At 36.7% G+C, this 144179-nt stretch overlaps 1 pseudogene; it reads right to left on the reverse strand.

Annotated features, from left to right (window-relative positions):
- Window positions 1-125961: 125961 nt before the first annotated feature.
- Window positions 125962-126138, reverse strand: LOC125998465 (uncharacterized; annotated as a pseudogene).
- Window positions 126139-144179: the final 18041 nt, after the last annotated feature.

Below are 144179 nucleotides of genomic sequence, written 5' to 3' on the forward strand. Positions count from 1 at the left end.
ATTGCCACCATTGAGTCTTTGCTATCTTTATTGCAGCATCTGTCAATCTGTAGTGCAATTGTGTGTTCACTTCTTTGTGTGTGTAGTTTTTGGGTCACACCCAGCAGTGCTCAGGAGTTATTCCTGGCTCCATGCTCAGAAATTGCTCCTGGCAGGCATGGGGGACCATATGGGACGCTGGGATTCGAACCAATGACCTTCTGCATGAAAGGCAAACGCCTTACCTCCAGGCTATCTCTCCAGCCCTTGTGTGTTCACTTCTGCCTTCCCAACATGACTCTGAAATCCTGCAGGGCAACAACTTTTTAGACTCATTTTCATTCCCCCCAAGCACAGAACTTGTTGCTTGATAAATGTTAGAATGAATGAAACAATCTAATGACCAAAGGATATGAAACACATCACTCCTTACCCTTCATGTTGACAATATGCTCCTTTTCATTCCTGGCACTAAAAATTTTCATGCTGCTGTGACAGTTTTTATTTATACTCATATCTTTTTTTCTTCTTCCTCTCTAACTCTTATAATGGCAACCACTCATTCACTCTCTGCCGTGTGCTAGGCACTATGTATTCCATAAAATACTCAAGGCAACAAATATGAACATGCCTATTTTTCCAAAATACCTTTCTTTTACTTTTGTTATGTCCCCTCCTTCTATGAAAGTCCTTCACTGGTCATCCCTTCTGTCATCCTTGTAAGAAGTCTCTAAATGTCAGTAGTTTATGGGCCTATCTAGATACTTTTCTCGGTTCTGCCCTGCCTGCTCTGTTGCTAAACTTGCCTTTGACCATAAATTGTCCAATACAGATCTTGGCAAGGTAACAAGTCTAGACTATATTGATTTCCTTGACAGGTGACAAATAGAACATCATGATGAGTTATTTCAGTAAAACCAGAAAGAGTTACAATTTAGGACAGCTGCCACTATTCTCAGTGCTACCTGGGAATGGATCCTAAGTCCTCTCCGAGAGAAAAAGAAAACCAGTCAATGCTCCTCTTTTTGCTCCTGACTGCCAGCATTTATGGACAGCATGTATAGTTTCCTCAGTAGGTCACAACATACAAAATTCTTATACAACAAAAGAAATAAGGGGTGGAGTATTATTTACATGTTAGGATGGCTTCACTATACTCCACTCTTACATTTTTTTTACTTGAGTATAAAATATGTACCATGTTTATGTAGGAAGGTTTAACCTATCTTTAGGCTTTGAAAATTCAGATAAGCATCCTAACTCACCTATTTTTTTTTTTGGTTTTTGGGTCACACCCGACATTACTCAGGGGTTCCTCCTGGCTCTATGCTCAGAAATTGCTCATGGCAGGCTCGGGGGACCATATGGGATGCTGGGATTCGAACCACCGTCCTTCTGCATGCAATGCAAATGACCTACCTCCATGCTATCTCTCCAGCCCCATAACTCACCTATTTTCTTGCTAAGTGAACTTATCTTTCTTAGTAAATCCACCTGAAAAGTCAACTACCAAACTCCCTTTTATTGTGGATAGAGAAACAATAGCATAGACAGAGACCATCATATTTAATAATATGTGAAAACTCTTTTTTTTGTTATTGAGTATTTATTTGTTTAAATTTTTTCATAGAAATATACCATCCTAGAATTATGCTTCTTTGGCTCTAACTCAAATATCCTTAGTAACCCAAATCCATCTGTTTAAACACCAGTCTTTTAATGTTATGAGCATGTGTTTGCATCCTCCTCTACTAAACTGATAAACTGAGACCACTTCTATCACAATATATTTCCTATATCACCTAAAATTGCACTTGATACAAGGGACTGGAATAGTAAATATTTGATGAATGAATGTTATGTTCAATGAGTTCTAGAAATACTTGTTTATACTTAAAAACATTTCGCCCTTTTTCCTTGTGCATATATAGTTTGCACACAGTTAGTAGGCTGTTCTATTCATCATGGACAAACCACATAGAGGAAAATACATTCTCTTCAAAACACAGTAGCCTTTTTCTATATAAGTTATAGGAAATAATTGCCTAAACATTAATTGAAGGAAAATACAGAAATCCCATTGATTCTGATCTCAATTATACATTAAGACTTTTCTGGTTCTTTAAAACTTAAATAAACTGATAAAAGAAGCTTACATTCTTTTTTTTAATTGTCATTTTTTCTTTTTTTAATTGAAACCCTTTTCTTTATTTAAGCATCTTGATTACATATATGATTGTGATTAGGTTTCAGTCATGTAAAGAACACCCCCTTCACCAGTGCAACATTCCCACCACCAATGTCCCAAATCTCCCTCCATCCCACCCCACCCCCACCTTTACTCCAGACAGGCTTCCTAGTCCCCTCATCCATTCACATGATTATGGTAGTTCTCTGTGCAGTTATTTCTGTAACTGCACTCACCACTCTTTGTGGTGAGCTTCATGAAGTGAGCTGGAAGTTCCAGCCCTCCTCTCATTGTCTCTGCGGATTATTGCAAAAATGACTTTTCTTTTTCTTAAAACCCATAGATGAGTGAGACTATTCTGCGTCTCTCTCTCTCCCTCTCTGACTTATTTCACTCAGCATGATAGATTCCATGTACATCCATGTATAGGAAAATTTCATGACTTCATCTCTCCTGACAACTGCATAATATTCCATTGTGTAAATGTACCATAGTTTCTTTAGCCATTCGTCTGTTGAAGGGCATCTTGGTTGTTTTCAGAACCTGGCTATTGTGAATAGTAGTGCAATGAATATAGGTGTGAGGAAGGGGTTTTTGTATTGTATTCTTGTGTTCTTAGGATATATCCCTAGGAGTGGAAGAGCTGGGTCTATTGGGAGCTAAATTTCCAGATTTTGGAGGAATTTCCATATCACTATCCATAGAGATTGGACTAGACAGCATTCCCACCAGCAGTGAATAAGAGTTCTTTCTCTCCACATCCCCGCCAGCACTGATGGTTCTCATTCTTTGTGATGTGTGCCAATCTCTGTAGTTTGAGGTGGTATCTCATCGTTGTTTTAATTTGCATCTCCCTGATGATTAGTGACGAGGAGCACTTTTTCATGTTTCTTTTGGCCATTTGTATTTCTTTTTTATCAAAGCATCTGTTCATTTCTTCTCCCGATTTTTTGATGGGATTAGATTTTTTTCTTGTAAAGTTCTGTCAGTGCCCTGTATATTTTGGATATTAGCCCCTTATCTGATGGGTGTTGGGTGAATAGTTTCTCCCACTTGGTGGGTGGGTCTTGTATCCTGGGCACTATTTCTTTTGAGGTGCAGAAGCTTCTCAGTTTAATGTATTCCCATCTGTTGATCTCTGCTTCCACTTGTTTGGAAAGTGCAGTTTCCTCCTTGAAGATGCCTTTAGTCTCAACATAATGGAGTGTTTTACTTTTGTCTTGTTCTATTTACCTTATGGTATCAGGTCTGATATCAAGGTCTTTAATCCATTTGGATTTTACCTTCGTACATGATGTTAACTGGGGTTCAATGTTCGAGAAGCTTACATTCTTAAAGCAAAGAAATTTCTTCCTCTAATTTTTTAACATCTTTTTAAAAAAATCTCTTACATTTCAGTGACTATAATCCCAATTTCATAGAAATTTTTTGAGGCATTATCAAAAAATTTTATATGAAATCACACATGATTTTTTTAATCATTGATCTAACTCCAGATGTGGGAAATTGCAAGAGGGACAAGAAGCATTCCTTTCCCTAAAGATGTAACAGGCTCACTGGATATTACCATAAGACAGATAGATGATAGATAGATAGATAGATAGATAGATAGATAGATAGATAGATAGATAGATAGATAGATAGATAGATAGATAGAAAGATAGATAGATAGATAGATAGATAGATAGATAGATAGATAGATAGATAGATGATAAATAGATAGATAGATAGATGATTGATAGATATACATTTATAAACTATTCATTTTCTAGAGACACCAAAATTAATTTCTACAACTTAGATTGTTCAAAATAACAGAAAATGTTTCTGTCATAGTTCAGAACTGACCATCTATATAGTAAAAACTAAACTGAGATTTCAAAAGGTTAGATTACTTGCCCAATATCATTGAAGTACAAATAACAGGATATGAACTTACATCTAGGTTTGACACAAAGGCATTTGTTGCTTCATCTTTTTTTTTGGGGGGGCCACACCCGTTTGACGCTCAGGGGTTACTCCTGGCTATGTGCTCAGAAATCGCCCCTGGCTTGGGGGGACCATATGGGACGCCGGGGGATCGAACCGCGGTCCTTCCTTGGCTAGCGCTTGCAAGGCAGACACCTTACCTCCAGCGCCACCTACCCGGCCCCTGTTGCTTCATCTTAACAGCAATTCAATCATGAGATTCTAATATAGTATAGCAACAGTTCTTTAAATGAACTCTAACTCTTATCAAGAGAGGATTATGAGGATTATTTCTGATACTTGTCTTAACAGAAGAGTAAGTAGTTAAACTGGTATAACTGGAAGATGATGGATATATGAACAGGAACAGATGACTAAAAAGAACTGAAACAGGGGACCAGAACTATAGCACAGCGGTAGGGCATTTGCTTTGCACAGGGACTAACAGGGACAGATCCAAGTTCAATCCCATATGATCCCCTGAGCCTGCCTGAAGCAATATCTGAGCACACAGACAGGAGTAACCCCTGAGCACTACCAAGTGTGTCCCCCCAAAAATAAATAAAGTTTAAGAAAAAGAACGGATACAAAAAATCCTGTAAAATGAGACTTGCTACATGTTATCACACTTTCTCTTTTGTACACCCCATAAAATCATTATAACTCAATTAATCCTCCTTAATTTTTACTCTCTAGGGGGAAATTGTGGTAAAGATATAAGATATATTCAAAATATAGGCATTTCATTTAACATATTATCAATGTTTTGCTCCATAGTAGGAAAGTAATTTACTGTTTCCAGGGTAGAAACTTCAATGTCATGTCTTTTAACCCCTAGAATGAATCATGTTTCCACTGGTCATCGTTCAACCAGCACATCTTTTATATCTAGACTAAAGTCAAATAAGGCTAAGTTCCTAATAAGACTGGATACAGTATTTGCTCACCCGTCCTCAAAGTTATAGACATTTAGCCTTTAAACTCTGAAAATAATCAGATGGGGAAAACAAGGTGAAAGAAAAGAAGACGATCTACTTTTACTACATAATCAGCTCAATCCCTCTTCATCCTGACTAAGACCACAAAACAGAGATAGATTTTTATCATTACAATAACACCGATTACCAGAGCACAACAGATAATAAGGTATCATAAACTCAAATTCAAAGGTAAAACTGAAAATGATAATCTAAACAAAGACACCTTCCAACGTTTCTATTTCACTGTTCCCTGAGTGAATCCATCAACTTCCTCCACCACCTTTTCCTACTTGGATGTTTTGACTAGTAGAAAACTGACCTTCTGCTATTTCAACATAAATTAACATCTGGTAACATAATGCAGAGATGGTCTCAAATGAATCTTATAAGGCTTTATGGACAAAGAAAATATTAATTATGCCAGAACATTTGTAGAGCATGTTATAAAATACCTTCACATGCATAATTCCCTTTTATCTTTATGGAATTAATAAAACAATACATAAAACATGCTTAGAATTGAGTCTGGAACATAGCAGGTGTTTAATAAATATCATTCTCCTTCTCATTTACCACTGCTGTCACCTTTTCAGCCTGCCTCTAGGCTGTCACTTCCCATTTCTCCTGCAGTGAAAACTGGGGCAATATCCTTCTCTTTCTTTTCTACGAACACACAGAATCCTACTAAATCCCTTTAAAATGAACCTGCAAGAAGTGCAGAGTGACAGATTTTGTAAATCATTTTAATGGGAAAAAATTATTTCCCTGCTAAACACAAACACAACCTGGGTCTGTTCAACTAAAACAGTCAAGCGTCAGCAGTTTATTTAAACTGCCTGACGACCAAATTGCATCCAGACATATCCAGTCCACATAATTGCCACGTGATAAGTTATGCGGATGATCCGAAAGATTAGTGCAATTATACTGTCATAGCTTTACCTTGGCCATGCAGGTAGGAGACCGGTCCTTTAAAACTAAGCCATAGGATAAAACAGTGATAAAATATAATTTATCTGTGGCTGAAGTTCCTACCAGGAGTGAAATATTTCTCTCCCTTGCATTTCAGCAAAATGAAAAAAAAAGAAAAGGAAAGACTCTACAAAATAAAAAATGCCATTGTTGCACATTAACCTGCTTATATAACTACTATAGGGAAGCAAGCAAAGAATTTCTGAGGGGGATCTGGGATGCATGCTGGGAATAGGGGTGGTGGGAGGACAACATTGGTGGTTGGAATGCACCTGATTCAATTTAGCTATGTACCTAAAAATTGCTGTTAAAGATTTTTAATCCACTTTGGTCAAAATAAAAATTTAAAAGATGAATTTCTGCTACCTCGTGTCTACTGTTTCTTCTAATGGTAAATAAATCTAGCCACTTTCTTGTCTATCAACTTTGTGATCATCCGTCAAAGTCACTTCCAAATCCCCTGCAGTCAGAATTAACCACTTGTCCTTCTGGGCTCCCACAGCTGGGTGCAAGAACGACAAATTAGCTTTTAATTATGACTGCCATGTATAATATCAGACGTTTATTTGCTACACTACCCTAAAAGAATGAAGGCCAGACAACCTCTCCTTCATCTTTGTATTCTCCCCAGAGCCTAGCGTGGTGCCTGGCACTTGGTAGGTGTTCAGCAAATGTTTGCAAAATTTAACTGAAAGTTGAGTAAAAAGTAGAGAACAAATATAATCACTTCTTAAAGCTACTGGTAGCTCCATGTAGTTAAAGCCTCCTGGTGCAGAAACATGGATAAACGTCATGTGAAGAAGATGATTCTTATCCAACGCAGTGTTTTCTACAGGCCCTGTATATAATAAAGAAATTATCTATACTATATATATATTAATGGTATAGGATATGCATCACATTTTCCTTTTTTTGTTTTTTGTTTGTTTGTTTTGGACCACACCCATTTGATGCTCAGGGGTTACTACTGGCTAAGCGCTCAGAAATTGCCCCTGGCTTGGGGGGGACCATATGGGACACCGGGGGATCGAACCAGGTCCTTCCTTGGCTAGCACTTGCAAGGCAGACACCTTACCTCTAGCACCACCTTACCGGCCACTCACTACAAGAGTTTCTTACACTGTCCTCAAATCCCCTTCCAATCCCCTCAAAGGGCTTGTTCCCTACTGAATACCAGTTCACATAATGTTTCCATTTTTTTTTGGATATTCATTGTTCCACCATTAAGTTTATTTTTATTTGGTTATTTTTTGGGGGGAGGGTCATATCTGGCAGCACTCAGGGGTTACTCCTGACTGCGTTCGGAAATTATTCCTGGTAGACCATATGGGATGCCAAAGATGCGAGGCAAATTCCTTACCAGTTATAGTATTAATCCAGCCCCCTACCATTAAGTTTCTTTATGTCCTGTGTATAAGAGATCTTTCTGCGTGGGTCTCTCTCCTTCTAACTAAATTTATTTAGTATAATATTCTCCAGGTCCCTCCATATATCAGCAAATTGCACATTTTTTCTTTTCTTGTGGCTGATTAGTATTCCACTTTGCATATGTAACATAGTGGTTTTGTAGTTGTTGTTGTTGTTGTTGTTGTTGTTTGTGGGCCACAGACAGAAGTGCTCAGGGGTTACTCCTGGTTAAGCACTCAGAAATTGCCCCTGGCTTGGGGGGACCATATGGGATGCTGGGGAATCGAACCATGGTCCTTCCTCGCCTAGTGCTTGCAAGGCAGACACCTTACCTCTAGCACCACCTCGCCGGCCCCACATCACATTTTTTCAAGGCATCATAAAAACAATTTTAAAATTATAAACAAGAGATTCTTTGATTAAACTCATAATGCAAATCATTATGATCAATATCAATGAACCCCCATTTCAGAGATTCTTCACTGACACATGTAAACATTTAGACAAATGACACATTTAGACATAAATGATTATTTGCTGTCGTAAATAAAACAAGAAATCCTTTCTGATCACTTCTATGCTACTCTCTAAATCATTGGTTGTAGACTATACCTTAAGAGATATAATTTCCTTGGCCAACTCTCTCAGAAATTAGGAAAACCTTCTGGATAAGGAAGGCAGTGCAAATCATTAGGATGCATTCCTCTTGAAAAACAAAATTGGGTTTACTTTGAAAGAGGAAACGTTATAAAGGGAAACCAGACCAAAAATTGACCACTTACAAAATGTACCTAGTTGATAAGTTGTAAAACATGATGAGAAATTAAGTGCCTCATGGCTATCCTGACCCCATCAATCTGTCCTAGTATCTGAAGACTTACATCTCTTGGCTTATTTTTAAATCTGACTAGAAAGGAATTATTAAATACAACTGATGCTTTCAGAAATTTAATTTACTTCTGTAATTTCTTTTGTAATTTTTTTTCATTTTTTTCCAATATATATTGTAACCGAAGTCAAACATCTGATTCTACAATGGGCATTACTTTGGTTCACATACATTGAGCAGACTAAAAAGTGGAAGGAAATGTGTAACTCTGGGAACAGTGTGATATCATATGGAATCTGGAGAATGAATATGAATATGTAGTTTCATCACCTACTTAACTCTTGGAATATTCTGTAATATCTCCCCAAACTTTATAACACTCCTCAGGATATTTGAACTCATTTGCCCAAGTGATAAGGAAGATATGTATACAAATTTGTTCTCTCTATCTTTACATACTTGACCTTAATGATACTTCATTTTTTAATATTTTAACTTTTAATCTCAACTATGCTACTTGCTCTCAAACTATAAACCACTAAGACTTAATAACTACATTCCCACTATAAATTATTTTTTAACATTGTTTGAATTGGGAACAGATATGGTGGCGTTCAGGAGTTAACCTTGGCTCTAAGCACAGTAGAGATACCTGGAGGTGTTAGGGAAGCACACAATGCTGGGGATTGAACTGCACATGGATGTATGCATGGATATGTGCCTTAGGCAGTGTACTATCTTTCTGGCTCCTATTTCTCACAATATTTTATATAATTAATAAGATACATAACAATTATTTGTTAAAATACTATTTGGCTCACTACAAGTGATTTTTATTTCCCAAAGGGGCTAGAAACAGAGCTATTGTAAATTTATGTATTGTAGATTGATGTGTATATTTGTAAATACACACATAAATCACATTAGAATGTTATTCACAGGCACAGAAGCCATCTTAAGCCATGCAGTCTCCAGCTGCCAGAGACTGGATTTCATCCGTGTTTCGGTGATCCTGCCTGCTTCAGAGGTGGTTTGGGACGTACACACACTGTGATTCCTGCTGGTTTCTGCCTGAGGTCAGAAGGGTGCAGAAGCCATCTTGGGTCATGCTGTTTTTAGCTGCCTGAGACTGGATTTCATCAGGGTTCCTGCTGGTGATCCTGCCTGCTTCAGAAGTGGGTCAGGATGTAGACACACTGATTCCTGCTGGTTTCTGCTAGGAGTCAGAAGGGCGCAGAAGCCATCTTGGGCCATGCAGTTTCCAGCTGCCTGAGACTGGATTTCTTCAGCGTTCCTGCCGGTGATCCTGCCTGCTTCAGAGTGAGAGACAGAATTAGGAACTCTCCTGGAACTCAGATACCAGTACCCCCTATCTGCCTGTCTTCTGTTCTGTGCTCCATTTTTGGCCTGATTTCATCCTGTGTGTGGCTCATCTGCAGATGGCTTGCCTTCCCTAGAGCCTTCCCTGGAGGTGAGTTTACAAACCCAGAAAGGGGAAGCCACTGGAACTAGGAAGCCAGCACCCCTATCTGCTTGTCTTCTATGCTGTGCTCCATTTTCGGCCTGATTTCATCCTATGTGTGGCTCATCTGCAGACAACTTGCCTTCCCTGGAGCCTTCCCTGGAGGTGAGTATACAAGCCCAGAAAGGGTGGAGCCAGAGGAGCAAGGCCGCTTCCCTGCCATGCACATCATTTAGCCAATGAATACAACCACAACACGTAGAAAAAGCCACAATACAAGTGTGACAATGGGGAAACAACGCAGGCCAGCACCAGACATAGAGAATGATGATGGCAACTCTGATGACTTGAACATGACCAACCAACTAGTCAGTCTCTCAGATAAGGAGTTTAGAGTCGCAATACGAAAGATGTTCAAAAAACTCAAAGAAAGTATAGAAGAGAACACTAATAAGAATCAAGAAAATATGAAGATAGAAATCAGAAACTCCAAACTGAAATTTCAGGTCAAATAACAGGTTTGAAAAACTCAGTAGATGAATTGAAGAAAAACATGCTTGAGCTTTTCCATGGGTCAACAGCAGCTGAGGATAGAATTAGTACACTGGAAGATGAGATGAATAACAACTCAATACAGCAGAAGAAATTGAAAAAAAAGCCTTAAAGCAAATGATCAAACAATGGAAAAATTACTCAAAGAATGGGAACAAATGAAAATAGAAGTCTATGATAAGCTCAACAGAAACAACTTAAGAATCATTGGAGTTCCAGAGACCCAGGAAGAAAATATCCAGGAAGAATCAATGGTCAAGAACATCATTAAAGAGAAACTACTAGAACTAAAGAATACATGTGATCAAATCCTGCATGCCCGAAGAGTACCAAGTAAAAGAGATCCTAGAAAAAAAAACCCAAGACACATCCTAGTCACAATGACTAATCCCACAGATAGAGACAGAACGCACCAAGATCGAAAAGAGAAATTACATTCAAGGGAACATCCTTGAGATTTACTGCAGACCTGTCATCGGAAACGCTCAAGGCCAGAAGGCAGTGGTGGGACATAGTGACAAAATTCAATGAAATAAATGCTTCACCTAGAATACTGCACCCAGCAAAACTCACTTTCAGGTTTGAAGGAACAATACATGGTTTCACAAACAAAAAATAATCAGAAACTTGACAGACTCAAAACCAGTCTTAAAAGAAAAACTGAACTGCCTATTTTAAGACAAGACTGACCAACAGGCACACGAAACTTTGATATAAAGATGGCACTAACTTCCAGGACAATTCTTTTTCTCAAAGACAATGGACTAAATGCATCATGTAAGAGACACAGAGTGGCTCAATGGATCAAAAAAACTCAATACAACCTTCTGCTGCCTATAAGAAACACACCTGAATAGTCAGAACAAACATAAACTCAAAATAAAAGGCTGGAGAAAAATCATCCAAGCAAAAAAAACACCCATAAAAAAGCTGGAGTGGCCATACTAATATCAGATGATGCAAACTTTATACTTAGGAAAGTTGTAAGGAACAAAGATGGACATTTTGTATTAATCAAGGGATATGTACAGCAGGAAGAAATAACTCTCCTAAACATATATGCACCGAATGAGGGGCCAACAAAATATTTAATAAAATTGTTGACAAATCTGAAAAATAATATCAATAACAACACAATAATTGTGGGAGACCTCAACACGGCATTGTCAACACTTGACAGTTCAACCAAGCCAACAAGAATATACTAGGCCTTAAAAGAAAATGGAAGAAAGAGGCCTAGTAGATATATACAGGACACTCCACACCCAGAAGCCTGGTTACACATTCTTCTCTAATGTACAAAGGGACACAGAAGAAAAACTTTAATACCTGGAAGTTAAACAGCCTATTACTGAATAACCAGTGGGTCCAAGATGAAATCAAAGAGGAAATCAAAACCTTCCTAGAAACAATGGAGACACAAGCTATCAGAACCTATGGGACACAGCAAAAGTGGTACTGAGAGGAAATTTATAGCTTTGCAAGCACACATCAGGAAAGAAGGGGCATAGCTAAATAGCTTAATGATGCAGCTCATAGATTTAGAAAGTACTCAACAAAAGGACCCAAAAATAGGGAGACAGAAGGAATTAACAAAGCTAAGAGCAGAAACCAATGAAGTGGAAACCCGAAAAACAATCCAAAAGATCAACAAAAGCAGAAATTGGTTCTTTGAAAAAATAAACAAAGATTGATAGACCACTGGCAAAACTAACAAAGAAAGAGAGAGAGAGAAACTTGATAACTCATATTAGGAATAAAAAAGGAGAGATCACTACTGATATGATAGAGATACAAATGGTAATCAGAAACTACTTTGAGAAACTCTACGCCACTAAAAATGAAAACCTGGAAGAAATGGATAAATTTTTGGACTCTATAATCTTCTATGGTTGAATGAAGAGAATGTAGTATATCTAAACACACCCATCATTATTGAGGAAATTAAGACAGTAATCAAATGTTTTCCCCAAAACAAAAGTCCAGGCCAGATGGATTTACTAATGAATTCTTTCAAAACTTTCAAGAGGAACTTCTACCAATCCTGGCAAGACTCTTTCATGAAATTGAACACAAGGAAACACTTCCAAATAGATTTTATGAAGCCAACATCACCTTGACACCTAAACCAGACAGAGATGCTACCAAAAAAGAAAATTACAGACTAATATCGCTGATGAACACAGATGCAAAGAGCCTCAACAAAATTCTGGCAAATAGGATTCAATGCCTCATTAAGAAGATCATCCACTACGATCAAGTAGGTTTCATACCAGGAATGCAAGGCTGGTTTAATATCCGTAAATCTATCAACATAATACATAACATCAATAACAAGAATAATAGAAATCACATGATCATATTAATAGACGTAGAGAAAGCATTTGATAAGGTCCAACACCCATTCTTGATCAAAACACTCAGCAAGATGGGAATGGAAGGAACCTTTCTCAATCTAGTTAAGGCCATCTACCACAAGCCAATGGCAAATATTGTCCTCAATGGAGAAAAACTGAAAGCCTTTTTTTTAAATTCTGGCACAAGACAAGGCTGTCCTCTCTCACCACTCCTATTCAATATAGCACTGAAAGTACTTGCTATAGCGATTAGGCAAGGAAAAGATATCAAGGGAATCCAGATAGGAAAGGAAGAAGTCAGGCTCTTGATGTTTGCAGATGACATGATACTCTACCTAGAAAACCCTAAAGTCTCTACGAAAAAGCTTCTAGAAACAATAGACTCATATAGCAAGGTGGCAGGCTACAAAATTAACTCACAAAAATCAATGGCCTTTCTATACACCAATAGTAATAAGGAAGAAATGGACATTAAGAAAACAACCCCATTCACAATAGTGCCACACAAACTCAAATATCTTGGAATTGATTTGACTAAAAATGTGAAGGACCTATACAAAGAAAATTATAAAACTCTGCTCCAAGAAATAAGAGAGGATACGTGGAAATGGAAGCACATACCCAGCTCATGGATTGGCAGGATTATCATCCTTAAAATGGTAATACTTCCCAAAGCATTGTACAAATTTAATGAGATCCCTCTAAAGATACCCATGACATTCTTCAAAGAAGTGGACCAGGCACATTTGAAATTTATTTGGAACAATAAACACCCTAGAATAGCTAAAATAATCATTGGGAAAAAGAATATGGGAGGAATTACTTTCCCCAACTTTAAACTGTACTACAATAGTTATCAAAACAGCATGGTATTGGAATAAAGACAGGCCCTCACATCAGTGGAATTGGCTTAAATACTCAAAGAATGTTCCCCAGACATACAGTCAGCTAATTTTTGAAAAAGGAGCAAGAAATCCTAAATGGAGCAAAGAAAGCCTCTTTAACAAGCGGTGTTGGCAGAACTGGCTAGCCACTTGCAAAAAATTGAACTTAGACCCCCAGCTAACATTGTGTATGAGGTTAAATCCAAATGAATGAAAGACCTCGATATCAGACCCGAAACCATAAGATATATAAAACAAAACGTAGGTAAAACACTTCAAGACATTGAGACTAAAGGCATCTTCAAAGAGGAAACTGCACTCTTCAAGCAAGTGAAAGCAGAGATTAACAGATGGGAATATATTAAACTGAGAAGCTTCTGCACCTCAAAAGAAAAAGCGCCCAGGATACAAGAGACCCCCACTGAGTGGGAGAAACTATTCACCCAATACCCATCAGACAAGGGGCTAATCTCCAAAATATACAAGGCACTGACATAAATTTACAAGAAAAAAACATCTAATCCCATCAAAAAATGGGGAGAAGAAATGGACAGACACTTTGACAAAGAAGAAATACAAATGGCCAAAAGACACATGAAAAAAATGCTCCACATCACTAATCATCAGGGAGATGCAAATCAAAACAACTATGAGGTACCACCTCACACCCCACAAAGAATGAGAACAAGCATTGTTGGCAGGGATGTGGAGAGAAATAACTCTTATCCATTGCTGGTGGGAATGCCGTCTAGTCCAACCTTTATGGAAAGCAATATTGAGATTCCTCCAAAAACTGGAATTCGAGCTCCCTTATGACCCAACTATACCACTCCTAGGAATATACCTTAGGAACACAAAAATACAATACAAAAATCCCTTCATTACACCTAAATTCAATGCAGCACTATTTACCATAGCAAGACTCTGGAAACAGCCAAGATACCCTTCAACAAATGAATGGCTAAAGAAACTGTGGTACATATACACAACGGAATATTATGCAGCTGTCAGGAGAGATGAAGTCATGAAATTTTCCTATACATGGATGTACATGGAATCTATTATGCTGAGTGAAATAAGTCAGAGAGAGAGAAAGACACAGAATGGTCTCACTCATTTATGGGTTTTAAGAAAATTAAAGACATTCTTGCAATAATAACTTTCAGACACAAAAGGGAAAAGAGCTGGAAGTTACAGCTCACCTCATGATACTCACCACAAAAAGGGATGAGTTTAGTTAGAGAAATAACTACATTCGAACTATCCTAAAAATGAGAATGTACAAGGGAAATAGAAAGCCTGTCTAGGGTACAGGCGGGGTTGTGTGGGGAGGAGGGAGATTTGGTACATTAGTGATGGGAATGTTGCACTGGTGATGGGTTGTGTTCTCATGTATGTAATAAAGTTGTTTAAATAGAAATATTAAGAAAAAAGAAAGAAAGAAAGAAAGAAAGAAAGAAAGAAAGAAAGAAAGAAAGAAAGAAAGAAAGAAAGAAGGAAGGAAGGAAGGAAGGAAGGAAGGAAGGAAGGAAGGAAGGAAGGAAGGAAGGAAGGAAGGAAGGAAGGAAGGAAGGAAGGAAGGAAGGAAGGAAGGAGAAAGAAAGAAAGAAAGAAAGAAAGAAAGAAGAAAGAAAGAAAGAAAGAAAGAAAGAAAGAAAGAAAGAAAGAAAGAAAGAAAGAAAGAAGAAAGAAAGAAAGAAAGAAAGAAAGAAAGAAAGAAAGAAAGAAAGAAAGAAAGAAAGAAAGAAAGAAAGAAAGAAAGAAAGAAAGAAAGAAGAAAGAAAGAAAGAAAGAAAGAAAGAAAGAAAGAAAGAAAGAAAGAAAGAAAGAAAGAAAGAAAGAAAGAAAGAAAGAAAGAAAGAAAGAAAAAGAAAAAGTTATTCACAAATGAAACAAATCTTTCAAAATATATCTCTATCTGAGATTACTCTAGAGATCCCTGGAATGACAGCTGTGTTCTCTAATCTTGATTCCTGGTGCTTATCTCATCATCATCTCCTTCCAGTGGTCCTCAAAGTATGGCCCGCAGGCCACATATTGTATTTGTATCTTTTTGTTTCTTCATTGCAAAATAAGATCTATGCAGTGTGTATAAGAATTCGTTCATAAGTTTTGTTTTTACTATAGTTAGACCCTCCAATGGTCTGAGGGACAGTGAACTGGCCCTCTGTTTAAAAAGTTTGAGGACCCATGTTAGACTGATGAGAATCCAGAAATCAAATTTCTTCCTTCTCTTTATCTTTATTTCCCTCTGCTTCCTCTTTTCCTCTTTTTATTCTTCTCTCTCCCCTGAAAACTCGAACATTACAAAATATCAAATCATCTTGAATTTCTACTCATGCTACACTAGCAGAGTTGCATTGCAAAGTATAATAAGTTTTATAAAATGAAATAGACCTATTATTTCCTGTACTCGTTCATGAGATGAGAGAGTGACAAATGGAGGACCCAAAACTTCATGGCAGTTGGCATTAATTAATACTAAATTTACTAAATTCAGCAATGAATTTTAAAGAAATAATTTTAAGATGTCATTTCAATTAAGACACTGTCACTGGAATAATGGATGTGGGTGTCGTCCAGAAAAGTCGATCCTTGTAATTTTATAGGAAGTAATCATTAATTCTAAAGAAGCAAGTGGGTAAAGAAGATAGAAACCTGTGCATTTTAAAGTTTGGAGAAGAAATTATAGTTTCTGACCTAGTAAACATCTCTATCTTCTCATTAAAAAAAAATGTACCTCAGTCAAGCTCAATAATCTAGATCAGACCACTTCAGCACTTTTCCCCCATTTAAATAAAGCAAAGCAGAAATCGCCAGTTCCCTGGATTCAAGTGGAAACCAGGGCAAATTATTTACAGTGAGAGGTTCTAATTACTTTGCTTTTCTTTTAGAAATAATTCCCTCTCTGTAGGATCCAGAGAAATTAACCATAGCAGCTTCATAGTGTTTGGAAAATTGAAACATACAGGGGACAGGAAGTACAACCATAAAATGTAGGTCTATAAGAATCTCTTTAATGGATATTTATTTTAATTACAGAATTATACAAATAAAATTAGGATTATAAATTGGAGTTTTAACTAAAGTTATGTACTTGAGACCTCAGCCCAGTTTATCTATTTCTCCTAACACAATAATGTGATCCTATTGGTACTATCATGAATTGTTTCAAAAAGATTCTTTAAAAATCAATCAACGCTAGACCTCAATTTCTTTATCATACATGGATATAGTAACTGCTATCTAAATGGCTATATCTTAGTAGAAATTTATGACATCCTTCATAAACATCAATATGTTCTATTTTACTTATCAAATGTCACTGTCCTATCTTACTCAACATTGAAAATATGTAAGTTCAATACATCTCTAAAATAAATGTATACTTAAGCTAACCTCAACACAAGGATGGTGGATCAAGTATGCAAGGCTTTTCTCCCAAAATCCTTCCCTCTATGAATGAACATTTCCTATGTCTTTCCATATCGGTAAAAGTGTGGAAAGGATGGGTACAGCAGTGTTTCATCCATCCACCGCAGCATCCATTGTCATTTTACTTGTAATTTTTTGTGTGTCTTAGAGTTTGTCTTAAAATAAACAGCTTTTCTGGCCTCGACACCCTTGGAGATTTCTGTTCACTTTTACAATCTGAATAAAAGACATTTTAATTTTGAATTATGAATATTCATATGCTCAACAGAGACTGTGCATGTCGTTAAAATTCACAAATTAGTTCAGAAGGAAACTGACATTTTATTCAAATTTCTTTATTCTTCACTAAAATAGAATAGGATGACATTTTGTTTAAAAGAAAATTGAACAATTTCCTTTCCTTTGTCACCTAATAATATCCCATTCCCAATAAAATATTATTTGTAGCACTTCTTCCTACCATTACTAGCAGATTCATAACGATGACAAATGAGGAAATCCAAAATCTATAAGGAAGGAACTGACCTAAAAAGAGTAAAGCAACATGAGATGACCATATCAAGCAGATACAACCACTCATTTAGATCTCATCACCAGCATACTATCCTTTAATCTACTGGTGAAAACACTAAGAATAAGAAAGTTAAATAGTTTGCTTTATTTCTAGACTATTAGATAGTAGAACAAGGGTTTAAAAAAGATGTTCTTTGAACTGCAAACCCAGTTCTCTTTCCATGATAGTTTCTTGTATGTCTAACAAGCCCCATTGATGATTATTGCTGTTTGGTGAAACTCCTTAGTCTAATTACTGGTGAGTAACCCTAATGGGCCTGCTGATATGTCACCCATAGAACTACTTCTGTTTCTAAGAAAGGAAGCATGAAGAAAGTAAATATGAAGTTATTCCTACAAGAGCTCCTAACATTTCATACTTTCCTTGTCCTTGAACCTTGTCAGATAAAGAAAATACACTCAAATTTAATTTAAAAAAATAAAGAAGAAATAATGCATGTGGAGAACAACTTATCAACCACATAAAGTTTCATCTAATGTACTTTTTCAAACATATCTTTTTTAGTTTTATAGGTTGTGGAAAATTATAAACCTATAATAATGAGCTCATCACAATTGCAGTAGGGCAAATTTCTGGGTATAACACAGCTGAGTCTATAATCAAGTTGTCCACCAGTATGGTTCATCTATAAAATGGAATTTTCTTTCACACTCCAAGATTTGGGACAGAATTTATTTCCCTCAGACTGTGAAACTGAAGACTTGTAGGAGAATATCTATAATTTTGGTGAGGGCCTAAGACCCTTTTGGAAAGTTTTGCCTGGTTATCTTAAACTGCCTTGAAAATTTCCCTGTGACAAACTTAAGGTTAAACTCACTCAAAATAAAATCTCTTTACTTGGTTTTATATATAGCATCCTAATAGTAAACATTTATAATATTCATGGGCTCTACATATAACTGAAGGGAAGGAGTGGATTATTCTTTATATATACAGTAAGAGGCAAGAATAAAAGGGGCTTTCAACTAAAGGATCGATACCCAATCTACAACATGCTAGACACAAAGGGTACCATTTATATTAGCAGCCTGGGGAGCAAAGGAGGAGGATATGGGATGCATGCTGGGAATGAGGGGAAAAAGGGAGAACAACATTGGTGGTGAGAATGTTCCTGATTTAATGTCATTATATACCTAAAATTTTACTGTGAATGATTTGTAATTCACTTTGTTCAAAATAAAAATTATATATATATACATATATATGTATATATATAAAAAAATAAAAAGCAACTAACTCTTTCCAAAGTAGTTGATTTTAGTTCACTATTTTACCAGCAATCCATTTGCCAATAAATACTATCCCTGGATTCTGCATAGTTTTTTTTAAATGGGTATTCTATTATTACTCAATAGATAAGCCAGGTTGAATATAACTGCAATGTCTAGCATAGAAAGAGGAAACCTGGAAAGACAAAAGTCTATGGAATAGGGGCCAGAGTAGTGGTGCAAACAGTAAGGCGTTTGCCTTGCAAACTAACCTAGGACAGACCAGGGTTTGATTCCCGGTGTCCCATAAGGTTCCCCAAGCCAGGATCTATTTCTGAACACATAGCCAGGAGTAACCCCTGAGCTTCACCGGGTGTGGCCCAAAAGGCAAAAAAAAAAAAAGTTAAAGTATATGGAATATTCAGGCCTTCTCAAAGTACATTTTCCTGTATTTTGAAGAGAACTGGAAATGTCTACTTATAAAAATAGCTGAAAATTTATAAAAAATTATATACATTGGCATAGTACCAATGACAAGATGAAGGTTCAATGATGCAAAAAATCAGAATTAAAAAAATAAACATTCCAGGATATATGAGATTGATTATATACAAAAGTAGAAACTGAAAAACAAAACTAAAGAAACATGAGGTAAACAGAATGTGACTTTATTTGCAGCCTTTAAAATAAGGGTGTCTTCTTTGAGACAACACAATGCCTATAATTGTTCCCTTTTCTCCCCCCCAAAAAAAAGTTATAATTTTTCAATTAATCTGGAAGGCCCCGAGTTTAGCACCTCACCATCAGAGAGGTTCAGTGGACTGGCCATCTCACCACTTAAACATGGTGGCTGAGTTTAGCTTTCAAGGTATCAACGGACCATGTTCCGATCCAGGAAAGTACATTTTCATTTATAGGAAAAGCATGTTCCCAGAACAAGGTTTTCCCCCCACTTTTTATAAACTTCTTATGTGTTTTCCTTCAAACAAAATATTATAAAATTAGGTGCAGTTGATGGCGCCTAAGCTATGCATCCCTGTATATCTCAAGCTGTGTCCATGGTCATATGTCCATGTACAAGTTATTAAAGCGCCTAAACCTATAAGCTACTTAAACAAAGATGCTTAGTCAATAAGGCAGTGAGAGAACAAACTGTCATGAGATACAAACCATTACTTGGGGCCTTCTCTCAATCCCTTCCACCCCCTTTGGAGACAGATTTCTAGGACATTATTTATGAAATGCTAGAGGCTATCTTCCTAAGTGAGCTTACAGAGAATTCAGGTCCAGTAATCAAAATTAATAATGGTGTTCAATCTAATTTTCCAAGCCAGAGGAGTGGAAGGCTGAGCTGTAATCAATCTTTAGAGGTCAAGTCACAGGGGATATGGCAGGCAAAGAGCTTGGCGCCCCCTTGTGCTGGCCTTTACCTGGCTTCCTCTACACGAGGTTTTAGGAAAATATACTGGGGTTTTTAGGTCACCGAAAATACACAAAACCCTTCCTCTGCCTCTAACAGCCGTTATTTGATTAATATAAATTATTTATCTAAAAATATATACATTATTTGTTTTCTAAACAGAAAATACTTGGGCACAAAATGTTTTCATTTTTCTAAAGGGATTTAGACAATAATATTCCTTTCTCAAGAGCAACACTTGTCAAATGTCTGGGAATTCTGTCAGAGATCCTGAGTGTGCATCTGACTATATATATTTGTAAATATGTGTATTCACATATTTGTAAATATTTGTAAATACGTGTGTTCATTCTACCACTGATAATATGCTATAAGCATGGCACTGCACTGCTTTTATAACTTAATTTTACATATAATATAGGTGAGAGATATTTTTATAACCATACATCTCTAATTATCTTGTTTTTAGTGACTGCAAAGCATTCCACTGCATAATTAAATTATCATTTAGTCTTTAGATCAACATGTGCACATTTAAGAAGACTTTATGTTTTTGTCATGTTACATATCATTTATTGTCTGTTCAAATAGTTTCTCTAAAGGAGTCATTATTAGTTTAATTAGTTTATTTAGCTTTGTTTATGTTTTGTAATTACAAACATATTGTTTGGATAGTCTTCTTTTTTTTTTTTTTTTATTGAGACTGAAGACATCTTATCTTCTTTTTTTTTTTTTAAGATTATTTTTTTTCTCTTTATTTGGATATCTTGATTACATAAATGATTGTGATAAGGTTTCAGTCCTATAAAGATCACCCCTCTTCACCAGTGCAAGATTCCCGCCACCAAAGTCCCAAATCTCCCTCCATCCCACCCCACCCCCACCTGTACTCCAGACAGGCTTTCCAGTTCCCTCATTCATTCACTTGATTATGGTAGTTCTCAGTGTAGTTATTTCTATAACTGTGCTCATCACTCTTGTGGTGAGCTTCATGGAGTGAGCTGGTGTTCCAGCTCTCCTCTAATTGTCTCTGAGGATTGTTACAAAAATGACTTTTATTTTTCTTAAGACCCATAGATGAGTGAGACTATTCTGCGTCTCTCTCTCTCCCTCTGACTTATTTCACTGAGCATGATAGATTCCATGTACATCCATGTATAGGAAAATTTCATGACTTCATCTCTCCTGACGGCTGCATAATATTCCATTGTGTATATGTACCACAATTTCTTTAGCCATTCGTCTGTTGAAGGGCATCTTGGTTGTTTCCAGAGCCTGGCTATTGTGAATAGTGCTGCAATAAATATAGGTGTGAGGAAGGGGTTTTTGTATTGTATTCTTGTGCTCCTAGGGTATATCCCTAGGAGTGGAATAGCTGGGTCGAATGGGAGCTCAATTTCCAGTTTTTGAAGAAACCTCCATATCGCTTTCCATAGAGGCTGTACTAGACGGCATTCCCACCAGCAGTGGATAAGAGTTCCTTTCTCTCCACATCCCCGCCAGCACTGATTGTTCTCATTCTTTGTGATGAGCGCCAATCTCTGTGGTGTGAGGTGGTATCTCATCGTTGTTTTGATTTGCATCTCTCTGATGATTAGTGACGAGGAGCATTTTTTCATGTGTCTTTTGGCCATTTGTATTTCTTTTTTATCAAAGTGTCTGTTCATTTCTTTTCCCCATTTTTTGATGGGATTAGATGTTTTTTTTTTGTAAAGTTCTGTCAGTGCCCTGTATATTTTGGATATTAGCCCCTTATCTGAAGGATGTTGGGTGAATAGTTTCTCCCACTCAGTGGGTGACTCTTGTATCCTGGGCACTATTTCTTTTGAGGTGCAGAAGCTTTTCAGTTTAATGTATTCCCATCTGTTAATCTCTGCTTCCACTTGTTTGGAAAGTGCAGTTTCCTCCTTGAAGATACCTTTAGTCTCAATGTCATGGAGTGTTTTACCGACATGTTGTTCTATATACCTTATGGTATCTGGTCTGATATCAAGGTCTTTAATCCATTTGGATTTTACCTTCGTACATGATGTTAACTGGGGGTCTATGTTCGCTTTTTTGCAAGTCGCTAACCAGTTCTGCCAGCACCACTTGTTGAAGAGATTTTCTCTGCTCCACTTAGGATTTCTTGCTCCTTTGTCAAAAATTAGGTAATTGTATGCCTGGGGAATGTTCTCTGAGAACTCAAGCCTATTCCACTGATCTGAGGGTCTGTCTTTATTCCAATACCATGCTGTTTTAATAACTATTGCTTTGTAGTACAGTTTAAAGTTGGGGAAAGTAATGCCTCCCATTTTCCTTTTCCCTAGGAGTGCTTTAGCTATTCGAGGATGTTTATTGTTCCAGATGAACTTCATAAGTGTTTGATCCACTTCTTTGAAGAATGTCATGGGTATTTTTAAGGGGATCGCATTAAATCTGTATAATGCTTTGGGGAGTATTGCCATTTTAATGATGTTAATCCTGCCAAGCCATGAGCAGGGTAAGTGTTTCCATTTCCGTGTGTCCTCTCTTATTTCTTGGAGCAGGGCTTTATAGTTTTCTTTGTATAGGTCCTTCACGTCTTTGGTCAAGTTGACTCCAAGATATTTGAGTTTGTGTGGCACTATTGTGAATGGGATTGCTTTCCTGACTTCCATCTCCTCCCTATTATTATTGGTGTATAAAAAGGCCATTGATTTCTGTAGGTTGATTTTGTAGCCTGCCACCTTGCTATATGAATCTATTATTTCTAGAAGCTTTTTGGTGGAGTCTTTAGGGTTTTCTAAGTAGAGTATCATATCATCTGCAAACAATGAGAGTTTGACTTCTTCCTTTCCTATCTGAATTCCCTTGATATCTTTTTCTTGCCTGATCGCTATAGCAAGAACTTCCAGTACTATATTGAAGAGGAGTGGTGAGAGAGGACAGCCTTGTCTTGTACCCGAATTTAGAGGAAAGGCTTTTAGTTTTTCTCCATTGAGGATAATATTTGCCATTGGCTTGTGGTAGATGGCTTCAACTAGATTGAGAAAGGTTCCTTCCATTCCCATCTTGCTGAGAGTTTTGATCAAGAATGGGTGTTGGACCTTATCAAATGCTTTCTCTGCATCTATTGATATGATCATGTGATTTTTATTTTTCTTGTTGTTGATGTTGTGTATGATGTTAATAGATTTACGGATGTTAAACCATCCTTGCATTCCTGGGATGAAGCCTACTTGGTCGTAGTGTATGATCTTCTTGATGATGCATTGGATCCTATTTGCCAGGATTTTGTTGAAGATCTTTGCATCAGCATTCATCAGGGATATTGGTCTGTAATTTTCTTTTTTGGCAGCATCTCTGTCTGGTTTTGGTATCAAGGTAATGTTGGCTTCATAAAAGCTGTTTGGGAGAGTTCCCTTTTTTTCAATTTCATGGAAGAGTCTGGCTAGGATTGGTAGTAGCTCCTCTTGAAAGATTTGAAAAAATTCATTAGGAAAACCATCTGGGCCTGGGCTTTTCTTTTTTGGTAGATGTTTGATTACAGTTTCAATTTCCTCAATAGTGATGGGGGTGTTTAGATATGCTACATCCTCCTTACTTAAATGTGGAAGGTTATAAGTGTCCAAGAATTTTTCCATTTCTTCTAGGTTCTCATGTTTTGTAGCATAAAGTTTCTCAAAGTAGCCTCTGATTATCCTTTGGATCTCTGCAATTTCTGTTGTGATCTCCCCCTTTTCATTTCTGATACGGGTTATCAGATTTCTCTCTCTCTCTTTCTTTGTGAGTTTTGCCAATGGTCTATCAATCTTGTTTATTTTTTCAAAGAATCAGCTTCTGCTTTCGTTGATCTTTCGGATTGCTTTTTGGTTTTCCACTTCATTGAGTTCCGCTTTCAGCTTTATTATTTCCTTCTGTCTCCCTATTTTTGGTTCATTCTGTTGGTCATTTTCTAATTGTTTAAGCTGCGCCATTAAGTTATTCAGGTATGCTCCTTCTTCCTTCCTGATGTGTGCTTGTAGAGCTATAAATTTTCCTCTCAGGACTGCTTTTGCTGTGTCCCATAGATTCTGGCAGTTTGTGTCTTCATTATCATTTGTTTCCAGGAAAGTTTTGATTTCCTTTTTGATTTCATCTCGGACCCACTGGTTGTTCAGTAGCAGGGTGTTTAATTTCCAATTGTTAAAGTTTTTCTTCTGTGTGGCTTTGTAGTTCACATCTAATTTCAGAGCCTTGTGGTCAGCAAAGGTAGCCTGCAAGATTTCTATCCTCTTGATTTTATGGAGGTATGTTTTATGTGTCAGCATGTAGTCTATTCTGGAGAATGACCCATGTACATTGGAAAAGAATGTGTATCCAGGTTTTTTGGGATGGAGTGTCCTGTATATATCTACTAGTCCTCTTTCTTCCATAACACTTTTCAGGGCTAGTATGTTTTTGTTGGGTTTCAGTCTGGTTGACCTATCAAGTGTTGATAGGGCTGTGTTGAAGTCTCCCACAATGATTGTGTTATTATTGATTTCTTCTTTCAGATTTTTCAGTAATTGTATTAGATAATTTGCTGGTCTCTCATTGGGTGCATATATGTTTAATAGTCTGATTTCTTCCTGTTGCACATATCCCTTGATTAGTACATAGTGTCCATCTTTGTCCCTTACCACTTTTCTGAGTATAAAGTTGGTGTCATCTGATATTAATATGGCCACCCCAGCTTTTTTCAGGGTGTTGTTTGCTTGGATAATTTTCTTCCAACCTTTGATTTTGAGTCTATGTTTGTTCTGACTATTCAGATGTGTTTCTTGTAGGCAGCAGAAGGTTGGATTCATCTTTTTGACCCATTTTGCCACTCTGTGTCTTTTAATTGGTGAATTTAGTCCATTGACATTGAGGGAGATGATTGTCATAGGATTTAATGTCATCTTTGTAGATAAGTTTGCTGTGTTTGTTGGTCTCTCTTGTCTTAGAGTAGACCTGTCAGTTTTTCCTTTAAGGCTGGTTTATCTTCTGTGAAGTTTCTGAGCTGTTGTTTATCCGTGAAGCTGTGTATTCTTCCTCCAAACCTGAATGTGAGTCGGGCTGGGTGCAGTATTCTTGGGGAGGCATTCATTTCATTCAATCTTGTCACAATATCCAACCACTGTCTTCTGGCCTTGAGAGTTTCTTGTGACATGTCTGCTGTAAGTCTTAGGGATGCTCCTTTGAATGTAATTTCCCTTTTTGATCTTGCTGCTTTCAGTATTCTATCCCTATCTATGGGATTTGTCATTGTAACGAGGATGTGTCTTGGTGTGTTTTTCTTTGGGTCTCTTTTAGCTGGTATTCTTCGGGCATGCAGTATTTGATTGCATGTAGGCTTTAACTCTGGGAGTATCTCTTTGATGATGTCTTTGACAGTTGATTCTTCTTGGAGATCTCCTTCCTGGGTTTCTGGGACTCCAATGATTCTTATGTTGTTTCTGTTGAGTTTATCAAAGACTTCTATTTTCATCTCTTCGCATGCCTTGAGTACATTTTCCATTGCCTGTTCGTTTGTCTTAATGTTCTTTTCCAATTTCTTCTGTTGTGTTGAGCTTTTCTGCATCTCATCTTCCAATACTCCGATTCTCTCCTCAGCTGCTGATACCCTGTTGGCGAGGCTATCCATTGTGGTTTTCAGTTGAGCAACCGTATTTTTCAGATCTGTTATTTCAGTTTGGAGTTTTCTGATTTCTGTTTTTGTGTTCTCTTCAGATCGATCTATGCTCTTTTTGAGGTCTACAAACATATTCCATATTTCTACTCTAAACTCCTTATCTGAAAGGTTAATCAGGTGGTTGTAATTTATTAGATCAACCGAGCTTTCGTCTTCATTCTCTATGGATGGTGTTTGCCTGCGAGTTTTCCCCATTGTCACGCTTGTAGTGTGGTTTTTCCTGCGTGTTGTGGTGGGGTTCATTGATTAGGAAGAGGAAGAGTTCGCGGCTGCAAAGGGAAGCGAAGCGGCTGAGCGCTTCTGTTGCCTCTAGTTGCAAGTCCTCAGAGTGAACAAAGGCAGGGCAAGGTAGAGCGATCCCGCAGCCCCAGAATGCAGCTGCTCACCAGCTTCAAAATGCAGTTTTTTAGGGGTGCACTCCCTAGGCCCCTGAGGAAACCTTCGGAAGTTCAGAAGCACAGTTTCAGGCAGACAGAGATAGGAGTTTTCCCCGAAGTCCTCAGAGTAAACAAAGGCAGGGCAGGGCAAAGCGATTCCGCGGCCCCACAATGCAGGCACTCACCAGCTTCAGAATGCAGTGTTTTTGGGGGTGCGCTCCCTAGGCCCCTGAGGAAACCTTCGGAAGTTCAGAAGCACAGTTTCAGGCAGACAGAGATAGGAGTTTTCCCCGAAGTCCTCAGAGTGAACAAAGGCAGGGCAGGGCAAAGCGATTCTGCGGCCCCAGAATGCACGCACTCACCAGCTTCAAAATGCAGTGTTTTTGGGGGTGCGCTCCCTAGGCCCCTGAGGAAACCTTCGGAAGTTCAGATGCACAGTTTCAGGCAGACAGAGATAGGAGTTTTCCCCGAAGTCCTCAGAGTAAACAAAGGCAGGGCAGGGCAAAGCGATTCCGCGGCCCCACAATGCAGGCACTCACCAGCTTCAGAATGCAGTGTTTTTCGGATAGTCTTCTATGAGTAAATCAGTTTCTGAGTCTCACCAACAGTGAATGAGAGTATTCCTTTTCACTATCTTTCACCTGCACTGGTTGTTTCTGATGTTTTTGATAAAGGCTATTGTCACTGATATAAGCTGATATGTCATTGTCATTTTTACAGGCATATCTTTGATAATTAATGATAATTAACATTTTTTCATATATTTTTAACTATCAGTGTATCTTCTTTGAGGAAGAATCTGCTCAGTTCTAATTTGTTGATGAGGTTGTTTGGTATTTATTGCTGAATTTCTTGAAAACTGTATATATCTTATATACACATGTTTGTACAATCTATGCTGCAAAATATACTTTCTTCCATTCAGCAAGGCATTCTTTTTTATGTAAGCAGAACGTCATTCATGGTGCAAATGTTTTGAAGCCTAATATAGTGCCACTTGCATGTATTTTGTTTATTCATTCCAATGCAATGATGACATTGCTGAATGAATATCACAAAGATTGCTATTTGTGTTGTTCTAAATTTATTTTATGAGTTCGGGTAATTTTTCCACGAACTTTTTTGTATGGTGTGAGTACAGGTCCATTTTTTTTTCTCTTATTTTTTTCTATTTGGTAGGTGGCTATCCAGTTTTCCTGGGTTATTGAAAAGGCCTACCCTTCTCTACCTTATATTATTAGCTTATTTGTCATAAATTAACACTGATATTTGAGATTTACTGCCAGACCCTCAATTCTAGCCCATTAGCTGAGAGTTTGCTTTATTGTCAGTACCATCATTTTTTAATATCATAGCATTAAACAATAATATAAAACTATCGAATGGGATGCCTCCCTTCATTTTTGTCTTCCAGTTTGCTTTACTATTTGAATACTTTAACATTTCCAAAACAATTTAAATAGTATTCTTTGTATGTTATTGAATAATGCCATTTGTATTTTTTCAAGAGATTGTTTTCAATAGGTTTACATGACGAAAAGACTTCACTTATCTCCAACCTATATCTATTATTCCTTCTAAAGGCCTGAAGTAGACCTAAGTCTGAAGTTATTGAACACGTGATTTTGTGGGGAGAAGTAAAATGTCAGCAAGTTAAAGCAACAAAATTAGTTGCATAAAGTTATTTCAACTAAACTAATCCCAGACTGAATCCCTAAGGAGCTCTGAAGCATCAATGATATAAATAGTTGTCCATCTGATGGTTAGAAGAGAGTTGGCCATTTGCATCATTCCCATAACAGTCATTAGCTTTAGGTTGCCCTCAGGCTGTTGACATAACCTTGCAGGAAATTCTGGGTTCCAGAAAGTCTAGAATTAAGGAAGGTACAGGTCTGGTCTATTAACAGGTAACCTTAGCACAGTTCAGAGGGACATGCATTGGTTCAGTAGAGGGGATCAGGAAATGCAATAATATTTATTCTACAGTGGACATCTGTTTTCCTGAAATCACCTAAGAATAAACAAACTGAAGACTTGATACATCAACATTTCCTGTACAAATCATCACATTAAATAACAGCAGTCATCAGATTTTTCCCAATACATAAGTACTTGAATCATCCTCTTTTTTCCTCTATTTTTTCATCTTCTTTAACCTCTTCAGCTTGGCAATGTATCACTTAAAACTCTATTTGCTGCTCTTCTTAACAATTTCATTTCTTCCTTTACGACTTTTGCATATCTGTCTTTCAACTGCAAGCTGAGTGATTTTCTAATATGCAAATTTTACCTAGTAACTTATTGGCTTTTTTTTTTTAAATATGTCAGTGATTTCCTTTCCTCCCATTTGTCAAGACCCACATTTCCTAAATGGACAGAAAGGATATGGCTCTCATTAATCGCTGTGCCAGTTTTTACATAACTCATCCTATTCGCATATACTAGTACTTGGGACTTTCCCAAACTCTAAATCTTGGCTAAGAATGATGTTGCCTTTGTCAGGAATACTTACTATTTTTCCCTAAGGTAAAAACAAGTACAATGAAATCAATGAAATCAAATGCATATTATACATGACACATGTTGTATATGTTACAAATTAATATATATTCGACTTCAAAAGTAATGCCACGTCCTTTAAGTATTCATTCTTCTGTATGATCCTATACCCTTAAATCTGTTCTGCTGCAGATTCACTTTAAAATAATATGCAAACTAAATCATTTTGTTATGAGGCTGATTCAGAATAAAAGCCTTGTATCTTCTATCCTTAAAGTCCTGGAAAGCTACTCTAGAGGAACCCAAACAGGAAAAAATATATCATTATCTTCATGCTGTTAGTGATATCAGGCTAGTTGTGTGAATGATCCATCTGAGGAAATGACTATCAGTCAGATTAGTCCCCTGCAGATATAACATTCCAGAAATAGATATGTAAATAAAGAAGATTTCTAATGATCGTATAACTACAGTTTGAAAAATCTTTCATTTGCAAAGACTTGAGAAAATAACAACCAATGAGAGGTGTTGATAAACCTAGAGAGTTATTTTCAGTTATTTTCGGTCATCCACCACCTAAATTTCACCTGATCTGTGTGATAGTCTATTATATTTTATTATCAGTATTATAATATAATCACTTATTGTTCATCTCTACATTTCATAAAATAAATATACAGTACTTACAACAAAAAGTTGAAGTAAATACTGCTTAAAAATTTTATAATGGGACAAAAGTGGGAATCTCAGGTTATTAGTTTCTTTATATCCTGGACCTATCCCCAAATCTTCCACAATGATTGTATACATAAATTTTCAGTTTTACAAGTATTTGACACTTGACTATAATATAATTGATAAGGTCCATTTTGAATCAGACAAACTCAGATAAACTCAGTTTACAATGCAGATATTTCATTCATTTAATTTTTGTTTTACCTTGATTTCTGATTTAAACTCTGAGGTTCATTTGATCATTCACATATTTTGCATAATAAAATATCTAACTTATTGGTATTTCAGGCAAGATTGAGTGATTTTTTAATAATTACAGTAAATTTCTCAGTCCATTATTTTAAAATATGTTATTGAATTGAGAGCATATGTAAAGTGCTTTGTCTGGTCAGTAAAGAACTAATAGAATGACCAGTGCACTCAGTAGAGACAAAGTAAGTAAAATTATTTTCTGTGTGTTATTTCCCTTCTTTAGAAGATCTATTTTGAATTAAGAATTTAAAATCTGGGGCCGGGCGGTGGCGCTGGAGGTAAGGTGCCTGCCTTGCCTGCGCTAGCCTAGGACGGACCGCGGTTCGATCCCCCGGCATCCCATATGGTCCCCCAAGAAGCCAGGAGCAACTTCTGAGCGCATAGCCAGGAGTAACCCCTGAGCGTCACAGGGTGTGGCCCAAAAACAAACAAACAAAAAAAAAAAAAAACAAAAAAAAAACAAAACAAAAAAAAAAGAATTTAAAATCTGGGCCCGGAGAGATAGCACAGCAGCGTTTGCCTTGCAAGCAGCCAATCCAGAACCTAAGGTGGTTAGTTCGAGTCCCGGTGTCCCAAATGGTCCCCTGTGCCTGCCAGGAGTAATTTCTGAGCAGATAGCCAGGAGTGACCCCTGAGTACCGCTGGGAGTGGCCCAAAAACCCAAAAAGAAAAAAAGAATTTAAAATCTGGGGCCATAAAGATAAGATAGAAATTTTAAATCTAGGGCCAAAAGATAAGAGTCAGGAAAACATATCATAAATGTTTAGTCCTGGGTTCAATCCCTGGTAAGGCCCCTGAGCACCTGAAGTGGCCTTGTTGGCTTCCTACATCATTGAGCTCGACTATAACGGCCTAGCATTGAGCTTTGTAATAAAACTGGTTAAGTGTTACAGCCCCAGGATCCCAGAGGCCTTTTCATTTGTTTTATAATTTTTATTGAGATCAATGTGAATTATGAGTTATCACAGTTGCATTTCAGGTGCATAGTGAAAAAATATTGGGCCATTCCCATCACCAGTGTTGATTTCCCTCCACCATAGTTCCCCACAAGCATCTCTTTCCTCCACCCTTAGTCCCCTGGACCGCTAGTGGAACCAGTCCCTTTTGTGTAGAGCTTATTATAATTTGGACTAAAAACCTTTGCCCATGAAGCATCCTGTCATAAGACCAACTACAGGCTCCAGGCATACTAAATTGTCTATCCCCAAAGTCTTTCTTCATGATCCCAGTAAAAGGTTTTCTCAGGGTTGTCCTAGTCAGGTTTCTGTAATTAGTGATCTTGGTTTTGGAACAGATTCTGTGTCGAAGTCTGGTGTCATAAGCATCATGTCAGGAGCATCTTCTAGTTTCATTTCACCTTCAGGTGGCGATGCAGGGAATCCTGTCCTGAAAGCAAGCTGTTGCTGTTTCTATGTAGTCAGAGTATCAGATAAACCTACTATGAAGCAAACAGGTGCCACATCAGCATTAAGGCCTTCCCTAGTAGATGTCTAATTCCTGCTGGTGGTGCAGAAAACCATGCTGGTTCCACAAATGAGATCCAAGGTTCAGGGGTGAATGGCTGATATCTGATTGAATGAAGCCTAAGTCAAGTCACAATGACAAATGTTCAGGATAAAAGACCCCCTACACTATAAAATTTAGGAGTTCTTTCCTATTTGTAGTAGATAAGAACTTCTTTCTTTAAGTAAGATTTCCCCCATTTAAATGTGCTTATGAAAAAGGAACAATGCCACATGATACTTCTGGTGCATATGGGGTTAACCAATCCCTATAACTGCTTCTAGCATTATATCAGAACCCAAGAGAAACTTATTTACTAGAATTTTCTACTAAGTAGATCCAAATAGGGGATGGGAAAAACTACCTCTACATAAAGAAATACACAATAAGAATTATACCATTAAAGAAATTAAGGAAGCCTGAAACTGGTTTGGTAGCCGTGGTTTTTGTCCCTTTTTAGAGCTGCCCAACATACTTAAATTTCTAGGAAATTTAAGAATGTTGATTTCTCAACATGCATAAAAGTCATGAAATTTAAGTTCAATAGAAAATCTGTCAAACAGTGGGTAAGGTGTTTGATCTGCATACTGCAGACCTGGGTAATAAAGCTAAAGGAATATATGAAGGAATTATACATATTCACTTTAAGTCTTTTGAAAAGACTGAAGGAGGGATAAAATCCGGAGCACAACTTTACCTGCGACCGGATCTGTGGAGTCTGAACAATGGCTCCCAGCAGCCATGAATCAGGAAATGTCCTCGAGCTGGTGATTTCTCAAAAACGAATCTGGTAGTGAGCAACAATCCACTAAGACAGGAAGTGGGAGAAAATGGAGTGTAGAGAGCAAATCAGCAGCAGTGGTTGAGGCAGCTTCTACCCAGGCTGAGGCAAAGTGGGCTGAGAAGCAATGTTTTGATTTGGAGGCTGGTTAGCAGCTACTTGGGAGTAGGGAATGGTCTGGTTCCTGAGGAGTTAAGAACTGAGGGTAAAAAGGGTTCCTAGAGAGAAATAACCATCAGGGGTGAGAGAGTGAAGGGATAGAAAATAATTTGCAAAATGGTAAGCGAGGGAGGGAGGAAGGAAGGGTATAACCGTATCTTAATAATCATTCTAGCTGACATCTCTGCAAGAATATTTCCTGATCCAGTCAGGTTTGATTACACTTTCTTAAAATCCTTGGTACTTACAACCATCACTTATTGCTATTATTCTTCATTTATTTACTCTTTAAAGAAACCCTTTGGTGATGAGAATGTTGTACTGGTGAAGGTGGGTATTCTTTATATGACTGAAACCCAACTACAATCATATTTGTAATCAAGGTGTTTAAATAAATATATTTAAAAAACACTTTCATTACAATAAGACTAGGGTGTATTTGCATCTACAATTATCATAATGAACATTGGGGTTTAGAATGTGGTTGCATTTGAGTACATGAGAAAGATCCAACAGATCCACAAAGATCTTCACAGAGATGGCATGTAACTTCCTTATATGGACATGTATAGCTACAGTGATGAGAAACCTGGAGACTGGGGGGGGGATACCCACTTTATAGTGAGAGAGTTTTAGAAAGGAGGCTGTGATACTGTGCTCTTCAATTCTAGAGCAGGACTCAATTAGTTTAATTCAATCGCCAATGTATTGCATTTATTATGTATAAAGATCTGTTTCATAACCTCAAGAAAAAATTCTTTCCAATACAATAACTATGGGATACACAACTTATAGATGACCATCAATTGAGCTCCTACACTGTTACAATAATATGAGCTAATGTGAGATTAATAGGAATGGAACTATATTAGACACTTATTTGTGGCCTCATCCAATAACGTGGACCACACTCCATAACAAACCTGCCTCTGCACTCAGAAATCACCCCCTGGAAGTGCTCACAGGACCATCTGGGATGCTGGGAATTGGGTCTGGATTAGTCATCTGCCAGACAAGCAAACTAACTACTGCACTATATCTCTCTGGACCCAACTCTATCAGACACATCTGTTTAAAGTCACATTGTCTTGCTCGCCAAGCAAAACTATTTTAGTTTCAGTTGTGTTTAACTATCAAATCTCTCTCTCAAGGATCTTAATTTGAGCAAGAAGTTACCAGTATTATGCAAGGAAGCGAGTTGACAATTTCTATAGTCAGCACTCCAAAAAAGAAGGTCCATAGTCTGTAGGATAATACATTATTATTGATACTGTGTGTATGTAGGAAAGGATATCCTGGATATCATAATGATAATGCTTGCAACATAATAACATAATGATACTGCTTGCAACAACCTCTTTGAGTGTACATGCATTTATTAGTTATCCCACCCTTTCTTTATCTCTCAATTCCCTCTATCTGCTTCCTAAAAATCCCTTCCCAAATATATTGCCTGGAGGGATTTGTCTCATACTCCATCTCCAAAAAAAAAAAAGAAAAAAAAAACTAAGACAAAAATTTAGAACAGAAACAATGGGTGAAAAGTGTAGTTACATCAGAGAATGGAAGAAAGGATAAATGATGGCTCTGGACAAGAACTGGGAAATGAAAGGAAGTAAAGTGATATGTATGTAACAGAATTACAGTTCACAATGCCTAAAAAAAAAAAAAATAGAAAGGGACAGAGAAGTAAAGTGTCTACCATAGAAGCAGGCTGTGGGCAAGAGTAGAGGGGACAGAAAGTAAACTTGGAAAATGGATGACAGTAAATGAACAATGGTGAAAAAATTAGTGTTGAAAAATTGTATAACTGAAACTCAGCTATCAACAATTTAACTTTATTTCATGGTGATTTAATAAAGAACTAAAAAATTTAAATTAAAAAAGAAAGTCAGAGAGCTTTGGCTACTTTATTATTTGTTTTGCACTAGACATATTATTTTCATTCACTACTTATAATTTCAATATATAGATAAATAACTTAAAGTATACTGTTGCATTAAATAATTAACGATGGGGCTGGATGGTGGAGGATGCCATCCAGCCCACATGGCTCTGCAACCTCCATGCAGCCGGCGAGTTCCAGGCCCAGGTGAAATTACTCACTCACACGCAGCCATCAGGAAGAATCATCTTTATTCATGCCCTTGCCACCACAGGTGTGTGGCCTATGTCAACCTTTCAAGCATTCAGCAATATTTTGCTAGCCTTGGGGTACACCACAGTATACTACACTGCTAAATTGTATAAAGATAATATAAAGTATAAATAGGCTTATTATATAAATAAGCATTATTATTATCATTATTGTTATTATCCTTTTATTGCCCATGCCAAGAAATCGCCTGTCTTGCCAAATAAAAGCAACAAATACACAGTATCATGAATAATGTGTCACTGAAACTTATTTTAAGATGGACTTAATTTGAAATGATAGAGATATGGTGTGTCTATTGTTTCAACACAGATCATTGCTTTTTTATCATACATTCTTATTATGAAAATGTAAATAGTAAAGGAATATTAAGATAAAAACAAGTCACCTTTAATTTTATCAGGCACAATAATTTTATCATATTCAATTTTTCCCGAGGGAGCTGATTTTGTTCCTTTGGCTTGCATTTCTATTTTTGTGTTTGGGGCATCATTTACATTAGTAAGGAATACAAGATACACTTACACAGTTTGCCGTAGTGTCTTGGAGATATTATACTGTCTTTCTTTTTTTATTCTTTGGCATCTGTTAGTGATGAAGTTACTGCCTTTTATTTGGCACTAATTTCTCTAAGTAGTCTGACATCTTTTTCTGCTCTGTAACTTTCAGAACTGTCACTTCTTTGCATAAGTGTTGCAATTTCATTATAGCATATCTAGAATTAAATTTCAAATTTTATCCTTTATTATTTAATTTCCCTTTTATAATTCCCAACTCTGTGTCTACTTTATTCTATATGATTTCCTCTGGTAATTCTTCCCTTTTACTTATTCAGTCTTCTGTCATGTCTAGTTTACTGTTCAAATGAGTCTTAAGTTCCTCTTAATTAACGGCAATATTTCTTTTTAGCTTTTCTTGTTTTGTAACTATTGTTGCACTAACTGTAGATAAGGCTTGATGTTCGACTTACATACTTAGCTGTGATGCTCACCACATATTGCCATTTAGCTGTAATGTTCAGTAGGGGATCATTGTGTGTTGTTTTCTCCCTGTATCTACAGGAGTTACATAAATTGAAAGCCTTGTAAAACAGCAGCCACTAAAATTCGCATACTCTGTTATGGTACTGATGATCCCGGAGTCCAGAATTTCCAGGACCCAATTCAATTCATATAGGGACACCAGAGATAGAATTCTCAATCTTAAAAAACAAGACAGATAGTTTAAACCACTTCGCCATATTTAGGGCCCTGGAGAATTTTGTTTTTAATTTTTAAACCTAAAAATGTGTTATTCTATTCCATTATCTATATTTTCTTGGTTTATATTCTTTTTTAAAACATTAAAGATTTTATGTGTCCTAAAAAGGTGAAGTAGAGATAAATAAATGGGAGTACATTTAACTGAGAAGCTTCTGCACCTCAAAGAAAAAAAGTGACTAGCATACAAAGATTCATCCACAGAATGGGAGAAACTATTCACCCAATATCCTTAATATAAGGGGCTATCATCTAAGATATACAAGATACTTACAGACTTAACAAAAACCATTTAACCCCATCAAAAATGGGGAGAAGAAATGAACTGACATTTCCTCAAAGAGAAATACTGATGGCCAAAGGCATATAAAAATGTTCCACATCACTAATCATTAGAGAGATGCAAATCAAAACAACAATGAGGTGCAATTTCATGCCACAGAGATTGCAAGCACAATCAATGCTGAAGGGGATGTGGGGAGAAAGGAACTCTTATTCACTGCTGGTGGGAATGCTTTCTAATACAGCCTTTCTAGAAAACAAAATGGATATTCCTTAAAAACCTGAAAATAGAGCTTTCTTATGATCCATCTATACCACCCCCTGGGATCTACCCTAGAAAAGCAAAAACACAATACAAAAATGTCCTCTGCATGCCTATGTTCATTGCAACTCTATTTACAATAGCCAGAATCTGGAAACAACCCAGATACCCAACAACAGATGAGTGGCTAAAAAATCTGTGCTATATATACACAATGGAATACTATGCAGCCACCAGGAAAAAATGAAATCATGAAATGTTCCTATATATGGATGGACATGGAAACTATTATGCTGAGTGAAATGAGTCAGAGGAAGAGAGATAGACACAGAATAGTTTTGGGATTTAAGAAAAATAAAAGACATTATTGCAATAATACCCAGAGACAATAGAGATGAGGTCTGGAAGGATGGACCATGATATGAAGCTTACCACAATGAGTGGTGAGTGCAGTTAGAGAAATAACTACACCAACAACTATCATGATAAGGGGAATGAGGAGAGAAATAGAAATCCAGACTTAAATCCAGACTAGGTAGTAGAGGAGGGAAATGGAAAGCATGTGGAGTGAAGGTTGTAATAATGAAGGGGGGTATACTTTTTTATGACTTAAACCCAATTACAAACATGTTTGGAACCATCGTGCTTAAATAAAGATAATAAAAATAAATTTTAATTATATCTTTGGAGGGTGATCTCCCATGCAATACACTCTGTAATACTTGAATAATTGGTCTTAGTCAGAGATGCTCAGGGGCCACCAGGATCAAATCTGGCAGTGTTTAGGGAATGACCACTAAGATGTCACCTGGCTTATGGAGGGGCCTATACAGTGCTAAGGATTGAGCTCAGAACCTCTGTATTGCAAAATATGCAATCCCACCCTTGAGCTACTTCTGTGATATCTGACGCAATACTGAATACATTGTATCTCACATAAATTTGTCTTAAGACCTTCAGAAATGTATCTTTTATATATTTTAATTCTAGTTTACTGTAATCTGTTTTATCTAATCTTTCTTCTTTACCCTCTTTATTCTTTTTTTTCTTTTTTCTTTTTTTTTTTTTGTTTTTTGGGACACACCTAGTGATGCTCAGGGGTTACTTCTGACTGCACTCAGAAATCGCTCTTGACTTGTGGGACCATATGGGATGCCAGGGGTTGAACCAGGTCCATCCTGGATCAAATGTGTGCAAATCTAATGCCCTACCACTGTACTATAGATATGACCCCTTCCTTTTATTTATTTTTGTGTGTATGTTTGGGTCACACCCAGCAGCACTTAGGGGTTACTCATGGCTCTGTACTCAGAAAGGGCTCCTGGCAGGCACCAGGTACCATATGGGTTGCCGGGATTTGAACCACTGTTCATCCTGGATCAACTCTATGCAAGGTAAACACCCTACTAATCTGCTATGGCCCCCATTCTCTTTCTTTCTTTCCTTCTTTTTTTTCTTTCTTATTGTCCTCTTTCTTTATTTACCTCCTTTTTTTCCCTCAACCTTTTTAGACATGAGAGTTGTGTGAGTAATGTTCCCATCTATAGGTTCCAAGGGCCTTCTATTCTGCAAATATATATTTTTGCAAATATATTTTAATATCAATATCATTATATATTGATCTTGATGAAACAAGAGGGAAAGGATATGTAAAAATCAATTTGATTCATAATTCATAGTATAAAAAGTTGATACTATAACAAAGCAACAGCCCAACCATTCTCTATATCATTCATCCTTCATCCATATCCCCATGAAAAAGGATGGCATATAACTACTACCCTGTATATTGAAATACAGTTTGTCATGTGTATACCCTAAATTATACTTATAAACATCTTCACATAAAAATTTTAAGCTATTAAAGCATGACTAGAGATAAAGGGTATTCCTATCTCATGTAAAAGGCCCCATTCACCAAGAAAACAAGCAATTTAATACTTAATGCCTGAAAAATCGGAGCCTTGTAACCAAAATATCAAAACCTTGACAGTGCTAAGAGAAGAATTTGGCAAATGTTTCATCATCTAGAATGGATTTTAGCATGTAACATCAATGTTTGTCAGCTCACTACACTCCAAATAATGTCCAATCACTCCTTGATCACAAAGTGAGAGCGAGGGAGGAAACTGTCCCAACTTTTTTTTCTAAAAAATTTTATTGAGACCAATTTGAATTACAAGTCTCTCACATTTATATTTAAGGTTATTTATATTTAAGGTTATAGTTACAGTGAACTGGGCAAGTCCCGCCACTAGTGTTGACCTCCCTCCGCCACTGTTCCCAGAAAGAATCCCATACCTCCACCCTTAGCCCTATGGACTGCTAGCGTAACAACTTTTGGCAGGTGACTAAACTTAATTTTAAGTCTAGGATCATTGGATCTTAAAACCAACACTCTTTCCAGAGGAACCTACTAATAAGACCCAGAAAAAAAATGGCAAAATTAGAGTTATTATTTTTAAAAATAGATATACTTCATTGGGTTGAATATTTTTCCCTTTCATTCAGCAGCAGATAGTTATTTCTCCCCACCTGTTAATTGCTGGCTTGTGGGGGGGGGCCTTTGGCTTTTCGAAGCAGCCCACATTGGTTGTCACAGTGTCAAGGATTCCTTCATTAACAAGCTGTCAATACGCTGCCAACAGCCACCATTTGGTTTGTTCAGGGAGCGGCAGCTCTGGTGTGGAGACTTGGCTCCATCATTTAGACTGGGGAATAAAAAAAAAAAAAAAGAAGAAGGCGCAAGAGGCAGATGTCTTCCAGTCTGTTCTTTCATAACAGACTCCGAGAATGGCATGGCTTTGCACCAGGAGGAGGAGGAAGGAGGACTTTTAAATAAGCGTAAAGAAAGGTGGAAAGTGTGCCATAAAGGCATGAAAAACCAGAATAGTGTATTTAAGATACAATCTGAAAATGAAGACTACAAAAAAACAAAAGGCAATCTGTCCCTTTTTCCCCTGACTTCCCATGGACAAATGTCTAAATGAGGCCAAAATTATCCATATTCTCATCATTGAGTATATGTCAAACTTTAATTTTAAATATGATTAAGAGAAAGAGTCTAGATTTGGGAGCACACCCAGCTGTGCTCAGGAGTTACTCCTGGCTCTGCACTCAGGAATCACTCTTCGCATGTGGAAGGGACCATTTAAAATGCCAGTTAATGAATTTGGGTCTATCGCATGCAAGGAAAACAATTTATCTGATGCACTATATCTCTAGCCCTGATCTAGATATTTTAAAGCAAAAATTATCATTAACCACTCTTTTTAAGGTCACTCTTCAAAATATAAAGAAAATCTGCAGGTTTGGGAGTCACCTTCCAAGACCCATACCACCTTAAGATTAATCTCAGAGCTTCTGGAACTGTTGAACTCACCACAGAAAAAGATGCCTGCAGAAATGCCAGCTTTTCAAAGTGTTTCCAACCAAAGAATATGCAAACTAAGTTTTGAGCAACTATATTTAAAGAAAAAAAAAAGCTAACTTTCTTTAGTATCCTCTTCTACTCTCTCCTCAACTACAAATCTCAGTACCTGAGACTTTAAAATGTTTGACTACTCTCCAACCATATAAAACTATCAATCAGCTCAAAGAAAGCTTTATGTTTTAAACATTGTTGTGAAGCTAACTTTGTTGTAAAAGTTAAATTGGGTAGGTGTAATTCAGGAAACTATGGAATATTTGCATCCCTCTGGTTTTATAATCTTTAAGTACATGTAATGAATAATTTTATTGCTTAGGTCCAAAAAACCAGTCAAGAACATTAATTTATAATTAAATACTAAGATGGCATAAGGAAAAGAAAAAATATTATATTGTCCTTGAGCATCACATAGGAAAATGGTCTGGAAGAGAAATAAAGTATAGTGGAAAACATATGTGGAAAACATACTACATGGTCCCTTGAGCCCTGCCATGAATGATTCCTGAGCACTGCTGGGTGTGGTCCCCCAAAATACAAACCTGGAAATTTCCATGTACATAAAAACAAGCATTCATTACAAACCAGGAAGAAGATTATCAGAAAGAACCTGGAAGCCAACACACGACTTAACTTTTCCTTATATCCTAATTTACCATGTACCTAAATCTCCAAACAAGTAACTCCTGTGGGTTATCTCTTTGCGGGACACTATAAAGGTTTCTCTTATGAGACCTCCTACTTCATAGCAAAATAAAAAGAAGGTATTCATTGAGCAAAACTTTAGTTATGGCTACTAGGTTTTCAGTAGGTAAATTATTCAGAAAAATAGTTTTGTGACATCTATTGATAGAAAGTTATGTTATAAAACATTGTCTAAAAGACCAAAGGTCATGGCCAAATTTAGTTATATTCATTCTGTTGCAAATAAAAATTAATGGAACAATCATTGCAACCATTTGTTTACAAATTCTTTATGATTGCTTTTGTGCTATAATAGCACAACTAATAGTGTTGATAGAGACCACAATATAATCTCTAACAGGAAAAGTCTTCAAACTCCCAATACCAATAAATTATGGACAAAAACATTTTGAATGCATTTCTAAAGGTGGGATGAAATGACAAAATAGAAGAGTCTGAATTAAAAAAAAAAAAGAAGAGTCTGAATGAAAACATGGAATGTGAACTCATCAAAGTAGGTAAGCAATTAAGTTAGTGGTTCAGAATCAGTCTTTTTTTTCTAATGATATAAGATCACAAAAGAGAGAGAACTACAATCAAAGAAGCATAAAATATTTGGACTCTAAAGAGTAACCATCCCATTAGGTAAATTTACAATGCCATGGAAAGGATTAAATTTGTGATTTCATCTTTATCTTCAAATTTAGTGTGTTTGTGTGTGTTATTATGTGTACACTGTATTTTTTCATCTGTACAAAATGATTATTATTTATTTTTTGGCAGGGAAGGGTTCCAAAGGCCTAGGCCTTACCTACCTAATGCAGTAGATAAGACAGTTGCCTTGAATAAAGCCTACACTATTTCTATCTCTGGCATTACAAATGTCTCCGGAGCATTCCAGAAGTGATTCCAGAGTATCAAGCTAGGAATAACCTGAGCACAGCAAGATGTGGCCCTCAAATGAAAAATAAAACATACAACAACACAAAAAAAGCAAGACCATGAAAGAATGACATAATGGAAAAAAATAAAATTCTTCTTAAAAATTCATAACTACAGTTTAAAACTCAGATAAATTTGGGAATATAATTTGTACCAGATATTTGGCATGAATTAAGCAAGGCAAGATCTCAAATTAGTTGAGATTAATCATAGGCCAATTCCATAATTTAGAAAAAAAATTAATGCAAATTTTTTTCTGGAAAACGTATTTTACATGCACCTAAAAATAATTTTACTGAAAATCCTTCAAGGAGCATGAGTTCACAGTCAAAAAAAAATCACTTAACACATGAAAAACAAATTACTCAGAAAAAGTAAGTGAAGAGAAAATCTCTTTTTACAATTTATTACAGGAAAAAGAAAAGTAACAGCAAACAGTTGTTATTAAATTGGCTACATCATACTAGAAACTTACATAAGGATTGTAAATGTATTTTAACATGTAATATTAGAAACAACCCAATGAGGTTTGAGATGATGGTTAAAATATTTTGACCATATGCTTTACATGCACATGTGTTTTTTTTATTTTATCCTTGGTATCTTATGGTTCCCTAAGCATTTCCTGAAGTGCCCCAGCGTCATATTACCTCCAAAGTGTCAAGTCTTCAGGCCTTTACAGCCAGGCTGTTGTCACCAGGAGTGCCCCCCCCCCAGGCCTTTGGAGCCTTCCCAGTCAAAAAATAAATAATTACTTTGTACAGATGAAGAAATATATAGTGTACACATAACAAATAACACACAACACACTATATTTGAAGAAAAGGTGAAATTACAAACTTCAAAAATTACCAGTCATATTAAAAATTCAAATCAAAGGGAAACTTCTTCTATGCCAGTCTGCCTGTGCTTCTGAATCCCTGAAAGTTTTCTCAGAGGCCTAGGGAGCGCACCCCCAAAAAATTGCATTTTGAACCTCCCAGTAAGTACATTCTGGCTGCGGGGGTCGCTGTCCAATAAGCTGAGGTCTCTGGCCTGTGGAGGCTCTGCACTGCTGTGCCTTTGTTCACTCTGAGGACTGTCAACTAGAGGCAGCAGAAGAGCACGGCAGCGCACTCTTTCTTACCAATGAACCCCACCACAGCACACAGGAAAAACCACACTACAAGCGTGACAATGGGGAAACCTCACAGGCAAACACCATCGACAGAGAATGAAGACAAAAGCTCAGATGACCTAATAAATTCCAACCACCTGATTGAACTCTCAGATAAGGAATTTAGAATAGAAATACAGAAGATGTTCGTAGAACTGAAAAAAAGCATAGATCGATCTGAACAGAACACAAAGACAGAAATCAGAAAACTCCAAACTAAAATAACAGATATGGAAAACACTGTTGAGGAGACAGTTGGTGTATTGGAAGATGTGACGCAGAAAAACTCAACATAACAGAAGAAATTGGAAAAGAACCTTAAGACAAACGAACAGGCAATGGAAAAAGTACTCAAGACATGCGAACAGATGAAAATAGAAGTCTTTGATAAACTCAACAGAAACAACATAAGAATCATTTAAGTCCCAGAAACCCAGGAAGATCTCCAGGAAGAATCAACTGTCAAAGATATCATCAAAGAGATACTCCCAGAGTTAAAGACTACATGCAATCAAATCCTGCATGCCCGAAGAGTACCAGCTAAAAGAAACCCAAAGAAAAACACCCCAAGACACATCCTCATTACAATGACAAATCCCATAGATAGAGATAGAATACTGAAAGCAGCAAGATCAAAAAGAAAAATTACATTCAAAGGAGCATCCTTAAGACTTATAGCAGACATGTCACAAGAAACTCTCAAGGCCAGAAGATAGTGGTGGGATATTGTGACAAGACTGAATGAAATGAATGTCTCACTGAGAATACTGCACCCAGCCCGACTCACGTTCAGGTTTGAAGGAAGAATACATAGCTTCAAGGATAAAAAACAGCTCAGAAACTTCACAGATGATAATCATGGCTTAAAAAAAACTGACAGGTCTACTCTAAGACAAGAGAGACCAACAAAAACAGCAAACTTATCTACAAAGATGACATTAAATCCTATAACAATCATCTCCCTCATTGTCAATGGACTAAATTAACCAATTAAAAGACAGAGTGGCAAAATGGGTCAAAAAGATAAATCCAATCTTCTGCTGCCTACAAGAAACACATCTGAATAGTCAGAACAAACATAGACTCAAAATCAAAGGCTGGAGGAAAATCATCCAAGCAAAACACCCTCAAAAAAGCTGGGGTGGCCATATTAATATCAGATGACACCAACTTTATACTTAGAAAAGTGGTAAGGGACAAAGATGAACACTATGTACTAATCAAGGGATATGTGCAACAGGAAGAAATCAGACTATTAAACATATATGTACCCAATGAGAGACCAGCAAATTATCTAATACAATTACTGACAAATCTGAAAGAAATCAATAATAACACAATAATTGTGGGAGACCTCAACACGGCCCTATCAACACTTTATAGGTCAACCAGATTGAAACCCAACAAAAACATACTAGCCCTGAAAAGAGTTATGGAAGAAAAAGGACTAGTAGATATATACAGGACACTCCATTCCAAAAAACCTGGATACACATTATTTTCCAATGTACATGGGTCATTCTCCAGAAGAGACTACATGCTGACACATGAAACATACCTCCATAAAATCAAGAGGATAGAAATCTTGCAGGCTATGTTTGCTGACCACAAGGCTCTGAAATTAGATGTGAACTACAAAGCCACACAGAAGAAAAACTTTGACAATTGAAAATTAAACACCCTGCTACTGAACAACCAGTGGGTCCGAGATGAAATCAAAAAGGAAATCATAACTTTCCTGGAAACAAATGATAATGAAGACACAAACTGCCAGAATCTATGGGGCACAGCAAAAGCTGTCCTGAGAGGAAAATTTATAGCTCTACAAGCACACATCAGGAAGGAAGAAGGGGCATACCTGAATAACTTAATGACGCAGCTCAACAAATTAGAAAATGACCAACAAAAGGAACCAAAAATAGGGAGACAGAAGGAAATAACAAAGCTGAAAGCAGAACTCAATGAAGTGGAAAACCAAAAAACTATTCGAAAGATCAACGAAAGCAGAAGTTGGTTCATGGAAAAAATAAAGAAGATTGATAGACCATTGGCAAAACTCACAAAGAAAGAGAGAAAGAGAAACTTTCTAACTCATATTAGAAATGAAAAGAGGGAGATCACGACAGATATTGCAGGGATCCAAAGAGTAATCAAAGACTGCTTTGAGAAATTTTATGCTACTAAACATGAGAACCTAGAAGAAATGGAAAAATTCTTGGACACTTATAACCTTCCACATTTCAGTAAGGAGGATGTAGCATATCTAAACAGCCCCATCACTACTGAGGAAATTGAAACTGTAATCAAACATTTGTCCAAAAAGAAAAGCCATGACCCAGATGGATTTCCTAATGAATTTTTTCAAATCATTCAAGAGGAGCTATTACCAATCCTAGTCAAGATCTTCCATGAATTGAAAAAACAAGAACACTCCCAAACAGCTTTTATGAAGCCAACATCACCTTAATACCAAAACCAAACAGAGAAGCTTCCAAAAAAGAAAATTACAGACCAATATCCCTGATGAATGTGATGCAAAGATCTTCAACAAAATCTTGGCAAATAGAATCCAATGCATCATCAAGAAGAACATACACTACAACCAAGTAGGTTTCATCCTAGAAATGCAAGGATGGTTTAACATCTGTAAATCTATCAACATCGTACACAACATCAACAAGAAAAATAAAAATCATATGATTATATCAATAGACGCAGAGAAAGCATTTGATAAGGTCCAACACTCATTCTTGACCAAAACTCACAGCAAGATGGGAATAGAAGTAACCTTTCTCAATCTAGTTGAAGCCATCTACCACAAGCCAATGGCAAATATTATCCTCAATGGAGAAAAACTAAAAGCCTTTCCTCTTAATTCTGGTACAAGGTAAGGATATCTGCTCTCACCACTCCTGTTCAACATAGTGCTGGAAGTTCTTGCTATAGCAATCAGGCAAGAAAAAGATATCAAGGGAATCAAGATAGGAAAGGAAGAAGTCAAGCTCTCATTGTTTGCAGACGGCATGATACTCTACGTAGAAAATCCTAAAGACTCTACCAAAAAGCTTCTAGAAACAATAGGTTCATATAGCAAGGTGGCAGGCTACAAAATCAACCTACAGAAATCAATGGCCTTTTTATACACCAATAAGGATAGGGAAGAGATGGAAGTCAGGAAAGCAATCCCATTCACAATAGTGCCACACAAACTCAGATATCTTGGAGTCAACATGACCAAAGACATGAAGGACCTATACAAAGAAAACTATAAAGCCCTGCTCCAAGAAATAAGAGAGGACACATGGAAATGGAAACACATACCGTGCTCATGGATTGGCAGGATTAACATCATTAAAATGGCAATACTCCCTAAAGCACTATACAGATTTAATGCGATCCCCTTAAAAATACCCATGACATTCTTTAAAGAAGTGGATCAATCACTTATGAAGTTTATCTGGAACAATAAACACCCTTGAATAGCTAAAGCACTCCTAGAAAAAAGGAAAATGGGAGGCATTACTTTCCCCAAATTTACACTGTACTACAAAGCAATAGTTATCAAAACAGCATGGTACTGGAATAAAGACAGACCCTCAGATCAGTGTAATAGGCTTGAGTTCGCAGACATTGTCCCCCAGACATACAATTACCTAATTTTTGACAAAGGAGCAAGAAATCCTAAGTGGAGCAGAGAAAATATCTTCAACAAGTGGTGCTGGCAGAACTGGTTAGCCACTTGCAAAAAAGCGAACATAGACCCCCAGTTAACATCATGTACAAAGGTAAAATCCAAATGGATTAAAGACCTTGATATGAGACCTGACACCATAAAGTATATAGAACAACACGTCGGTAAACACTCCATGACATTGAGACTAAAGGCATCTTCAAGGAGGAAACTGCACTTTCCAAACAAGTGGAAGCAGAGATCAACAGATGGAAATACATTAAACTGAGAAGCTTCTGCACCTTAAAAGAAATAGTGCCCAGGATACAAGAGTCACCTACCGAGTGGGAGAAACTATTCATCCAATACCCTTCAGATAAGGGGTTAATATCCAAAATATACAGGGCACTGACAGAACTTTACAAGAAAAAAAAAAAAAAACATCTAATCCCATCAAAAAATGGGGAGAAGAAATGAACAGACACTTTGATAAAAAAGAAATACAAATGGCCAAAATACACATGAAAAAAATGCTCCTTGTCACTAATCATCAGGGAGATGCAAATCAAAATAATGATGAGATACCACCTCACACCACAGAGATTGGTGCACATCACAAAGAATGAGAACAATCAGTGCTGGCGGGGATATGGAGAGAAAGGAAATCTTATCCACTGCTAGTGGAAATGCCGTCTATTCCAACCTCTATGAAAAGTGATATGGAAATTCCTCCAAAATCTGGAAATTGAGCTCCCATTTGACCCAGCTATTCCACTCCTAGGGATATACCCTAAGAACACAAGAATACAATACAAAAACCCCTTCCCAAACCTATATTTATTGCAGCACTATTCACCATAGCCAGGCTCTGGAAACAACCAAGATGCCCTTCAACAGACGAATGGCTAAAGAAACTGTGGTACATATACACAATGGAATATTATGCAGCTGTCAGGAGAGATGAAGTCATAAAATTTTCCTATACATGGATGTACATGGAATCTATCATGCTGAGTAAAATAATTCAGAGGGAGAGAGATGCAGAATAGTCTCACACATCTATGGGTTTTAAGAAAAATAAAAGTCATTTTTGTAACAATCCTCAGAGACAATGAGAGGAGGGCTGGAACACCAGCTCACTTCATGAAGCTCACCACAAAGTGTGGTGAGTGCAGCTATAGAAATAACTACACAGAGAACTACCATAATCATGTGAACGAATGAGGGAACTGGGAAGCCTGTCTGGAGTACAGGTGGGGGTGATGTGGGATGGAGGGAGGGAGATTTGGGACATTGGTGATGGGAATGTTGCACTGGTTATGGCGGTGTTCTTTACATGACTGAAACCTTATCACAATCATTTAATCATGTAATCAAGATGTTTAAATAATGAAAAAAATGGGGAAAAAAGACCAGCCTATAGGGACAGTAATATTCACCTGGAGACAGCTACTATAGATTGAATCCCAAGTTCTACTGCTTCTCTGAAGATTCAACCTTGCAACAACCTCCAGAAAAAATTCAAAACAGTTTAAGAAATATAAAATATATAATAAAGTACTCAAAATGAAAGTCAATAGCAGATTTGACATAGATAAAGTCAACATTTGAAATAGTCTTAGAATGAAAGGAAGTACCCATCAGGAAATGGATGCAAAAATAATATCCAGAGATGATAGAGATTAGGGCTAGAAAGACTGGCCCATGATATGAAGTTTAGCACATAGAGTGGTGAGTGCAGTTAGATAAATAACTACACTAACAAATAACATCACAATAGTAATGAGTGAGAGAAATAGAATGCCTCTCTTGAATACAGGCAGGGGATGAGGAAGAGGGAGGTAGAGGGCATTGGTGGTAGGAAAGTTGTACTGGGGAAGGGGGATATTCTTTTCTATAACTGAAACCCAACTGCAAAGATATTTGTATTATGGTACTTAAATAAAGATATTATAAAAATAATAATAATGATAATGACTAACAATATGGCACAGAGATAAAATAGTGATGAGTCAGATATTGTAGAGATGTAGAATAATAATATTTAAACTATGTCTAATTGGAATTATAAAAGGAGATAGTAGGGACAATTGTTGAAGAAATAATAGCTTGACATTTTCCAGAAATGTTGAAAAGCATGCATTCTTTCTTCCCCCAATCTGAGTAGGATAATTAAAAAGAACTACAAGCCAAGAAATATAATCAATCTGCCAAACACCAAGCAACAGACAAGGTCTTTAAAGGTACCCAGAGGAAAAGAGTTTACTTCTACTGTCATAGAATCTGCACTGATAGATGTTTCCCAACAACGACGATAGAATCCATTTAAAGTGCCAAAGTATAGTAGCTGTCAATAGGGAATTTTATAACCAACAAGACAATATTTAAAAAATGAGACCAAGATAAATCAAAGACAAACAAAACCTATATTGTTCATCAGAACTGTACAAAATAAATCTAAAGTATATACCTTAGAAAGAAGGAAAACAATTTCAGAGGAAAAGAGAAACAATTGGAGATTTAATTAAAAAATAATAAGCAAAGAAAACACAGGGTCGGAGTGTAGTGCAGCTGTAGGACTTTTGCCTTGCACTTGGCGGATCCAGGACGGGCCTCGGTTCGATCCCCCAGAGTCCCATATGATCCCCACCAAGCCAGGAGCAATCTGAATGTGTAGCCAGAAGTAACCCCTGAGCATCACTAGGTATGCCCCCCCCCAAAGAAAACAGTAAACAGCTAGGTAAGTCCTGGTACATTTAATTTACAAAGCAACAACAACTGTATATTTTTGTGATAAGATATGAGCAAGATATGGGCCTGAAATATAGGTCAATAGATTGCACACATGATTTATTACCAGGAAGTTCTCATTTTATCCCCCAAACTACATATGGTTTCCAGAGCACCCACTGGTAGTGACACATAAATACAGAGCCTAGGAATGAACTCTGGGCACCTCCATGTGTAAGCTCCCCTATTTTAATCCCAAATATGAACAAGAAACAAAAACCAGCATCACACATTATATCAATTCTGAGAGACAACTTGAGAATTGATCACTATTTTTTAATTCTGGTTAAGCATCTGAAGGATCAGAAATTTTGATCGTCCTAAGTCTCGCTTTTGAGCTATTGGCTTTGATGCCACTCCCACAAAACTTGCAAAGCTACCATATGAATCTTGTTGTAAACATACTTATCCTTTTACAATGGACAAGTCTGTAAGAATTTATAACTGCAGTTTGCCTGAACATTTATTTTTTTCAGGAATGTTTTATTCATTTGCTTTTCAAAAAATGGAGGAGAGCTCTTTCTTTACAGAATTTGTCATTTTGTTTTACAATTATATTTATTTAGTTATCTCAGTTAGGGGTTACAGTCACTACCCTTGGAATCACCCTCCCTCCCAGTCAGTCATGAGGCCTTGATCATGGATGGGGCAAGTGCTCTATGGTTTATTATTATTATTATTAATTATGTAAACTCTATGGTTATAAGGCTGTTCATACTATACTTTTATTTCTAGTAGAAGTTGTTCAATATTGAGTTAAAATCATACATTCTACACCAACTTTCATCAGTGTCATATTCCACACCACTTTCAACTTCCTCTCACCCTCCCTGATGCACTCTTCCCTCCCACCCAATCTCTCTGCCTGCTTCTGGGCAGGCATTTTACTTCTCTCTTTCTCTCTCTCTCTCTCTCTCTCTCTCTCTCTCTCTCTCTCTCTCTCTCTCTCTTTCTCTCTCTCTCAACTGATAGAAGAAAACTCTCTCTATTCTATTTAAACTGATAGAAAACCAATACAATATCAGTATCAAACAGGATAGAAAACCTTCACCCCCAAGGAAAAATATTATCCAATATATGGAAATAGAAAATAGAAAATAAGTACATGTAAATAAATTTTACAGAACACCCAATAACCATTATTCATAAAATTTTAAATCACATTTGGAAAACCTTGATTTTCTATCATTTCTAAACATCCAGTATTTTAGAGCACTTTAAAATGAGTCTAGAGCTGCAATGGTGAACCTAAGGCCTTGCAGCTGGCATGCGGAAAATGTATAAAGAGTGTTTGTATACTAAAATCTTGTTATTAAGGTTTAATTGACGTGCTGGCACTTTGAGAAAATTCTTTGGTTTTGTGCAGCAGTTTGGGCACTTGGGCTCAAAAAGATTAGCCATCACTGGTCTAGAGCATCTAAATTCCTTTTCTAAGGAATTCTCTAAACAAAACATTATGTCTTTTTTTTTTTTGGGGGGGTCACACCCGGCATTGCTCAGGGGTTACTCCTGGCTGTCTGCTCAGAAATAGCTCCTGGCAGGCACGGGGGACCCTATGGGACACCGGGATTCGAACCAACCAACTTTGGTCCGGGATCGGCTGCTTGCAAGACAAACGCTGCTGTGCTATCTCTCTGGGCCCACATTAGGTCATTTTTAATTTAGAGATATACTAGTAACAATACAACTTGACCATAATTTTTTCTAACACAACCCTGAAAAATTTCACACATTACTTTGCTCTTTTTTTTTTACTTTCTTCCATTTTAATTTCCAATTGATTACACTCACAGAATTCTCTCCATTTTTTTTATAACTTCATTATCTTTCCTGCATAAAACCCGCATCTACATTCCTTTTCCTAACCTTCCCTCCTCTCTTTATCCTCCAAAGGACAGTCTTATTGCACTGCCTGTCACAGGCAGCCACATGTACCCAGCTTGGAGCACTGGAGAGGGCCTTTGAGGGTTTGGCACTCCAGGCTCTTTTGAGGAAAGACCAGCTTCCCAAATTCCCAGCAGCCTAGAACCAAGCACTAAGACCCTGCTGCCAATTTGGAACCAAAATTTCTAAATATTCTTGCACCTAGCAGAACCCCAAAATATTCACAATCTAGTTAAAACTATCTTAAGACCCACATTAAGTATGATGTAATAAATTTGAAATGAAATTGAGTTATCTTAATATCAGCACTTACTCACAAAATCAACATTATTGTCTAAAAAGGCTCACCACAATAATTTGCAACATTTTTCACCCAGTTCTTTACTCTTAGAAACCTCTATATTCAGAGAAATTTTCTCCACTAGAAATTTAAAAAGGCCCACATTTTTCTTTCCTTAGCTAATTATCCATTTACATTTTTTTATTTTGATTTTTGAGCCACATCCAGAAACACTCAGGGGTTACTCCTGGCTATGTGCTCAGAAGTTGCTCCTGGCTTGGGGGACCATATAATATATGGGATGTCTGGGATCGAACTGCAGTCCATCCTAGGTTAGCACATGCAAGGCAAGCACACTACCTCTTGTGCACCACTCTGGCCCTTATCAGTTTACTTTTTACATAGATTAAAATACTGAATCTAGTAAAGACCACTAAAATTAAACCCTTTTTGTAACTCATCTGGCTTAAATTTTATAAAATCCCATTTTTTCCTTTCTGGTCTCCCAGCCATTAACAAAACAAAGGTGTTCTTCCATCTTCCTTCCTCTTCCAAATCTCTCCTTTGATATGAAAAGGGACCACCTGAATCTCTGTCCCTACCCTGCCCAGGTGTAGTTTGTTCTGGGATTACAGATAATAAACTCTTTCTAGGGGGAAGGACTGAGAAAGTTTCCCTGTTCAGATAACAAATTCCACTCATAGTCACTAATAGGGATCGATTCAAAATGTTTTCAAAATCACATACTCTCTAGCCCACTTGGATTGGGTTTTTAAAAGTCACTTTTTTTCTCTATTCATGTGGTACTCAAACCCGCTTATTGCCCCCAGCGGTGATGATAGAGAATCCCCAAATGGGACTTGAACTCATGAAATATTTAGTGGTATACTCACATGGTGTCATCTCCAGGGGTGACCCCCTGGGAGTTTGGAACAGCCCTGCAGATTCTGGACCTGGGGAGCAATACCTTGGGCTCCCCCTGGAACTCCATTCCCTTAGGCCTTCTCCTACTTCGAGGTGGTCCCAGATTTAGGCAGCTTTGTTAACGATGAGTCTTCGTAGTTCAAGCCCCCAAATTGTAGAGTCTAGCAACAAAAAAATGAGACCATATAACTGGAGTGAAGCTGAACAAAACTTTCATCCTCAATCCCTGGTCAGGGTCATCTCTAGAAGGAGATGAACCACAAGTAAATAATTTTTACTCTCAATGTAGTATAATCAATAGTTGATTTAATGTTGAATTGAGAAGTGGGAGGAGGCAAGAAGAAATCTACTGTCCAGTTGAAAAAAATTGGTCACATTTTGGATTCTTTTTTAGGAGTTGGAGAAAACAGAAAAGGCAGGTTTAGGGTAGCAAGGATGACTTCCATACAGAATAAGTCTTATTTATTATTTTAGATGCATTCAGTAGTGGTCAGGACTTACTCCTGATTCTGTATTCATTGGTCACTCTTGGCAGGATGCAGAGGATACATCTTAAGTCAACCACTTAGAAAATAACCACCCTACCCACTGTACTATCTCTCCTGCCTCCATGACAATAATTTTGAATTCCATGAAGTATAGGTAGATTCACTACATAGTTGTTTTTATAAGATATAAGAAGAAATTGTTTGGCTTGGAGATCATTTTCTTTGGAATCATTAGAATTTCAGTGATAAAGGAAATATGTAAAATGGAGGAAAAGAAAGAGCAATATGTATGGGGAATATCCTAAAATGGAATGAATAGATGAATCGAAGACTGTGCCTCTCATCTATTACTACATAACAAATTTCTCTCAATTTAGATGCTATTATTTGCATACTAGTTGCAGTTTGTCAATTTAGGTAGGCTTCATTTTTCTTCTGGTCTCAATTGAGAACATTCATATAACCGGAGCTGATTAGTGACTCAAATAGACTGAAAAATCTAATATTATTTCATTCCCTTGCCTGGTAATTGGCAGGTTGAGTTCTCTTTCACAGGATCTCTCTAGGCTAGATGCTGCATATTCAGACTGTGGGCTCAGATCCAATTATATTCCAAAGGGGACAAGGTCCAGTGTGCAAATGAGCTATCCATGATCATATTCAATGGCTGTAGAAATAAACACCCAAATTTGATAAAGAACAAACAAAAATAGAAGCAGCATTATATAGGTGTAATCTTCTATTGGGGGGGCAAGGTATCAAGAAACCCAAAGAGAATGTGTATGTATTCTAAGTAAACAGAGAGCAGTAAGCAGTAAGCTTCCACAGGTCAAATTCTTTAAAAGAATCAAAGTAAAATAAGTTTGATATGCAGCTCTAGTTCTCTGTTCTCTGTAATTTTCCAGATTCTTTCTGGCTCTCATATAAATATCTAGAAGTCTTTACAGGTACCCCAACCTATTCCCTGCCTGGCATCAGAAAGGAGGACAAATAGGCAGAGAAAGGGCCAGAGTAGATATCCTGATGGGGTAGAAGAAACCTAGTACTTCTCACAAAGGATCTGGCAGACATACTGAAAACCCCTAGGTCATCTTCATCAAGCTAGTCACATCATGGATGAAAAGGCAGGAATCATAGAGGGTAGTGGAGAAAGGAAATTTGGCGGTGACAGTGCTAAAAAGCCTTTCTCTAACTGCTTGTCAAAACCTTTGTGGAACTGGAAACAGGACATTATGCCAGAACCATCTTTTCAGTCATTTGCCCTGTCCATGATATGCAAAGCATTCTGCAGACGAGACATTGGCATTCTAACAATGAAAACAGGCAGTAGCATGGCGCTGCAGAGCTAGGATTCTAGTGAAACATATAATAATGTAATAAGTGGCCTGAAGAGAAACCAAACCAGGGAATCAACAGGAAAGAGACAAAAAATAAATGTAGTTGTTATTTGAAATAAGATGTTCAGAGAAGACCTCACAGAGATGATGAAAGTGATAGCCATGTGAATGTTTGGAGCTGATCATACCAAGTAGAAAAGAGTAAGTGCTAACTCAGGACTATGCCAGAGGCGTTCAAGACCCAGTCCAAAAATAACATTTATCATAACCATAGTCACCCTCATTATGTGAGACTGACTCTAGGTATTTGTACACAAATATAAAACAGATTAGAAGTCAAATGGATGCACAGCCCTCCCCACAGTTGTCACCTTGCTGCACTCAGCCTTGAATCACCAGCACGCTACCAGGATTTCTGTAAAATAAAAAATTACAAAAGCCTATGTAGCCCGTAGATATAGTTTACTGAACAGTCATGCTTTTCCTCTTATTATATTTTATTAGTTTTCTCTTCCATTTTACAAGATAAAACCATTAGTTGGAAAATATATTTTGTTCTGCTAGAAGCCCTTTCCCTATTGGCATGATTCAAAACAGACTTTAAGATTAAAGTTTAGTCTTCAGTGACTAAATTCTTCACCTCAACACTATCCTGTCACTAGGATTATTTATTTCCACATAACAATGACCTCTAACTTGCTTTTTTTTTCCTTCTCTCTCATTCTTTCCATGCTCTCAATTTTATTTTTGCTCCTAGATGACAAATTTCAGGCAATCTTTGGAAGCCAACAAGAAGCTAATTTTGAGATAAGAATGGAAAAGTGTTAAAAAAGCATTTATGATGAGCGCAGGGGTATCTATTTAAAATGCTGCTGTTCCGTTAGCCACATGATGCAGTCGAGAAGCTGTAAAATCTGGAGTGATAAATTTCATATCTTTCTCATTGCACTTTCTAAATTGATCAGCTAAAGGTAGCTGATTCCTGCCCTTATTACAAAACAGTGTTCTTTCCAGACCTCTTCCTAATCTGTAAAGTCTCTTTCTTTGTAACCATCACTCCCATAAGCATTAAGCATCTAATAGCTAAATTTTACAGATGTCGTGAGTTTTCACCAACCTTCGCCTCTCTGAAGTATTGGGCGCTCTTGGCCACTCCTCCAGGACATGTTCTCTATTGTTGCAACAGAAATATGAGTCTGTATGGTTTCTCAGGATTACTCTCATGACTGAGACTCATTGGTAGATGCTGCTTTCTCGACATGTACAAATTTTGACCCTTTCCAGAATTTTGTTCCATTTCTCCTTTTCTATGAGCTCTCCAAATCCTCTCCACATATGGCTTCCTCTTTTGTCCTTTTAATCACCACTAAGCTGTCTCTGGGTATCCAGTAATCAGAGTAACTAGCAGATAAATCAATTTTGGGGTTTGCATCCTTAGAAACTTTGTGCATGTTTATGATTAAGCTCTCCTACCTTCCACTCTGACCTGATTTGAGCTTCACAAGTTTTTCTATTTGCAAATTCATTTACATCATGCTGTGATCCTTCCTTCACCAGACCTCTTTTGCTTTTTCTTAGCAGTATTAATGCTGCAATTAATGCAGACAACTATCATTTCATAAACACATTATGCAGCAATTTTGCACTAAAATCTAATGTCAATGATTTTCTGTTTTTCTCAGTGAAGAGTATAGCAACCATCAGTATGTATTGTATAATAGAAAAATAGAAAGGAAAAAGGAAAGAAAGAGGGGAAGAAGGTAGAAAGGATAGAAAGGAGGTTAGTAGTGAGGGAGGATGGAAGGAAGGAAGGAAGGAAGGGAGGGAGGAGGAGGGTGGGTAAGGGAGAGAGGGGAGGAGGGAGGGAGTGGAGGAAGAAAGGAAGGAGGGGAGAGGAAGGGAAAGCAAGGGAAAGTAAGGAGCAAGGAAGAAGGAGGGTAGGTGGGGAGGAAGGGGGATTGAATGAAGGAGGGAGGGAAGAAGAGGAGGAGGGAGGGAGAAGGAGGGAGGAGGGAGGGAGGGTGGAGGGAGAAAGGAAGAAAGGAAGGAGGGAGAGAGGAGTGGGAAGGAATAAAGGAGAGAAAGGGAGGGAGGGAGGAAGGAGGGAGGGGTGGGAAGAAGGAGGGAGGAGGGAAGGAGGAGGGATAAAGGAGGGAGGGGAGGGGGAACAGAGAGATGGAGAAAGTGAGGAAGGAAGGGAGGAAGAAAGGAAGTAGAAAGGGAGAGGGGAAGGAAGGGAAGAAGGAAGGAAGAAAGGAAGAAGGGCGGGAGAAAAGAAGAAAGGGAGAAAGGAAGAGAGGAAGGAAGGAAGGAAGGAGAGAGGAAGGGAGAAAGAAGAAGGAAGGAAGGAGGAAAAAAGGAAGGAGAAAGAAGAGGAAGAGAAAAGGAAGAAAGAAAAGGAAGGAGAAAAGAAGGAAAGGAGGAAGGAAGGAGAGAGGGAGGAAAAGGACGGAAGGAGGAAGAGAGGAGGAAGGAAGGAAGGAAGGAAGAAAGGAAGGAAGGAAGGAAGGAAGGAAGGAAGGAAGGAAGGAAGGAAGGAAGGAAGGAAGGAGAAAGGAAGAAAGGGAAGAAGTGAAGGAGGAAGGAAAGAAGGGAGGGAGGGAGGAAGGAAAGGAGGAAAGGAGGAAGAAAGGAAGGGAAGCAAGAATGAAGGAGGAAGGAAAATAAGAAGGAAGGAGGAGGAAGGAAGAAGGGAGGGAGGAAGGAGGGAGGAATGAATAGTGGAAGGCATAACAAGCATCTTAATTTTATACATAAAAAAACATGATTGGTGAAGTATAAAATATTCCCCAGATCCAACTGATGAGAATTATAATTCTTGTGCTCAGATGTAATCTTTTGATTCAAATGTCCTCTAGATTCCTCCTATACTGCAGAATCTACAGCTCACATTTTCTTTCAGTTGTCCTAGAAAATGACATGGGCTGTTACTTTTTTTTTTTATAAAGATAAGCCAAGAAAGATTAATTCTCTTGACCTACAACAGAAACAGAGATTTTCACCTGGCCTTTCCTGTGCCTGCACAATTTAAGAAGAAAGAAGTGTATTTATCTCACCGATCAGCCAGAAGTAAGCAAAGCATTTTTAAGTGAAATCCCATTGGATTTAAAGTGGTAGACAAACCCAATCACACAGCTCTTCCCCAGGTGACCAGGTCATGCAATGAAAGGTTATGGGCAGCGTGTAATCTGCCATCACTGGGTGCTGGCACCACATCGCCATAGCTTTTTGTCAGAGCCTTTAGTCTCCATGCTACATTGCATGCTCTGGGATGCCTGACACATAACGGAAGTCAATAGTCATGGGGAAGGTGCTTAAAATCTCTGCTCAATAGTGTTAACCTTGAAACTGGTTAAAGACTTGTTAGAAAGCAGTATACCCCAGAGTTGCAGCTTGACACAACACACACCATGGCAGCTCAGGCCTTAAGACTGAGCAAAAGGTAGGACATGGGAGACTATCCTCCTCCTTGGGGAGTGTTATTTCTTTAAATGTTTAAATGGGATGTACCCCCGCTGTGGGAATGGAAGGACAAAATAAAGGACCTTTCAAGGTTTCCTCTTATAACATCTGTTAGCCTTAAAGCAGGGGTCTCAAACTCAATTTACCTGGGGGCCGCAGGAGGCAAAGTCGGGGTGAGGCAGGGATTTCGCTTACTGAATATTTGCAATAAAAAATCGCATTAGTAAGAAAACAAAATCGCAAAAAATCCCATTAAACACTTGCATACCCAGAACGGAACTGCTAGTGTTTACTGCGAGTTTTTTCTTACTAGTGCGATTTTTATTGCGATTATTCGGTAAGTGAATAATCGCGAATACTGTGATATTTGAAGGCCGGCCGCGGGCCACAAAATGTTGTATGGAGGGCCGCAAATGGCCCGCGGGCCGCAAGTTTGAGACCCCTGCCTTAAAGGATATGAAACATAGGATCCCAAACTTAGGAAAAACTGCCTACAGCAAGGACCCTTGAGTGTCACAAGGTTGCGTGCCTTTGTCCTCTGATAAGCTCTCTTTGCTATTTGTGGATTTTAAATGAATGCATCTGTGTACACCAATGAGATACTAGTGTTGCTAAGCCTGTGGAACCCTTTATAAGCCCTGTGCTTCCTCAGTTCAGGGCACTATCCGACTTCATCAGGAGACTGTCAGCCCGCTGGAGTGATAATAAAATCCCAATAGCACTGACATCACCGATTGGCCGTCTCTGTCTCTCTGGGTTTGGGGGCAATGGCAACCCTTTGGCTTCTCTGACTCTAACACACAGGTTGGGGAGGAAGAATAGAAGACCTGGTGTGTCCCATTCTGCCAGGCTGCCTCTCTGCTAACTTTGATATGCATAAAGGGATGGTATGGCCGTCACTCTCTCTGTTTTCTTTTAGTGATATCTTTATTTAAACAGCGCGATTACAAACATGATTGTCGTTGGGTTTCAGTCATAGAAAGAACAACCCCCCTTCACCAGTGCAACATCCCCACCACCAACTCCACTCTTTCAGTCTTACGTTTTAAACTGTCAAAAGCTATAGGCGAAGAGGAACAGTTTAACAAGGTGACGACAAAGAATTAGGGTGTTCTGAAAAATAAGCCCATATGGACCTTGCTCCTTCCACTATGGTGTTCCAGTTGTGGCACAATCTTTTGGTTCTACCGTTCATTTTTTGAGAGAAAGCCATGTTATTTTGAGGGTAGTTCTCAAACAAGGCAATATTCGGGGCCTTGGTCATGTGAGTCAAATTGAGATGTTTTCGAGAGGAGATGTGCTCCACGGGCATGTCTTCTCCCGAGCTGTGTCCTGAGTTGACCAAGGCTTTATGAGATTTCCACTATTGGCAAGATATCCTTTCATCTCTGTAGTTTAGCAGGCCTTTCACCTAATCCTAGTGAATTCTTGCACGCCTCTCTCTCAGCACCTATTTCCAGAAGTCAACTGACAACTTTTATCTGGATTTATGCATTTAGTCACCTTCACCTGTAATTTTTATTCTCCTTTTTTCTATATGATCATTTTTTATTGTGTGTATTGGTTGATATTTTTCACCTATTTTTTACTATACCTTGATAAACTAGATTTGGCACATTGAGAAAGTGATGGCATTTTTTTTTCAAATGTAACTATTAGCTTTGTTTAGTAACAGAAATTACATCACAAAAGAATATTGTTCATACAAATGTTCTAATATCAATACTCTTGTCTAATGTCCACCTATACACTTGTGAAAACTCAGGAATGTTTTCTTCAAGACTACACTCACCACTTTCAAATCTTCTCCTTATTGACGTTTCTACCTCCCTCTTGGAAATAAAATATATTCTGGAATATTGAAATATTTAGTCTTAAAATAATACATTTCTGGTACAAAAATGAGATTAAATGTATTTCTCTATAAGATATAATCTAATATTACCACTTCTGGTGTCTACTTGGCTTAATTGTCTTTCAATTTATAGCATCTAATCATAAGAGAACTAAGGGTGGGAAGAAAGATTAGAACATCAAAGGGAGGTATGTGTCTAATGTGTTTAGTCATTGACATTTCTGAAAGATGCTGGTGTGATTGCCCCTGAATTCTTTTTTCATCAGGCCCTGAACCTATGCCCAAATATACTAGAAGTTTATGAGTCCCTGACCCATCACTCCCTCCTCTGAAATATTGCCTCAGGCTAAAGTACAAGTACTTTGCTCTCAACTTAATTAATAACTACAACTAATGAGGCTACAACTAAAGCCTTATCAATATAAGAGGATGAAAAAGTAGCCTTTTAATCCAAAGTAAAATCTTTCCTTGAGGCTAATTCTTAATTTCAAATCTCCCTCAAAGTAAGATCAGTATTAACACCATAACATTTATGAAGTTGATAAAAAAATATGGAATTGTAAAACTGGAGAAATAACAGGGGTCAAGGTGTTTGCCTTGCATTTCATTTAGCCCAGTTTGAATCCCTGCACATATGTAGGGCAGCCCTACATATGTCCCCCCAGGGAACATAAGGTCCCCCAAGAAACCCCTGGGTTTCTGAGCATAATGTCAGAAATAGTTTCTGAAGACTGATGGGTCTGCCCCTCACACACACATAAGTATGAAATTAGCTGCCTTAATTCTTTTTTAAAATTAATTTTTATTTATTTATTTGATTTTGGGGGCCACACCCAGTGGCGCTCTGGGGTTACTCCTGGCTATGTGCTCAGAAATCGCTCCTGCCTTGAGGGTCCATATGGTACCTCGGGGGATTGAACCATGGTTCATCCTAGGCTAGCGCTGGCAAGGCAGACACCATGCCACCACAGCTTCAGCCCCTTAAATTAAGTTTTTATTGTGTTTTGTTTTATTGACATTCTGAGGGTCACACCTAGTTATGCTCCAGGTTTATTCCTGGCTCTATGCTTAGAAATCACTCCTGGACATACTCAGGAGAACATATATATATATATATATATATATATATATATATATATATATATATATCATCTCTATCTAGTTGTTGGCATAATAGAGGTAGGATATGATTGCTGACTTTATGTTATTGAAATAACAGTCTAGTTATATATTGCTCAGTGATGAACTTCTCCAAAACTTAATGACATTTATGTGCTTGGCATGTGGTATGGACTCAATAGATGAAAAATAATTTTATGTTAAGATCAGAGAAAAGAAACAAACAATAAAATCATTATGGACATGCAAAAAAGAATTCCACTTGAGCAGACACATTTGATGAGGAGACAAATTTGATGAGGAAAAATTTGATGAGGACCTAAAAGTTGATGGTGTTAGCTGCAACATATCAATGGGGGTACAGCTTCAGCTTTGATTTGGGGTCTACTTGTGAAAATATTCTCACTTCGAATTAATCTGATTTAATTGATGTTGAATATCTACTGAGTTTTTCCCAGTAATTTAGACCACAACCTTTTCTGTAGTTATCTAGCCTCTCTACAGCATGGTAGCTAGTTGTACCAAGACAAGATGCCAAAGGCATATCATCTTTTATTAAGTTTCAGGGCATAATTCCATCAATGTCACTCACCCATGCTGATTCAGTTAAGAGGAAATATAGATAGCACTGCTCAATGTAGACATGTCACATTGTGAAAGATTCTACAAAAAGACTGGAATTTATAAAATATAATCTTCAGCAATACAAATTGAAGTACACACAAAACTTTTAATTCTACAGTCAGACTCAGAGAATATTAAGTGTAAACTTAATCAGACAGAAGGAACGCAGTCAATACCTAATCAGTGTTTGCAGGATGTTTTTTATTTTCATAGCACTCCTGAAAATGTCATGGTCACTATGGGTCCATGTCCACCTTTGTTTTTCCAATTAAAGCAGAATTTCTATAACTAGTACCAACTTACTTTAATATATAAAAATATTAAGTAATATTACATTTAATGAAAGAATTTTCATTTGATAGGAGCAAACAAATATGGACAAGAAAATTAAAAACCTTTGGAATTTCTTCTACTAGAGGGGTAATTGAGGTTATGGTTTCCTATAATGCTTAGGACTATGAAAAAGAGTTTTTCATTACCCTTTCTATTTCTTCAATGAACATGTTTCTGTGAAAAGATCATTTGATCATCTCTTCTAGTATATAGCTCCAAGAATTAGGCAAACAGAAGCAAAAGAGATTGGAAAGAACATGGCCATCAATATCAAATTACTTTTATTCAAATCCTTGTTTAATATTTACTATCCGAATAACCTTGACAAGTTTTGTGATCCCTCTGAGCAACATGCAGTAAATATTTATTGGGTGTTTATAGGCACTTAAAATGAAATTAAAAAGCACCAACAAAACTCAAAGTTTCTACAATCACAAGGCATATATTTTGGAGAAAGAATAAATAATAGCAACAAAAACTATGTTAAATATTGATAACTGCTGTGAGGAAAATTAATACATGATAAAAATGTACAGTATGATTGGGAGAGGGTAATATTGTCCTGACTTCCTTTATAAGGACTTAAAAAAAGGGAAAAATCAGAGTTTTATAGATAGCTAAAGAAAAAGTTCCATGTGTAACATTTAAAAGACTTCAGACTTTTATGCTTGTCACCCTTAGGAACAATGAGAAGTACACAAAGGACTCTAGAGTGACTGGATAGAAAGAATAAGGGAGAGAAATGAGAATATGAAATTGAAAGATAAGATAATGATCATGGATGGACAGTCTCAGAGACCATTGGAAGGTCTGTATACTAAAAGTGAATCAGGCAGGAAGCCATTGTTTCACTTTGTGCAGAGAAATTACATAATCAGAGCTTCAGCATGGTTTATGACTCAATCTGATTTCTGTAGAGAATAGGGGAGCAAAGGTATAATACACCAAGTATTTGAAGCCAGTTGGAATTCAACAAAAGAGTTTAAGTGAAATATAATGGTGCTGGAATAACCAGCAAGTAGGAACGCCAAGGTTATAGTCTAAATTCAAGAGCCAACAGTAGGTGCTGATGAATATGGAAGTAACACCAATTCAATAAAATATGCCTGTAAAGGACCTTGACCTTGCCAGCAGTCACATTTTCCGTTCATTTATGACCACATACTCTATCATTTCTTACAATAAAAGTAAATTTCTTAGATAATAACACAAACAACCAAGATGAGATGGAAAGAGAGAATCATTCTCTTTCAGCTAGCATATTCCTACAAATTTTCTGTGCCCCTCTGGTGACAAAGTTCTCTATACTTTAGAGTGTCCTGCAGACTAAAATTAATCTCATGCTGATCATAGAGAAATTAAAATTATTCTCCCATAGTGGCTCTTTGCAGAGTCTACTCCTCTCTCCCAAGTTCTATTTTTTTCTGATTTTTCCTTGACACTTGTTTTGGATCCTGTAATATTAGTTTCTTTAAAATCAATATTCGGGAGTCCTTTCAAGTCCTGCCTTTCTTCCTTACATAACTGACTGTCTCCTGGAATTTATAATCACTTCAAACTTCTGCATACTGGATTATGGTTGTGGTAGGATAGAAAATCCATTTATATTACTCTTCTGTATTATAAAAGAATACTGTATTCAGAATTCTTATTCTGTTTTCAGTATACAGAATACTCTTCTGTGTACAAAGAAAATGGAATTTCTTCATTTGGTTGTTAACTGGTCTGTTCTTCATAAGCTCTCTCTTGATTAGTAAGCAATGAATGTAAGCTAAATTTTTATTGAAGTCTGAAGCCATTAATCTTGGATATGGTCTGGAATTCAAAGAATCTGTTGAATTGAGTAATCTCTCTGAGTAATAATTCTTAAGCTCATATTTCTGAAGTCCTTTACACAGTTTCCATTTTGTTTTGCATTGGTATATTGTACAATGGGGAGGGTGTAGATTATGAAAAATTCTTGACCTGGCCTTTCACCTTCTGAATCCTCTCTGGTTTTATTTGTGAAAAATAAGAGCCAGGCTGTGTCCTTCATAGGTTACTCCTAAAAAAAGTTCAGTCTCCCCCTGGGCATCTTCTCATTATCTGTGATATTTATGGCTGGTATAAGCCCTCAACAAAATGACCCTAGAATAAACTATTCTGTCAGCACACCCACCATTTACCTTGGTGTCTATCCACACTCTAGAAATCAAAAATGATTCAAAGTTGCCAAAGACAGCCCATCCCTTCTCCTCTGGCCATTTCCCTTTTTTAATCCCATCTGCCAGAACAAGAAAAAATAGCTTTTCTCCCTGTTTATTCTTGGTTTTTTTTTAGACATCTGGTATAAAAATCCCATGGCCAAGACAATTAAATTTACCTTTTGCTGTGTAAAGTTGGAACTAAAATAATTTAGAATACTTTTTATATCTGCAAAGACAGTTTTCCAAGCTTGTCTGTCTCAATAACTTTGACAATGATATGCAGTATAAACAACAACAGAAACTCGGTGTTTCTCTCAATAAGAGATCATTTAATATATGGATCTAAAGTTTGAGTAAAGGGCCATAAATCTAGGTTCAACTGGGATACTGATGCCAGGGTTATTCTTTTTCTCCCTGATAGAGCAAGCAATCCCTCAGGCACATTATTCTAATGCAGAAGGAAGTACAAATAAATGAGTGTATTTTTAAACCTCTGATAGTTTTCGGTCTGTGGCTATTCCAATGGCAAATCTGAGGTGGTGGAGAAATATTCTCCATTAAATGAGAGAGCTCTGCAACATTAAATGGGAAAAGTACTACTGAAATGGAATAAAAATATGGAATGTGAATTTAAACATAAAAAGTCTTGAAGATGACTATTTAGAGGGATTCTTTAAAAGCCCTATGCCTACCTTGAAACCAAAGATTATCTCAGGCCTGCTGGACTAGTTGACAATATTGTGGTATTATCTATTTGTTTATATGACTCCATTAAGCTATGGCTTCTTTCTGATTAAGAGTTTTTTCCTATTTATTTAGTAAACCTCAAGTGCCTATTTGTAGTATCTGTGGTTGATGCTTTGATTGTAGCAGCATTATGGAATTTATTGTTCTCTGTTTCTTGGTGGCCATATGCTTTGAGTGACAATAAACATTTTATTTTTAAACAATTTTAAATATAAATATATCCTTCTAAAAGCTCACTAGGTAATATTTCCTTGGACACATAGTTCACAGGCGATTATATCAGAATAAAACTCAAAGCTCTTACCTTGTTGTAGAAGCTAACACCATCTCCTTTTGAATACAAATGAGAAGACATATAATCATGGTCCTCTGGCAGTCAATTTCTTAACATCTATGAAACAAACTTGGCACAAAGGCAATCAGAATAATAAGAGATGGAAAAAATAATAGTGAGCTTAATTGTGTCCTTTGTCTGAAATTCGCAGCTAAATGGCACACACTTCTGTTTAGGAGAGGAAATGGGGGAAACTACCATAAAAATACAAAAGCTCATGTGTCAGAGGAAAAACAAAGAGGGCCTGAGACTGCACTTCCTAAAGCCTAGTCAACTCTTCAATAAATAGAGGACTTAGGAAAATTATTTCCAGTCACCACTGAAGCATGCTCAATAAAGAGAACCCTGGCCCTAATTCAGATAAAGACAAATTCATCTGTTTTCAAATAGTCAGACAAAACCCTGACCATTTTCTTCTCATTAACTCCAAAATTTGTATTTACATATATGCCCTTTCACTGAAAAATTACATGCTAAGTTGCATGATGCACATGAGCAGGTGTGTAATCCTTATTCATATGTGAAACTTTAGCACCATTCCAATTAAACTACTTGTGCCCAGTCCTTCTGAACAGTATTATCTCATTAATCACTGCATTCCTAATAAAAAAAAACCTTACTTGAAATTCATATTCACATTACTCAACAACATGCTGCACTCAGACTCAAGTATGAGTATTAGAAGCACCTATACTCATGTCTCATTTGTGTACTAACACTGCAAGAAATGTCTTTACTGCTATCTATACTGTCTTGTCCTTATTTTTGCTATGAAAAGACAAAGACCTGAGGCATCCAAAAACCTCACCCATGATTCTTTTTCCCTAATAACAGTTTTATTTCTTATTCATGTGCATTCTCCAATGCCATACATTTGAATTATTTTTTACATTGTTTATCATCTGAAAAATTGTGAATTATGTTGTATAAATATATATATTTGTTTATTGTCTATTTTCTTATACGAGAATGATGTTCCACATGAATAGAGACTTACTTTTTGCTGTTCTATCCTCAGCATCTCTAACAGTCCTGGAAACATAAAATGCACTCTATAAAATTTTGTGAGATGAATGAGTGCATCAAATATCTAAGTCAAGTTGAGTTTTTCATTTATTACCACTGTTCAACACACATTTACTGAATCTGCTTGTGGATTGGAGAGCCAAAGAGTCAAGAGCTGTCTTCAGAGTCTGTGACTATATTGTGAAAAAAAAAAGCATTTGTTTCATTCAGTGTGGTTCTAGAAATGCATGTAAAATAAGGTTCAATATGAGAAAAGCTTTCTAAAAAGCTGTTCAAGTTGGAATGCACTGTTACATAAGTGATGAGTTCCCTGTCACTATTGGTATCACAGACAAAACCAAGCAACCAATAGGAAGAAGTAGACCCTCTTTTTAAATATATGTCACTTGCAAAAAATGTTCTCTTGTCTAATCCAGCACTCTGATACTTTCTGTGCCAATGACTTTGGGAAAGCCATTTTGCTTTAGAGACTCATAGTTCACTTCCCTGTAAAAGGAGAGAGGATCGAAGATAAATTAAATATGCCAAGATGACGTTTGTGAGTGCTTACCGGCAGCTTGATGTTGTGCTAAGGGCTTTAGATATCCTAGTTTTAATGTCATTTCCATAACAATAAAAAGATTAACAGGATGAAAGGACATATGACTATTATTATCTTTTTATAGATAAAGAAACAGATTCATAAATGCTAAGAACACAATCTAGGTCATAAAACAAGAAAATTTTGGATTTTAGAATCTCAACTACTAATCAGAGTTTCAGCTTGTCACACTAGAGCTTAAACATATCAAAGTTCAAAAACTTCCATACTTTGTGATAGATGCCCTGTGGATATCACCTTTTCTCATCTGGTTACATAATTATTATTCAAGTTTCAAAATTATCCTGAGGCACCAAGAAAAGGAACTTCAACAGTCTTCTTGTTTTCTTCCTCCAACTCCCAACTATACAGATAATAACAACAATGAACTCCCTAAAGATCTGTGCTTATCAAATCTTCCTAACCTTGTCCTATTCTTTCAAGATTCCTTGACCACGAAGAGGAAAAGTGAAAAGTATTCACTGAATCATTTTTTTAACTAGAAAGACAGCATCCACACCGGACCTATATGTGGGATACAAATTTTATTGTGGGTAGGAAGATAATGTAATTATCAATCACATTTAATAGGCAGAAAAAAGCTGAAGTTACATGAAGATGAGTAACATCAGATAACTCTGTAGTACCAGATTACTCAGATCTTGACATACAAGATTGCTCATAGCTAGTAAATTGCAATCAAAATCTATTTCCTGGAAGAAGCAGAAAACAATAGTTGCATTCATATTCACATAAACATAAAAAACCAACAGTTATTCACCCTTTAGCCAAATATCCTCCTCCCTTTTTATAAAGAATTTCATAAAGACTGTTGAGCAGATATTGTAAGATTCCCTATTCTATTTTAGCTAGCTATTATCCATAGTGATGCTGCCTAATGGAACTCAGGAATAACACAATGATCATCTACTGGGTATAGAGGTCCATTGGCTTCACAGCACAGTGGTTAGGCATTGCCAGGATAAAACCAGATTCAATCAGAGATTCTGTATTCAAGCTGCAAGGGTCTGCTTTGTGTGTGTCTCATTCTCCTTGGACTATCTAGAATGAACATATTATTCTTGTGGTACTAGGAGAAGACTAAAGTGCAAGCCAAGAAACCTCAGATATTTTTAAAATTTTTACTTACCAAAGGTTTGCTAACATTCAAATAATCCAAGCAAAGCAAATAATTAAACTCTAAGTCAAGATTAAGTAAGTAGTTTACCCATAACAGTGATGAAATTGCTAGTTTTTTGGGGTTTGCTATAACAAAAGCCTACAAACTAGATGACTTAAACAACAGATATTAATGTATGTATTTTTGTAGGCTGGATGGTTGTCAGCATGTTTGATATATCTGAAGTTGTTCTCTGACTCACAGACAGGCATCTTCTCTCTGTGTCCTCATATAGCCTTTTCTCTAAATGTGCACACTCCTGATATTTCTTATTCTCATAAAAACATCACCTCGATTGCATTAGAGACCCAGTAACATAACTTCATTTAATCTTGGTAACCTCTTTATTGGTCCTTTTTGCAAACATATTACATTATAGATGTGAGAGCTCCCGCATAAAATTTAAGGAGCAGGAGGGAAGAACACACAATGTGATCTCTTATACAAAACTGGCAAATTCTTCTCAATAACAATGCCTGATTTCTTCATCTGCTTCACTTGGGAGTCTTATTGAATCAGTTTCAAATTCTGATTCTGCCACTTGGCCTTAACAACCTCAAGAAGGTCATCTATATTTTCTTACTTCAAAAAGGAGCTAAGTATAGCAACTAACTCTGATGCTTATTAAAGAAATTGAGCAAAATAATGCATAGAAAGTCAGTCTAGGTCAACGACTCCATTAATAGAGCGAGTGGGAGCAAAGGGGTACTGGAACAGTTAGGGAACAGTCACTCTACTTAGAGAGGTTGGCAGGGCTGTGGTTTCAGTCACATGCCTTTTCTTCTGGAATCTGGATTCTCTCCGCTAACAAATTTTATTCTCCCAAATCTATCTCGCTTCAATCTGTTTCTGCAATATGGTGACTCTTTTAAAAGATCCACTTAACATTTCTCTGCCAATAAATTAGAGATCAGAAAGAAAGAAGATGGTATACATTTGCCTTTCTAGACATTTTACAGATGGCTGGATGCCTTGAAACCATGTCCTGGCCGATAAAGCCTCAAGTAAGTGCTGAGTTTTTCATCTGCTGCATCCTGTGAGTTCATAGGAGGACAGTGCAAGGGAAGGTCCCTGGAGAGTCATTACATTGGAGTCCTTTTTGGGGGAATTAATTACAATTCATTTACAAGAACTTTGAGAATCTATCAGTACTTAGAAATAAAGTGGGCAGTTCACCAGGAAGTGAGATCTTCTGATTCCCTCTCTATATGTACCCAGAAAAATTTGTCACCTGTTTAACCTCCCAGAATCAATTCTTTAAAAAAATGAATATTAGGAAATTAAGTAAACTGGAAAAAGTTAAGAATTGTATAATTATAATCCCTATGAAGTTGATGGATAAAATATTAAATTATAGATGAAAAATATTTTAGTAATTAATGTTCCAAGAAATGTTTTAGTATTTTTTGATACCACTTAAAATATCTATAGTAAGCGGGGAAAGCTTAGGATCATAGAGCACCAACATATAGCCACTGACTTGATAAAAAAAAATTCCTGAACCTTTCTGCTTTTTAGCATAATACATGAATAATATACAAAGTCTCAGGTACATGTAAAAGACAAAATCCTGGATATGAAAGAAAATATTTTAGAGCCATGGCCACATTTTTTAACTTCTGCAGGAAATTCACAATATAAAGATGTACAAGGAAATAAAGTATATTTAATGAGAAGTAGATCTGCAGAATGATGATGCTCAAAATAAAGTTTTTATATACTCTTGGATAAATTAAATAGAATTGAAAGCCCAGAGATGAAATTTCAGGTATACATAGCCCCAATCTTCAACAAAGGAGCAAAGTTTGAAAGAAGCAAGAAAAGCCTGTTTATCAAATAGTGTTAGGAAATTGGCAGTTGCATAAAAGAAAAAAAAAAAGAAAAAAGAACTCAGACCCTGATTTCATACCAAGTACAAAAATCAATTCTAAATATAATAAAAGCTTTTGATATTAGACTTGAATCCATAAATTTTACTCAGTAAACATAGGAAGAACCCATCATAAAATGTATCTATTTTTATTTTTTTTACTTTTTATTTTATTTTTTTATTTAAACATCTTGATGACATAAATGATTGTGATTAGGTTTCAGTCATGTAAAGAACACCCCCCTTCACCAGTGCAACATTCCCACCACCAATGTCCCAAATCTCCCTCCACCCCACCCCACCCCCACCTGTACTCCAGACAGGCTTTCCAGTTCCCTCATTTATTCACATGATTATGGTAGTTCTCTGTGTAGTTATTTCTATAGCTGCACTCACCACTCTTTGTGGTGAACTTCATGAAGTGAGCTGGAAGTTCCAGCCCTTTTCTCATTGTCTCTGAGGATTGTTGCAAAAATGACTTTTATTTTTCTTAAAACCCATAGATGAGTGAGACTATTCTGCGTCTCTCTCTCTCACTCTGACTTATTTCACTCAGCATGATAGATTCCATGTACATCCATGTATAGGAGAATTTCATGACTTCATCTGTCCTGACAGCTGCATAATATTCCAGTGTGTATATGTACCATTGTGACCAATGTAATTAAAATTTTAATAGTTACATTGAAAAATGATGGGAAATAAATATTGTTTATTATTGAAGAAATATGTACCTATAGGTATCTTTAATAATTAAATGTTATTAGCTAATCAAATGAAATCAAAGATACATAGGACTACATCAAATTAAGAAGTTTCTGGTGCAATTTAAATGATGGTCAGAATAAAAAGATATCCCAGAAATTCAAAGAAAATATTTTTCAATAACTCTGATAAAGTTACAATATCCAAGATATGTAAAGCTAAAGGTATATATACATATATATATATATATAAAGATATGTAAAGATATGAAACTTGGGGCCAGAGTGGTGGCGCAAGCGGTAAGGCGTCTGTCTGCCTTGCCTGGACTAGCCAAGAACGGACCATGGTTCAATCCCCCAATGACCCAGTGGTCCCCCAAGTCAGGATCTATTTCTGAGTGCATAGCCAGTAATAAACCCTGAGCATCACAGGTGTGACCAAAAAAAAAAAAAACCAAACAAAAAGATAAGAAACTTAACAACAAAAACAATATCATCAAAGCATGGGAAGAAGAGATGAAAAGATACTTTCTCAAAAAAAAACATACCAATAAGTATATGAAAATTTGCACATCATCACTTATTAGAAAAATGCAAATCAAAGTGATATCACCTCACATTAGTGAGAGTGATACACATTAAAAGGAACAAAAGCCAACCAGTCTTGATGTGACTATGGCAGAAAAATGAGCCCTCAGCCACTGTTGAGTCGAATGGTCTGAGCACCATGAAAGAAAACATAGTAGACCGTGTCTATGCTGACGCTAGTTCACTTCTGGGGAGAATGTAGATTGGTCCAGCCTATTTGAAAAACAAAATGAACATTCCTCAAAAAACCTGAATTGAGCTCCCATATAAGCCAGCAATACCATTCCTGGGAATATACACTAGGAACCACATAACACAATAAAGAGAAGCCTTCTGTGTTCATTGTAGCACTATTCACAAGAGCCAGAATCTGGAAACAACCCAAGTGTCCAAGAACAAATGAGTGGATAAAGAAATCATAGTATATCAATAGAATTTAGGCAGTTGTTAGAAAAAATGAGCTCATAAAATTTACTTATGAAAATGGATGGATGTGGAGAGTAAAATGAGTAAAATGAGTCAGAAAAATGGGACTAGATGTGGAATTATAACTTTCACTGGTAAGATATTAAAATAGTATGGTAATAAAGACAAAAGAGATGAGGGCCAGGAAGACTGTTCCATGGTAGACAACTTGCTACAAAGAAAAAGAGAGTGCAGTTAGGACAGCAAAGGGACGAGTATGATAATTATCATTAAAAATGATCATTCTAATAAGAACTTGGTGCTGAAAGGAGGTAATATGATGTAACCCTTCGTTAACCATATTGTAAATGATGATGTTTAGAAGGGTAAAAGGGAAGAATAAGAGAGAGAAAGAGAGGGGGAGAAGGGTTCCTTTTATAGTTCAGGCAGTAGGGAGAGCGGAGATAGAGAGGAGGCAAACTGGGGACATTGGTGGTAGAAAATGTGGACTAGTGAAGGGATGAGAATTGAACATTCATGATTGTAACTGTATCTCACTGGGATTCATTTAAAATTTATTTTTCAAAAGGAAAACATGGACACTTCTCTTAGGAATATGCAAACCAAAATAACAATAACATATAAGCTCATACCAGTGAGAATGACATATGTCAAAAAACCTGAAAATAGCCAGTGTTGGCAGGGTTGTGGAAATCTTATTCACTGTTGGTGGAAATGTCATCTGTTTCAACCTCTATGGAAAAGCAAAATAGCACTCTACATGACCCAGCAATGCAATTTTTGGCATCTATTTCCCATACACAAAAACATTAATTTGAAAGGGTATCTGCCCACGTATATTCATCATAGCATTTAGCCAGGATATAAAAGCAGTCCAAATGTCTCATGAGAGATGAATGGATCAAGAAGTTGAGGAATATAATCACAAGGGGAAACTAAGCAGCTGTAAGGATAAATTCATGCAATTTTCTTTGATATGGATAGAACCAGAGGATATTATAAAGTTAGTCAGAAGGAAAGTGATAAATACAAAAAGATCTCTCACACATGGGATTTAAAAATATATACTAAGTGAGATATGAAGGTATAAAGACAGCAGAACTAGAGATTTGGTTCAGAGAACTGAGTTTATGAGCAGGGGGAGTGTTGGTAAGGAGGGGGTCTTTGGAACCTTGGTGGAAAAAAAGTTGGTATCATAATAATGGATATGGTGTCGGAATTATGTGCATAAAACTATAATTAACTACACTGTAAATCTCAGTATATCATTAAGATAAAAAAGTGACAATTAACTAAACTACTGTCTTTTCCAACTTTTGCTGCGCCTATACAAAATACTGCCACCCCTTTTTTATCTTTTAGATGGGTTTGAAACATTTTTACAGAACCTTGGGACACAAATAACTTTCTCTTATCTCATATTTCTGCATTTTTCTATAACATTTAAGAAGAAAAAAAGTAAAGAGAGAGTATGGGGGCCAGGGGCCAAGTTGTCTCAGGTGCATTTGTAGAGATAAAAAAAAAAGGACAGAACTAAATATCCTAGTCAAAGTCAACAACAATAGAATCAGGAGACCCAAACTATCACAATCTAAACTTAAAATGGGCCTGTTATATCGGCAGGTTAGGGGCAAAGGGTAGTAGTATAGGGTGCACACTGGGACATTGGTAGAGGGAGTTTGACAAATTAAGAACTTTAAAAAATAAAAGATAAAAAGCAACCCTCAAAGAACAATAAGGAAGTTTCTGACAACCTCTGTTTTGTATGCACTTTATTATCTTTCATCCTAGGAGTAAAATCTATGTTATCAAGCTAGTAAAGACGTAAATGCTGGTATAAGAAAGAAGAATAAGATCTTGAAAATGTGGTAAAGTGATAAAGGCATATCTTGCATGCAAAAGACCTGGTATTTATACCTAATGCCACATATACAGAAAAAAATAAAAGAGTGAGGATGAAGGAAGGAGGAAGGAAGGAAGGAAGGAGGGAGGGAAGGAAGGAAGGAAGGAAGGAAGGAAGGAAGGAAGGAAGGAAGGAAGGAAGGAAGGAAGGAAGGAAGGAAGGAAGGAAGGAAGGAAGGAAGGAAGGAAGTAGGGAAGGAAGGAAGGAGGGAAGGAAGGAAGGAAGTAGGGAAGGAAGAACAGAATGAAAGAAGGGAAGAAGGAAGAGAGAGGCAGGGAAAGAGTGAGGAAGGGAGGATGGAAGGAAGAAGGGAGGGAGGGAGAAAGTGATGAAGGGAGGGACGATGGAAGAAAGGGAAGGATGAAGGAAGGAGGAAAGAAGAAAGGAAGGAGGGGAGGATGGAAGAGAGGGAGGGAGGAGTGAGGGAGGGAGAGAAGGAAGAAAGGAAGGAAGGAGGAAAGGAAGGAAGGAAGAAAGGAAGAGAGGATGGAAGGGAAGGAGGAAGGAGTGAGGGAGAGAAGGAAAAAAGGAAGGAGGGAAGGAAGGAATGAAGGAAGGTAGGAAGGAAGGAGGGTAGGAAATAAGGAGGGTAGGAAGGAAGGAGGGTTGGAAGAAAGGAGGGAAGGAAGGAAGGTAGGAAAAAAGGAGGGTAGGAAGGAAGGAGGCAGGGAAGGAAGAAAGGGAGAGAGAAAGGGAGAGAATAAGGGAGAGAGTGAGGGAAAGAGGAAGGAAGGAAGAAAGGAAAGGATGGAGGGAAGGAAGGAAAGGATGGAGGGACAGTGGAAGGAAAGATGTAGGAAGAAAGGATGTAGTAAAGAAGATGCGGGGATAGAGAGAGGTATGAAAGAGAGAAAGAGGTAAGAAAGGGATGAAAGGAGAGATGTAAGGAGAAAGGGATGGAAGAAATTGAAAAGGAAGGGAGGGTGTAGAAGGAAGGAGGAAGGAAGAAAGAGGAAAGGAAGGACAAAGGTAGCACCCTATTTTAGCACTCTATAATAGCACCCTATTATTACTAATAGCATACTATTTTACAAAAGACGTAAATATGCCATATAATTTTGATATGTTAGGTCAATATCCCATCTTAATGAAGATTTAAGTATTGATTTAAGTCTTAAGATGGATTTTCTTCCCAAAATATTTGTAGTTTTTGAGTCTACCATTTCCCAAAGGACCTAAAATAGCTATGTTTTCCTAAGTGTAGAAAAGAATGTTACCAGAGACCTGAGGTCATTGGACATGTGATCATACTGTGTCCTCAGAAGATGATGGGTCTGACTATTCCCTCTCTCCTCAAAGTCACAGTGATAGAATTTAAGCAAGGAACATGATGCAGGACAATTACACTTGAACTTCAAACAGCAGCTAAGTGCTTTGCCAATTTGTTTCTGTAGTGGAAAACCTTCTAAGAGAGGAGAGGAAATCTAGAGCTGAAAACACAAGATCTAAATTGCCAGCCACTACTGAAGTGGGGCCTACCTGGATAGATAAAGTAGTAGCTGCCAGAAGGACACTGCTAGTCTATTGTCAGCCAAGATGAAGTATGCCACTCAGATGAAATAAATATAACTTAGAAAGAATTGGCTTGATGTGAAAAGCATTCACATATCCTTAGCTATAATCCTTTCCTTACAATGGTAAGAATAACTACATAAATAGAAAGGAAACAGATTCTTGGTTAGTTAAAATAATGAATGCAAGCTTACCCAACAAGCCAACTTTTTAGTGTTAATTTCATGTAAATTTATTTAATGATAATATTTCAAAAAATGTGGGTTGGAAAACTATCTTCCAATGGTTATGAAATCTTGAAGTCAATGATTGAAAAATCAAATGGGACGATTTAAAAGGTTATCCCCCCAGTTTAGATACCTATGCCATACCACTACTTCCATATTCATCAGCCAGAATCTAGATAAATGTTCCAATCAAAATTAAAGTATTACCGACTATGAACCATTTCTGTAAGATATAAGCACAAATAATAGCAATGGTATATGATGAATTATGTATGCATTTGTTACAATATCTTTTTGCCACAGGCACAAAGATATAAGTAGCTGGCTTCTGCTTTGGTGTATCCAGGAAGGCTTAACAGAAAGGCAGATCATTGAGCCGCATCCTAGAAAGAATGGAAGAGGACAGTAAGAGTGGCAGTTAAATGGGTGCATGAAATAACCCAGCAATTTTAGAGGCTGTACCAAGTATAGCATGTCTAAAGCATAAGACATATGAGTAATGCATAAATGTTAGTAGTGCTAATTTAGTTAGAAGTGCTCATTCTTATTACTTTTTCTCAGGTGAAATTTTCTCAGTTGAAAATTTCAAGAGTATGGTAAAGGCATGCTGTATCTAAAGTCCCTATCAAGAATGAAGTCCAAACTGTAACCATATAAATATTGTAATCAGCAATTAATGCCACCTATGTTTGGAAGTACAGGAATGAAACTTTGGATCATGTGCATTCCAAGTATGTACTACAGTAACTTTTAGCTACACCTGACCATGTCCAGGGCTAACACCTTTCTGACTCTGTACTCAGGGATCACCCCTGGTTGATTTCGGGGATCATATGTGATATCTGGGATTGAACCCAAGTTGGCCACATGTAAGGCAAGTGATGTACTATTGCTCTATCTAGCCCCATGTACTCCACTCTTTTTAATCTATATACACCTACCCCAAATTCCTTTTCCAGTTGCAGAACTCTGTGGAAAGAAAGGGTGGACTCGAGCATCAGAAATAACTGATTTCAAATGCTTTTGTATCACTATTAGGCAAGTGACATGCTAGGCCATGGTTTTTCTAGAATGAGAATAACAATGTCCACTACTGAAAAATGGCTCACAAATTAAATGAAAGTGCTGCATATAGAGTTAGTAGAATGCTATCTGGCACACTGGGCCATCCAAACAAATCATTAGCGCTTACCACCCTCTGCCAGGTTTACATCTCTCTCCCTCTTTTTAGTACAAAGGTTTTAGTTGCATAGTTGATGGGCTAAGATAACTTATAGGGGGCTCTTTTTTTTTGTACAGCACCCCTAGGCTCTGTGTAAGCTGAAATAAAGCTGGTTGTTGTATTAAACCCCTACTTGATATATTTACTAGACAGAGTTTTTGCTTATTCCTGGAATAAGGGCATCCCTCTGTTTCTCCTTGAAGCCTGCTGATATAGGATATTAGAAGCTTTCTCAAATATATTATCTCATTATATATTGATGACCACCCTATGAAATATACACTATCATTCCCATTTCACAAACAAGGAACACCACAAAGGTAATTGAAAGAAGAAGCCAAATACATTTCATTTCCTTTAGTACAGTGTTAATATTTTCCCTGATATAAAAAAAAAAAGTCCACCCTCTATTCCTGCTTTGCACAATAGCAAGAAAGGATAAAGTTATTGGTTAGGAAACAAGATGACTTTAAAATTAAAAATGGTCGAGTCCTACTCTCACCAAGACACATATGTTAATAACCCCTGCTCCATAAAGTAGGTAAACAATAACAGAAAACTCAAGAAAAAGAAGATGAATCAGACATTGTCATTTTTAATTTGTAGGTGAAATAAACTGGGCATAAGAATCCCAATGAATTGTGAAAGAGCAAAGCTTCATTGCTAAAGAATAATTCAGAATGGTGATGAGAAAGCATATAATTCATACATTTTTATATTTGTAAGATGCACAAAATGCTTATACACCCATATATTCATAAGCATGAAACATACACATTTATGCATACACACAAGCATCCTAATCAACACAAACCAAACTTATATATATACTTTTTTTTGCTCTATACTATCATAAAACCCTCATTAAAATTCATGAAGAACAGTGTATGATCTGTTCATTTCTCCAACCACTCTCCTTCCAACAAGGTTGGGAAAGTAATGAGGGGGTCAGAATACCTTCAATGTTGGCCACTGCAGAGTGAAGAAATGTCATAGCCCACCTTGTTCCTTCTATTGCCTCACACACCTTTAGGTGTTAGGGCCCACTGTGTCCTCTCAAGCCACCTTATTTTCATCTTCAGATTATATGTGCTCCCACGTAGTTCCATCCTGAGGTCTTGGGAATATGCTTACAAATGACAGAAAGTCAATACACCGAGTTAATGAATTATGGAGATAAACACAATGAAAATAGCCAACTTAGCATCCTCATCCACAGTTTGTGAGCCCCAGAATCCATCAGGATGGATGTCCAGTGGACCAAGGCAAGAACAATCATTTATATACCATTGTTACATGGTATAATACATGCCTCATTTCCTCATTGTCTTGTGTTCTCCAACATCATCATCCAAACAAACACTTGTAGTAGACCAAACCATGAGTTTTGCTTGTAGTAGACCAAACCCAGTGCCTCTACATCAGGTTTCCAATTCCTGACATCTCTGTTTTTCAGACAAAGTCAGAGTAATTATGCCTTCTTCCTATGCTGTGATATTTTATTTCCCTAGTATCCTACAGCATGAATTTTGCATGTATGAACTGTGGCAGTGAGACAAAGGCCGTGATCATTAGACAACCAATTCATACCTGCTATACCTAGCACCATCAATACCATTCTAGAATGCAACCCAAAACTGAATCCTGGGAAGCTGCTTCAAAACTGCCGAGCCATTGAACCTGGGACCTAGAGTACTTTAGGAAGCTCAGTCATTATTTATGATAATATAGTTGAACACCTACTAGAAAGATGGACAAATGGACACAGCCCAGATCACAGGTAACTTCTGCCCACACATTCTTTTTCTTAGAGGATATAGCCTATATTCCACAGCCAAAGGATTGGCCCCTACTCATCTCCTTCCAGATTCTCCTTGAATAATCCACCTCTTCATTCTTGCCCCTCTTATTCTGCATATGTTTGAAGATATGCCTCTCAGCTACCTTGTGATAAGGCTGAACTCATAAGGAAATATATCTACATAAGCCACTAGCTGGTTCAAAAAGGGTCTTGTAAAGGTATCCTAACGAGATGAAGCAAATCAGAGTTAAGGCAAATCCCATGATTTATCCACTCATATGACAGTAATCCCTTTTTCCCAAGATCTGGTATCCAAGCAGGCCAATGCTCACTCCTGAGATCCTACAACTAAGCTGCCACTGAATAGTCATGTCTTGCCTACTACTCTTCTTTTGTTGTTTTTGTTTTGTTTTTTTGTTTTTGGTTTTGGTTTTGGTTTTTGTATCACACCCAGCAGCACTCAGGGGTTACTCTTCACACTATGCTCAGAAATCGCTCCTGGCAGGCTCAGGGACCATATGGGATGCTGGGATTCGAACCACCATCCTTCTGCATGCAAGGCAAACGCCTTACCTCCATGCTATCTATCTTGCCTACTACTCTTCTTGAGAATAAGAAAGCTGCTTCCTAATGTCTCCATAGTTCATGCCTGTGTGGATGAAACACAAGACTCCTTTCATATGCTAAGCATGTGTTAAAATAGAGTTCAAATAAAATGTTAAAATATGTGTTTAATAAACAAGATGGAACAGATCTTCTAGAACCATAACAAAAGACTCTATCCAAGACTTGGTCCTTATGACCCATTAAAATACCAAGATTTTTTGTCATTCACAACTGAGCAGAAAGTTTCCTAGCACCATAAAAAGACCTAGGGGATTGATAATGAGCATAGATGGAACCTGTAGTTGCTCCCATGACAGTATGCTTCAAGGGTGGAGAAACTCTATCTCCTAGGGCAAAGGAATTCCCTTTCTAACTTCTCCAATACTTATTGTCTATGCAAAAAACAAAGAACAACAACAACAACAAATAAATAAATAAATAAATGGATGATACCAGGAGCAACCAGTCATATGAATATTGAATGGAACTAAAATATGATCAGACTTAAGTGCCAAACCCAAGTCAATGACACCAGAATCGATACCCAATCTACAACAAGGTATACACAGGAGACCTGTTATACTAGCAGTCCTTGAGGCAAAGGGAGAAAGTGTGGGATGCATGCTGGGAACATGGGTGGAGGGAGGTCAACACTATGGTGGGAAAGATCCTAATTCAAAAAAAAAAAAAAGAAAGAAAGGGCTGGAGAGATAGTGTGGAGGTAGTGTGTTTGCCTTGCATGCAGAAGGATGGTGGTTAGAATACTTGCATCCCATATGGTCCCCCGAGCCTGTCAGGAGCGATTTCTGAGCATAGAGCCAGGAGTAACCCCTGAGCGCTGCCGGGTGTGACCCAAAAACCAAAAAGAAAAGAAAGACCCTAATTGTCACTGTGTACCTTAAATATTACTGTGAAAGATTGGTAATTCACTTTGTTCACAATCAAAATTATTTTTAAAAATGTGTGTTTAAATAGAGTGATCAGAGCTTCTCATCCCCATGCAAAACAGAGAGGAGTCCATGCAGATTGAATCATCCAAGAACATGGAAGGAAAACCACAAGGATTTATTTTATTCAATTTCTAAATCTTCAAAGAGCAAGAGAACACACTTGGGCAAGGGGACAGGACTTAATAAAGCAAGATGGAACATCAGAGTATTACCCACAGAGTAAAAAGAGGAAGTATATGGAAGTTCAATGAAAGTGATATGCTTCCCTCCTTCTGGTGTTTTCATGACGGATGTTAAAAATGCTGAAGCACAATGGCAAAATTGAAAGGAATATAAGCCTGTCAGCCTTTTCGCAAGCTTCTGAGTAACACTGGCTAGTCCTTAGCCATGTGAGCCAGTGGTATAATGCACAGAAGAGGAAAGCATCTCCACTTAGTTTCCAGATGGAGTTTCTACATTGAAGGAGTATATGGTTCCTGTTCATTGATTTGAATTGAAAAATAGATTAGAAAATTGCCTGGCAGATATTAGCATGGGTTTGTTTCAGGCATAACTCTAGATAGGATTATTTTAATAAGATTGAGAGTCAACACTGGAAAGAAAGTCACCACCAGAGCTAGATATCAGGTATAGAATTTGAATACACCTGGTAGAGAGCTAGCCTAGCAGGGACATGCTAAGCTATCTCCACAGCATTTGGGAGTCTCTGTTGGACTGGGCAGTATAAAAGCAGCTGAGCTGGAGCCTTGACCAAGACTATTGAGGCACATCTAAATTCATGAGCAATTCATCTGACATCTCATCTAATGTCTGAAGCAATATCTTTTATCATACCACCTGCATGTCTCTTCCTGTATTTCAAAACAGAAGTTGTTCTTTACTTAAAATTAAATAGTGGTAAATAACTGGGAAGATCATTGTTAAAAGGTAAATGCCTGGCATGCATAGGGTCTGGAGATTAAACCATGACATCTAATGTCTCCTCCACCAAGCACCACCAACCTTGGCCTTGGAGTTCTCCAAGCACTGCCAAGTGTAGTCCTGGTGGTTCCCAGCACATCGAACCAGGGTACCACTGTTTTCTCTCTCACACACATATATCTACCCTTTTAAGTATAGAAAAGGAAGTTGATGATCTGAATGTTGAAACAGTGGCAAACAAGTTTCTTAACTATTTACCATTTTGATTATATATCTGAAATGCTCATGACATAAGACCCAGAGTGATAGCACAGTGGGTAAAGCACTTGCCTTTCTCATTTCTAAACTGGGCTCTAACCCTAAAACCCCATATAATTCTCTAAGCCTGTCAGGTGTAATTCCTGAGTCCAAAGTGAAGAGTACAGAGTAAGCACTGAGTATTCTCTGGTGTTGCTCCAGTCACATTTCAGTAACTACTGTGGATAGTTGATACCATTTTTAAAAACTCAGTTCTGTAAATCATGGTGTCTGAGTAAATAGAGCTAACTAACTATTTGAAAAATTCATTACAATACAAGCATACCCATTCTTTTTACATGCTACAAAAGTTTAGTTATGAGAAGAAACCACAGGATCTACAAAAAGATTCCCTAGTTTCTGATTAAGAAATATGGTTGTGGGGCCGGAGAGATAGCATGGAGGTAAAGAGTTTGCCTTGCATGTAGAAGGACGGTGGTTTGAATCCCGGCATCCCATATGGTCCCCTGAGCCGACCAGGAGCGATTTCTGAGCATAGAGTTAGGAGTAACCCCTGAGTGCTGCCGGGTGTGACCCAAAAACCAGATAGATAGATAGATAGATAGATAGATAGATAGATAGATAGATAGATAGATAGATAGATGATAGATAGATAGATAGATAGATATAGATATAGATATAGATATAGATATAGATATAGATATAGATATAGATATAGATGATATAGATATATGGTTATAGGCCAAAGAGATAGTTCAGTACCACTTAGGAGAAGGAATGCAAGTTAGTTCATATGGCCTCTTAAGCACTTCTACTGAGGCGTCCATTGAGTTTATTGAATCCAAGCAATTCTGTAAAGAAGTATTTTATTATTGCTGTCTCTCTATTCCACTGATTTGGCTCCCACAACTTCATCTGCCTGACAGCACTCCTATTTGCAGAGCTATGTGTGAACTCCACTAAAGATGCAAAACAACACAGAGACAAAGTCTGAAAACAAAAAGAAAAAGTAGAAGGAAGCTGAGACAAGGAGCTTCAACAAATCACCTGTCCCCACCCAAAAGAAGAGAAATATTGGAGTGCCTTCCTTTGCATGCTATTTTGGTCACATGTGATTAATAGCCTGTCACACTGTCAAGAGAACCAAGGAGCCTTCAAGTCAACACATAAGATAACTCTGAATATCCAAACGTGGCACATTTCTGTGTAAAATATGTCAGAGGGATGTATTGTGAGTTTATATGTGTGTGTGCATAGAATGCATACCTACCACTTGCTTCTCTTGATCATAAAAACAGTTGAACTACCCACATGAGCTCCCAAAATGTGTATATGTTGTGGTTTTAGTTTTTCATTTCATTCAGCAAGCAGCTGTGAAAACTATTCTACTTCCTACATAGCAACAGAAAAGGAGCTTGTAAGTGTTTAATGAGGGGAAGGTGTGATAAAGGATAGGGCAGTTAAATTGAGTAACTTAGAAAAGAATGTGATAAGATAATGAATGTGTTGCCATGGAAACCAGTCATCACCAACAAAACAATACTGTTCTACCTATAATATTCTATATTCTGAAAAAATGGGTAAACCCTAGTTTTCCCACTCATTAATATTATCTTTATTAAGATATTAACAGCATAGTCAGTGTACTTTATTTTACCACCATTAGAAAAGCAATAAATTATAAAAGAAATATAAGACATGTCTTCTAGAAGAAAAGAATGTAAAAAGCCTGTTTTGAATTCTAAAAGAGCTCTATAATTTATTTTTATTTCTTATTAAACCGGCTGTCACATCACTCTTTACTTGCCATAAACATCTTGTCTTCTTAGCCTGTTCTTTAATAAAATATGCACACAGGAACACCCCCAAAATGGATAGTTTCCTGTAAAGTTTGACTTTATAACCAAATATACCTCAACTTTCAGTATCAACTAGTCTTTCCAACTACTAGCCCTGGAATTGATTTCTGATTGCTTTCTTAGAGTAAATTTATAACTTTTCTTTCATGTATAGAATTTAACATGACCTTAAAACACATATTAGAATCATAAATATGAGTAAAATATCAAGATTAAAATGCATAGATAAAAATTAGACAGTATGTTCAGGACTTATCTATAACCCTTAATGCCATAGTGTTCTAAATGAACCAATAAATTTGTCTAATTTCTGGTAGTCAGGCAAAAGAAAAAATAGACTATAACATTCTTTAAAATAACCCATATAGCATGGAGATAGCATGGAGGTAAGGCGTTTGCCTTGCATGCAGAAGGACGATGGTTCGAATCCCGGCATCCCATATGGTCCCCTGAGGCTGCCAGGAGCGATTTCTGAGCATAGAGCGAGGAGGAACTCCTCAGCGCTGCCAGGTGTGATCCAAAAACCAAAAATAAAATAACCCATGTTTTTCTTAAAACTGAATGACAGAAAATTTCACATGGAGGTTCATGTAAGAATTATTGAAAGATACTGTGCAAGAACCCAATGGCAGGGCCAAAGAGAAAGCACAGTGGTAGGGCATTTGCTTTGTAAGCAGACAACCCAGGACTGACATTGGTTTGAATCCCGGCATCCCATATGGTTCTGGTGCTTGCCAGGAGCAATTTCTGAGCACAGACCCAGGAGTAGCCCCTGAGCACCTCCAGGTGTGGCCCAATACCCCCCACCCCACCCCCAAGAACCCAGTGGCAAATGCATTGTGGGAATTAATCACCACCCAAATCCAGCCATGAAACCAAAAAGAAGAGAAAGAAAGGTAATAAAGGAGAAGGGGTAGAAATGATCTAGAAGATCTACGTAGCATTTAGAGTTCTCCAAATTGAGACAGGAATTAAATAATTTTCAAGGATAATTTTCATGTACTTGCATCCAAATATTTGTTTCAACTATTTTCAACTCTAATTTTAATGCTTAGATTTTAATTGGAATGTGGAGATATTTTTTTAAATTCTCAGATATTAGTTCTCAGATTCTCTGAACGGTAAAGAGCAGGAAGAGTGGTGGGGTTAGTGGTAGTAGTGATACAATTATATATTGGAAACCTTGAATGGAAGCGTAAATTCATGACTCTCCTGTTAATACAATGGAATAAACTGGTAGATGGTCTTAATAAGTTAGCAGTGTAATGTATCATCTTGCAAAACTTGGTTTCATTCCTGCTCTATCAAATGCAAAACCTAATGATGTTCTTTAAATGTTTATGGATGGATTTCTCTGCATTTCCCAGGCTCCTTTGCAGTTAGATCTAGGCTAGATGACTGAGTTCTGTCCAAAGTAATGAAGAAAAACCTTATGTGAACCTTTAAAAAATATAGATTCTAATTCACCATCACCAAATCCTGAAATATAGCTATGAAGGACTTGTAATTCCCAATGTTTTCAATAAAATATTTTAAAAAATACAAAGTCTCCTTTCAATTCATTTTCATCCCTTGCTAAGGTAACCTTTACAGCTTTCTGTTCCAGATAATATGGCTGTTTCCAGCTGTAATAAAAAAAGAAAACTTTAATCTCACTAAGCCATTGAGATTTTAGTGGTTTATCAAGTAGAGGAATAAGCACTGATTATTTAGAAAACCAATACATTTGCCAACAAACTGCTTTTATCACAATATTTGTCATTTAAAATAAACATTTATTAATTTATTAGAAACATTATTGTTTGCCTTAAATTTTTAATTTTCTTTTAAATATGGGAAACTTTCAAAAACATACCTCTTATGTTTTTTTGAATGTTTACCCTAAGATATAATTCTTATTCTCTTCCCCTCTTTTTTATCTACCCATATAACAGACATTTGACATTATAAAGAAGTATGCATGCCACAGATTAATAAAAGAATGAGTTCAATCTTAGACATGCTTCTGTAATTTTCAAATGGGCATGATTTTCACATTCATTTAAACCTATGATTGTGTACAAACCAAACCCTAATAACATAAATATTGACAGCAAGTATTGAGAAACAGAATGAGATTAGTAGAATGTTGATGGAAAAACATTTTTTATGGTGAGCTCATTTTTATTTTTATTTTTTGACATTAAATGACAGTTCTTTATTCATGCATTATGCTGTTAAATTTTATTATATCTCAAATACAGAAACATTCGACAAACGGTTAAGCATTCTTGAAGCTTCATATTTAGAGCCCAACTCTTTGAAATGTTGTTTCTTTTTTTTCTATTTTTTATTGATATCTTTACTTAAACACTTTGATTACAAACATGATTGTAGTTGAATTTTAAACTCAAATAGTTCTCTTTTATACAAAACAACTTGCCATTCTTTTTACTTTCTCTAATTAATTGATTGATTGGGTCAATTTTTCCAAACCAATTGTTGAACTGGTAAGAAAAGCAATGGATTATTCTTGTTTCTATTTTTCGATGATTTCTTTTTTGTTTGTTGTTGTCTCTTTAACCCAAGTACTTATTCATTTAGAGTAATTCTTATCAATTAAAGATAATGACCTTGTACAAATCCAACATAGCAGTCAAGAAAAACTTTCCTTAATGATTTTATTTAAATTATTGTCAAAAAATTAATGTAAGCCAACATAAATAAGTGGTTGTATTTCTTATGCTTTAAACTAATTTGATTCCCTTTACCTTTTTACCTATATACTTAAAGAGGTAAGTTTATTCATTTCCCTGCTGATTCAATTATTTTAATAAAAATGTTTTATTGAAGAGGGGAAATCAAATAACACATTTAAAATAATGCAAAACTCCAGAGGGAGGAGGGAGAACCATGGCATAAAATAAAAAAATAGAAAAAAATTATACACTTCAAGTTGGGCTGCAGGCAATGATAATAAATGGAATGAGCCAAATAATTATATTTATGAAAGATTTTGTATCCTTTTTAATTTTTTCCTTGAATATTTTTATTTTCACAAACAATATTCTTAATAATACTAATAAACATATAGGCTTTATCCTATTGATTTGCAATGTTTTATTTGTTAGACAGTAAGTCAATTGTGATAGAGCAAAGAAGTCACAAGTTTTTTTGTTTTTTGGTTTTTGGTTTTTGGGCCACACCCGGTGGTGCTCAGGGGTTACTCCTGGCTGTCTGCTCAGAAATAGCTCCTGGCAGGCACGGGGGACCATATGGGACACAGGGATTCGAACCAACCACCTTAGGTCCTGGATCGGCTGCTTGCAAGGCAAACGCCACTGTGCTATTTCTCCAGGCCCAGAAGTCACAAGATTTTAACTGATAAGTTCTAGTGTTTTTACATTGAGTTTAAGGCATGTGATTTGGTTACATTTTTATTATGAATAGAAACTATTATGCTAGTCAGATTTTACTTACCATTTAACTCATACTTTTTTCTCTTACCAATAATATATATTTCTATTAATGAGCTATGATAAAATTTTTTAAATAAAAGCTTATTAATTTCACATAATGTCTTTAATGTACTTGATTGCAGCAGCCATTATGTATTAAGAACTTTTTATTTTAATTTTAAAAGTATTTTAGTATGCATATTAATCAAAAAATAGGGTAAGCTTACTTTTATGCTCAAGTGTTTCAAGACTGTCATCTATAAAATAGATGTAAACAATGCATTAACATCAAAGTTATATTCTTAAAATATACAGGTCTGATAATTTTCTTGTGGTTGTTGGCCAAATTTTGCATGATTTCCTTTAAATTATTTTCAATGTTTTCTCTACTTCCTATAACCAGTGTGTTTTTTTTAAATATTGTCCCATAAAATTATGACTTCATTTGTGCATTTACCTATTGGCACAGAAGTCAGCTACTTTCTTATATAAAATTTATCCTTTTTATGATTACTAATAATTTTACTATTTAACTTTGCTGATTATATCGCATGTTCTTTTGTGGGGGGCACACCCGGTGATGCTCAGGGGTTACTCCTGGTTCTGTGCTCAGAAATCGCTCCTGGCTTGAGGAACCATCTGAGATGCTGGGAGATCGAACCGCGGTTCGTCCTGGGTCAGCCAAGTGCAAGGCAACACCCTACTGCTGCACCATCACTCCGGCCCCTACATCTTCTTTTTATTGGTCTTGATTTAACAGAAAAAGATAAAATGAAGAAAAATGAAAGAGAAAGAGGTAGAAAGAAAGAAAAATCAGAAAAAAGAAAGAAAGAAAAGAAAGAAAGAAAGAAAGAAAGAAAGAAAGAAAGAAAGAAAGAAAGAAAGAAAGAAAGAAAGAAAGAAAGAAAGAAAGAACGAAAGAAAGAAAGAACGAAAGAAGGAAAGAAAGAAAGAAAGAAAGAAAGAAAGAAAGAAAGAAAGAAAGAAAGAAAGAAAGAAAGAAAGAAAGAAAGAAAGAAAGAAAGAAAGAAAGAAAGAAAGAAAGAAAGAAGGAAAGAAGGGAAGGAAGGAAAGGGAAGGGAAGGAAGGAAGGAAGGAAGGAAGGAAGGAAGGAAGGAAGGAAGGAAGGAAGGAAGGAAGGAAGGAAGGAAGGAGGGAGGAAAAATGGGAGGGAGGAAGAAAGATGGAAAGAGGAAGGAGGGAGGAAAGAAAAAAGAAAGAAAAGATGGAAAGGAAGAAAGAATAGAGGAACAGAGAAAAGAAAGGAAGCATAAAAAAGTGATAGAAGATAGAAAAAGAAAAAGAAGTAAAGGAAAGTATAAGTAGAGGAAGGTGGGCAGAAGAAAATAAAGAACAAAAATTGACATTTATTATTTTAGTATTCAATATATACCAGATGAGTATTATTCATAATGTATATTAATATATTATATTTTATTAATTTTTCTTTCATATAACATAATTCAAACTATAATCTATACAATATATAATTTTAATATTAATTTCCCTTTATTGTTATTTATATTTAAAATATTCCTTTCTGGGTTGGGGCAGTGGCACAAGCCGTAAGGTATTTGCCTTGCATATGCTAACCTAGGACAGACAGTGGTTCGATCTCATATGATCTCCCAAGCCAGAAGCAATTTCTGAGTGCATACCAGGAGTAACCCCTGAGGGTCACCGCGTGTGGCCCAAAAAGTAAAAAAAAAAAAAAAAAGTTCCTATCTACAACAATTGCCTGAAGTTTTCCAATCTTAGTTTTATTTTGCAATTCCCTTGTAATAGTACCTAGAACTGAAATAAATAAATATATTTATTAGTTTTTATAAGTAATTAGATAATTCCATTTGGTACATTTAATTTTAGGCAATTTTTCTAATGATGTAATTTAAAACTGCATTTATATATACAAACTCACCTACTTATATTTCTTCTTTTTCTTAACTAGTGATATGCACAGGTATGTTTGTATAATTGGATTTCAGTTATTCTAGGAGGTTTTTTTCCATTTTGACTGCAGATAGATGTAGTTCTACTATATATCACTACTATATATCACATCCTATTTCTTACAAAAACTGTTTCAATGTAGAAAAAGCCAATTAAAAATCAAAATGGAAAAGCAAGCTCGAGTTTGTGTGTATGCAAAAATCCATTTATGAACACTGGCAAAAGTGTACAAAGTTGTGCTTTTGGTGTATTTGTGCAGTCAGAGATCAAAAATTGACCATGACAGATAAATATCCTTAAGAAATAACCATCTGGGCCCGGAGAGATAGCACAGCGGCGTTTGCCTTGCAAGCAGCCGATCCAGGACCAAAGGTGGTTGGTTCGAATCCCGGTGTCCCATATGGTCCCCCGTGCCTGCCAGGAGCTATTTCTGAGCAGACAGCCAGGAGTAACCCCTGAGCACCGCTGGGTGTGGCCCCAAAACCAAAAAAAAAAAAGGAAAGAAAGAAAGAAAGAAAGAAGAAAGAAGAAAGAAAGAAAGAAAGAAAGAAAGAAAGAAAGAAAGAAAGAAAGAAAGAAAGAAAGAAAGAAAGAAAGAAAGAAGAAAGAAAGAAAGAAAGAAAGAAAGAAAGAAAGAAAGAAAGAAAGAAAGAAAGAAAGAAAGAAAGAAAGAAAGAAAGAAAGAAAGAAAGAAAGAAAGAAAGAAAGAAAGAAAGAAAGAAAGAAAGAAAGAAAAGAAAGAAAGAAAGAACCATCTTATTGAAGAGATGGCTCAAAGAAATGGAACAAATAATTTTCATATAAAAGTACCAAATTTAAATCCCAGTATCACATGATCTTCTCAGCCTTTGCCGGAGAGAGAGTAAACCCCTAGCAGAGAGCTAGGATTAGTCCCTGAGCACCACCAAGTATGGACCCCAAAATCAAACAAGAGAAAGAAATACCCATTTCTTGGAACATACACATGATTATCTTAGCGCTGCAATGAGTTTCAGTCCAGCTACAGCAGCAGTAGTCAGAACAGTAAAACATGGTGTTAGCATATATTTTCCCTAATGGTAGAGGAATACAGTCATCACAGAGAGATTCAGGTTGGGGGAAAGCTAAGTTAAATAAAAGAATTAGGGCCCAACTCCTCAAGCTCTTCCTCTCCAAATACTATTCTCTTCTAGTCTAAATGAGCTGCTAATTCATTGAAGATGGAAACCCAAAAGGACAGCTCTCCCAATACCCTAACCAAGGTGGGTACCAATAGTTAGATCCCAGTGATTGTGTTGGCTCCTTCTTCTGATTCTCAAAACAATGACAATAGGAGCTGCTGATTTAGTACAGTGGGTAAAGTAATCATGTTACATGGAGCTGACCAGGTTCATTCCCCAGCACCTCCTATGTTTCCATGACCAAAAGTGATTGCTGAATTCAGAGCCAGTAGTAAGTGTGAGAACTGTTGAGTGTGACCCACCAAAACACAAAACAACTGAAAAGAGACTGGCAAAGAGTATGACTTACCAAGAGAGGAGGCAAAATATGAACTTTCCAAAGTATGCTGAAGTTTCTAGAACATGCTGTTTTAGAATTAGCCTTTTCTGTTGGAAAGTTTTCTCCCTTCCCTATAGAGAAAGAATGGATATCCAGAAGAATAGAGAAAGTAGAGCCAAAACTTACCTACTCCCCACTCATTTGTTAAAAAAAAAAAAAAAAAGATTTCAAAAAGTCTCAGCTATTTTTTCTCTAGCAAGATATAAAAATGTCTTCCTTAAAGGATTTGTTATTTTAAAGCAGCCTTGGGAGGTTTTACCACATATTTGAGAACTTAAAATGACTGTCCTTGTTAGAAAGTATTTATATTTCTTTTTCTTTCTCTCTTACACTTTTTAATGGTCTGCAAATTCAGTTAACCAGCTCAGCCAGCCTATAGCCATATCAAATTCATATCTAAACTACATCTCAAATGTAAATGGGCCTGCTAGAAATAAGCATCACAAATGAAGAGCCATCCTCACACACCTGTGGCCTCCTGAGTGCAGTTTCTCCCACAAAGTTCATGGAAACTTTTTGGCAATGGCTCATAATCCAGGCAGGAGAAGGACCTACAACTGGCACTGGTTTTTCTCACCTGCATCATGTAATTGTCATCCTCAGTGTGTTATCATCTTGCTGCAGTCCAGTTCCTAGAGTTCCCTGAACTTCCTCTCAAGAACTTTTCATATCAGTCTCCTTCGTTGTTTTATTTCACGTGTAATGGAATCAATATAAAAACAAGAAATACGATCAACAAAGAATGAATGAGGCACAGGTGTTACATGCAGGTCTCATTTGAGTTCAATAAACCAACCTAATAAAGAGTTTTTGTGCATTACTTTCTTCTTCTATAGAATCTTATCACCTTCTAATGCCCATATTCACAACATTAAAAGAATTAGAAAATCAGATATGTGGCTGCCTGCTTGACTGGCTCTGAAGGAAGAGGGGGTTGTGTTTTTCCAGGGTAGGAGCCAAATTTATGCTCTCTTTTGTGCTTTCTCTCATTGAGGTCATAAACAGCAACCACACACACCAAAATTGCAGATTGTGATAATGCCAAATGTTTCAGACAAAGCCCGATTTGCCATCTGTGTTTGTGTTCTCATCTCTCTTCTGGAGTCACACAAAGCCCAGGGAGAGCCAGGAAAATGCCTCCTTTTTTCCTTGAACCTGGGCCCTGGACCTTTCTGACATGCAGTTTTATCCCAGTTTTCAAACACCAGATTCAGTTGCCAATATTCTCATATGACAGAGGGACACTATAGGCTAAAGCTTGGCCTATACAAAAATACTGTAAGCATGTTTCTTTTATTCATCAGGCAACTAGGAGTTCCATAGAGTTGATAAGGCAAAAAGCTTCCATATTTTCAGTTCCAAGAGGTTTTAAGAAGTAATTCCAGTCAAGGTATCTGTAATTAAAAAACAAATATAGAGTAGACATTTAGTTCAAGTACTTCAGGGAAAATTTCCCATATTATATAAAAGATAAAATATCCTCAATCTTGATGTCTCCATGATGGATATATATATATATCCATATATATATTAAATAAATATATTAATTAAATTTATTTATTTATTATTAAATATATATTAAACACATATTCCCTCATGAATATGGCTTCTCTATCCTAGCTAAGGGGCCATGACAGGGCAAACATAGGACAAACAAACATAAAATTATAATTTGAGTAAATAGAATATGGGTATAAAGCTCTACCTTCTCTCTGACCACAGATAAAGAGACAGTAAATGAGTGACTATGCTCTGGATTCCTCACTTTTAAAGCTCATTACTCAATGAATGTTAATGAAAGAAAATGTCTATAAAGTCTTGAGCCACTGCTGTTTCTAGTGTTTTTTTTTTGTTAAAGCTGTAAATGAGATTGATGTGCAAAGTTTGCTACTAAAAGAAAAGAAAAATCAAAGTAAATACTTGATAGAGTTTCTATTTTTTTTTAAATGAGCAACAGTTTTTATCAATCATGAGTGTGGAAAGCGAACCTAAGGCAGGAAAATATAATGAAAGCCAAGTTCAGTCAAAAAACAAGTAAGCAGCAACCTCTTAACTCTTTGCAGCCAGAGGGTTTTGCTAGTATACCTTGAAGCACATAAATGATCTGACTTTGGGAGGCATTCTTCCCTTTTGAGAAGGAGCTCTAGATAAGCAACACGCAGGTTTTAAGCTGGAACTGGATCTCTCTATAGTTTGATTGTGTCCTGTTTACTCAACTCCTCAGTGAAAGCTAACAAGAAGAATGAAATAATATTGTATGTAGCCCTGCATATACATCTGCTATATTTAGAAAATCAATAGGCAGAACATTAGAAAGAGATGGAAAGAAAAGAAAAGGCATTTATGGCATTCTATATTGAAACTACACTAACACTTGACTCTTACTAACAGGTTTTTGTTTGTTTTTTTTTTTCAGGTCAAATTAGAATAAAAAGAGAGGTGCACTTAAAGTTCATTTAATACCATTGGGTGATCAGTGTCTCTAGAATGATAAGACAAAATGCCAACCCTCTATCAAGCTACCAAATTATTTCCTATCTTCCTAGATTGTCTCTAAAGAGAAATCAAAAAAAAAATCTAACTAAAACGTCTTAGGATAGGAATTTATTTATCTAAGTTTTCTGCTTCTCAGGATCTATTTCTATCTCTGTCTCTGTCTCTCATGCATGTGCGCACACATTTTTAAAATTTACTATTTTAATAGCCAGAGAGATAGTACTATGGGTAAAGTGCTGGCCTTGCATGAAGCCAACTTGGGTTTGAACCCAGACACTGTGATCCTCTGAGCATGCCAAGAATGATCTCTAAAAACAGAGGCATACTAATCCTTAAGCACTGCTGAGTACAGCCCCAAGGACAAAAAAATAAAATAAATATCCATTATTTTAGGTGACTTCATGAGAATTTTAGATGTATAATGAAAAGTGGAAATGTATAACTGAGAAAATTGTTTGCCAGTATTTCAACATTCAAACAGGAAAACTTTCTATAGATAAAAGTAGAAATGCGGGGGATGTTGCTAAGGGATACAGAGTTAAAACACTTAAAAATACATAATATAATATGAAAATAAGTTAACAAAGTAGACTAACAATCCATCCAACAGGCTAGCTAGAATGTAAAGGAAAAGCATGACCAAATGGGGTTACAATGTGAAAAATGGGGACCCTGTGGTGCATGATGCTAGTAAGTGTGAAGTGGCGAATGTGAAGGTTACTACAGTTTCACCCAGCTATAATCTTGCCTATAACCCATATAGGGTCATATAGGAAACTGTACCTAAGAGAGAAAGTATATAAGTACTTTAATTAAAAGACATGCTCTCCAACAACTTCAATAGCACCATTCACAATTACCAAAACTAGAAAACACTCAGATATCCATTCATTAGATGTTGATAATGGTAATATTTCCCTAAAATAGAACAAGAAGTAATAATGAATAATATACAACTACATGCCACACAGTTGAAATACTGATATTTATCAAAAAATAAGCTTTACATAAGATCATATGTTGTATAATGATAGCCTAAGATTCTAAATTAGTTTATAGTGTTGAAGAAAATAGAAAACACTGATCCAGTCAGAAGAGAAGTTATTGGAGGAGTTAAGTTTATTAAACTGAGTACTCATTATGTGGATATGTTCCACTGGTGAAACTTCATCAAGCTATCAGATAATTCATCTTAAAATTTGAGAACATGGTCTAAGGAGATAGTTAAAAGTGTTGAAGCTCATACTTTTTATGAGGCAGAATCAGATTCCACCCTCCACACTACATTCTCTGCTTAAGGAAGCACCACTGTGAAAAATCCAAACACTTAGTTGGGAATAAAAATATATATATAAATGAAGAAATTAATTGATGCTATGTTTCTGAAAAGAAAGAAAAAGAACTGAATGCATCAGACACAGCAGTGACCTTCCCTGTTTCAAAATAATAAATAGTAACAAATATCTTTGGCGAATATATGACCCAAAAACTAAAATTTGGGGGGAAGGGAAGGAAATGACCACTGGTGCTGGGGGCTACAACTGCCCATGTGATTTGGAGTCACTCCCAGGAAGAAGTATTGATTGAAAGAAGTATTGATTGAGAGAAGTATAGAAATTTAAGTTTAATCAATCATCTTACAGCTTCTGATAATAGTGGACGATAACATTCAGTACAAATTTACTGGATAAAAGAAGTACAATGGGAAGCTGGACTGGTGGAACAAGCGGTAAATTGTCTGCCTTGCATGTGCTAGCCTATCATGGACCGCAGTTCGATCTCCCAGCATCCCATATGGTTTTCCAAGCCAGGAGTAATTTCTGAGTGCATAGCAAGGGGTAACTTCTGAGTGTCACCGAGTGTAGCCCAACCTTCCCCCCCCAAAAAAAGTGTATAATGCCTAGATAAATACTTTTCAAAGCTTCAGAAGGCATTAAAATGTAATAATAGTCTATTTGTTGATCCTCTCCCCCAAGATCTAGGCCCAGGCTGTTGCATTTTCTGACATCTGATCCTCCTGCCTTCCTGTTCCAAAATGGAAGGTTTTCAATTGGAAGTCTTTCTGATGTACATCTGATATTTTCAGGCAGGTAGGTCCTATTCCTTCTTTCTCTTAGACAATATATAGCCAAAAAAATTTAATCGACCAAATCAAGTAATTAGTTGGCAATTTTTTCTTCATATTCAGATAACCTCACATTTTTAGAACAACAAACTGTAAGGCAGATGTATTTATACACACCTTTTTGTATAATCAATCCAATAAATTACTATCTTTTGCAATGGAGAACTTGAAACTCCATTACTCCAGACCTCAAAGTACAAAGAACAATGGCAAAACTATGGGGAACAATGGTGATTGGAGATATGGAAAGAAATCTAGGCAACTATCCAAGCCCTTCAAAACATGAACCTGATAGACGAGGGTCTAAAATCACCACTAGATGCTTTAGCAACAGAAATCAAGGAAACACTAGCAAGAAAAATTAATCAATCACTATATGATCAATTCAATAAACTTAGAGAACTCTTTCAGAAGATGAGAGTATTCATACAAATAGAATTGAAGAAATGAAAGAACACGTTAGCAAGCCATAGTAGCAGAATAACACAGGTGGAGGAAAATATAGATGAAATTGAAGACAAATTACAAGCCAGCATTGATAAAGAAGTCAGTAAAGAAAAAAGACAAAATAATGGAAGAAAATGCTATATCTAATATACCTAAAATCTCAGGATAGATAAAAACTCAGAATAAAAGGATGAAAAACAATTATAGAAGTGATTAGGGTTAAAATAAAAGTCTAGGACAGTCATTTGTATATCAAACCAAATCGCATTCAACCTCAAGAAGATAATTAGAGACAATTACTTATTGGTCAGGGGAAAAATAGACCAAGAAGTACTAACTCTGATCAACATATTTGCACCAAATGTAGAGTCAGCAAAGTATGTAAAGCTCTTGCTCACAAATCTAGAGAAACATATGGATTAAAATATGATAAGAGTATGATATTTTAAAAACTCATTCTAACCACATAATAGATTAACAAGGAGGAATATTAGGAAGGTGTAAGAAACCTAAATGAAAAAACTAGAAGAACTGGGACTAATGGATTTATATATAACCTTTCATCCTGAAATAGCTAAATTTACATTCTTTACTTTCACAAGGAACATTGCCTAGATAAAGCACAAACTAGTACATTTATATAGCTTACAAAAATTCACAGATATAAGAACCACATCAAGCATACTATCAGAACTCTATACCACAGAGATTAAGACTGATTGTGAGGGGCTGAAGAGATAGCACAGCTGTAAAGTATTTACCTTGTACACAACCGACCCAACATCTCATATGGTCCCCCATGTCTGCCAGGAGCGATTTATGAGTGCAGAGCCAGGAGTAAACCCTGAGCACCACCCCGTGTAACTCCCCCCAAAAATAAAGGACTGATTGTTAAAAGAGGAGGTGGAGGAACTCTGACACCTGTAGAATGAACAATACATTGCTTAAAAATAGCTGGATGAGAAAGAAAATCAAAAAAGAAATAAAGATATTCATTGAGACTAATAACAAGGAAGAAGCAGATTACCAAGATCTAAGGTACATAGTAAAAACAATAATTAGGGAGAAACTCAGCAATACAGGCATATGTAAGAAGAGAGAAAACAAAAACAAAAACAAAAACAAAACCCTAAAGTCACACCTTGAATATCTGGAAATCCAACAAAAAAAGAATCCAAACAGAAGCAGAAAAAAAATCAATAAAAAATCAATAAAATCAATAATAAAAAACAGAGCAAAAACCAATGATATTGAAAGAAATAAAACAACACAAAAAATTGATAATTCCCTGGTGTCCCATATGGTCCTCCAGCCAGAAGCGATTTCTGAGTGCATAGTCAGCAGTAACCCCCGAGCGTCACTGGGTGTGGCCCAAAAACCAAAAAATAAATATAAATTATAGATTATACATCATAACCAAGTGAGTTTCATCCCAAAGATGTGAAGATCATTCAACATGTGCAAATCAATCTACATCATATACCACATCATTAAAAATGATAAATATTATATGAGCATATCAATCAATGCACAGAAAGCATATGACTAGATCCAATACCCATTCATGATTAAAACCCTCAGCAAAATAGGTTTAGTAGGACCCTTCCTCAAGATAGTAACAGCTATCTATAAAAAAAAAAACATGTTCAATATTATTCTTAATGATGAAAAACTGAAAGCATTTTCCCCTGAGTTCAAGCAAAAGGCAAGGATGTCAATTTTCTCCACTCTTATTCGGTATAGTATTAAAAGTCCTAGAAGTAGCTATCAGGCAAGAAAAAGAATTTAAAAATATCCAAATTGAAAAAGGGAAATCAAAGTATCTTTATATGCAGATGACATGGTGATACACATTGAAGACCCTAAAGAGTCCACAAAAAATAGCTCATAGAAACAATAAACCAATACAGCAAAAAGGCTGCTACAAAGTCAAATTTAAAAGGTTACATGATTTTATACAAATAATGATTCAGAGGAGAAAGAGATCAGAAATCTATACCATTTAAAATAGTGCCCAAAACTATGCAGTACTTAGGAATCAACTCAATAAAAGAGGTGAGAAATCTATACTACAAAACTTTTAAAATACTTAAAGTATTTGAAGAAGACCTAAAGAAATGGAATAACATTCCATATTCATGAATTGGAAGAATCAATGTTACCCAAATGATCATCTTACCTAAACTACAATGTAGATTTAATGCAATATCTATCCAAGTACAGACATTTTTCAAGGACTTAGTCTTAGAACAATTGATTATAAACTTAGTGTGGAACCATAAAAGACCTAAGATATCCAAGCCCATATTCAAAACCAAGACTGAGAGGCATTGCATTACCTAATTTGAAGGTCTACTACAAAGCCACAGTGATAAAAAAAAAATACCCTGGTATTGAAACAAAGACAGACTTTCAGACTAATGGGTCAGAATAGAATTTCCAGTGACAAAGCCTCACATATATGGACAACTAATCTTTGACAAAAAAGCCAAGGACTTGAAATGGAATAAAGACAGTTTCTTCAACAAATGGTGTTGGAACAATTGCATAATCAGGTATAAGAAATTAAAGATCAATCCAATCTCATACCTTACACTAAAATAAATTTAATGTTGATCAAAGGATGCCTGCCCAGTGGTTCCCGACTGTGAGAAACTGTGAGTGTTGCTTGTGCATGTTTTTTGTTTTTGTTTTTGTTTTTTTTACTGTCTTCTGTCCTGAACCTCTCAGGAGTGAGCCAAAAAGGGCCTAGAAAAATCGCTCTCCCAGAGGCTCATTCAAGCTGGGCCGGAATGCCAAGGAACTACTTCCAATCGTGAAAACTGGCTATAAGGAAGCCGCTGAACTCTGATGCCAGCACCTATCTCTGACTGTCTCCCGTGCTGTGCTGCATTCGAGGCTTGATTTCATCCTGTGTGTGGCTTCATCTGCGGATGGCTAGCCTTCCCAGGAGGTGAGTTTATATGCCCAGAAAGGGCTACTTGGCCGCACACATCATCTACCAGGGGTTCTCAAACTTTTTAAACAGGGTGCCAGTTCACTGTCCCTCAGACCATTGGAGGGTCTGACTATAGTAAAAACAAAACTTATGAACGAATTCTGATGCACACTGCATGTATCTTATTTTGCAATGAAGAAACAAAACAGATACAAATACAATATGTGGACCACAGGCCACAGTTTGAGGCAATGAATACAACCACAACACATAGAAAAATCCACAATACATGTGTGACAATGGGGAGACAACACAGGCCAGCGCCAGACATTGAGAATGAAGATGGCAAATCTGATGACCGGAACATGGCCAACCAAATAGTCAGTCTCTCAGATAAGGAGTTTAGAGTCACAATATGGAAGATGTTCAAAGAGATATTCTTAGAGAACCCAAAAGACTCAACAAAAAAGCTTCTAGAAATAATAAACTCATATAGCAACATAGCAGGCTACAAAATTAACACACAAAAATCAATGGCCTTTTTATACACCAAGAATAATAGGGAAGAAATGGACATTAAGAAAACAACCCCATTCACAATAGTGCCACACAAAGTCAAATATCTTGGAATCAACTTGACTAAAAATGTGAAGGACCTATACAAAGAAAACTATAATACTCTGCTCCAAGAAATAAGAGAGAACACACGGAAATGGAAACATACATACCCTGCTCATGGATTGGCAGGATTAACATCATCAATACTCCCCAAAGCATTATACAGGTTTAATGCGATCCCTCTGAAGATACCCATGACATTATTCAAAGAAGTGGATCAAGGACTTTTGAAATTCATTTGGAACAATAAACACCCTAGAATAGCTAAAGCAATCATTGGGAAAAAGAATATGGGGGAATTACTTTGCCCAACTTTAAACTTTACTACAAAGTGATAGTTATCAAAACAGCATGGTATTGGAATAAGAACAGGACCTCAGATCAGTGGAATAGGCTTGAATACTCAAAGAATGTTCCCCAGACATACAATCACCTAATTTTTGATAAAGGAGCAAGAAATTCTAAATGGAGCAAAGAAAGCCTCTTCAACAAGTGGTGTTGGCACAACTGGCTAGCCACTTGCAAAAAATTGAACTTAGACCCCCAGTTAACCTCATGTATGAAGGTAAAATCAAATTGGATTAAAGACCTCGATATCAAACCCGAAACCATAATATATATAGAACAACACATAGGCAAAACACTCCAGGACATTGAGACTACAGGGATATTCAAGGAGGTAACTGCACTCTCCAAGCAAGTGAAAGCAGAGATTAAAAGATGGGAATATATTAAGCTGAGAAGCTTCTGCATCTCAAAGGAAATAGCGCCCAGGATACAAGAGCCCCCACTGAGTGGGAGAAACTATTCACCCAATACCCATCAGATAATGGGCTAATCTCCAAAATATACAAGACACTGACAGAACTTTACAAGAAAAAAACATCTAATCCCATCAAAAATGGGGAGAAGAAATGGACAGACACTTTGACAAAGAAGAAATACAAATGGCCAAAAGACACATGAAAAATGCTTCACATCACTATTCATCAAGGAAATGCAAATCAAAACAACTATGAGGTACCACCTCACACCACAGAGATTGGCACATATCACAAAGAATGAGAACAAGCAGTGTTGGCGGGGATGTGGAGAGAAAGGAAATCTTTTTTTTTGTTTGTTTTTTTGGGCCACACACCATGACGCTCAAGGGTTACTCTTAGCTATGCACTCAGAAGGCACTCCTGGCTTGGGGAACCATATGGGACGCCAGGGATCCAACCGCAGTCCATCCTAGCTAGCGCTGGCAAGGCAGACACCTTACCTCTAGTGCCACTGCAGAGGCCCCAGAAAGGAACTCTTTTTTTTTTTAATATCTTTATTCAAGCACCTTGATTACAAACACGATTGTAATTGGGTTTCAGTCAAAAAAAAAAAAAACACAGCCCCTTCACCTGTGCAGTATTCCCACCACCAATGTCCCCAATATCCCTCCCCCATCTGTATAGGAGACAGTCATCCTACTTCTCTCACTCATTAACGTTGTCACCAGAATTGTCAGTGTAGTTATTTCTCTAACTGCACTCATCACTCTTTGTAGTGAGCTTCATAAAATGAGCTGGAAGTTTCAGCCCTCCTCTCTTTGCCTCTGAGGATTTTTGCAAAAATGTCTTTCATTTTTCTTAAAACCCATAGATGAGTGAGACTATTCTGTGTCTATCTCTCTCCCTCTGACTTACTTCACTCAGCATAATAGATTCCATGTACATCCATGTATAGGAAAATTTCATCTCTCCTAACGGCTGCATAGTATTTCATTGTGTATATGTACCACAGTTTAGAAAGGAATTCTTATGCACTGCTGGTGGGAATGCCATCTAGTTCAACCTTTATGGAAAGCAATATGGAGATTCCTCCAAAAACTGGAAATTGAGCTCCCATACAATCCAGCTATTTCATTCCTAGGATTATACTCAGGGAACACAAAAATACAATTCAAAAATCCCTTTCTTACACCTATATTCATTGCAGCACTATTTACCATAGTAAGACTCTGGAAACAACCAAGATACCCTTCAACAGATGAATGGCTAAAGAAACCGTGGTATATATACACAATAGAATATTATGCAGCTGTCAGAACTTTTTTTTTTTTTTTTTTTGTCTTTGGGTCACACCCGGCGGTGCTCAGAGGTTACTCCTAGCTGTCTGCTCATAAATAGCTCCTGGCAGGCACGGGGGACCATATGGGACACCAGAATTTGAACCAACCACCTTTGGTCCTGGATTGGCTGCTTGCAAGGCAAACGCCGCTGTGCTATCTCTCCAGGCCCATGAAATTTTTCTATACATGGATGTACATGGAACCTATTATGCTGAGTGCAATAAGTCAGAGAGAGGGAGAAAGATGCATCTCACTCATCTATGGGGTAAGGTGGGGAGGAGGGAGATTTGGGACATGGAGATAGGAATGTTACACTGTTGATGGGTGGTGTTCTTTACATGACTGAAACCTAAACACAATCATGTATGTATTCAAGGTGTTTAAATAAAATGTATATATATATATATATATATATATATATTAAAAAAATAAAGTTGATCAAAGACCTTGAAATTAGACTCTACTTCAAAATTTTTTTATTAAGGAAAACATAGGCATTCTGCTCCAAAACTTAGACTTCAAAAGAGACAATTTTGTAATCCAAAAAAATGCTATAGAGAGAACCTGGAAAACTTGGTTATTTTAGCTGGATAAAGTATACCTAAGTACTCTTTTTGTGTGCTGTAATTTCTATAAGTTAGAGTTCTAGAAACAAACAAAAGAAAATCTCAAGCAACATACAAAGAAATATAAATTTTAGAGAGGTAAATATTCCATATGTCACTCTTCTGATAGGAAGTGAAACTTTAGCATTGTATACTATGCAATAACTTAGAAATCTCTACATCTATAGGCTCTTCTTCCAAACATTATTCAAAGGTAAAATTATACTAGCAAGGAAAAAATCTCTCAAAATATATAAAACATGAAAGAAAACATCAAAATTAAGTTTTAAAAAGTTGCCATTGCAGTAATTTCCATACAAACTTAATCTAAATAACATGTATTAAAAGATCTGGGTTTCTTTCATTTCAGTGCAAGATTTGCCATTGCTAAATGAAAGAAGATTATGCTTAATACTTTCAGTAAAAATAGCATTGCCTTAGGAATACAATCTTATTTCCTTTATCTGTAAATCTCACTATCTTTAACACTCATTCTATGTATATATTTGTTAATGAAGAATATAGAAAATTATCTTGCCAGATACTAATGACAGCTCTTCCTGGTTGATGGTGTTTTAGACATTTATTTTTCCTAAGTACTCATATTTAACTGTTTCTTGAAAAGAAATAAAACTGTATTGCTGCATAAATAATAGGCATTTTTTCAAAAACCAAAATATAAACAGAAATCAACATCAATGAATATATAGTATATATACAGAAATGAGGTGAGAAGGAATGTTTCCTTTGGCAATAATGAAGGAGATATTTAAGCACACTCAGTATTCAATGAACATATAATTTAGCAATCAACAAAATAACTGACAGTCAGCATGTAAATTATTCATATTTTAATTTTTCAACTGTTTATTCGTTTCACAATGTTTATCTACCAGTTAAACAAAGCATATTCATGTGGGAGTCCAAAGTATAAAAGGAATAAAATCTTGTATCAAACTGTCTTAAATTATATATTGAAAATCTCCGTTAAATAGCAAAAGTTCTGCTATAAGCAAAATATCTTGAATGGTTACATTACTATGTGGTTTCATAAATTTAATTTTTATAAAACTAGAAATCTAAGAAAGATGAAAACTTCTTAAAAGAAGCAATATTAGGCTCTCATATAAGCTAGTGATGACACTTGTTGGCATCTACCACCAAAAACAAAATAATTTATTTGAAAATAAATAGCACACAGATGTTAATTAGTAATAATAATAGTCATGGATATGGAAACAACCCAATGTTCAACTATAGATTAATGAATAGAAGTTATAATATATGAATACAAAGTAATTCTATGCGGCTAAAAGAAAGGATAAAAATCTGATTCACTTCATTTAACATAACATCTTCCGGTTCCATCCATGTTGTAGTGAATTGCATGATGGCATCATTGTACTATATACATATTCCATTTATATGTATCACATTTTTATGATTTTGGACATATAGATTGATTCCAAATCTTTTCAATTGTAGTGAGTGCTTCAATGAATAATGATGTGTATACATCCTTTTAAATGAATGCTTTTTCTTTCTTGGGAATAAATAATGAATCAAATGGCAGCTCAATTCTAAGTTTACTGAGAACCCTCTAAACTATTTTCAACAGGAATTGAACCAGACAGCAATTTCACAAAAATTAGATTAAAATTCCTTTTGTTAGATGAAATAACCCAGAAGAAAAAGGATAAAATCAGGATGATATCACTTACATGTGGTCTTTAGAATAACTATATTAAGGAATGAGATGGTTTAAATTGGGGTTGTATAGAACAATCTTGTCCCAGAAGTATAGTGAGGAGAAGGAAAGAAATGGAATGGAAAAAGACAAGAGATATGAAATAACTGGGAACAGAGGTCAAAGGAAGTCAGATACATTGGTGATGCTAAGAATAAAAACTAAATATCCAAGCCACTGAGTCAACAACAATGGAATCATGAGACCCAAACTGTACCAAAAAAACTTAAAAACATGCCTGTTATGATTTCAGGCTGAAGCAGGAAGCAGGGGTGGTGAACTGGGATGGACTCTAGACCATCGGTGAGTTTGAGACTTGTGGAGGAATTGGTGCAGACACATTGTATGTCCAAACTTAATTATGAATAACCTTATAAATGACAATATTTTAAATTAATTTTTAATTAAAATTAAAGAAAATCACCAGTTGGCTGCAAAAAAATCTTCTTAAACTTTTAGCCTTAAAAGTTTCTAAAGCCCTTTTTATTATCAGTCATGGCATCTGGCCAGGCACTGCTCTCATAATTACAACCTGAAAATATCAAGTATATCCTTCTATTCATAAATTTCCATTATCTCCAAAGTCATGTCTTCATTATCTAGCATACAGACTAGATTGTCTATCTATACAGTCTCTTTTTTTAAACTTCTATTATTATATTCATTATTTCCTTAATATACTCATGAAATTTACCATGAATGGAATTTTGAACTAGGATGATAGACTGCAAGAATGAGTTTTTTTGCCATCAATTGATGTAAAGTTCTACTAAGAAATGGGCAAGTGATAGCAATTTATAAAACAATGATTAGAGGGAAGAAACTAGCTTTTCAGAGTAAGGCATTGTCCAGGATGAGGAATTTGGGAAAAGATGCTCTCGGAAGGTTATATAAAAAATATGCTTGAAACATATGACAGCATAGTATGTTTGGAAACAATGCCTATTTCTTCATTAAATGTGTATATTTAAGAGGAGACAAGCACTGAAATGAGACTATAGAGTTGCCCAATAGCCAGGTAAAACTCTAAATCATATTTGAAAAATATCAACTGACTCCAAGTCTCACATGATTCATTCAGAACATTAAAAGGCAGGTACTATTTCTAAAAATATATATAAATCTGATTTTCATCATTAACTGGTTTTCTATTTAGTATTAGAAACTTTGTAATAGGTGACAATTATTTTTTAATATTTTTTATTTTACCAACTTTATTACATACATGATTGTATTTGGGTTTCAGTCATGTAAAGAACACCACCCATCACCAGTGCAAAATTCTCATCACCAATGTCCCAAATCTCCCTCCTCCCCACCAACCCCCACCTGTACTCTAGACAGGCTTTCTATTTCCCTCGTACATTCTCATTATTAGGATAGTTCAAAATGTAGTTATTTCTCTAAATAAATTCATCCCTGTTTGCAGTGAGCTTCATGAGGTGAGCTGTAACTTCCAGCTCTTTTCTCTTTTGTGCCTGAAAATTATTATTTCAAGAATGTCTTTCATTTTTCTTAAAACTCATAGATGAGTGAGACCATTCTGTGTCTTTCTCTTTCTCTCTGACTTATTTCACTCAGCATAATAGATTCTGTGTACATCCATGTATAGGAAAATTTCATGACTTCATTTCTCCTGACAGCTGCATAATATTCCATTGTGTATATGTACCACAGTTTCTTTAGCTATTCACCTGTTGAAGGGTATCTTGGCTGTTTCCAGAGTCTTGCTATGGTAAATAGTGCTGCAATGAATATAGGTGTAAGGAAGGGATTTTTGTATTGTATTTTTATGTTCCTTGGGTATATTCCTAGGAGTGGCATAGCTGGGTTGTATGGGAGCTTGATTTTGGAGTTTTTGGAGGAATCTCCATATTGCTTTCCATAAAGGTTGAACTAGACGGCATTCCCACCAGCAGTGGATAAGAGTTCCTTTCTCTCCACATCCCGCCAACACTGGTTGTTCTCATTCTTTGTGATGTGTGCCAATCTCTGGGGTGTGAGGTGGTACCTCATAGTTGTTTTGATTTGCCTCTCCCTGATGATTAGTGATGTGGAGCATTTTTTCATGTGTCTTTTGTCCATTTGTATTTCTTCTTTGTCTAAGTGTCTGTCCATGTCTTCTCCCCATTTTTTGATGGAATTAGATGTTTTTTTTCTTGTAAAGTTCTGTTAGTGCCTTTTATATTTTGGAGATTAGCCCCTTATCTAATGGGTATTGGGTGAATAGTTTCTCCCACTCAGTGGGGGTCTCTTGGAATAGATGACAATTATTTAACTATTCTAGAGCAGATTGTGCACTACTCAACATGTATATGTTGAGAATATATGCATATGTATATGTTGAATATATGCATATTATACTCAGTGATAAATGAGTTATAATGAGGGGAAATGCAAAGGAAAATACATAGCAACATTTTGAATTTTTCTTTTACCATAATGTTTAACCAAAAGTCCTAGTGTATATAAATATGCGTTAAATTACTTTTTTCACAAATGTTGCCCACATTAAAAACATTTCAAAATATAACACTAGTTTTAGATAAATAGAAATTATTTGTATTTGTATTGATTATTTAATTAAATATTATAATGTTTAAACTAAATAAATAAAATAAGTAAAAATAATAAATATCTTAGTGAAAAGTAGCTTATAAGCTTCCTAAAGATAGAATGCAGTTAAGGACAGAGAAGGGACCACCATGACAATTGTAGTTGGAAATGATCACTTTGAACAAGAGCTGGGTGCTAAAAGGAGATAAAGTGATATACATGATACCACTTCAGTAATACTATTGCAAACCATTATTCTAAAAGGAATAAAAAAGAAGAGTGAGTGAGAGAGAATAGAAAATGTCTATCATAAAAAGAAAAAGTGGGAGTGAAGAGAGGAGGATGGGAGGAAAACTTGGAACATTAGTAGTGGAAAATGTACACTGGTGAAGGGATGGGTGTTGGACATAATGTGACTGAAATTTGATTATAAAAATCTTTGCGACTGTAACTCAAGATGATTCAATTAAAATGTACTACAATTATTTTTAAAAGTAGCTTCTACATGTTTAGGGCAAATTAAAAATTTCTCTCAAGAACAGGCTTGCATTTCTGCATGAATAGAGGAATAGAGTAAAGGAAATTTGGTACGTAAATAACTGAAATATGATCCATTTTCAGGATATATATTGTATCTATTCCAATTATAAAATGTAATTAAAATAATTCCAATAAAGTCTTGTTGACATACTACAATAAACTTATAAATATTATATGTAATTAATACTATTGTAACTAAAACACGTTTAGACATGCAGATGTGTTTCAACATACTTTTCTAATTAATATCTAAATAATTTTCTGATAATTGTTTTATTCCATCAATTCTGGTAAAACTTCAAGTATTGGGGGCCAGAGATATAGTAAAGGTACCTACCTTATATGTGGCTGAATGGGTTCAATTCCTGACAATAAACATGTTTTCAGGAGCCCAACCAGGAGTGATTTCTGAATACAGAGCCAGGAGTGAGCCTTGAAAACTCCCAAACAACCTAGAGTGGAAAAAAATTGAAAAATATTAGTTTCAGAAGTATTATGACATTTCAAGCACAATGATTGTTCCAGGAAAAAGCATCTACCATGAGTCTACAATATGATCAAATAAATTTTAATCAGTTTTGCTTAATTGTTATAAACATACTAAGTTATTGTTCACTATTCAAAAATGTTTCCAACATTTCATGCACTAAAAGTGTGATAAGGGGATGGAGAGATAGCATGGAGGTAAGGTTTGCCTTGTATGCAGAAGGACAGTGATTCAAATTCTGGCATCCCATATGGTCCCCCAAGCCTGCCAGGAGCGATTTCTGAGTGTAGAGCCAGAAGTAACCCCTGAGCACTACCGTGGGTGACCCAAAAGCTAAAAACAAAAGAAACAAACAAAAACAATAAAAGTGTGTTAAGAGCAGAAGACAATATAGGGTTATTAAACATGAATCATGTTTGATTGGTTTGTTGTAATAAATAATTTAAGGGACTGGAGATAGAGTACAGTGGTAAGGTACATGGCTTGCATGTACTGATGTTGCTTCCATCCTTGAAACCACATATGTTCTCAATACACTTCTAGAATTGATTCATGGGCATAGTCTGGGTTCAAAAATAATGAGCATCTTGGAAAGGCATGCAAAATTACAATTCTAAGCCCTAAAAATATTTCCTTTTGCCATTTTGAAATGTTTGCTATGGCAAAAATGAGGAGGTGAGCAATAAAAAATAGGACTAAAGACACAGAAACAGAAAACTTCCAGATAAATATGAAAAATGTTGACAGATTAAATTTCTCAAACATTAAATATTTGAATCTGTCTTTTGAAAATAAAGATTTCACTAAATTATTGTCAGTTAGGTACAAAGTGGTAAAAATGACATCTATAAAATTAATTAAGGTTAGATTTTCATCAACTCAGATTTAATTTTAAGCCAATTTCAATAGCAATACTAGCAATTTCTTCATGGTGTGAATGGAACATCTGAGGCTATCAGTTTGTGAAGTGCTGATGAAGAAAGCATGAATTAAACTAATGTTTTTCAGTAGAAACTGAGGAATCATATAAGAACATCCCCATGGAATCTGAGTTAAAAGTCATGATAATTTGTGTTTCTGAGTATTCAGTGCATTGAGAAACCATAAAATGAATGCAAGTTGAGAAACTTGGTTTAAAATTCAAGTAAGCGTATCCCACTCAGGCAAGTTCTTGAAAAATTCTGAACCTCCATGTCTTCCTTACATTAAAGTTACATGCTAATTTGGTGGAAATGAATGTCTTCTCCATATTAGATATTTCAATTTCTTTTCATTCCCTTCATAAAGTTTTCACTGTGCTCCACTTCTTGTTAATATCACTCCTGGTACCATGTAATTGTGTTACTATGGTAACAGAGATCTTATTTCTAAATATATCTACATTTATACAAAAGAATTCTCAAAATTTTGTGACTTTTGTATACAGTATATTTAGTCACTATTGAAACTTTCATTCATCCTAATAATTTTAGTTGATTCAGTTAAAGTACAGAAAAATAAGATTACCTGCATTTAATAAAAATTTGTTGAAAGAATGTGTAAACAGTGTGAGTGTGCTCTGAGTTTTCAGAGTTCAGTACAATTTCTGTGTAAACCAAATTTCTTCATGTTTAAAAAAATATATCTGAGGGTCCAGACTGATAGTACAGCGGGTCGGGCGTTTGCCTTGCACAAGGCTGACCCAGGTTTGATACCCAGCACCTCACATTGTCACCTGAGCCTGCCAGGAGCGATTTCTGAGAACAGAACCAGGAGCTCCAGTGGATGTGGCTCAAAAACCAAAGAAAGAAAGAAAAAGAAAAAGAAAAGAAAACTATCAATTTGATGCTTTAGTTGTTAAAGCTTCAAATAGTTTTATAAGGATTTATAAAAGGATTTGACTAAGTTATTTCGTATGCAAAATGCCATTTATCTTGTAGTTTCTTAAATTCCCAAAACATTGACCTTTTGACATCTAAAATTTTATTCCAATAACCTATCAAACCCAAAGTTTCACAAAAGAAGGATGCAAGATGGTCAGTTCTCAAACACCACTAGGTGTTATTAGAATACCAACATTTCATGCACTAAAAGTGTGATAAGGGGATGGAGAGATAGCATGGAGGTAAGGTTTGCCTTGTATGCAGAAGGACGGTGATTCAAATCCTGGCATTCCATATGGTCTCCCAAGCCTGCCAGGCACCTTTATTCTCAACTTTCATTTTCTTTACTTCTTGGACCACACTCAGCTGTAAAGACTTACTCCTAGCTTTGTGCTTATGGAACACTCCTGTCAGTGCACAGGGCATCACATGTAATCATGCCAGGGCTCCTCAACCTTGTGCTACCTTTCTGCCACTTATTTATCAATAATTATTGATCATTTAGCCTTAGCAGATAACCATAATTTTCAAATGCTCTAACAAGAGTTTTCTTCTTGATCACATCTGTGTTGGCAGGCTGAGGTTCACTTCAGAGCTAAGTTTACTTTCTATTTTAAGAATCTAAAGTGACAAAGCTTTTCCTCTCTGGAACATCATCTCCCCTTGTAGAGAGAAATGAAGCAATGGCAAGACCACATTTAAATCTTCATTTTCTTCTGTTCAGAAGCAGCAAATAATACCTTTGCTCATATTACCTGGGTTAAAGGAAGTTCTATTAATAGGGAGGGGGAATGTTCCTAAAGGTAAGGACTACTGCATGGAACAACAACAAAAAGATCTATTAATTTTCTTGTATGGAGCTCAGAAAATTGCGAACAGTAATATGATCTATATATAACTCTATATGTATGTATATATATATATATATATATAACTCGACAATGACATGTTGAATAAATACATGATTGCTTACTTTTTATTTCATTTTATTTCCTGGATGGACACTCATTGGAATCATTTTCTTTATACTTAAAATTGCCAGATAACATTACACTACCTCTTGAAATGATTTTCTACTCATTCATCTTGTCTAGCCTTTAGTGGATATTTTTTGTCTCTTAGCTTATATTTTAGGGAAGATTTCCTTTTTTTTTGACAATCAGAAAAACATATTTCTACCTTTTCTATTTACTTTGCTTTTACAATTTGCTTTGTCTGTCTTTCCCCAAATCCAGCTAAAAGTGCAGTGGATATCCTGCAGCTGTACCTATCAGGGGTCTCAAACTCAATTTACCAGGAGGCCGCAGGAGGCAAAGTCGGGGTGATCCTTGAGTGCAAAGTCAGTAGTAAGCCTTGAACATTGGTGGGTGTGACCCAAACAACTAAAACAAAACAAAACAAAAAAAAAGATTCGTCTAGGGCAGGGCCACAAAATGTTGTACGAAGGGCTGGAAATGGCCAGCGGGCCGCAAGTTTGAGACCCCTGAATATCATATATATTCTTTTTTTTTATTTATTATGAGAACAAGGTCATATATATTCTTACAAGGTTTGAAGAACTCAATTGTTCTCTGAGCTGTAGGAATATTTCTCCAGAGTTACCAAGATCCTAAACATATTTTCTATGAAACTCATCATTGTTCAATGTTTTATTTAAGTTCACTGTGATTATCTTAGCTTGGAAGATTCAGAACTTAAAAAAAAAAGCAGGTGTCAAAATCTTATCAAAGTTTTCCATATATTATTGTGTTCTTCCACTCTAAATTAAAATAAAAATTACATGATCATGTTGATGTTAGATATGAAGTGTGCTTTAGTTGGAAATGTAATAAATCACTAGAAACTGGCTAGATATGTTTTGTTTTTATCATAAGGTATTCTGTAATGCCAATTTTTGCTCATTGTTTTGACACAGAAGGATCCTAGTTTAGAATATGAATTATATGTTAAACATAATAATGAACTTATAAAATGTTATAAAATTATTTTAATTTTTTTAACTTTGGGTAGGTCAAAAAAGATGTTTTAAAACAATTTCCTGGCTTCTAATAACATAGAGGAAAATGAGTCATACATTTGCTGGTGTTTGAAGGAATTAAAACAGAGAAGAATAATTTTCTATATGGGTTAATCTGTAGATAAAGGATAGAATTACTCTATTGCTTCAATGGTTCCATGCTTTCCTGGTCTCCCAGAGAGAAGATCAAACCCTCTCCATCCTGTTATTTAGTAAGTATTTACATTTTTAATATCTGCCTAGTCAAGACAAATATTATGTATATACATAATATTCTGTATATATATGTATATATACATATTTTCTTTATCATCACCGGTTTTGGTTCTGCTTGGTATGAAAATGGAGAAGAAAAAGTCTTGCCTGGAATAAAAGCTCAGGTCAAAACCAGAGCACAGAGACTGTGTAGCCTGTCATTCTTACCCACATAGCACCAGCAATACAGTATGACACCATACGCTTTTGTATAGGCACTGTAAAAAAGGGGGAAACCATATACACAGAAACAAGATCTTATCTTCTAGGGATAAGTACTCATACTTTTTATAACACATGGGCGCCTCCCACCCTGAACGTGTCATGTAGATACAACTCAGTCTTCATGAAATTGGATAGTATTAGCCCAATCCCATACCCCAGATCCCAGATGTAGAAAGGATAAGGCTTCCTCAAACAACATCAGGAACCAAACTCCACTGGAAAATTTCTAACACCATTCTGGCACCAACTTGTGCCAGTTCTGATATGACATCCCGACAATGAGGAAACGACAACTTGATCTAAGAACAGATTGTCCTATCACATCAGAAGACATGGCATCCTTTGATCTGTGCAAGACACAAGAGTGATAATTACAGAAGACTGACTGTGACAACCATGACTGGGCAGAACTTATCCTGGAACAAATAAGAAAAACCTTACCCTCGGCTGTAGCCTAGGACTTGTACAAAAATCAAGATCTCTAATTATAGAAGCCCGACTTTGTCAGTGGAGAATGAGCAGAACTTCTGGAACCATAAGGAAAACTCTATCCTAGGCTTTGGCGTAGAATCTGAGCAAAAACCAAGACCACTCATTACAGAAGACTGATTACAACAACAATGATGGAACAGAATTTCTAAAACAGTAGACTCTATCCTAGACCTTGTCCTATGACCAATGCAAATACCAAGATCTCTAGCTACAGAGGACTGATTTTATCATCTACAACTGAGCGGAAAGTTTTCTGGCACCACACAAAAGATCTTGGGGAGAGGCAATGAATAGGTACAGAGCCAGTAGTTATTCCCATGACAGTATGCTTCAAGAGCAGAGAAACCCTGAATCTCTTAGGCCAAAGGAATTCCCTTTTTTACTTCCCGAATACTTACTGCGCCTATGAAAAATAAGGGGTGGAGACACAAAACCTTGCCACACCAGCATTCCTTTTTAATTTTTTCTCTCGTTTTTACTTCTCCTCTCTTCTCTTTGTTTTTTCTTCTTTCTTTTCTTTCCTTTTTCACTCTTGTGGTTATTATTTGGTGATTCTTTGCTGCTCTTTATTTTTTTGGTAGCTACTATCTTTTTTTTTTTTTTCTTTTTTCATTGTCCCCTCCCAGCAGAACCACACAACTCAAATCACCTTGTTCTACCTCATGAATTGTGGAGGGAAATTTTCTTATGGTCCTGGTACAGGACCAAACAGCCATAAGAAAATTTTATTTTTATGAATGATACCAGGACCAAACAGCCATAAGAAAATTGAGTGGAATTAAAAAATGATCCGACTTAAACATCAAACCTAAAGTCAACAACAGAATCGATACCCTATCTACAGCAAGCTATACACAGAGGGGAACAGTTTCACTAGCACTCTGGGGGACAAATTATTATATTAAAAAAGATTTTATTATATATAATACAATATATAATAATATACAATATTAATAATGTTGATATTAATGTTAATAATATATAATATAAATATATAATATTATTAATATATAATATGTATAAAAGAAGTTACTAAAATGTATAGGCAAAATTTCTTAAGAAGATAGGGCTTCTGAAATAAAGAGACAAGAGAGCTTATAATTAAAAATCCTGAGTAAAATACTCAAATTTTCTTCCATATTTTTAAGCCCACTTTTAGATGGGGTAGAGTGCAGGGGAGGTCACTCTTAAGGGATAATCTATCAGTGGTCCTCAAACTATGGCCCGAGGGCCACATATTGTATTTATATCTGTTTTGTTTATTCGTTGCAAAATAAGATATATGTAGTGTGCATAAGAATTCGTTCATAAGTTTTATTTTTACTATAGTCAGACCCTCCAATGGTCTGAGGGACAGTGAACTGGCCCCTGTTTAAAAAATTTGAGGACCCCTGAATAATCAGTATTAGTAATAATGAAGATTGAGAGTCAAGCTTAGGATCTAAAAAATAGTGATCACATGGTACATCTTTTTCTACTGATAAGCATCTTGCTAAGGTGCTGTAAATATATATCTGGGACTATTTCATGTAAACACAAACAATTTCAACTCTAGGTATAGCAAATAGATAGATAGATTGATAGACCACTGGCAAACCTAACAAAGAAAGAGAGAGAGAGAAACATGATAACTCGTATCAGGAATGAAAAAGGAGAGATCACTACTGATATGACAGAGATTCAAAGGGTAATCAGAAACTACTTTGAAAAACTCTACGCCAATAAAAATGAGAACCTGGAAGAAATGGATAAATTCTTGGACTCTTATAATCTTCCACGGTTGAAGGTAGAGGATGTAGCATATCTAAACACCCCCATCACCATTGATGAAATTAAAACAGTAATCAAATGTCTGCCGAAAAACAAAAGCCCAGGTCCAGATGGATTCACTAATGAATTCTATCAAACTTTCCAAGAGGAACTACTGCCAATCTTGGCAAGACTCTTTCATGAAATTGAACAAACAGAAACACTTCCAAATAGCTTTTATGAAGCCAACATCACCTTGATACCTAAACCAGACAGAGATGCTACCAAAAAAGAAAATTACAGACCAATATCACTGATGAATGCAGATGCAAAGATCCTCAACAAAATCCTGGCAAATAGGATTCAATGCCTCGTGAAAAAGATCATCCACTACGATCAAGTAGTTTCATCCCAGGAATGCAAGGCTGGTTTAACATCCATAAGTCTATCAACATAATACACAACATCAATAACAAGAAAAATAAAAACCACATGATCATATCAATAGATGCAGAGAAAGCATTTGATAAGGTTCAACACCCATTCTTGATCAAAACTCTCAGCAAGATGGGAATGGAGGGAACCTTTCTCAATATAGTGAAGGCCATCTACCACAAGCCAGTGGCAAATATTATCCTCAATGGAGAAAAACTGAAAGCCTTCCCTCTAAATTCTGGCACAAGACAAGGCTGTCCTCTCTCACCACTCCTATTCAACATAGCACTGGAAGTACTTGCTATAGCGATTAGGCAAGAAAAGGATATCAAGGGAATCCAGATAGGAAAGGAAGAAGTCAAGCTCTCACTGTTTGCAGATGACATGATACTCTACTTAGAAAACCCTAAAGACTCTATCAAAAAGCTTCTAGAAACAATAGACTCATATAGCAAGGTGGAAGGCTACAAAATTAACACACAAAAATCAATGGCCTTTCTATACACCAATAGTAATAAGGATGAAATGGACATTAAGAAAACAACCCCAGGGGCCGGGCGGTGGCGCTCGAGGTAAGGTGCCTGCCTTACCTGCGCTAGCCTAGGAGACGGACCGCGGTTCGATCCCCCGGCGTCCCATATGGTCCCCCAAGCCAGGAGCGACTTCTGAGCGCATAGCCAGGAGTAACCCCTGAGCGTCACCGGGTGTGGCCCAAAAACCAAAAAAAAAAAAAAAAAAAAAAAGAAAACAACCCCATTCACAATAGTGCCACACAAACTCAAATATCTTGGAATCAACTTGACTAAATATGTGAAGGACCTATACAAAGAAAACTATAAAACTCTGCTCCAAGAAATAAGAGAGGACACACGGAAATGGAAACACATACCCTGCTCATGGATTGGCAGGATTAACATCATCAAAATGGCAATACTCCCCAAGGCATCATACAGATTTAATGCCATCCCTCTAAAGATACCCATGACATTCTTCAAAGAAGTGGATCAGACACTTTTGAAATTCATTTGGAACAATAAACACCCTCGAATAGCTAAAGCAATCATTGGGAAAAAGAATATGGGAGGAATTACTTTCCCCAACTTTAAACTGTACTACAAAGCAACAGTTATCAAAACGGCATGGTGTTGGAATAAGGATAGGTCCTCAGATCAGTGGAATAGGCTTGAATACTCAGAAAATGTTCCCCAGACATACAACCACCTAATTTTTGATAAAGGAGCAGGAAATCCTAAATGGAGCAAGGAAAGCCTCTTCAACAAGTGGTGCTGGCACAATTGGATAGCCACTTGCAAAAAATTGAACTTAGACCCCCAGCTAACATCATGTACGAAGGTAAAATCCAAATGGATTAAAGACCTCGATATCAGCCCCAAAACCATAAGATATATAGAACAGCACATAGGCAAAACACTCCAGGACATTACAAGCATCTTCAAGAAGGAAACTGCACTCTCCAAACAAGTGAAAACAGAGATTAACAGATGGGAATATATTAAGCTGAGAAGCTTCTGCACCTCAGAGGAAATAGTGCCCAGGATACAAGAGCCACCCACTGAGTGGGAGAAACTATTCACCCAATACCCATCAGATAAGGGGCTAATCTCCAAAATATACAAGGCACTGACAGAACTTTACAAGAAAAAAACATCTAACCCCATCAAAAAATGGGGAGAAGAAATGAATAGACACTTTGACAAAGAAGAAATACATATGGCCAAAAGACACATGAAAAAGTGTTCCACATCACTAATCATCAGGGAGATGCAAATCAAAACAACGATGAGATACCACCTCACACCCCAGAGAATGGCACACATCACAAAGAATGAAAATAAACAGTGTTGGCGGGGATGTGGAGAGAAAGGAACTCTTATCCACTGCTGGTGGGAATGCCGTCTAGTTCAACCTTTATGGAAAGCGATATGGATATTCCTCCAAAAACTGGAAATCGAGCTCCCATACGATCCAGCTATACCACTCCTAGGAATATACCCTAGGAACACAAAAATACAATACAAAAACCCCTTCCTTACACCTATATTCATTGCAGCACTATTTACCATAGCAAGACTCTGGAAACAACCAAGATGCCCTTCAACAGACGAATGGCTAAAGAAACTGTGGTACATATACACAATGGAATATTATGCAGCTGTCAGGAGAGATGAAGTCATGAAATTTTCCTATACATGGATGTACACGGAATCTATTATGCTGAGTGAAATAAGTCAGAGAGAGAGAGAGTAAAACGCAGAATGGTCTCACTCATCTATGGGTTTTAAGAAAAATGAAAGACACCCTTGTAATAATAATTTTCAGACACAAAAGAGAAAAGAGCTGGAAGTTCCAGCTCACCTCAGGAAGCTCACCACAAAGAGTGATGAGTTTATTTAGGGAAATAACTACATTTTGAACTGTCCTAATAATGAGAATGTATGAGGAAAATGGAGAGCCTGTCTAGAGTACAGGCGGGGGTCGGGTGGGGCGAAGGGAGACTTGGGACATTGGTGATGGGAATGTTGCACTGGTAATGGGTGGTGTTCTTTACATGACTGAAACCCAAACACAATCATGTATGTAATTAAGGTGTTTAAATAAATTTAAAAAAAAGAAAAAAAAAGAAAAAAAAAGGGATAATCCATCAGTGGTCCTCAAACTATGGCCCGAGGGCCACATATTGTATTTATATCTGTTTTGTTTATTCGTTGCAAAATAAGATATATGTAGTGTGCATAAGAATTCGCTCATAAGTTTTATTTTTACTATAGTCAGACCCTCCAATGGTCTGAGGGACAGTGAACTGGCCCCTGTTTAAAAAGTTTGAGGACCCCTGAATAATCAGTATTAGTAATAATGAAGATTGAGAGTCAAGCTTAGGATCTAAAAAATAGTGATCACATGGTACATCTTTTTCTACTGATAAGCATCTTGCTAAGGTGCTGTAAATATATATCTGGGACTATTTCATGTAAACACAAACAATTTCAACTCTAGGTATAGCAAATATAGAAACCTCTCAACTGTGGATGTCTGAGATATTTATGGATTTTATCTCCTAGTAAGTTCCATATCAACTTCCTATGTTTTTATCATGCTTAGAAATAAGGAATCTCTTAAACAGTGGCATTTTATAACTTATCACTCTTTAGTCTCAAAACAAAGAGTGTTTTTCTATCTAATACTCATTAATATGACTCAAATGTGATAGTGTTCAAATATTTTGGAGAATATTTGGAGATAAGGGAAAGGTTTAAATTAATTTAGACACAGATGTCTTTTGATAACAGTATTTGAATGAATACAAAGTAAGACAGATTTGGGTATAATATCTAAATATTGGCATTATATATTCTTTCCTTCAAAGATATTTCACTGCTAAGACATTTTCAAGTGCACCTGTAACCCAAAGAAATATGGATCTACTGCCAATAGAGTTTCAATGGAGAAACTCCTTGATGGGTAGTGAAAAGCTTTATTCAACAAATGGCCAACTTGAAAGATGGCAGACTCACTTCCTAGAGAATTTTGTTTCTTAATATATTTTTACTGAATCACCATTATTTACAAATATGTCCATAAGTATGTGTTAAGCCGTGTCCCAGTACTGTTCCAGAATCTCACAACCATTGTCAACTTCCCTTCACCAATGTCCTCAGATTCCCTACTACCTCCAGAGCATGCTTTCTTAATAGATACATTTTTACATTAGTTATTGTAGTGTATATACATGTTTTCAGTGTGGTTTAGTTGTGTTCATTTGCTTCACTTTTTTTTTTTTAATATAATTTTTATTTTGATCATAGTGGCTTACATATTGTTGACAATAATATTTTAGGTACATATTTACATAAAATCAGGGGGGATTCCCATCCCCAAATTGTCCTCCCTACACCCCCGTTTCTGTCTTACCTCCCATTTCCTCTTCCCTCACCCCCAGGGCGGCTAGAATATGTGGTCCCCTCTGTCTCTAACCAACTACTTAGTAGTCTTGCATCAGTTTGGTCTTGATGCCTCCCTTATTTCCCCCTCTAAGTAGGGGCAGGGGTAGCTAGTTCAAGTTGTGTGGTTTTGCCTGAAAAAGAGAAAATAAATAAACCGGGGTAAGAGTTTAATACCCCGAAAATGGGCAGAATCCTTCTAGAGGTTCTCATCATCGATTTGGGAAATGAAGGAGAAAAAGAAGTTGAAACACTCCACCAGTACCAAAAGAAGTGTCAAATATCCAGTGAGGACTCCAGCTATAACGATAAGCACCACAAAAAAACAGATAAAAAACAAACCAAAACAAACTAAAAACAAACACAAACAAACAAAAAACACGCCGTGGTCTTGAAATAAGAAACATGGCGTAGCACATAACGAAAGAAAAGAAAGGAAGAGAAAGAAAAGAAAAAAAAAAAAAAGAATAATTGGGGCCAACAATTTCAATAATCACATCCAAACTGAGGAATCGACCAAAATAGCTAGGTAAATAAAAATAATAATAACAATAATAAATGAAGGTAAGATATATATATATATATATATATATATATATACACACATAACCAAGGTTTTGTGTTTTTTGTATTTTTTTTTCCCTCCTGCCCTGGCACAGTAAATATTGGGGTCATTCGAAAAGGAATTCACTTGCCCTATAAGATATGGGGTTTCTCCGTCCTTGGAGTATACTGTCATGGAATCAGCTCTAGTCTTTGCTCAGGATCATTACTCTCCAGGTTGTGGGTTTTTTTTTTTTTTTTTGGTGTGTGGAAGGCTTCTGCTCTGTCCAGTGTGATACCGTCAGAGCTCTGTGTTTAGCAGTCCCAGTATCTGTACATATCCTGAGGTGGGACTTATGGTGAAGTCAGTCTTTGTGAATCTAGAGGTTCTGTTACCTCAGTGCCATTTTAATCCATCTTCTGTGGTTGGTGATCTTGGTCTTTGCGCTGAACCTAGGAAGGCATCTAGGATAGCGTCTTTCTTTGTTCTTCCAGAAGCCCCTTTCCGTTACAATTGTCTCTGCCAGACCTTTGGGACTGGGGATCATGCTTATTGTGCAGGTCTTAGTTCAAACCCTAGACTAGGGCTTTTTTATTGGTCCCAAGATGTATACAGTCTGGTCGTGGTTCTAGTATCCAGTCATCTGTAAATCACGATCTTGGCTTTTGGACCTACCAAAGGGTGCTGCGTCTTCTGGTTTTGTCTTGTCGTTAGCTGGTGAGGTAGGCTAAACTGCTCTAAGGTCAAGTTGTTCACATTTTCCTCATTGTCGAGATATCATGTTAGAGCTGGCCCTTGTTGTTGACCCTGCAGTAATAAGGCTGTCCCAGATGGAGATTGTTTCTTACAGCTGTTGTGAGGAGCTGTGCCGTTTCTATGTCTGGGATCCAGGGTTCAAGGCTGGTTGAATGGTATCTAATCACCTGAGGTCTAAGTTGATTCCACTTGACATATTTTCAAGGTAGGAGATAACCCTGTATTGTAAACAACTATGAGTTCCTATCTCTAGTAGATAAGAGCTCTTTTTTTTTTTAAATATGTAAGATTTCCCCTTTATTTAGTGTGCCTTTGCAGGGGGAAGTGGTGCTCCATTATATGTCGGAGTATTTGGGGTGGACAGAGTGGGTAACAGAGATAGGTCACATACCCAAAGACGATTAAAAAAAAAAAAAAAGGAAATAAAAGTGTATGTGCCCACAAATGTATATGTAAGGCAAACATTTAAATAAATAAGTTAATTAAAAAAAATAAAAAAAATAAAATGAGTTAGCGAAGTTTTTAAAGGACCAACGTGGTGCAAAAGACTACTTTGCATTTGGGAGAGAACAGGTAAAGAGTTGGTGTATTACAGGTCTTATGCCTATGTTGGAAGTACAGTTTTCCCATTGTCTTTTGGATTTTTCTTGTGGTGTGTGGGTTCCCAGGCATCTTCCAATCACACCCCCTGCCCCCCTTCAGATTGGTAAAAATTTGCAGCTGGGAGGTCTTGGAAGAGTTCTTGCATTGGGGATACTATTGGACCTAAGTCCGGTTTCAACAAACAGTCCATGTTAGGGGGAGTTGGTAGGGAGGGTCTCGCAGCATGTGTCCACAGGGGAGTTGGCTGTCTTTTCTTGCAGGAGACGATGTGTGGGTTCGGTTGGGTGTCCCCTCGCCTGGGTGCTGGGTACTGGTTCATTGGGTAGGAGGTCGATCTTGATGCCTAAAAGATTAAGGACTGAGGGTGGAGAGTTTTAATATGGTGGGAGATCTGGATGGGATTGAGGGGTGAAGGGATAGTTGGATTTCCGGGGGGGAGAAAGGGGAAGGTATATGGGAGGGGTATGAAGGAAGAGAAAAGAGAAAATACCGTAGAAAGGGAGAAGAGAAAGGGAAAAAAGTAAAGAGAAGAGTAGAAGAGAAAAAGAAAAGAGAAGAGAAAAAAAATAGAGAGAAGAAAGGAGAGAATAGCAAGGGAATGCTGGTTTGGTTGAATGTGTTCGATGACTAGAGCCTGTAGTTTAGGTCTGTACATCGCAGGTACTGCTTTGGTGGTCTGACTGGTCACGTGCTTCGATTCCTAAAAGAAGGTTTAACCTAGAGATAAAGTGTATGTTAAAGAGTTTTCTCGTGGCCTTCTCATAGTGCAAGCAAGGTATGGTATCTCGTGTGGTATCCCGAATTGCCATCTTAGTTTGTCCGCCCTTTGTATCTAAGGGCGCCTGTGGAAAGAAAAGCTGAGAGGTTATTTTTAAAATATAGTAAGGTAAAGGGATTAAAACGTAGTGTTATGGTATGTTGCCATTGCATTACGTGGTTTCCCGCTGTGTTCTATACTTGTGTTCCTGTTTACGATCTCTAAGGGATTATTGTGGGCCTTTGTTGTAGGAGTCTGGTTACATACCTGTTCTCTCCATGTTGCTGTTTCTGTTGTTGCTGTTTTCCTTGTGGTATAATGTGCAGTCAAGAGTTTGCATTGTTCCTTTTTCATGTATTTTGGACACTGCTCCCACGTATATGTTGGCTATTACAGTGATCGGAGTTTCTACCCTGTTAAACCCTGTTATATGATTGTTAGGTATTAGTTGTGTATAAAATATATGTTCTAGGTGTTTCAGAATAGTGCTACCATTCTGTGTTTATCTTTTGTCTTCTGGCTTACTTCGTTTAACATAACATGATCTAGGTCCATCCACGTTGCTGCAAAGTCTGTGATTGTATCATTTCTAACTGCCATGTAATATTCCATTGTGTATATGTACCACATCTTAATGATCCATTCATCCGTTGTTGGACACCTAGGTTGGTTCCAAGATTTGGCTATTATACTGAGTGCTGCGATAAATAGTGGGGTGCATACGTATTTTGGAATGAATGTCCTTCCATCTTGTGGGTATATGCCTAGGAGGGCAATTGCTGGGTCAAATGGCAGCTCAATTCTGAGTTCTTTGAGCACTCTCCAGACTTTCCTCCATAGGTGTTGGACTAGGGGACATTCCCACCAGCAGTGGATGAGAGTTCCTTTCATACCGCATCCCCGCCAACAAAGGTTGTTTCCATTATTTTTGATGTGGGCCATCCTCACTGGTGTAAGGTGGTATCTCATTGTTGTCTTGATTTGGATCTCCCTGATGATGAGTGAAGGTGAGCATGTTTTCATGTGTTTGTTGGCCATCCTTCTGTCTTCCTCAGAGAAGTGTCTATTCATTTCGTCTCCCCATTTTTTATAGCTTTGTTTGGTTTTGGGGGGCTCAGCTTTCTGAGTGCTTTGTATGTTCTAGATATCAGCCCTTTATCTGATATGTCGAGTGAAAAGATTTTTTCCCATTCTGTTAGCTGTCTTCTTGCGTTAAGCAGGGTTTCTTTTGCCATGCAGAAGCTTTTTAGTTTGATGTAGTCCCATTTGTTTATATTTGATGCTAACGTTCTTGCCATTGGTGCTCCATTCTCAAAGACCTTTTTGATATATAGGTCTTTGAGTGTTCTGCCTATTTTATTCTCAATAAACTTTATGGATTCGGGTCTGATTTCAAGGTCTTTGATCCACTTTGAGTTGATTTTTGTATAAGGAGTAAGGTATGGGTTGATTTTCACTTTCGTACATGTGGTTTTCCAGTTGTACCAACACCATTTGTTGAATAGGCTTTCTTTGTTCCATTTCAGATTCTTGCCTCTTTTATCAAATATTAGTTGGCTATATACCTGGGGGTTTATGTCTGGGAATTCTGTTCTGACCCACTGGTCTGATGTCCTGTCTCTGTTCCAGTACCATGCTGTTTTGATTACTATGGCTTTATAGTATAGTTTCAAGTTAGGTAAGGAGATGCCTCCCAGCTTCTTGTTTTTCAGTATTTGTTTGGCTATCCTGGGTCTTTTGTGGTTCCAGATGAATTTTGTGAATGCTTGTTCTAATTCTTTAAAGAATTGTGTCTGGATTTGGATAGGGATTGCATTAAATCTATATAGGAGTTTGGGTAGGATAGTCATTTTGATTATGTTAATTCTACCTATCCATGAGCATGGGATGTTCTTCCATTTCTTTAGATCATCTTCAATTTCTTTCTGGAGTGTTTTGAAGTTTCCCTGGTATAGGTCTTTCACTTCTCTTGTAAGGTTGATTCCTAGATACTTGATATTTTTTGATACTATCTTAAATGGAATTGTATTTTTAATCTCTCTCTCCTCAACTTCATTGTTTGTATATAGAAACGCTACTGTCTTTTGTGTATTGACTTTGTAACCAGCCACTTTGCTGTATTGGTTAATTGTTTCTAGGAGTTTTACTGTGGACTCTTTAGGTTTTTCGATGTATATCATCATATCGTCGGCAAAGAGAGATAGCTTGTGTTCCTCTTTCCCAATTTGAATTCCTTTGATTTCCTTCTCTTGTCGGATTGCTATTGCTAGGACTTCTAAGGTTATATTGAATAAGAGTGGAGAGAGTGGACAGCCTTGCCTAGTTCCTGATCTTAGTGGGAATGCTTCTAGTTTCTCACCATTGAGTATAATGTTGGCTGTAGGCTTTTCATAGATAGCTGTAACTATCTTGAGGAAGGTTCCTTCTAACCCTATTTTGCTGAGTGTCTTTAACATGAAAGGATGTTGGATTTTGTCAAATGCCTTCTCGGCATCGATTGATATGATCATGTGGTTTTTGTCTTTCATGTTGTTGATGTGGTGTATAATGTTGATTGATTTGCGTATGTTGAACCAACCTTGCATTCCTGGGATGAATCCCACTTGATCGTGATGTATGATCTTTTTGATGAAGTGCTGGATTCGGTTTGCTAATATTTTATTGAGTATCTTTGCATCTATGTTCATTAGTGAGATTGGTCTGTATTTTTCTTTTTTGGTAGTGTCTTTGCCTTCTTTGGGAATGAGTGTGATATTAGCCTCATAAAAGGAGTTGGGGAGGATTCCTGTTTTTTCTATGGTTTGGAAGAGCCTATGGAAAAGTGGTAGTAACTCTTCTTGAAATGTTTGATAGAATTCACCTGTAAATCCATCTGGGCCTGGGCTTTTGTTCTTAGGGAGTTTTTTAATTACATCTTCAATTTCCTCTGAGGTGATTGGTCTGTTTAGGATTTCTAGATCTTCCTTTTCCAGTCTTGGAAGAGGGTGTTTTTCCAAGAATCTATCGATTTCTACTGGGTTCTCTAGCCTAGTTGAGTATAGTTGTTCATAATATGATCTCATGATATGTTGTATTTCTTGGGGTTCTGTTGTAATCTCTCCCCTTTCATTTTTGATCCTATTGATTTGGGTGTTTTCTCTCTTTTTTTTGGTGAGTTTTGCCAGTGGTTTGTCTATCTTGTTTATTTTTTCGAAAAACCAACTCCTGGTCTCATTGATTTTTTGTATTGTTTTCTTGGTTTCTATGTTGTTTATTTCTGCTCTGGTTTTTATTATTTCTTGCCTTCTGGATGTGGTTGGACTTCTCTGTTGCTGATGTTCCAATTCTTTGAGGTGATCTTTTAAACTGTTGGTTTTGTTATTTTCCTGATTCTTGACATAGGCCTGAATTGCTATGAGTTTCCCCCTAATTACTGCTTTTGCTGTGTCCCATAAATTTTGACATGTTGTCTCTTCATTGTCATTTGTCTCAAGGAATCTTTTTATTTCTTCCTTGAGTTGTTCTTTGATCCAGCTGTTGTTGAGCAGCATGTTGTTTAATCTCCAGGTATTAGTTTTTCTCCATTGCTTCTTCTTGACCTCAATTTTGAGCTCTGTGGCATAGTGATCTGAGAGAGTACTTCTAATGATCCTTACCTTTGTGGTCTTATATAGGTTGGCTTTGTATCCTAATATATGGTCTATTCTGGAGAAGGTTCCATGTGGGCTTGAGAAGAATGTGTATTCTGCTTTCTGGGGGTGGAGGGCTCTATATAAGTCTATTAGCCCTAAATCTTCTAATTTTTCATTCAGAGCTCTTATTTCTTTGCTATTTTTCTGTTTGGTGGATCTGTCCAGTGGTGATAGTGGAGTATTGAGGTCCCCTGCTATTATCACATTTCCCTTCATGTGTTTCTCCAGGTTTGCCAGTAGTTGCCTCACATATTTTGCTGGCTCTACATTAGGTGCATAGATATTGACCAGGGTTAGTGTTTCTTGATCTAATGTTCCCCTGATCAGTAAGTAGTGACCCTCTTTGTCTCTGATCACTTTCTTGAGGTTGAATGCAATTTGGTCTGATATAAGAATTGCTGTCCCTGCTCTTTTTTGTTTTCCATTGGCCTGAATAATCACTTTCCATCCTTTTATTCTAAGCCTGTGCTTATCCTGCATCTGTAGGTGTGTTTCTTGCAGACAGCAGAAGTCCGGTTTATTTTTCCTAATCCAGTTCTCTACTATGTGTCTTTTAATTGGAGAGTTTAGTCCGTTAACATTTAGGGAGATTATTGAGAGAGAGGATTGTTGTGTAGTTGTGTTGTGTAGGGTGGTTTTTGTTACAATCGGGGGTTTGGATTGTGTAATTCGTCTTTGAGTAAGTCGTTTAGGATCGGTTTTGTTTGCACAAATAGTTCAAATTCGTTCTTGTTTGAGAATGTTTTTAGTCTATCCTCCCATATGAATGTAAGTTTTGCTGGGTATTGGACCCTAGGTTGGAAATTTCTTTCATTCAGTCGTTTAAATATGTCATTCCATTGTCTTCTTGCTTGAATTATTTCAAATGGGAGATCTGGTTTGATTCTTATGTCCCTACCTTGGTACTTGAGGTTTCTTTTCTTCCTTATTGCTTTAAGGAGTTCTTCTTTCTCTTTGTTTTTTGCCAATTGGATTACCATGTGTCTTGGTGTTTGTTTATTGGGGTCTATCTTATTGGGAACTCTTTTTATTTCCTGTATTGGCATTGCAGTATCCTTCCAGAGGGTGGGGAAGTTCTCGCTATTATCTCTCTGACTACTTGTTCTTCCCCTTTCCCTACTTCCTCCCCTTCTGGTATACCCACAATTCTTAGGTTGTTTCTTTTGTCCTTTTTCATTAGATACTGGACCTTTCCTTCCAGTGCTTTGCCTTTTATTTCTTTGTTGGTTTCTTGATCATTTTTTGTTTGCAGTTTTCCTTCGAGTTCTTCAATGTGTTTCTCCAATTCTGTGTTTCTGCTTGTAAGGCTTGTTACTTTGTCTGTTAATTCCTTCACTTCTTTTTGTATGGAATCTCTCATGTTCTTTAACATTTCTTCTTTAATTTGGCTGATTTGTTCATCCATAGATTTCTTATACTCGATAGCTAGGGTTTCTCTCATTCCTTTTATTAATTCTTGCATTTCCTTCCTCATGGCTGCTTTTAGGTCTTCATCGCGTGTATCTGTGCGTTTTGGTGGACTTGGAAGCTTGCAAGAGTTTGTCACCATATCTCCAGATATTAGTGATCTCCTTGATTTACGCATACTTCTTTGTATTTAATGGTGTGTTTTAGAGTGCTGTGCTTCTAATTTTCACCTGTTTTGATCCCCTGTGGTGTGGGAGTTGGTTCCCTCCCTGAGGGTGGTTCTAGAGGGACTTTTGGGTGAACTCGCTGAGGTTTTGATCCTCCTGTACTCTTTATGTGGCCTGGTTAGTTGTTTTCCCCTTTTGTTGGCAGCTAGTACTGGCCCTTTCCTGACCACAGTGGTGGGGGGCACTGTTTCTCCTCTCCTTTTTCTCCTCTCCTCTACTACTTGGAAGTCAGTCTTCCTCTTAATTTCTGTCAGCAGGTGTAGTTCCGCTTCTGGCCACACTGGTTGCGGGCGCTGTTGAGCCTGACTCTCTGTTCCCTCCCTTATCTGGGGCTCTGCTCCTCCGAGTTACCACGGAAGAAATTCCCCCAGTCAAGCCCTCCCAGTAGCTGCTCTCAGCCCTAGGGGGGGTCTCCAGTCCACTCTGGGGCTCGGGGCTAGGTTGCTCTAGGTTACCTAAAGGTCCAGGGGGCAGGCCCAAGCTCACCTAGTCTGTTCGTCCCACCTGTCCCAGCTGGGCAGGTGACTCCGGCCCACTAGGTACTAGGGAATGTCCTCCCCAGTCTATGCTCGGGTCAGGTGGGATGAACTCTGGGGCCTGGAAGTTGAGGCAACGGGTGGTGTGGTCTCTGTGCCAACCAGCTGGCCTCTGCAGTCTATGGGGGGGGGGGGTCGCGCGCAGGGTGGCTGGCGGCTGCGGGTCGACCACCTGTGAGCGCCCTAGGAGAGTGCACTCACCCTGGACGCCTGGGGTCCCTATTCCCCGGTTGGCGCGGCTGGCCTCTGCAGTCTATGGGGGGGGGGGTCGCACGCAGGGTGGCTGGCGGCTGCGGGTCATCCACGTGTGAGCGCCCTAAAAGAGTGCACTCACCATGGACGCCGGGGGTCCCTACTCCCCATTGGCACGGCTGGCCTCTGCAGTCTATGGGGGGGGGGGTCGCGCGCAGGGTGGCTGGCGGCTGCGGGTCGTCCACCTGTGAGCGCCCTAAAAGAGTGCACTCACCATGGACGCCGGGGGTCCCTACTCCCCGTTGGCGCGGCTGGCCTCTGCAGTCTATGGGGGGGGGGGGTCGCGCGCAGGGTGGCTGGCGGCTGCGGGTCGTCCACGTGTCCATTTGCTTCACTTCTATACACAAAAGTGCCCAAGACCTCTAACACTTGTCTCTATCACCTCACTTCTTTTTATTATATTTACCCTCCACTATGTCCAAGTTCACAAGAAGTAGGATTTTGGTAGATGCCAATAAATCTCTTCCTGGACAGATCCTCTATGGTATATTCCTTTTTATCACTAAATATAAACATATTTGATAAGGTATATTGTTAATGCAAAGGGAACTATCTCAGCAAGCATTCCTACATAGAAAAGCTTGATGGCTTAAATTACTTTTTCTTTTTTTTTTCCAGGGGAGAGCACAAACGCAGTCCCCCAACTACCACAAATTATGCAGTCGAGTTTCCCACATTTGGGGAAATCGCAGGGGTCTGCACACTCGGAGTGCAATGGGTAAGCCTCACCCTGGGGAAACCACCTTAGTGATCAGGGTATCATGATCATGGTATCTCCCTTGCTTAAAATTTTAATTCACCTCTTTGAGGTCAGTTTCATCAATATGAATGACCTAAAGTTTATTATATCCATCCAAGGCCGTTTGGGATATTCTCTTGGAATACCTTCTGTCCTATATAGAACACTGATATCTCTGGTTTAAAACCCTGACTTCAGGTAACAGTACACAACCCATAGGCAAAACTATTTAATGTGCCTGAAAAAATGCACTATAGTCCACCCACACAGGCAGAATCCACACATATAGACTTTGCCTCCTAAAAGGTTACCTATTAGGCAGCCAGAAGATAATCTCTAACCAGCATAAACTTCCTGGGGCCTCCCTGGGAGTGGGGTAAACTGGCAGTAATATAGGAAAGAAACACCTTGAAATATACAGAAGAAACCATGATAAAGCATCATAGAACCTCACCTTACCTTATAGATGAAGACTGAAATCCTGCTAAACCAATCAATAGTAACTACCTAGAGAATCTGATATGCAGTTCAGAGTAGAAAAGTGTTAGAACTTCAATGAGATTTTTAAAAAAGGAATATACAAATATACCACCAAAAACATGAGGATATGAGAACAGAAATGAGAAAATTACAAACAGAAATGTTAGAACTGAAAAAAATCATACAAAGCTCCTTCACAAACCATGAAACACTGAAAATAAATGTTAATCAAAAACAGAAATGGAAAAATAACACAAACTACTCACTTCAGAAAAACTAATGGGTCATAGAGGAAATTAGAGAGGAAGTCGAAGAATACCTAAAAACTAATGAGAATGAAAATATGAGCCTCCAAAATTTGTGGGGCACAGCAAAAGCAATATTAAGAATAAACATTCATCAGAAAGAAATAAAGAGACCACATAAAAATTTGACTGTAGAACTTAAGAAACTGGAAAGTGACCAACAAAAGGACGACAAAGTCAGAGGAAAGAACTATTAAAACTTAGAGCAGAAAAAAATTAACTTAAATCATAAAAAATCAAGCCAATGCATCAATAAAACTAAGTGTTGGTTTAATATGAAAATAAACAATATTTATAAACCACTTTTAAGACTTACAAAAGAAAACACCTTAATAAAGCAAATCAGAAATGAAAGGGGAATCACAACAGACATCATAGAAATTCTAAGGGAAAGGGTCATCAGATTATTTTTGAGAACCTCTGTGCTGTAAAACAATAAAATTTAGAAAACTAGACAAATTTCTGAATTCCTATATCCTCCCAAATCGAACCAAGATAATTTTGAATATCTAAACAGACCTATCACTATTTAGGAAATTGAAATGGTAATCAAACGTCTCCCAAAAACAAGGACTGGAGTAGTGGCGCTAGAGGTAAGGCTTCTTGCAAGCGCTAGCCAAGGTCTGACTTTGCGGTTCAATGCCCCAGCGTCCCATATGGTCCCCTAAGCCAAGGGTGATTTCTGAGCACATAGCCAAGAATAACCCCTGAGCGTCACTGGGTGAGGCCCAAAGAACCAAAAAAAAAAAAAAAAAAAAAAAAAAAAGTCTACCAAAAACAAAAGCATAGGCCCAGCTGGATTTATTAGTAAGTTCTTTCCAACCATTAAAAGGGATCTACAGCCTATTTCTGGCTATTTCAAGAAATTTAATTAATAAAGACTTTCCCACACGTTTCTATGAAGCAAACATCACCCTGAGAGAGAGAGAGAGAGAGAGAGAGAGAGAGAGAGAGAGAGAGAGAGAGAGAACTACAAGCCAATATTCTTCCTGTATGCAAAGATCCTTCACAAAATACCAGCAAATAGAATCCAATAATGCAACAAAAAGATCATATTCTATAGCCAATTAGAATTCACCTAAAACATACAAGGATAGTTTAACATATGAAAGTCAATCAACATAATGCATCATATCAATAATAGAAAAAATAAAAACAAATGCTTATGTAAATAGATGCAAAGAAAGTATTTTATAAGATTCAGAACTCATTTGTGATTAAAAGAAAACTCAACAAAATGGGAATTAAGAACTTTTATCAGTGTAGTTAGAGTCATTTACCACAAACCCACAGCAAACATTATAAGCATTGGGGGGAAACAAAGTTTTTTCACTAAGATTAGGCACAAGATAAGTTTGTTTGCTCAATCTATTTATATTTAATATAGTATTGGAAGTACCTGCCATAGCAATTAGGCAAGAGTAAGATATCAATTGTATCCAGGTAGAAAGGGATGAAGTAAAACTCTCACAATTTGCAGGTGACATAATGCTATATTTAGAAAATTCCAAAGACTCTACAAAAGGTCCCAAAAACAATAGCTAATTTATTATAGTAAAATCTTAAGTTGTAAGATTAAGATGAATACACAAATTTCCATGGATTTCCTATATACAAGTATGAAGAAAAATGTGATATTAAAAAACAATCTTAACACAATTGTGCTTCACAAAATCAAGTAACTGGGATTCAAGTTAACTAATATACAAAATAAACCTATTAAACACTACTTCAAGAAATAAAAGAGAATAGAAAAAAGTGGTAGTAATTAAAATAGCATGGTTTTGTAATAGACACTCTCAGAAGAGTGGAAGAGAATTAAATATCATGAGACTGATTCCCAGATATATGAGAAGTTAGTTTTTGATAAAGAAGTAAAAAATATAGAGTGAAGGAAAAAATTCTCTTTAACTTGTGATGCTGGGAAAATTGCTCAGCTATATATAGGAAAATGAAATCAGACCGTTTTCTAACACCATATACAAAGGTCAAATCAAAATAGATCAAAGACCTTGATATAAGGCCCAAATCTATAAAGTACATAGAGAAAAATGTAGGAAGAACTCTCCACGACATTGAAGCTAATGGTATCTTCAAGGAAAAAACACCACTGATGAAGCAAGTGCAAACAAAGATAAACAAATGAGACTATATTACAAAGACTGCACACAGAATGGGAGAGACTATTCATCCAATACCAATATGATAATGGGTCAATATCTAAGATATATATGGCAAGCACTGGTAGAAATTAATAATAAAAAAATCCAAGCACATTAAAAAATGGGAAAAAGAGATAAAAGCAAATTTCCTCAAAGAAGAAATACATATGACCAAAAGTTGTATGAAGAATACCCCACATAATTAATCATTAGGGTGATGCAACTAAAAACAATAATATTAACAGTCAAACCACAAAGACTGGTACAAATCAAGAAGAACAAAAACCATTTCTGCAGTGAATGGGAGGATAAAATTCTCTACTAAGAGGATCTCATTCTCGTTTGGTGGGAATGTGAATTAGTCCAGTCTTTTTGAAAAATAATATGGACATTCCTCAAAGAACTAGAAATTGACTTTCCATTTGATCAAGTAATACTGTGTCTAGGAATATATGCAAGGGGCACAAAAATACAATGCATAAAAGACCATTACACTGCTATTCATTGCAGCACTATTCATAATAACCAGAAACATGAAACCACCATATGTTCAAGAACAGATGAGTGGACGAAGAAACTGTGGTAAATCTACACAATGGAATACTACGCTCCTGTTAGGAAAGGTGGAGTTATAAAATTTGCTTATATATAGATATGCATGAAGAGAATCATACTAATTGAAAAGAGTCAAAAGGAGAGGAACAGACATAGAATGGTTGCACTCAATTGTGGGCTACAAAAAATAATAATATGAGCATAATACCCAGACACAAAAACAATGATAGAGGAAATGCAGTTAAAACAGAGAAGGCACTACTACAACAGTAATATTTGGAAATGATTACTCTGGACAAGAATTTGGAGTTGAAAGGAAGTAAAGTGATATACATTATATTGCAAACTATGGTTTCTAACAGGAAAAAAAAGAGAAAGAGAGATTTAGAGAGAGGGGAGAGAGAGAAAGTGGCAACCAGGTGGCAGTGGAGGTGGCAGTAGGGTGAATATGGTGGTGACAAAAATGATGGAAACTGGGGAAAATGGGCCAGAAATGAACACTGGTGAAGGACTGGTCTTGAAATAGCACATGCCTTAAACTCAAGTATCAATATCATTTCAACTCTGCATCTCATGGTGATTTCATTTTAAAAAATAGTTTTGAAATTGGTAACAAAGACAGGATTTGGGTGTCAAAGACATGTATAACTAGATACCAAACTATATTGTTTCAAAATTGTTGTTGCTTTCACAAGAATCAAAGGAGGATCTCGCTAAGGACAGATCAAAGAGACTCTATCTGTTCAATGATAGATTTTTTTTAAATAACTTCAGATATAATTTATAGCCCATAAAATTGTGTCATTTTTATATATTTGCTAAATATGTGATGGGCATTACTATCAAATCTTAAAAAACGAAAACTCTAACTTAATTCTAAAGTTCTAATCTCCCTGTTAACCCATACACACATACAAGGATTAGATATTCAGCCTTAATATCCAAACTTTTTATTCTATTGGGAAGACTTTATTCACTTATTCATATTGTTTGCCAGTGCTCTTCTTTACTTCTTTGAAAAGATACTCCTCTCCATGGGGCTGATGAGAATGTACCTATTTGTCCTTCTTATCTTTCTGATTAAACTTTCTTAAGGTTTTATGATAATATTCCTAATTCAGAGTCAGCACAGTTATTTCCTTAGCATACCTATGGGTATGTGGGAAAAAAAACAGTAGAATTGATCATTTGTGTATTTAGAGATCCATCAGGGAAAAAACATTTTCCTGTCCCATTATCATAGCTTCAAAGATTCCAGTAAGACATTATTGTACTATGCTCCAAAACATCCAAAGAAAAATTCTTCAATCTATGACATGGCAAAAGGGTTTTTTCCTGAGGCCTTTCAAACATCCCCTTGTTCTCAAGTTCTACCTGGTGTTTCCAAGGTCAACAGCAATTAAACCACTAAGTAATCAGCTGATAGTAAATGCCAAAGAGCTGAGTTAATTTTCCCCTGGGTGACAATATTATGTGCTTCTCTCTCGGTTTTGCCCTGCTCTTTAGCAAAACTGTTCTTCTATATAAAGCACTGTAACATCAAAAACTATTTGTTGGAATTTGTGCTCTAAGCAGCTCATTCGTGTTACATCCTCTGAGTATGTGATACAGATTTAGAATTATTATCAATAAGTATATCTTACCATCAGTATGCTTTTAATGATATATGCATATAGGCAATTCATATCACATTTTAATGTTTGGGAAGTGGGTTTCCGGTGAGCCAGTGTATTAATAGTCACTGTCTTTGTCTTTTGTTTCTGTTGCAAAGCAGTAGAAAAAAAGGGGGGGTGTGACTTGACTTTTTTTTTTAATTTTAATTTTTTTTAAACACCTTGATTACATACATGATTGTGTTTGGGATTCAGTCATGTAAAGAACACCACCCATCACCAGTGCAACATTCCCATCACCAATGTCCCAAGTCTCCCTCCTCCCCACCCGACCCCTGCCTGTACTCTAAACAGGCTCTCCATTTCCCTCATACATTCTCAATATTAGGACAGTTCAAAATGTAGTTAGACTTGACTTATTTTTAAATGTGAGTCCCACCTACACACACATGCTGTGTAGACAGGACAAAGAACATGTGATGATAGTCCTTAGGTTGGGAGAACTCAAGGAAACCTGAGAAGTTTGAGGACTTTGGAATGAATCTCTTTTTAAGAAAAGTTTGAAGTGAAAATGTGTCACCCAGTTACCTTTTTCTATTTTAAACATACAATCAGAAGGAAACCAGTGCCAATTTGCGTTTTCCAAAGGGAAGATGAATAGTGTAGACCTTTAAAACACTCTCTGCAAGACCAGCAAGCATGCAGATTAATAATATATTAATAATAAAGAAATTAAAATCTAAAAAAACAGTTTTATTTTCTGGTTGAATTGCCAGTCAGTAGAAGAGGTAGGAATCAGATATAGTTATCCTTATTCTGTTCTGTTTCTCCAGGATATTTATCCAGGATGAAATTGGTAAGTATGTGAGACTTCCTTTGGGAAGAGTGATAATACACAAATCACTGTTGGAAACTTTAAGTCATTCTTTTTCTTAAGTCATACCTTTCCTTCTCACTGATGACTGTTACACACTAACTCATTGCCAAGTACGGATTTGAATCCAAATGAATAATATTTGTATAAAATAATTATTATTATGCTGTTATATTTTATCTGATTTTAATTGTATATTAAAAATCGAAACAAACCATTTATAGACAATTAAATGAGATTCAGTGTTTTAATATTGTCCAGGAAAAAAAGTTCTAAGAAACACAGAATATTGAGAATTCAGTTACATACTTCAATATCTAGAATAAATGGGCATAGTGAGGAAAGATTTGGTATGATTTTGTCGATCTTAACATTACCCAAAGAAAAATTTAATGACTATTGATAGTGGTAAAATATCCAGAAAATGCTGAGTTTAAGAAGGTATAACTCAATAATCTGATGCCAAGACAATTCATCTTTAAATACAACTACAATTTGCTAAAACTCAGGAAATCTAAATCATGTGTTTTTCATAAATAAAATAACTGAATACTAATATATAAATGCAATAACACAAGACAAAAAATATAAATAAATTACTAACGCAAAAGAAATGCTTATGAGCTGCTTAAAAAATAGAAGAAAAATTGACAACTATGGAAATTACCTCTGAAGTAAGGAAGGCTATAAATGTTAAAAAGCTGACATTAAAATTCTGCAGTAACAAATAAATTTTGACATGTTCAGGAAATATTTTTAAAGTACACTAACTTTTTCATTTAACAGCAAAGATTTATAAAATGAAATCAAATTATGCAAATATTGATCTTCACTCAAAATTCTTCATAGTGATGAACATTTTAAGGTGAATATATCTCATAATAAAGAAGTTATACCTTATATATAGCCATATCTATTAAAAATTGCTATCTTTTCTCTTTCCTTTTTTCTTCTTTTCTAAAATGCATGTAACAGTGCTCAGAACTGACTCTGCACTCAGGAATCACTCCTCAAGGAGTTGGGGTCCATCTAGGGTACAAGGATAGAATAGAGTCAAGGTAGACATCCTATCAACTGTATTATTGCTTCAACCTCCTTTTCAGTAGCTTTAAATCAAGTCTCCTATATACTGTACATCCATCTATATATACATTCATATATATGTACATATCCATACATAGAATTCTTACATTATTTTTCTAGAATTGTAAAACTATGACTTTTATCTACTTTTATTTTTATAATATATTAAAACACCATGATTATAAACGTGACTTATTTTTTTATTTTTTTAAATTATCTTTATTTAAACACCATGATTACAAATATAATTGTACTTGTATGATTACAGTCATGTAAAGAACACCCCCCTTCACCAGTGTAGGATTCCCACCACCAATTTCCCAGGTCTATCTAATCCCCACCCCACCCACACCTGTACTCGAGACAGGCTTTCTTTTTCCCTCATTCATTCACATTGTTATGATAGTTTTCAGTGTAGTTATTTCTCTAACTGCACTTATCATTCTATGTGGTGAGCTTCATGTCATTAGCTGCACCTACATGGGAGGATGGGGGGAAGTAAGGGTTGGGACTGAGGCAGTAAAATATTAGAAGTATCAAGGTCCCAATACAAGATGGATATTATGGATATATACAATATATGCACACAATAATAGCAATATGAAAACAAAGAGAACAAATTTCCACTAACTGTCCCAATATAAACCAGTACTAGAACAGCCTGCCCTCCTCCCAGAGTGCATTACCATTAGTGTAGGGGGAAAGCCTGATAAACGTGACTTATTAGGTTTCAGTCAAAAAAGAACACCCCCTTCTCCAGTGCAACATTTCCACCATCAATGGCCCCATCTCCCTGTTCCTGTATACAAAACAGGCATTCTACTTCTCTCACTCATTAACATTGTCTGGTAGTTGCTAGTGTATTATTTCTCTAACTGCACTCACTCCTCTTGGAGATGAGCTTCATATCATGACCTGGTCCTTCTGTCACTCATCTCTGGGCATTATTACAATAATGTCTTTTATTTTTCTTAAATCCCATACATAAATGAGACTATTCTCTGTGTCTCTATCTCTGTCTGACTTATTTCACTCAGAATAATAGTTTCCATGTCTATCCATGTACAGGAAAATTTCTTGACTTCATCTCTCCTGAGGACTGCATACTATTCCACTGTGTATATGTACCACAGTTTCTTTAGCCATTCAACTCTTGAAGGGTATCTTGGTTGTTTCTAGAGTCTGGCTATTGTAAATAGTGCTGCAGTGAGGTGTGAGGAAAGGATGTATGTATTGCATTTTTTATGTTCCTAGAGTATATCCCTAGGAGTGGTATATAGCTGGATCATATTGTAGCTCAATTTCCAGTTTTTTGAGGAATCTCCATATTGTTTTCCATAAGGGCTGAACTAGATGGCATTCCCAACAGCAGTGAATAAGAGTTCCTTTCTCCTCACATTCCTGCCAGCACTTATTGTTCCTGGTCTTTGCGATCTGTGCCAGTTTCTGTGGCGTAAGATGGTACTTCATCATTGTTTTGATTTGCATCTCCCTGATAATTAGTGATGTGGAACACTTTCTTCATGTGCCTTTTGACCATTTGTATTTCTTCTTTGAGAAATTGGCTGTTTATTATTTCTCCCCATATTTGATGAGATTAGTTGTTTTTTCTTAAGTTCTCAGTAACTTGTATATCTTGGATATTGCCCCTTGTCTGAGGGGCATTGGGTGACTAGTTTCTCCCATTCTGTGGGTGGCTTTTGTATCCTACCCATTATTTCATTTGAGGTGCAGAAGCTTTGCAGCTTAATATAGTTCCATTTGAGTATCTGTGCTTTGACTTGTTTAGAGAGTTCTGTTACCACTTGAAGATGCCTTTATAAATGTCATGGAGTGTTTTACCTACATTTGTTCAATATACCTTATGGTTTTGGGTCTGATATCCAGGTTTTTAGTCCATTTGGATTTGACCTTTGTGCATGGTGTTAGATAGAGGTCTGAGTTCAAATTTTTGCAAACACTGACCAGTTGCCCCAACACCACTTGTTGAAGAGGCTTTCCTTTGTCCATTTTGAATTTCTTGCCCCTTTATCAAATATTAATTGATAGTATTCTCTGAATACTCAAGACTATTCCACTGATCTGAGGGTCTTTCATTATTTCATTACCATGCCGTTTTTATGGCTAAAGCTTTGTAATACAATTTAAAGTTAGGAAAAGTGATGCCTCCCATATTCCTTTACCAAGAGTTGCTCTAGCTATTTTGGGTCTTTATTTTGTTTATTGTTTATTTTGTTTATTGTTCCAAATAAATTTTAGAATTATTTGATCCACTTCTTTGAAAAAATGTCATGGGTATCCTTAGAGGGATTGCATTAAATATGTACAATGCTTTGGAAAGTATTTCCATTTTAATTATGTTAATACTGCTAATCCATGAGCAGGGTATGTGTCTCCATTATCTTGTGTATTCTTTTATTTCTTGAAGCAGGATTTTTTCATTTTTTGTACAGGTCTTTCACTTTTTTAGTTAATTTGACTCCAAGAGATTTGAGTTTGTGAGATATAAATGGGGTTGTTTTTTAATGTTTTAATGTTTTTAATTTTTTTAAAGTTTTAATGTATTTTTCTCCATAATTATTGTTGTATAAGAAAGTCATTGATTTTTGTGCATTAATTTTATAGCCTGTCACTTTGCTATATGAATCTATTGTTTCTAAAAGCTTTTTGGTAGAGTCTTTAGGGTTTCTAAGTAGAGTGTCATGTCATCTGCAAACAGTGAGAGATTGACTTCTTTCTTTCCTATCTGGATGTCCTTGATATCTTTCCTTGCCTACTCACCATAACAAGAACTTCCAGCATTATGTTGAATAAGAGTGATGAGAGAGGGAAGTCTTGCCTTGTTCCAGATTTTAAAGAAAAGCTTTTAGTTTGTCACCATTATGAATAATATTAGCCATTTACTTGTGGTAGATGGCCTTGACTATATTGAGAAAAGTTTCTCCCATTCCCATCTTAATGAGAGTTTTTATCAAGAATAGGTTTTAGGTCTTATTGAATGCTTTCTCTGCATCTATTGATATGATCATATATTTTTATTTTTATTTTTGCTAATGTGGTGTATTATGTTGATTGATTTATGTATGTTAAACCATCCTTGCATTCCTGGAATAAATCCTAATTGATAGTGGTGTATGACCTTCTTGATGAAGCATTGGATCCTATTTGCCATAAGTATGTTGAGGACCTTTGCATCTGTGTTCATCAGGGATATTGGTTGGTAGTTGTCTTTTCTTGCAACATCTCTGTCTGGTTTGGGTATCAGGATGATGTTAGCTTCATAAAAACTATTTGGGAGTGTTCCTGATTTTTCAATTTCATGAAAGAGCCTGAAATGTGTTGGTTATAGTTCCTCTAGAAAGGTTTGAAAGAATTCATTAGTAAATTCATCTGGGCTTAGGCTTTTGTTCTTGGGAAGACTTTTCATTACTCTTTTCATTTCCTCAGTAGTGATGGGTCTATTTAGATATGCTAGATCATCCTGATTTAACCTTGGAAGATTGTAGGAGTCCAAGAATGTACCCATTTCTTCCACTGGTTCTTTGCAAGTTTTGCTAGTGGTTTATCAATCTTATTTATTTTTTCAATGAACCAACTTTTGTATTCATTGATCTTTCAATTGTTTTTTTATTCCCATTTCATTGATTTCTGCTCTAATATTTAATTTTTCCTTCTGCCTAAATACTTTTTGGCTCCTTTTGTTGATCATTTTCTAATTTTAAAAGCTGTATTTATGTAGAGCCCATCTTTCTTTCTGATGTGTGTTTGCAAAGCTATAAATTGTCCTCTTAGTACTTTTTTGCTGTGTCCCATAAACTTTGATAGTTTGTGTCTTCATTGTCATTTGTTTCCAGAAATGTTTAGATTTCCTCTTTGATTTCATCTCTGACCCACTGGTTGTTTAGCAGTGTGCTGTTTAATTTCCAGGAATTAAAGTTTTCCTTCTGTGACCTTCTGTAGGTCACTTCTAATTTTAGAGACTTATGATTTGAGAAGTAGTCTGTACAATTTATATCCTCCTGACTTTATGGAGATATGTTTTATGCGCCAGCATGTGGTCTATCATGGGGAATGACCCATGTGCATTGCAGAAGAATGTGTATCCAGTTTTCTGGGGATGGAGTGCCCAATATATATCTACTAGTCCACTTTTTCCCATTTCTCTTTTCAGAGCTAGTATATTCTTGTTGGGTTTCAGCCTGATTGACCTATCAAGGGGTTACATGGCAGCGTTGAGGCCTCCTATTATTATTGTATTGTTATTAATGTCTTCTTTCAGAATTGTCAACAATTGTGTTAAATATTTTGCTGGTCCCTCATTTGGTGTGTATATGTTTAGGAGAGTAATATCTTCCTGCTGTGCATATCCTTTGATTAGTATGAAATGACCATCTTTGTCCCTTATAACTTTTCTGAGTCTAAAGTTTGTGTCATTGATATTAATATGGCCACTCCAGCTTTTTAAAGGTGTTGTTTGCTTGGATAATTTTTCTCCAGCCTTTCATTTTGAGTCTATGATTCTTCTGACTATTTAGATATGTTTCTTGTAGGCAACAGAATGTTGGATTCAGCTTTTTGATCCATTTAGCCACTCTGTGTCTCTTAACTGGTGCATTTAGTCCATTGATGTTGAGGGAGATTATTGACATGGGATTTGATGTCATCTTTGTGTAGTAGTTTGTTGTGTCTGTTGGTCTATCTTGTCTTAAAGGAGACCTTTCAGTTTTTTCTTTAGGGCTGGTTTTGAGTCTGTAAAGTTTTTGAGCTGCTGTTTATACTTCCTTCGAAGCTGAAAGTGAGCTGGCAATGGGTATAGTATTCAGGCAAAACATTCATTTCATTAAGTTTTGTTACTATATCCCACCACTGTCTTCTGGCCTTGAAGGTTTCTTGATACAGGTCTGCTGAAATCTTAAGGATACTCCTTTGAATGTAATTTCCCTTTTTGATCTTGCTGTTTTCAGTATTCTATCCCTATCTGTGGAATTTGTCATTGTGAGTAGGATGTGTCTTGGGATGCTTTTCTTTGGATCTCTTTTAGCTGGTAGTCTTCAGGCACGCAGGATTTGGTTGCATGCTGTCTTTAGCTAGGGGAATTTCTCTGTAATGATGTCCATAACTATTGATTCTATTTGGGGATTCTTCCTTGGTCTCTGGGATTCTAATGATTTTTATATTGTTTCTGTTGAACTTGTCAAAGAACTCTATTTTCATCTGTCCACATTCTTTGAGTATTTTTCCATTGTCTTATCATTTGCTTTAAGATTCTTTTCCAGCCTCTTCTGCTGTATAGAGTTGCTATGCATCTCATCTTCCAACTCACAGATTCTGTCCTCAGCTGTTTTTACTCTGTAGGAGAGGCTTTCCATTGAGTTTTTACTTTCATTTATTGAATTTTTCAGTACTGTATTTCACTTTGGAGTTTTCTGATTTCTATTTTTGTGTTCTATTCAGCTTGATCTATGCTTTCTTCGAGTTCTCTGAACATCCTCCATATTACTACTCTAAATTCCTTATTTGAGAGGCTACCTGTGTGGTTTGGTACTTTTAGGGTCATCAGAGTTTCATCTTCATTCTCTATGCATGCTGTAGTCCTGCTTTTCCCCATTTACACTCTTGTAGTGTAGCTTTTACTGCGTGTTGTGGTGGGGTTCATGGGCAAAGAGAAGAATGTGGCTGCAAACGCACCTCCCTATTTCACTGTTTTCTGCTTACCTCCACTCACACAGCTGTAGTAAGGCCTTCCATCTTTATTTTTACCATAATTTTTTTATCTTGTTTCTATTTGGTTTGATTTCTGGAAATAGACTTTGAAAAGTATCATGTTACCTTTTCTCTAATTCTTAAATCTTTTATGTTGGGCAACTAGATTTTTTCTAATAAGAAAGTTGGTTTTATAGATAACGACTAAATAAAATTAAAAAATACTTGCCATGTAAATGACAGACCATAACCAATATAAAGCAATGTTCAGAAGGACATAAAAAAAAATCAAACTAAGAATGTGTACAAATATACATAAAGGACAAAATTCTCTCTCCTGTTAATCACCAAAGTATAAAAATTAAAGAGAAAAATAAATACAAATATCATTAGAAACATTCTAAATCTAGTAAATTGGTATATTGTACATTGCTATTTGGAAAATACAAATGTGTTCCATAGTTTTTAATATACATAATGAGTTTAGGCAAAATCAGGACATTTAAGAAATATTATTGGTGGTAAAAAAAAAAAAGATATTAACTTTGTTCATGTTCTAGCCCCTTTCCTTAACTTCAATATGGTCTTTTATTAATTTTCTTAAAATAAATTTTTATATTTTTTACTGATTCTCAACTAGAATTAACAAAAAATGAAATTGCCATACATTGCTATGGGAGTATAAATGTATAATCACTTTAAAGAGCAACTTGGCAGTTTCAATAAAGTTAAAACACACCTGCAGTATAAACTAGAAATTTCATTCCTCATTTTACACTCATAAGAAATGAATCCACAAAAAATAAAATAAAAATTAATATTTATTATAGCTTTTTTATAATAGACAAAAGTGCACACAATCCAAATGTCTATCAACAGAATGGCTGAGTTTTTCTTTATAGAATGGGACACTACTCAACAATTCAAAGGAATAATCTACTGATTTCACATTTGGTTCTCAAAAATATGTGATAAAAATAGAAACTTAAAAGAATGCAGTTACTATGTTTTCACAGATATAAAATTCTGGAGGAGACATGATAGTGATAAATGTCTGAACAATACTTATCTTTGGTTGAGGAATTATTAACTGGAATATAGCAGGAAAATACTAAGAAGATAAATATTTTATACTTATATTTAGTTGTAACTACAGAGATATATGAGAAAGTTAAAATTGTTGTAATTATGTACTTAAAACTTGTAGGTTTTCTTAGGTTAATAACATTCAAAGTATTAAAACATTGAAAACTCTTATGCCTCCACCCCTGAAGGAACTGAACACTAGTTGTTCCTTACACCTATCCTCCAAGACTTGCACCTTCCCACCCAACGCTTATTAGATTTCTAGCTACCCGGTAACCACTGCAGATTGGGAAAATAAGTGTGCTGGGTGGCTTCCGTCCAGGAAGAGAAAGGGGTGGCTGACCTCATTTCATTACTTTGCATAGAGCTGTATCTATGCTGTTTGGTAAAACCCGCACAAATGTAAACGAGGTGTAAACTGCTTTCACATCTCATTTAGGGAACAGATGAGGCGTGAAATGCATTTCACAGGCACAAGTACTGGAAAGGAATGCTTAACATGGAGCAATGTAGAACATTTGTTCCTTTTCCCTTAGGAAGATTGGATAATTTCTAAACATGGCTACTGTAGGGCAGAGAAAGGGTTAGGTGAGTGCAGGAGGAGAAGGGCTCTCCTATATCCTGTATTTACAATGCCTGCCTTTCTCTACTTAACCTGCATCTACTTATGTGCTAATGACCAGCGGCACCAGCCTAAATACTACTCTCTAGTTCCAACATCACTCTCCTGCTCACAACCCACACTCATTACATGAGTGGGTCTCTCTCGTGATCCATCACCAGCACTGCATTGCCTCCACACTCAATCTGGCAATCTGTCGATCTATTTCTCTGTTACAAGAAAGACAAGGAGGGCTCAGAGAGATATAATAGAGGGGTTAAGGAGCTTTTCTTATAGACTGCTAACTCTAATTTGATTTCCAGCACCAACATGGTCTCTTAAGAAATTCTAGAAGTGGGCCAGAGATAGCATGGAGGTGGGCGTTTTTCTTGCATGCAGAAGGACGGTGGTTCAAATCCCGGCATCCCATAGGATCCCCCGAGCTTGCCAAAAGCGATTTATGAGCCTAGAGCCAGAAGTAACCCCTAAGCGCTGCCAGGTGTGACCCAAACATAAAAAAAAAAAAAAAAAAGGAAATTCTAGAAGTAATCCCTGAGCAAGAATAAACCCTGAGCCCTGAGTATGTTCTGGCCCCAAACAAAAACAAAAGCCAGAAAGATAAGGGATGTGTAGTCTTGTAAATCAGTGCGTAGATTCAGTAGTAGCTCAACTGATTCCTAAGGAATTAATATTAGCTGAGACAGGAGAGATATTGAGGAAAAATAAATATTGAGGATAGCATGTATGCAGTCAAAGCTTTGCTAAACACTCAAAAGATATATACCATCCCAAGACAAGTTAAAAGCTTAGAAGGTTTATGTAATTTTTTTAATTCTCTGGCATGTACATGCATGCATGCTCTTCAGGGCAAGTTTTCCTGCAAATATAAAATGTGGAAGTGATTTTTCCTGGTCACTCATTAGAGCAGTGTTTTGCTAAGGGGAAGATTAATATTTTGATTGAAAATTATTATCTCTCTCCTACCAATTCTAAAATACCTGATTGATTTTTTAGGTCTTTGCCATAAAACAAAGGCAAAACAATTAAACTTAAAACTTGGGCCTGGAGAGATAGCACAGCGGCGTTTGCCTTGCAAGCAGCTGATCCAGGACTAAAGGTTGTTGGTTCAAATCCCGGTGTCCCATATGGTCCCTCGTGTTTTCCAGGAGCTATTTCTGAGCAGACAGCCAGGAATAACCACTGAGCACTGCTGGGTGTGGCCCAAAAACCAAAAAAAAAAAAAGAAACTTATGGGGCCACTGCCTGATGACCCATTTCTGTGTCGCATGCAATTTTAATACTGAATTTTGACTAAAATGAGGGCTAAACTCTCACCATTAAATTGTCCAAGTAGAGAAATTTTGCTCCTAAAATTTTAAGGAATTCAAGAAAGTTAGGTGATAAAATAAATATCCACAAGATTTACCTGCTGCAAAATCTGCTTTGATGCAAATTGAATCTTGATAAACTACTTAACATCTTTGGGTCTCCATTTGCTGCTTGAAAAATATGACCAGTGCTGGAATGCACACTGGCCCTGTGACCCACCGATTACTTTCTTGGGAAATATCTCAGACAGGTATCTGAATTCAAATACACAATGATATTCATCAGAGCAGTGCTTATGAAAGCAAAGAATCGGAAACAATTGGAATGATTATCAGGGTGAGCTTAGATAAATAATGCTTGTATATGAAAATAGATTCACATAAATTACTTAGATGAGTCTCAGAAACAAATGGTTAAAGAAGGAAAGATTGAATTTGAAATTTGTTTCACAGCATTTAGAGAAACACTCAAGCTAGAAACAATGAGAGAATGCTAACAATAAAGGGAAGGCCATTCTTTTAGATAGAGATATATTTAATAGAGTCAAAATTCTAAAATTTTGAATAACTTCAATGTGGACTTATAATTCAATTAGTTCATCCGCTGGGTAAGGCCTCTGTGTATTTAAACAGCACATACTACACAAAATAAGTGGTAGATTGTTGCTAATTTTGCTTCATATTAACAATCAAGGCATTTTTAAATCGCTAATACAATGTTAATTGGGACCATGCTAACATTTAATTAATTTTAAGTACAACAGATTATTTGTCAACAAAGGGGGGTAAAAATATTAATTGAAACATATGTGAATGGTTATTTGCTGGGTGTAGAAAACCTCCCACAATTAAAATTAATCACACTGTGATTAATTGATTTTAATGGATTCAGGAAGGGTTCCTGTGGCATAGCATAAGTCTGTCGATAAAACTTACAATTAAGCCTCATTATAAAAAGCAAAGTTACCAAGGCAAGCAGCAACAGGAAAGAGAAGTGGCAAGCTGCTTTCTCTATGACACAGAAGGAAAGAGAAGTCAGAATTCCAGGGAACCCATCAGAATTAGAAAAACATGGAATCCTGGAACATAGTAAAATCTTCATTCAAATACATGGGTTTGAGAAAGCTTCAGAGATGAGAGATGGGGTAGGAAGTAAAGCTCTGTGGTAGACAGTGGAGGACAGTCAGATAAGCAACTCTTTCCATTAAGTCCAGTGATAAGCATGACTCAAATACTTTATAAAGGAAAGGATGCATGGACCCGAGGGGTGACACTTTGAAATGTACTGGAAAGGGGAGCATCTGTAAGTCTGATGAAACAGGAATAGAGTTTCTTTACAAATGAATATTAGTTGATTTACACAGGGTTCTCAAAAATCTTTCATGCCCTCTGTCACATTGGGATCAAATGCCTCTAGCACCATAGGAAGTCAAAATTCAGGGTTGTCAGTGCATATATTTTCTTCAGGTAGGCTTTTAAAGCCAATTTATTTATTTGATATGCTAATCTCAGAAAATCGGAAAGATCATCTCTTGATTTCACAAAATAAGGCCTTTGAGGAAGAGAAACATCAGGTAGAAAAGCCTCCAGTCAAATATATATAGGCAAGGTAAGACCTGTTGAGATTTGCCAAGGGGATAAAAGACTGGAAAATGCATGTATTTTGACCAAGTTGTGAAACATTTTGATTCCCTTCCTTTCTCTGTTCCTCTCTTCTCTCCTCGCTTTTTGTCTCCTCGCTTCTAGTCCTTGCTTTGTTCCTTTTTTTGCGTTTTCTTTCTTCCCCTTCATCTTCCTTCCATCCTCCCTGCCAAAATTTGTTCCCTCCCTCCCTACTTCCTTTCTTCCTTCCTTCCTTCCTTCCTTCCTTCCTTCCTTCCTTCCTTCCTACCTTCCTTCCTTCCTTCCTTCCTTCATTTATTCCTTCCTTCCCTCCATTCTTTCCCTTCTTTCTTCCCTCCATCATTCCCTCCCTTCCTTCCTTTCCTCCATTCTTTCCTCCTTCCTTCCTCCTTCCTTCCTTCCTTTCTTCCTTCCTTCCTTCCTTCCTTCCTTCCTACCTTCCTTTCTTTCTTTCTTTCTTCCTTTCTCATGCCAGTAGTTAAGGTTTATATGTGGCTCTGTGGTCATAGATTACCCCTGGTTGAACTTTGTGAACCAAATACAGCACCAGAAATTGAACCCAAATAGGCTGCATATCTCCCCAGTTCCATGAAATATTTCTTAAAGTATATACATTTAACAGAGCATTAGAGTTGACAATCAAAATAAAGTCCCCTTTTTATTACAAGCTCTCACTTTTAG

The sequence above is a fragment of the Suncus etruscus genome, chromosome 20 (assembly GCF_024139225.1).
Source record: "Suncus etruscus isolate mSunEtr1 chromosome 20, mSunEtr1.pri.cur, whole genome shotgun sequence".
Taxonomy (NCBI): Eukaryota; Metazoa; Chordata; class Mammalia; order Eulipotyphla; family Soricidae; genus Suncus; species Suncus etruscus.